Source organism: Sphaeramia orbicularis, chromosome 15, assembly GCF_902148855.1.
Source record: "Sphaeramia orbicularis chromosome 15, fSphaOr1.1, whole genome shotgun sequence".
In the NCBI taxonomy this organism is placed as follows: domain Eukaryota; kingdom Metazoa; phylum Chordata; class Actinopteri; order Kurtiformes; family Apogonidae; genus Sphaeramia; species Sphaeramia orbicularis.
The window spans coordinates 15,516,303-15,660,481 of NC_043971.1; positions in this window are offsets into that span (position 1 = coordinate 15,516,303).

The following is a 144,179-nucleotide window of genomic DNA, read 5'->3' on the forward strand; positions in this document are numbered from 1 at the left end:
CCATCGCTGATTGTCAAATGGTCGACTGCTCCGTAAATGCGTTAAAGTTGGAACTCAATGTCACAGCTTTTCTTTTCCGACAGCGACACATTTGTGGAATAGTTGCACGGTAGAATGTTTGGTTTAAAAAAAAAAAAAAATGTCGCAACTGATTTTTGTGTCTTAGTTAACGTCATCTGAAAGTTATGTCAGGACTTAATAGCAATAAAGTGATAATAAAATATTCGGTGTGTCCGCGGACCCCTCCCTCAGCAACCAGACACATCATCCACCTGCCGTGGCTCCTGTTTCATCAGTAGACCTTGTATTTAAGGGTCTGGTCTGTGCAGCGCTGGGTCAGTGTCTTTACTCTAGGGGATGGGCGTGCGGACTCCTCAGATTTTGCATGGACACTTGAGGTTTCATAGTCCATACATGTATCATCCTACAATTCTACATTGCGTGACACTATGTACGTGTACATGTGAGTCCCATAAAAGTTGACCTTTGTGCAGACCTGTCTGTGGAGTCCAGTACACCAGACTCCTGGACTGTATCTCCATCCTTCATTCACTGGACTCTGACTGCTGCAGTTCTTCTGTTTGTTCCCCTTAGTTCACAGGTGTCAAACATGCGGCCCGGGGGCCAAAACCGACCCGCCAAAGTTTACAATCCGGCCTGTGGGGTGTTTTTGTGAAGTCAAAAATTCCACAGTCTTGAATTGAATTAAGCAAAAAAAAAAAAAAAAAGAATTTGCAAAGTGCAAGTTAGGACATCGAACTCAAAAATAATATCATAACCTATACAGGGTGGGGAAGCAAAATTTACAATATTTTGAGGCAGGGATTGAAAGACAGTGTATGACCAATTAGTTTATTGAAAGTCATGAGAATTTATTTGCCACAAGAAAATGTACATAATAGAAAATGTTTTTATTCTATGTGTCCTCCTTCTTTCTCAATAACTGCCTTCACACGCTTCCTGAAACTTGCGCAAGTGTTCCTCAAATATTCAGGCGACAACTTCTCCCATTCTTCTTTAATAGTATCTTCCAGACTTTCTGGTAATAGTTTTGCTCATAGTCATTCTCTTCTTTCCATTATAAACAGTCTTTATGGACACTCCAACTATTTTTGAAATCTCCTTTGGTGTGACGAGTGCATTCAGCAAATCACACACTCTTTGACGTTTGCTTTCCTGATTACTCATATGGGCAAAAGTTTCTGAAAAGGTATGGATAATAGTGTTAGGTATGATTATGACATCAATACATGTTTGGTTTCAAAACAATTGACGTACTGCCTGCTGAGAAAAAACAACTAAATGTTCATTGTAAATTTTGCTTCCCCATCCTGTAAATAATGACACCATTTTTTTCCCTTTGATTTACTGCAAAAAACATGAAATTATGAAAATATTCACATTTACAAACTATCCTGTAACAATAAAATGTGAATAACCTGAACAAATATGAACAACCTGAAATGTCTAAAGAAAATTAAGCACAATTTTAACAATTTTCTGCCTGTTACTAAATGTTTTGTGCCTTTGTAGATCTCATATGTAATGCACATGTATAAATGATAAGTTGAGGCATAATATTGATAAAATGGCACTTACATTTCTTAACAAATTAATTTTTTTTTCAGGTTATTCACATCCTTTTTGTTTGGATAGTTTGTAAATGTAAATAGTGGCATAATTGAATGTTATTTGCGCTAAAACAATTTGAAGTTGTCATTATTTAGTGGCTATCTTGCTATTATTTTACCGGTCCGGCCCACTTCAGAAAAAGTTGGACTGAATGTGGCCCCTGGAAGAAAATGAGTTTGACACCCCTGCCTTAGTTGTTGTTTCTGTTCATAAATCCGTTTTTTCCCGTCATGGGCATTTCAGTCCTATCCATAAACATCCTTAGACAGTAGACTGTGGTCAGTGACAGGAGGAGCAGCGCGAGTGAAGCGTCAGATTCAGAGGTACCCATATCGGATGTGGGACGGCGGTAATGGATGATTGACAGCAGGCTCAGTCAGGCTCGGCCAATTATTTCATTCGGACCGAATAAAATGATTGGTCAGACTTTTATCAGAAATATATGAGAATTAAACACTTTTGAGTTTCAAAACCTGGTGGATTTCTTTTACATTTTAGTTTGACACGCTTATTAGAAGCATTCTAAGATGAGAAAAGAAAAGTGTAAGAATGGCGCATCATACGGTATAGCTTTAATGTGATGTCAGGTTGTGCCGCATTATTCAGAAAAACTGGAATGTTTGCTATTTTTGTGGCAACGTCCAATGAATTTCTCTCTACATTTAACCTTTTCTAAGTGATTTATCACCATTTATTGTAATATTATCCTCTATATTTAGCATTTTTCAGTTTAAATCAGGTATTTTCCTATATTTAATTTACTGATCACGTAGATGTTCATGAAAGTTCAGAGGAAATTCTAAATGATTATTAGTTTAGTTTATATGCCATTGACTATGGTTTTTATTATTTAATTTTATTAGTATTTTTTCTTATTATTATTGTAAATGTAATTTTTTTACACTAAAAGACAAAAATGAGCCCTTGCCATTATTTTTAGGTTATTATGATAGTATTTTTCCTGGTCTGACCCACTTTAGATCATACTGGTCTGAATGTGGAACATGAACTAAAATGATCATCCTTGACTGTTCATATCTCTAATCTCTCTCTAATATCTCTCTGGTAATATATCTATTTTTACATTTTATAAATTCATCCTGGGATTGGATTGGACCTTTTGGTGGACCCGTTTTGGCCCATGGGCCACATGTTTGACACCTGTGGTGCATCTACAGACAGAGTATCTCCTCAGTTTCAAAAACACATTTTAAACATACTCTTGTGTTAATTTCGTTATTCAACATTATCATTCTTTTCTCTTCAGTCGGAGATCAAAAAGAATCCAAACTTTGTGATTTATTTTTGGGATATTGTAGCTAATGATCCATTTCAGAATATCTAAAGGGACGTGTGTATGCAAGGCATGATTGAGGCTTCGCCAAAAGCCTCTTTGTTGTACTTATGTAATTGTCATGTTCATAGGGAATTTTTATTGAAACAATAACAAAGCACATGTCCACAAATTAGCTTCACTTTCTCCCATTCAACTTCTCATTGTTTGCAATGCCTGTGAGGGCTTAGAATAATGGATGATTGGAGAGCAGAAAGGAAAAGCAATGGGCTGTGTGTGTGTTTGTGTGTGTTTGTGAAGGGGAAAGCGTGTTGGCAGTGCGGTAAAGAAAAGCCTGCTGGATTGTTGGAGCACAGTGGAAGGATGCCTGCCAGTTTCTACGCCACCGGGACTCTCTGACCTGTGCTTGTCTGTGTGTGTGTGTGTGTGTGTTTGATTGCATGTGTGTGTGCAACTGAACTCAACAACAGAAAACCTCCGCCCGCTCCTGCATGCGTTCGTCCGTGCAGTGAGTGTGAAGCACCGTGCACGCCTTCCTGCCCTGTATTCAGTGTGTGTTTCAGTGTGCACCTGTGTTATATAGATATGTGTGTATGTGTGTGTGTGTGTGTGTGTGTGTGTGTGTACATGTGTGTGGGAGGCGAGCAGATGAAGACGGTGCTTGCCTCATATTCGATGTGATCTGCAGCCTCGCCTCTGTCATTATATTTAGCATACAATCCAGCTCGGTGTTTCATTATGCATTCCCATCTAGTGCTCTGTGGTGTGAATCTTACATCTCAATTAGCCTCTCTGTTCTGGACATAAAATGCATTATTTGTGGCAAGAAATGTTACAGGAAAACAACCCAAACTTGCAACCAAAGAGCACATGAATGACACATTCAAATTTACACCGGTGTGCACTCACAGAGTCACAACCATAAGATTAGCCCCCATAAATTTGACGTATAAGATGTACAAATTATCATAACTGGTAGCAAAATGTAAACTTACTTCCTTTAAAAAAAACAATATTCAGGATCAGGATAAACTTTATTGTCCGATACAGGCTCCAAATTATTGAGTTCTTACCAAGATAAAAAAAACAAAAAACAAAAAAACCTACAACTTATATTTAGAAGTGTTACATAATTTTGCTTGTTTTAACCCATAAAGACCTGGTCCTACTTTTATGGCAGTTCCCAAATGAATTTTCTACCTTTCTGAACTGATTTATCACCTTTTTTTTTTTTGTCATATTATCCTCTGTATTTAGCATTTTTTGGTGTAAATCATGTATTTTCCTATATTCAATTCACAGATCATGGAGGTGTTCATGAAAACTCAGAGTAAATTCCGAGTTAATTATATCAAAACAAAGAAAAATGACGAAAAAGTGACTTTTTCAGCAAATGTATTGCTAACTGAATGTAAAAACCAGTGTGTCCATCCACTGTCATTGATCCAACTCCATGGGTTTTACTGGTGAATCAATGTTGTAGAAGATGACGGTGTTTCCACGTTCACTACGGAGCCTCTGAACGTCCAAATGGGTCATATCTGATGACGATGAGAAGATGACAAATTGCATTTTACACCAATTATTTACATGCATTGATAGGATGAGTGGATCAGAAGTTAAATATTGTAATATTGTAATAATATTGTAATATTGTATTATCATTAAATAATATCATTAAATATTGTAAATCAGTCAATGATTTTGGTCACCAGTTGCTGAATGGGTCTTTATGGGTTAAGAGTTAACCCCGTAAAGCCTGAAGCATTAAATCATTGACAGAAAATTCCAGTTCTTTGAAACTGGAGCCTTTATTGGTCCTTCTGAACAACCAAACTTTTTTTTTTTTTTTTTTTTTTTTTAAACGTCAATTTCCATGTATGCGTTTCAATTTTGTATCATATTTGATACATCGGGTCTCAACGCTCAATTATTCTTTTTGAACAAAAACATAATATAACACAAACATGTCTAACAAATTCATAATTCCTTTTCAAAATTGGCAAAGTTCTGCCTCCTTCCTCATTAATTTAATCTTGTGTCACTGGAAAGGCCTCTGGTGAATGAATTCCTCCCCGCTGGTGGATTATCTGTGTATTGCATGTATCTAATTATATACATTAGGTTTTTCCAGAAAAAAAGAAATCACACTGATCATGTAGAGGACTTCAAAACTCATATTTCAAATATGATACGTTTGGCGTTATCGGGTTAATTTCTTATGTTAAGTGTTCATGCATCTGTAGACATGCTTCTTTCTACATTTAACAATCTTAATTCAAGAAATCTTGTCAAGTCAAATTATTTTTCAACCTGGCCAGATATTTCACATGTTTTGAGTACCTTTTTCGCTCAGATTTAGTGTTTTTATCTTGTTTTCAGCCACTCCTTTTTTTACAATGGGAAATTTGTTTTGGACAACAGAGCTACGCGTTGCTGTGTTCACATTCAGACACATATAGAAACAAAACACACTCAGTTACAAGATTTTGGAGGCAGCATAATCACAATTATATATTACTAACTATTCTGATCTATATATTGCACATTCCCCTCCAAGGTAAAACAAAAACAAAAATTGAATAAATACAATAAATTAATACAATAAATTCATTTAAAAAGATGGGAGTGATTCCATTCCTTAGAAACATTCCTTCATTTTCAGTGCGATAGATAGATAGATAGATAGATAGATAGATAGATAGATAGATAGATAGATAGATAGATAGATAGATAGATAGATAGATAGATAGATAGATAGATAGATAGATAGATAGATAGGGCTGTCAAAATGAATGCAGATTAATCCATCATAATTAATCTGATTGAAAATTTTAATCGTTTAACAGCACTTAAAAAAATAATCATGTAGTTCTAAAATCAAATACATGATAGAAGCAATCATAAAATCAAGAGTCTAAGCATTAATACTAAGAACATGGGTAGTTTAAAAGCCAGTTAAAGTCACTTATGTATCTGATGCCATATGAAAATAAAGAAATCTGCAGTTAATTTGCATGTTCTCCAAACAAAAATACACACTTTATTTAACACAAATCACTTCTTTTACCCCAAGTACAACCACCATTAATACTTATATATTATCTATTTGCCATTCTATGATTTTATTTAGTTATTTATTTTCCATTTACAGCCTGACTCCAACCAGGGTCATTTTGAGTCTGATATAAAATAAAATAAACCCACGGGTTTTGAAACATTTAATCCTTTTTGTTTTCTTTCAGAGCAAAAGTAGATTGAGACCTTGGTCTGAGTGTTACCCTTCCTCAAAATACAATGTTATTTTCCATCCTTCAGTTGTGGTATTATTTAATATTAATATGTCTTTATTTATTTTATTCTTTTGTAAACAGATCCAAGGTGCTTCACAATAAAGAACATTGAAAACACAATTATTAAAGAACGTAAGGTAGTAAATGAATTGTGTCTAAATAAATTCTATGATGCAGTATTTTACCATTTTATCTACCATTGTGTAAGAGACGGTAAACGCTAGATTTGATGCTGATAAACATTTTTATGATACACAGATCTAATATTTCTGGGTTCTAACATTTATTTTTAGGGTCAGTGACAAAGCACATAGGGGGTCAGTGTATCTGTTGGTAATTGGTAATAAACAGATTTAAAAAATGGATTGATATTTGTTTTTTTTCTTTCTAATAACAAAAGGAAGTTACTACCTGACATGAATGGAAAAACGGACCAAAAACGGCTGTTTTTTTTGTTTTTTTTCTGTTTTCTGAGACCGGATGTTTTCATTAACACAGAAAGAACACTAATGCCTAGGTCACAAAGGTTTGTACGAAATCTGGACATTGTAGACGTGCTCCCTTCACGAATGTCTATGAACTCCACATTTTGTACAAACCCATCGTTTGTAAGAATCTGTGTGACCTAGGCATTAGCACTCTTTTCTTAAAAATGACAACATCCGGTCTCAGAAAATGAGGGGAAAAAAAACAAAAAAAACAAAACAGCTGTTTCGGTCCGTTTTTCCATATCTGTCAGGTCATAACTTTCTTTTTTGTTACTAGAAAGAGAAAACGAAAATCAATCTGTTTTTTTTTTTTTTTTTTATTTTGGTTTATCTGTTTTGACACTGAAAAAGAAACATTTCTCAATTCAATTTTAATTCTTATATTTTAACCCTGTAAAGTCTGAACCGTTAAATCATTGACAGAAATTTCCAGTTCTTTGAAACTGGAGCCTTTATTGGTATCAATTTCCATGTATAAGTTCAAATTCGTATCTTATTTGATACATTGGGTCTCAGTGCTCAAATATTATTTTTGAACAAACAAAAACACAATATAACACAAACATGTCTAACAAATTGGTAATTCCTTTTCAAAATGGTCAAAGTTCTGCCTCCTTCCTCATTAATTTAATCTTGTAGTGTCGCTGGAAAGGCCTCTGGTGAATGAATTCCTCCCCCCTGGTGGATTATCTGTGTATTGCATGTATCTAATTGTATACATCAGGTTTTTGAAGAGAAAAAAACATCACACTAATCATGTAGAGGGCTTCAAAACTCATGTATCAAATATGATATGTTTGGGATTATTGGGTTAAAATGAAAATCAATTAACCACTAGTTTTTCTTTTGTTTCTGGAAAAAAAAAAAAAAAATCCAATTACCAAAAGATACACAGATCATAAGGAAACAAACTCACCTGATGAATAATACGACAAAACCCCTACCTATAGGTCTGAAATCACCCCAGTCGATGGTATTAACCTTAAACTGTGTCCGTGGACTGACTTCATAGAGCTGAGAACCAACCAATAATGTACTGTAAAAGAAATGATCATCCTTTAATACCCACAACAATACACTTCAAATGTGTGTTTTCTGCTCTCATTGAAAGTCTGTTGGCCTTCTGCATCATCTGCTGGTTTGGCAACACTACTGAGATTCCAAAAGAAAACAAAAAACAGAGACTGTCAGGAAAATAGTAACAAAAGCCAGTAAACTGTTAGCGATTACACGTATTGGAGTCAATCTACAGGAGTGGACTGATGAATCAGGCTGATAACATTCTGGAAGACAAAAGACAACCTCTTACCTCTGCATCTGAGCCGATGCCATCTGGATTTTTCACCCCCATCTCGAATCAGGAAAAAAATCCATCCAGGTTTTCATTCAAATTCTTAAACAAAAGTGTATATTATAATGACAAGCAGGAGGTCCAGCTGGTCTGGCTTGTGTAATAGTTAGCGTGGTGTATGTATTTATGTATTTTGGATGCATATGTTTGTCTCTGTGATGTTGGGATGAATAGTTTGCGAGTGGAAACAACATGACATGAAGAATGCACTTATGTGTGGAGTTTTGCAGCGTGTTACCAAAGTTTTCATATCGTTTTTGACATAGAAAATGAGAATATACGCTAAATAAATGCCAAACCATACATCATAGAAAACAGGTAATCCAAGAAACATGTAACTAAACCAGTATCAAATTGGCAAAATATTAACGCTTTCATGCATAGTGGTCACTACAGTGGACAGTTTTTCTACAGCTGTTCTCTTGTATATTCATGGGTTTTGTTGTTTTCGTTTCATATCAGCCAACACAGTGGACACTTATGCACCATCCCATACACTGCAATTCATACCATGATTGTAACTTTGCTGTTCTTTATAAACCTGATCAACACTAACATGTTTGAGTGTAAATCAATTGCTAATAAAAATTGGGAATATGATAACATGTGAGAAAACATCAGATTAGCTGCATTAAAAATGTTTTGATTTTATAGTTTTCACACAGTATATCACTTTCTGATATTGCATTCTTTGCTTCAAAAATCCAACACAGTGTCCAGTGGAATGGACATTTTTGGAACTCCATGAAAAATTATGACAGTAGATTTGTTTCTTTATTGCTTTAACCGAAAAAAAAAAAAAAAAAAAAAATCAATTAAAAAAAATTCACTTCAAGAAAAAAAAAAAAACTACTCAATCCTAGAAAAAAAGTGTTCAAATGCAATTTTTTGGATCTCAAATATTTTTTTTGCATTCATCTTATTTGTTACTCTTAATTATATTTCTGATTATTTTATCAAATATTTTACCAGTTAAATCATCCAAAATTGCTTTATTTGACTTTGTTTTCTAGTAGGGGAATGAACCACAGTACATTTATTATGCTACAAGTACAAACCAAAAACAAATATTTTCAATTAAAAAAAAAAAAAAAAAAAAATCACTTCACTCAAAACAAACAAACAAAACATTTTCAAAGAAAAAAAGTGTTCAAATGCAATTTTTTGAATGTTAATTTTTTTTTTGCATGCAACACTTTTTTTTTTCTTTGATTGAAAAGTTTGTTGTTTTTTTTTTAATTGCAAATGTTTTCTTGATTGAAAATATTTTTTTTTTTGGTTAGAGCAATAAAGAAACAAATCTACCTTCATAAAAAAATTGGTTCATTAAAAAAAAAAACAATTCAATTGCACTGTTTTTCATGCCTAAAGAGGAATAAAAACACTCAGGAAAAAAAAAAATCTCAACTAAGGTTCTCATAATTTATGCATGAAAGGGTTAAAGAAGCTATTAATCTATAAAGACCCAGTGCTACTTTTGTGGTAGTTTTCTCCATTTTTAACCTTTCTTAACTCATTTATCACCATTTATTCTAATATTATGCTCTATGTGTTGCATTTTTAAGTATAAATCAGGAATTTTCCCATATTTAATCCATCCATCCACTGATCTAAAATGATTAATACCTGTTGACCCACTAATCTCATCAATACATGTGAATAATTGGTGTAAAATACAGTTTGTCTTCTTGTCATGGTCATTAAAATAGGATCCATTTGGACGTTCAAAGGCTCCATAGTGAACGTGGAAACACTGTCATCTTCTACAACATTGATTCACCAGTAAAACCCATGGAGTTGGATCAATGACAGTGGATGGAAACACTGGTTTTTACATTCAGTGAGCAATACCTTTACCAAAAAAGTCCCTTTTTTGTCATTTTTCTCACCCTAATCATAAATAGTTGTACATTTGTGTAACTTGTGTTTTCTTTTTTGGTTGATTTACTTCCATTTATTGGAGTGTCCTTTTAAATCTGGAATGTCTTTTGCCTATTTATATTCAAAATAAGGTCTATCTATCTATTTTGGGATATGATTTTCCAAAATGTTTGCAAAATCTTGGGAACATTGTTGATGTTGTGACAAAAGAAAATCTATGTTTGACTATGGTTTTACTTGGAAGAAGGAAGAAAGTTGTTCTAGGACTTAATTTAATGTAAAAACACCAAAGCCAGATCAGCGGGTGGAAATTGTTCAAGATATTTTTGTTGCTTTATATGTTCAGAACCAAAAAAAGGAATATTTATTTGACAAGTGACACTAACTGGAAGTATATAAAACACCATGACATTGTATATAAGTGGTTATGTTGTTTGTTTTGTTGTTGTATTTGCCTATTTAAGAATTTTTTGTGAAAATTTAATAAAAACCTGAAGAAAAACAGTTTTTATCTAACATGTTTTGAAAGGAGTGAGCGATAATTGCTAAGACATGATTTTATTTCTGTGTTTAGTGTTTTTGTTCACATTCATGACGGTAGAAAAAAAACAAAACAATTTACAACAAAACTAATTAAGAAGAAATAAATCAATCTAGACTACTGACCACTTTTCCTTCTCTTGTTTGCGAAATATTCATGCCTCATTTATCTTTTTTTATCCTCTCATATAATCCGGGGGGATGTAGTGATCAGCTTGTCTGTTTTTCATTTTACTTCCAGAGAATAACTGGAAAACCATTCAATATTTGTATTTTTTCACCAAGCTCGCTACAGTTTTTCAGCTCTGTGGGAGAGTTCCTTTTGCTCGTATGTTTGTTCTTTCATATTCTCCGTCATGCCATTTGTCATCACTTTCTAGAGCAGAACAACAAAACAATTTGATATTTTTTCCTTAAATTCAAGAAAGTATTGGACTCCTCTGTTATCAATACACAAACTCAGAGTTAATATACTACTGTAACTAATGTGAATGCATTAACAAGCATAGATTCTTGAAGTTAACTTGGTCTTTAACTGATACTTTTGCATTCAGATTCATTCATTTCTGCCTTTAACTTTCTCAATATTATTTACTTAAAATTATATTTAACTCTAAAAAACCCTAAACAACCACAACAATCTACTGATCTAAAATGTTTAATAACTTCTGCTCCACTAATCCTATTAATGCATGTAAATAATTCAGGTTCAAGCTTTTCATGAACATTAGATATGATCTATTTGAATGTTTAGAGACAACAAAGTGAATGTGGAAATGTCTTATACGACATTGATTCACCAGTAATGCCCATGTAGTTTGATAAATTACACTTTTTACAGTATCGGGGATATAATATTTTTACCCCAAAGGCCGCCGGATGTCCTTCGTGAGAATGCGATAACTATTACAGATTTGGTTGGATTTCTTCTCCCTTGATAACCAACATAGGGGACCCCTAGTGGAAGAACCGTATCAATTTCAGCTTCTCTATGAGCATTAGAAATCATCCAAATGGGGGCGCTTTACTTGAAAATAATTTTTTTGGACATAAATCAAGCAATAAACGGCCAATTGAGATAAAAATTTGGTTCATATTGTTTGTCTTACAAATATCCATATTCTGGCTACTATCCGCCAATCAAACTCAAACTTGTTTCATATTGATCGTTCAACAAATATCTAATATATTTTCTGACGTTAGTCGGTAAATAATTTTCTGACATTATTCAGGCTGGATATCCTTCATGTGAACACGACAACTATTACAGATTTGGTTGGATTTCTTCTCCCTTGATAACCAACATAGTGGAAGAACCCCGACTGGAAGAACTCAATGGATTTAAGATTCTCGATAAGTATTATAAGTCATCCAAATGAGGGCGCTTTACTTGAAAATCCGTTTTTTTGGACATAAATCAAGCAATAACAGGCCGATTGAGATAAAACTTGGTTCATATTGATCATGTTACAAATGTCCATTTTCTGGTTTACCATCCAGAGTTCATTTGGTGTAATTTTCATTCACTGGCCCGAGTTTTGTGGGAAAAAATTGGTTCTTTGACCTAGGGCATTAACAGAAATGCTGGTTAATTGACACGTCAATGTCTGTGACACAAGTCGACGTTACATTGGAGGAGTCGACTAGTCGTGTGTTATTCTCTCTCTCACTTCCATCACCCGACAGCATGAGCCTTCATTCAGCACATGTCAATACCCCCATCTTTATACGTGAAAACATGGAACGCAAGGTAGTGATGTGTGGATCAGTGGACCCGGGTTGGTGCAGGTCCAAAACATGTCACTTTATTCGCGGGGCGGGTCAAATAATCCCACAAAAGAGGGTTGAAGAAAACATCATCACACGACAAGTCGACTCGACCTAGACTTTATTGACAAATAAGTTGATCTGAAAAAATCTGAAGTTACTAATGCCCTACTTTGAGCATTTTTCTACCGCTATCAGATTGATGTAGCCCAAACTGAGTTCATATCGGTTGTCTAACATTTATCTTTCTTCATGCCAATACCAAGAGTTTACATGATGTCATATTTTGACACCAGGTAGTGTGTTTTTCCCAATTGGTTGGTGGACCTTCTGTTGAAAAATCTAGTTTTCTGGACATTATTAAGGAAATAGTTGGCCAATCAAGCTCAGATTTGGCTCATATTGCTCATCCAACAAATGTCTAATATCTTTTCTTACTTCGTTCTGCAAATAATTTTCTGACAGTATTCAGGCTGGATATCTTTCATGTGAACACAATAACTATCCCCCTTTTAGCACCAACATAGGGGACCCCTAGGAGAAGACCCCTATTGATTTGGGGTGTTCCATGAATATAATCACTTGTCCAAATGGGGGGGCTTGTGTTGAAAAATCTGTTTTTTGGGACAATATTAGATATAGTAGGCCAATGAAGCTCAAATTTGGTTCATATTGATCATCCACAATTACGTTGGTATATTTTGCACATTGTGTCATTTATTTGCTTAAATGTTTTTGATTTCAGAGAAATACCATATTCTTTTGGTCCCCGACAGCGTAAGCCTTGTTTTATGTACATTTTAGGAATTTTTCATCAAAAAGTAACTGCTGCTTCTGTTTTCTCTGTTTTATATAACAACTTTAATATTTTCTCTGAGTTATCTGCATGATCAATGAATTAAATATTGGAAAACACGTGACTTTCACTCAAAAATGCAGATGATAAATTGTAAAATGGTGATAAATCACCAAGGAAGGGTTAGATATAGAGAAAAATCCATTTGGAAGTCCCCACAAAAGTAGTTCTGGGTATTTAAGGGTTAATGTTTGTCCTTTCACTTAATTGGAGCATCACATTTGCATTTTAATCAATGCTTAATGAAAAGATCTAAAGGTAGAAGTTTCAGAAACAGATATGTGTGAACTACAAACTGCTCTCCATTTAATGACCATATGTATAGTTCTGTCACTTTGAACTGACCTTTTACAAATGGTCCTGGTTATTGTGGTTATTATGACACTGTAACAGACTGACCGTGTTGCTCAAGGGCACCTTGGCAGTAGCCGTTCAAAGAGGAAGCGGCTTTACTTAGCTTAGGTTGCTTCCCACATCGTGTCAATGTAATCTTTGATACTTGCCCAGAGAGTTTTCTTTAATCTCACATTACCATATCTGCTATACGGCACTATACGGATGTGGGAATGAAAGCACAGTCCTGGATATTCATGCACACAGATGAATACACAGCAAATATGCAATATATATATAAACATGTATGCTTGGATGAGCTTCGGTTTGGGCTCATTTTTGTTTTATTGAGTGGCCTCTGGAACTTCCGTACTGACCTCTGACCCCCTACAAGACCTGTTCACCGAAAGCATCTGGAGGTTAGGACGATCATAAAAGGCCAACGCTCTTCGATTTCCCCATGGATAATGTTGTTAGACGTATTCTAGAGAGTAGGAGGTATTTGTTAATGGCTGATGGTTTCTTAGATAACTTTACATGCCAAGGAATAGGCAAGTAAATAAATAAACAGTACTGCATGTACTTGTAAGTCAATGCAAATGTAGTCAATACTTTTCAGTACAAAAACAGCTTGAGAACATTGTTTTTGTCCTAAAAGTGATGGAAAAAAAAACACATCCTAACACACATGTAAGCCCACATCATAAATAATCTCTCAGCAATAGAATCCTGTACCATTACGCGATAAAATATTGTTTAGGTAAAACAAAAGAACCAACTAAAGAAAGAGTAATTGTAGCATTCATTCATAACACATAACATACTATAGACCAGTGTTTCCCAACCACTGGGCCGCAGCACATAAGTGTACCACGAGAAATCATCAAGTGTGCTGTGGAAGATTATCCATTCCACCTAAATGATACTCTTAGCGAGTGGCATGATGTAGATACATACGACTGCACACACCAACGATCCACTCTACAACAACAGTTTCCCTTTGCAAAGTGAAAATGAAAGTGAACTGGCCCCGATCAGTTAATAAAGCCTCCCTCACTAGTGATGCACGGATCTGTGGGTTACCCATGGGACCCGTGGTTTGGGTTGGGGGGGTATGCCTGTATGATATGGATCTCAATCCATAAACCGGGGGTCGCACCTCTCTCAGCCTTCTCGTTCCAAACACCCCGCGTCTTTCTTCAGTTCCTGCAAGAATATCAGCTTTGTGTTCAACGTAACAGGTCCAGGTTTCACACTGAGGAAGTAAATTGAGACTAGATTTGCAGTATATTTCAATAAATATACTTTTTGGGACATTTTTGTTTGACATTGTGACTTGTGATTTTTCTAATGTAAAATATGTGCCGTGGCTCAAAAAGGTTGGGAAACACTGCTATATACTCTATCAACCTTTCCTAAACTTCAGGTCGCAAACTAATACAGTTGGCAGATTTATGTAGAGTACACAATAAAGGAAGAGTGTTTCTAAATGTTGATCTTAATGAAGCCATGTTAAATGTAGAGAAAAACCCTCAGTTGCAAAAGATGTGAAAAGATGAAAATGACGTAAAATGCAGAAATGTAAACGGCAATGAGACAAAACAGCATAAAACTGATGCAACAAGGCAAAAATTAGTCAGTCCTGTTTGTGTTAGAGGACATTGCTAATGTTCTGTTTCTATACATGACTACAGTTCCAGCAGTTCTACATTCCAGCAAAATGCATTTAATTCTTAAAGAACTGATATTTTGCTTTTATTAAATGGAATTATACATTTTCAAACATTTCCCTGTGGTCTACATAAACTGTAAATGCTGTGCTTGGATCTGAATTCTTCATTATTTCAACTCCACAGGTCCATCTTCAATCCTATTTCTGAGTAATGACACTAGAAAGGTTGTTTTGAGCACTGGCCCTTTAAATGCGCATGAGCCACTTCATGCCCCGCCCCCTCCAAGTTATTGGCTGTGCTGCTCTGTCCTGTTCAACCAACAACTGAACATTTTAGGTAATCGACTCAAAGTTTGGACAAATTTTCAGTTTTTACTGCAACCGCTGCTGCTGACAAACAATTATGTTGTACTCAGAGAAATGTTAATCAAAAGTCTTGACCTTATATGTACAAATGTCATGATGTAACTAGTTTTAAAACGCAACAAATTAAGACGGAATTAATACAGGTTGTAGAAATCTACTCTATTTTTTCCAAAATGAATATAAAGATAGCTTTGCAGCACCTGGAGGGTTGAAATTCAAACTTTATGAACGATTAGGGTCTAAATACACAAATAAATGAACCAAAGTGGGTTTAGCAAAATATGACCCCTTTAAATAATGGTAATAGGTGCAACAAGACAAAAACAAAGTCAAAGAACTAATAGGATGAAAATGATAAAAGATCAAGACAAACATGACACAAAAAAAGCACAAAAAACAGGATAAAAACACCAAAAAATACATTTAAAAAACAGAATTTTGGAGACTGTTTCAACATGGAAAAGCCAATAAAATGATAATTCTTGGATATTTTTCTAAGTTTTCTCCCAAGGTGACATCACATTTCTCTTTCGTGTGTCGAACTAAAAAAGTTTGCTGTAAATTGTAGTTTCACTGAACTATACCAATACCTCCTACCTGTTGGAATATTCATTGAGCTTGTTTTTTCAGATGGTAAATGGATTTAGGCTTTTGATTTAAAAAAACTGAACTGTTTTCATCCGAGGTAGAATGGGAGATCAGTTATTGATTTGCTCTGACTGCATGTCTGTCCAGCCAAAATCTACTAAAAGCTGATACAAAACTCCAGAACACAGTATTCCTCTCCATTGTTTTGTTCGAGAACATGATCCTCTGGTCTGTTTTCTTTCAGTGAAACTCTGTCTGGTAACTTTTTCCGTTTATTTGCACAAAATACGGTGGGATTTCTGCACCAGTTCTGCGATGGATGAGCTCGAAGCAGCGAATTGATCATTTAAAAGCTAAATGAAAACATGCATATTTTCTGCAATACATCTCTGACTCATTTGATGAGTCAGAGGCAACAAACCAGGATGTCAGTAAAACAACAACATGGATTAAATCCTTTTCCCATACCTCTTAATCATGCACTATATTGGATATTTTTTTTTACATTTTATGCCTCATAATGGAAGTCTGTTGCACATTCTTTTTTACTCATCTCCACTTGCATATCTACAAAATGACCAAAAACACAAGGTTTAGAAGAAAGAAAAAAAAAAGTAAAAGTAAGTACGTTTTTTCCACCGCTAAATGCGACCTGGCCATTCAGACTGAAGGCACATTGCAAATATCAGATACATATGGGATTTAGGACCACATATGAAAGTGGCCTGGGTTGGATTTGAAAATTATCGGATTTGTGCTGGGCCGAAAAATTGGCTTTGGGCCACTATTGTCTGCAGTCTGACTATAGCCTAATTAGCATCATAGCTATTGTATCTATTATATTCAAATCTCCACTTCAGTTAGGATCTGCATCACAGAAACAAAACAAACATTTTTTCCTCCTAGATTTATAAATAAATGTATGCAGTAAAGGGTTAAGAACATGTTTAACCTTCCTTTTGTGTTGGGTCAATATTGACCCATTTTAGATTTTAATTGCATAAATGAACCACATATAAAATTGTTTATTGCATCAAGGCTTTTTTTTTTTTTTTGGACTTTGTCAGGAACCTCTATTTCAACAAAATAAAAAAAAATAAATAAATAAAAATTCCACTGCATTATGAAATACTCTGGTTGAAATTATGACCTTTGTGTTGTCAGGGGTCAGTTTTGACTCAGTTATAAAAAAAAAAAAAAGATTATAAAGCAATAATTAGAGCCAAAACTGAAACCATAAATATAGAGGGAATGCACATACGTCACTTCCCCCCTGGGCCATGCCCCTCTAAGTCAGACAGAGTGGCAAAAACAAACCGGCTCAACATTGCGGAGCATAACAGTAACTACAGCGAGACCGGGAAAAATGTGGAATATAACATGAAATTAAAGACAATCATACAAGCTACCAAACAACAAGTGGTCTACAAACATTGATATGTGGCCGGAAATCACGCATCCTGACATTTATATGAACCTGATTTCAACGGCGGGAAAATACTCAATGCAAAGTCTGAAAGCATACAAAAGCCAAAAAGTTGTTGACATCCTCATCATCGTTAATTAGAGGATTACAGCTGGTGAGTGCTTTCAGTTCAACATACTATTGTTTTTGAGGTTTTCTGTCAGTGCAGATGTATTTTCTTGGCAGTGATTTCCAAGGTAAAGGCCCAGCAGTAGTGCTCACAGTTCACTACTGATTTACTGGAGTTGAACCCGTAGTATTGACCCAAGTGAGTGGATGATCTCCTGGTACTGTGGAGATTTAAGTAGAGTTAACTTCAATTACTTGACACAACACAGCTACAACAGCTTTGTGCTAGAGTACCCCCTTATTTGGAAAACTAGGTTAGCCTCAGTTTAAGCTAGTTTACAAATCATGTAGAGCACAAGGTTCAGAATCACACAACTGAAGACAAAAACGTTTCAGTTATGAAATATAGAACTCAATGACAGATGCTAACATTAAGAGCTTTACTAAGAAGTAACGTTAGCCAAAATGATATGTAATTTGAGGTATGATTTTACGCAAGAACACAGCATAAATTAACATTACCTGACACGACATGGCAACCACAAATCCAGGTTTCGTTGCCTGGATTCCAGGTATTTCTACGAATTGCATCGATCCATCTGCGTCTTCTGTCTTTGGCTTTAAGTAGCCGCTAAAACAATAGCTCTGAGTGCTTTTAAACCTATTTGCGCAGTCAGTGGCACAACAGCTCTTCCCCATTTTTTAGATTGTTCTAAAGTTTTCGCTGTATTCAAGCCAAAGCCGCCACTCGTCTCCCTCTTTCTGCCACTCAGTGGACGTAACCGCGGTGACTTCCACTAGCGGTGACGTCATGTGCATACCCTCTATACTGACAGACAGCTCCTCTTCCAATCATGTGAGCTTTTGGGGATTCTCATTTTGCCTTATCCAGTAAACCTGCACCAAAAAAAACAACAAAAAAAAAAAAACAAGCAAAGATGGCATGTCCAGACGTGAGGTTAGTTCAGTATAGAGATGGTGACTTACAGAGTGCACATCGAGGGGTTTACTGACAAAAAAAAGGCCCAGAGGCCCACACCAAAAATATTAAAACCAATATTTTCATGGCTTAGGAAGCCTAACAAGATAACCAAGAGATGAGAAAGGAATTAGAGATAATAGATAGAAAATTGAAGATAATTGTTTTTAGTGTATTTTACAACTGATTTAAGACATGGGTCAAAATTGAACCATGGTAACAGAAAGTTAACACAAGAGGAAGGTCAAGTTTCATTTCATTTCATTTTATTTATTTGGATCTCCATTAGCTTTGGCTTAGACCATCACTATTCTTCCTGGAGTCCATACCCATCACAACTGTCTTTACACTGCAGTACACAAACCACCAAAAACACCCCCACACAAAATCAAACAAAACAACCAAAAACATTCACACAATTCCAAAACTAAAACAGCATACATGTTATACAGGACCTAGTTCAATCAACAGAACCTCCCAAAAAGTAGTTTTTAACATGCTTTGTAAATGGTCAGATATATTTCACAGTTATATATTAATGTAATGTCAATCAACTAAACATTATCAGACACCGAGCACTGTTTTGCAAATAAAGGTAACACTTTATAATAAGTACACTCTATGAAGCATTAGTTAAGCATTAGCAAATACTGAATTCATCATTTATAAAGGATATTTCTGGCATGAATACTCATTAATATATGGTTTATCAGCACAGTTATAATGGTTTTACTCATCATTAATAGGCTCATCTACAATGTGCTTAATGATTGTGTTTTAATACTTTGTAAATTATGGATTCAGCATTTAAACATTTAGTATTCGGACATGTACTAATGGTTAGTGATTGTGTTAGTGTGTATTTTATACTAACTCACACATTTATTTTCCTATAAACAGTTATTAATACAAGAAGTCATTATTTCAGGTAGTTATAAAGCACTTACTACTCATTAATTAAGTATATGGTGTGAGCTCATCTAAAGTGTGGACTATCTATGCCATATAAAGCATTTGCAAATGAGATTTAAAGGTTGACAATTCCTAAAGACTCACAAAAGTTTGTTATTCTAACAAAGGAAATACACAGCACATGGGATTATCAAACAAACTGCATGATTGAATGATGAAGGATTATGAATGATGAGTAAAACCATTATAACTGTGCTGATAAACCATATATTAATGAGTATTCATGTCAGAAATATGCTTTATAAATGATGAATCAGTGTTTGTTAATGCTTAACTAATGCTTCATAGTGTGTACTTATTATAAAGTGTTACCCAAATAAATACTCTTTCAATAATTCTCGAAATTTGTATTTGTTATGTTCTTGAATGAAGTTACAATGCTGGTGTATTAGTATAAAACATAAAACTGAACTCTGCTTTCTTTATGTAACTGGCATTTTCTGAATCAAACTCGCTACAATCTTTTATGAATCCAACGCGGAAGACACACTGACACCCAAACACACAAGATCAAGGTTCCTAAGAGCAAATTAAGGCAGCGTATGTCTCCACTGGGCCTCGGGAGCCTTTGGCTAGCGCTGCTCACTGACCTGTCACATTGAGCCCAGTTCGCCTCCTCCAACTGGGCTGGACAGCTGACACTAGCGCTCCCCTCCCTCCTTCTCTTCCTAATGTGTTGTGATAAGAAGCTTATGTGAGGTTTCCTCTGCAAAATTACCCCCTCGAGCTATTCTCAACAGTCTGCTGTATGCAGGCGTACATTTCACCATCGCTTCCATGTAAAGGCGATGCTGGCAAGCTGAGACGTCGACCAGAGGGGGGGCGAAGTTAACCTAAGACAAAGCAAAGACAGACCAAAGCCTATGGAGATGGTAGCAAGAGAACACTGCATTGATTTATTTCACAAAAACACACACATGTAGTTTCGGGTGTAATTTGTCATGGAACATTTTTTTGTTTTGTTTTGTTTTTTTGTTTTTGTGTTGTCTTTTTACCTTCACATCCCTTTTTTATTACCTCTGCCAGGAGGTATTGTGATCGCTTTGCTCTGTTTGTTTGTTTGTTAGCAACTTTTTGGGAAAACCATTACAACAATCTTTACCAAATTTTACCCACAGATAGGCCTAGGCCAGTGGTTCCCAACCTTTTTTTGCCCTTAACCCCATTTTAACATCACAAATTTCTGGCGACCCCAGACATCCCAAACAAAGACTTTTTTTTCGCTAAAATTAATTTGTTTTTGGTCATGTACTAGTTTGCTATACTATGTTGCAAATAAAGGTTAATTTTAGATGACATTTAGTCTACACAATGTATATTATTATATACTGTATTATGATAAATACTTGAGAAAGGTTAAATGGAGAGGAAAAAATCATTTGGGAACTGCCATCAAAAAAGAAAAAAACGCTGGGTCTTTATGGGTTAAATATAGGGCTGGGCAAGTTAACGCTTTATTACCATGTTAACGCATTCATTAAATAACGCTGACATTTTTTTTAATCTCATGTTAATGCCGTTTTATTATTGTTCTGCCGGCTGAGACGAGAAAAGCCAGCGAACTTTCCAAGTAATGCTGAATCAAACTTTGTATAACTCCTGCAGTTCAACGCCTGTATGTATCAATCATTCTGTTGTTTACTAAATAATTTCACATTCAAACGTGCCGTTAGAAACATGTTTATGACGCTATTTTGGATGTGTTTATTACAATGTGTTATTAACATGTTTAAGCTAATTCGTTTATGCTAGCAGTCGGAGATGGGTTGCTAGTTCTTTATGCAGGCTCATGTTAAGTTTATGTAAATTCATTGGTTGTGTTTAGGTATAATATGCCAGCCTTTGAACTAACCTTTACTTATTTACGATGTGACTGTTGTATTAGCAGTCAATTTAAGTTTACAATAATTACATCTATGCATTCTCCGTGAATATGCATATCATTAACAGACATAACTAATTGATTTATTTTGTCTTTATTTTATTTGTTAGTTCCTTCTTATGTCCAAACTGACTACGGTAACACCGAAAGGACAAAACATACGTTAGTGCAACTTATTCCGACCACTAGAGCGCCCCCTTTGCTTGCTTTTAACAACTGAACATCATGTATTATTGGGCTTATTAGTATTTATTAGTGGGTTTAAGACTCCTGTCAATCACTCACAAGCAGAAATAAACTGGTGGGGACATAAACATGGAGAAAAGTACCGGTCTTTTACATGGACATTTTCAATTTTTTTTAAAATGTCTTCAGATGGTGGGGTTGAGAAGGACACAGTTGTTTATAAGCACTGCAATGTGGAATTATTTTATCACCGGAGTACTTCAAGTCTGAAATATCACTTAAAGGCAATACATGTTGTTGATGCCAGCAACCCCCCCCCCCCCCCAATACAATTATATGATTAATCGTGATTAATCGCAGAAATCTATGCGATTAATTGCGATTAAAAAATTTTAATCGCTGCCCAGCACTAGTTAAATATTAATAACATTTTATTACCTAGCCTTTATATTCACTCATACAGATATTATGCAGGTACTGTTGCAGAAGTTCAGGTTAAATTACATTGTAGAATAGCTGTCCACTGGAGTGACCATTATGCATGAAAGGGTTAAAGAAGGAAACATTGATATGAAATGTACTTTCGGGTCACAAAACTGTGGATTATCTGTGTCTGTGGTTCGCAGAATCAGTCTGTGGCGACTGTGTTGGCCATATGTGTATAGTTATTGATTTGAATTGGTTGCATGTTTTTCCAAACCAAAATATGAGCAGAAGCAGATGTATGGATGCAGAAGAGAGGCTTTCCTCCTAATTCCTTGTTCATCAGACACAATAGGAGTGTATTCTAGCATCCTGATGTTTGACAGCATTTCAACACAAATCAGTTCCACATGTGGCATTAATACACTGTTTACATCAACTTTACTCTAATGCCTTTCTCCTTTGTCTATAGGCTCGGAGAGACACGCGTCATTATACAGTGCGTTTCGTGTCATTTTGCGAGTGTGTCTAGAGGCGGACCCCACATGTGTATGATGCTGGCACATGCGTGTAGATCCCCTGAGCTCAGACTGTAAGATGTCGATAGCCAACCTGTAAATGACAGGCACAGTGGGAGTGTGTTTAGCAGTTTGGCAGGATCTTAAAAAGGTCATACACGCACACACATGCACAGACACACACACATATATAAGAACATACAGGCATGACCTCCTTTGTCACCTCCATCTAGAAAATAAGCGCTATGGTATTGTTTCTTTTCCTGCAATTTCATCAATAAAATGGGTTTTAATATCACTTTTCAGAAGAAAAACACACATCCTCATGCATTTCTGTTGCGAGCATCGTAATTGCTGTTGTCATGGGAGAAAACTGCACCTCAAATTTTGATGATTTGACTACAATTGAGGGATTACATGGTTGGTATATTGGATGAGGAATGTTTTGTGACCCCTGGGGTTTATGGAAGCCTTTCAGAAACCCACTGGATGAAGTGAAAAATGCACAATTGCGCAAGTTCAAATCAGAAACATAAAACCTGAAGGGCTTTGTTTTCCCTTCTAGTTCTATGGGTTTCCATAAAAGCATTCAAAGTCTAAGATCCCCCCTCAGCCACATCCTAAGACATCATAGAAAATAGCAGATGAATAACACTGGGTTACAAAAAAAATGTTTTTTGCAAGTTGTCTAGGTTTTTTCAACTGAATTAGGACCATTTTGCACCGCTAAATCCAAAAATGACATCTGTTTTTCTCAATCAGGTCAGGTTTTTTTGCTAATTTGATTTTGAAAAATTTGATCTTCTCACAAAATTGATTACATTTTTGTGACTTTATCAGTTGATTTTTTTTCTATAGTTCTCACCCAAACTAGGTTTTAAGAGAAAAAAAATCATTTTCTAACAGGATTCCTGTTAGGTACAATGGTGTATTCACCGCAGACGTAGCAGAATACGTCAGGCTTATTTTTGCAAGATCTTCGAGTCAAAGCCATTTCATTCACCTGTAATATTAAAAAAAACATTAATCATAAATTGGCAAAAGTAAAATCTTCAGAACTCGTTTATTCCAAGAAATATGAAAGAATTTTGAATCATATGATGTGAAAATGCCCATAAATGTAAGCAAAAATGTTAAAAAGCCAATATGTAGCATAGTTCAGAAAGCTGACCTGATTGAGCAAAATTGATGTGATTTTTGGATTCAGCACACCAAAATTATCCTAAATCAGATCAAAAAACTTAAACAATAAATTTGTTGTTGACCAGTGTAAGAAATGGGGTTCAATATGGGTTTGAAGACAAAAAAATCTTAACTTTATATTTTTTCTTTCACTCTCACATTGAAATTCGGATAATTTCAATGTGCTAAAGTTAATTTCTGCACTCATGTCTACATGATTCAGCATTACTCGTAAAAGTTGCGTACCAGATTAGATATATTTTTTTTAGATTAAGATCCTTTATTGTCAGTATACAGTACTTTTTTTTTTTTTTTAATCACACATTTAAATTCAGCCTCTGCTTTTAACTCATCTTTAGAACATGCAGGAACACCACATACTGCAAACTAGGAGCAGTAAGCTTGCCATAGCTGTACCTTGCTCAAGGGCACATCAGCCAACAATTTTTTTCTGTGAGTCCATGGAATCGAACCGTCGACCCTTCAGTCACAAGCCAACTCTCAGCTGCCCCCAGATCTGAATTGGCTTCAAAATTCTTATAAAGTCTCACTTCATGCTGATTGGTTCACATTGAGAAATGTTGTTCCGGAAGCAGATGAAAGTGAGAAAGTGTCAAACTATGCACAGATATCTAACACATTTAACACCGGCCCCTTTTACACAGCACTTCTGTTCTGGGAATATTCCACCTTTATTCCGGAATGACGTCTGTGTAAATGAATTGGTGGGATCATTGGTCCCACTTTTTTCGTGGCTCTGTGACGCCTCTGGAGGCAGTAACAGAGCCGTGATAAAGGTGGAATCATGATTTTGGAACACTGTGTAAAAGGAACACCTCTCATTCTGCAACCAAGGTGTGATGTTTTGATGATGTATTGCGTGTGCAACCCCCCCATGCTGAGGGGATTTAAAATTGAGCGTGGGCTGTGTACAGTAAACAATCATAAACGCAACCAAAAAGATGTGGAAGTGGGGAGACGCTGAGATCCACGAGCTGTTGTCACTTAGGGCGGAGGACTATATTCATGTTAATGTTTGTGGAACGGTGAAAGACGTACCGACTCTGGAGAGGTTAGCAACACCGCTATGCTCGGGGTATTTCCGATGCGCAAGTTAAACATCGCACTATACGCTGCGCTGCATCACCACCCCTTTGATTCTGAAATACTGGTCCACTGTGTGTAGAGCAGGGGTCTCAAACATGTGGCCCGGGGGCCAAATGCGGCCCGCCAAAGGTTCCAATGGATGAATTTGCAAAGTTTAAAAATTTCACGGTCACGGCTGTTAAACTCATTTTAGTTCAGGTTCCGCATACAGACCAATAATAGCATAATAATTTATAAAAAATAATGACTCCCTATTTTCTTTTCAATTTGATGTGAAAACAAAAAAAGTTACTTAATATTATTATGACTATGAATAATGACAACTTCAAATTTTTTATTTTGTTTTAGTGCAAAAAATAACATTAAATTATGAAAATATTTACATTTACAAACTATCCTGTAACAATAAAATGTGAATAACCTGAACAAATATGAACAACCTGAAATGTCTAAAGAAAATGAAGCACAATTTTAACAATTTTCTGCCCGTTACAAAGTGTTTAGTGTCTTTGTAGATCCGATCCATAATGCACATGTAGAAATGATAAGTTGAGGCAGAATATTGTTAAAATTGCACTTATTTTTCTTAAGAAATTTCAGGTTATTCACATCTTTTTTGTTTGGATTGTTTATAAAAGTAAGTATTTTCATAATTTAATTGAGTTTTTTGCACTAAAACAAAGACATATATTTGGAGTTGTCAATATTTACACGCTATTATACTATTATTTTATTGGTCTGGCCCACTGGGGATCAAATCGGGCTGAATGAGGCCCCTGAAAGAAAATGAGTTTGAGTCCCCTGGTGTAGAGTCAGCTGGAGAGTCGACTTATGACTGAAGGGTTGCTGGTTCGATTCCACAGACTGGCAGAAAAAGTTGTTGGCTGATGTGCCCTTGAGCAAGGCACTTAACCCCACATTTTTGCTCCCTGGGTGTCTGATATGGCAAGCCCACTGCTCCTAGTCTGCAGTATGTGGTGTGTTCCTGCATGTTCTAGTGATGGGATAAACGCAGAAGTTATATTTCAGTGTGTGGTGCATGTATTGTATACTGACAACAAAGGGTCTTAAAGGGTCTTAAAAGTCCAGTCTGTCTCACCTCTGTCACTCCTTTCGATCAATGGTGGCAAAAAAGTCAGATCACCATGTGACCTTTTTACTGGGATCTCTGTGTAAAAGTGGCCACTGGGTTTGAAGTAAAGACCTTCACAACCAAGTCTGCAAGGATTACAAATGAAGCACTTATGTTACACAAACTAAAACCCAGTTTTAGAGGTATTGTGATCGCTTTGCTTTGTGTTTGTTAGCAAGATAACTCAAAAAGTCATGGACGGATTTTCCTGAAATTTTCAGGAAATGTTGATAGTGGCACAAGGAAGAAATGATAAAAATTTTGGTGGTGATTGGGGGGGCGGGGGCAGATACGTCTTGGCAGAGGTCTGTGCTCTCTGAGTGCTTTTCTTGTTTGTGTGTGCGTTTGTTTGTTTGTTTGTTTGTTAGCATCTTTACGGGACAACTATTACAACCATCTTTACCAGATTGTACCCACAGATCAGCCTAGGCCCTGGGACCAACCCATTAAATTTTGGGTCAAGTAGGCCAAAGTTCAAGGTCACAGCAAGGTCACAAAATCTAAAGTTTTCCTATCTCTTATCATTGAGCAATTTTCGAAAATTCATAAAAAATTCAAAACGACTCTGATTCGCCTCCAATTTGATCCACCTGTAGCTTATAACAATATCTTGTATCTGGCTCAAAATTGTCCACATCTACTGAGGAATGTGGACTCTGTGGACATTTCAATTTAACATTGAAAATCCTATTTACGACACATTTTTTATTATAACTCAACAAATATTGATCTTCTCTTAAAATTAAAATTAAATAAATAAAATAAATAAAAAACTACAGACCCCCTGTACTGAAGACCTATATTTCAAATCTTTTAATTCAATCAAACTATAACTATAAAAATTTAAAACCTATAAAAATGTATTACCATGTTTGACCGCAATTTGTCTGCTGTGTGGAACAACGTTGAAACTGTTTAATTTAAAAAGAAATGGTCGATCCACACTTGCACACCGTTCAGGATGCTTGGCGGAGGTTTGCATTCTCTGAACACTTGTTAACTAGAAAAGCATGTAGAGAGTGCAGCCAAGGCAGATCAGTCCCCCCACCCACCCATCCACCCAACACCATCAAAATTTAATCATTTGTTCTTTGTGCCAGTATCAACATTTGCTGAAAATTTCATGAAAATCCGTCCTTAACTTTTTAAGTTATCTTGCTAACAGACAAACAGACAGACAAACCCCGATGATAACATTACCTCCACTGTTACACTTGGCGGAGGTAAAAATTGTGTGTTATATTCAGTCAGTCCATTTTGTCTTAACCTGAATCATCTGTCAGTGCAGTATTGTTAGCCTCCATAGCCTTGTGCTAGTAACAACATGGATTCTGTCAGCATTTCCATCTGTAGATGATGTTGTTGTGTATCATTTTGTGAGGGATGCAGATGTAAATGGCCAGCGCTGAAACGCATCTGTATAAATCTAATTGTATTCATGTTTCAAAGCGCCTCCAAATATTGTATGGATCTGATTTTCAAAAACTTGTATTTCATGTGTTTGTTGATTTGTTTGATTATTTGATTTTGATGTGTTTGTGTCTGCATATTGGGCTGTCAGTTAAAGACTACGGGACTGAAAGTACAAGATTAGAACTCTGTTTAATCACAGGCCAGGATGTTTTAGTCATACATTTGTTTTTGTGCCTATATCTCTTGGTGATTGAACTTAGTTTAAAGCATTTATAGAAGGTCTTACAAGGAGACAGATTCCTCTGTCACTATTACAGCAACTTAGCAGTGATGGTGATGAATTTCACTTAAAATATTATTGGTCCAAAATGAGAAAATGACTTTTAATATGTGTATTTGCTTGTCTTTTCAGCATGTTTCCTGCTCAAGTTCCAGCATCAGTAGAAATAATCACAGGAACCGGAACCAGAACTGACGACATACTGCAGATGGAAACAGATGGCGACATGCTACTGACAGGTACGTGATAAAAAGGAGTAAGAAAAAGTATGCTCACACACCGCCTCCATTTGCATTTCTTTGCATCAGTTGACATTTTGACCCTTCTGTCATGTCATATACACAAGTAACACATCAGCACAGAGGCTTAAAACATTAAAACGCACATTAACAGTAGAGTCCGACCAGTATGGGATTTTCGGGGCTGATACCGCTATCCGATATATTGGCCGATATATGAAAAAAGAACATACACAGGATATAATAGTCCTATATTAGATAATGGTGGATGTAAATTAACAGTTGCGGGGGGGTGGAGTTGGGGTGGGGGTGAATAACTGTCAGTGATTTTTGGAGCGAGATTCAAGATTCAAATCACTTATCGTTATGTGTGCACTAAAGAAACAGGTTTTCCTGTACAATGAAAATCGTACTTTACCATCCACACTGAATGCCACAAGAGAAGAGCATAAAAATTTAAACTACTATTACTAAGACAAAAATATATATTTACATAATGTGTGACATCTAGGGATGGGAATCGATAAGAATTTAACGATTCCGATTCCATTATTGATTTTGCCCATCGATCCGATTCCTTATTGATTCTCTTATCGATTCTCATTGGGTGACAGAATAAAAAAGTACAAACTGGTGTGTTTGCATGAACTGTCTTTTATATTTCCATCTCTAGACAGCAAATATAACATATACAGTATGTACAAATAATAAGGACAGATGACGCGGGCCCGGTTTGGGGTGGGGGGGGGGGCACGTACAGTGAAAGTGAAACTAAAGACGCTTTACTCATTCCTCTATTGCTACATTTCTAATACGTGGAACCGGTTCGACTCTGCTCGGCTCCCGTTGTTGTGTACCTCATTTCCTTTCCCCTACCTTTGGAAATTTGTATTTGAGGAGTTACGACGTTTGTTGCCCGCACCGGAACTGGAACTGGGCCCAGATGATGGCCTGCCGCTAGATTCACAAGCGCCACTAAGTAGCGTATCAAATGATTCACATGCTGTGGACAAATGTTTGAACATATTGGAGGGATTCCACCCTATTGAAAAAATGGAAGCTTTGCAAGTTTTACAAGTGTCGCAAGTGTTACAAGTGTCGTCTTTTTAGACTGTTTCTGCCAAAACGCCATTTTGGCTACATTCTGACCAAAACAATGCAGCGTACGCGTGACTTCATCGCAAATGTGCAATAAAGGCAGAATCATTAAGCAGGCAGGCAAACGATTCCAAGGAATCGAGTTACTGGGATCCGGCTCTCAAAAAGAACCGATTCTTGATTCCCATATCTAGTGACATCTGGTAATTGTGATGGTTCCTCACTTGTTTTTTGGATTCCAAACACATCTTTAGTTCAGCTACTGACAACAAAAACCGTACAGAAAACAAGTGATTAGTGGTTTTACTGCGACTGTTTTCTGTCTATAAACAGAGCTAAGCTAACAGAGCTATAATGTAAACTATCAGCTGATGCAGCAGTGTTATTTTGATAATAACAAAGCTATTTATTTTAGTTTGAAGTGGAAATCTTGGTGATACCATAATACAGATGTGTGTAAAATATGATATTTATACTTTATTCAGTGTCTCAGATGCAGTCTGTGCGTAGCATTGATTCGTTGGTGGTTTTTGTCATCTTAAATGTGTTCTTCTGGTATGTGACTTCCCCCTGCTGGTGATGCATTGGCATATCAATACTACATATAACCACATAAGTCGAGGCCTGTGTGTTATCTAATGCTATCACTGCAATAAACCAACTGCACTATGAACATTAGTAACACTTTTCTTTCTTGGTCTCCTTTTGCTTATGTTTTTTTTTTATCTCAGTCTATCCATTCACCATCCTCCCTCCATCTCCTGTGCCAGGCCTGAGCTTGGTGAAGAGAAAAAAAAAAAAAAAAAAAACAGAAAAAAAGAGAGTGAGAAAAAGAGGGAGATCGGATTTCCATTCCACATTGGATCACTGGAGTGGAGTCTAAAACCACAGAGTGCGCTGGCACTGGACAAAGAGGCTGGATTCAATAAATATGTGGACTAAGCTCTCCTATTCAGACCCCGCAGTATTGAATTCCTTATTTAGGTCATTTAGACTGGGCAAAATTGATACAGTATGCAGCTCAAATCTATAGCTCAGTTTTTTTTTTTCACTCTGCTACTCTGTCTTTGCCCTTCGAAATAAAAAAGAGATGAGAGGAAAGCCAGTGTGTGGGTGTGTGAGAACGACTGCAAGTGCGGGTGAAGGAACAGCAAAAAAAAAGAGGGATTTTTTATTTATTTATTTTGTCTTTTCCATGCAAGAGTGTGAGTGTTTGTGTATTTAGTCAAGAATGACAAAGAGAAAAAGAGAGGCAAGAAATTAGATGGGGGTGGGGGGGGTATGAAGAAAAAACAAATTAAATGAATGAGATTGAGAGAGTGAGCGGATCGAGAGACAGAATGGACGTGTTTGGGGAGAGGGGTGGATTTTTTTTGACATTTTATTAGAGTTTCAATGAGGTCTGCACTAGACAATGCTCTCCTGCCTTCTCGTTTAGCCTGATCTTAATTGGCCATTAGATTGAAAAATAGCCTGTACCTCCTCTCCTCCTCCTCCTCTCCTCTTCTCCTCCTCTCTTCTGCAGCTTCAGAGCTGATTAGACCTTTGATTTACTAATAAACACAAAGAAACAGATTAGCGGAGGGGCTCAGGCAGCTTCAGACGTGCTTAACTAACTGTGTCTGGAATAGGAAAATACCAACCCGGGGCTCTAAACGCACATCGAAACCTAACGGATTTTAGTTGAAAGCCTTCTATTTTTAATTTAAAGGTTCGCCTGACACTAAAAATATCGCTGACAAAACACACGTTTTTTTTTTTTTTTTTTTTTTGCCTGGGAATAAAAAGATCTGATATTTTGAGATTTCTTGACACGTTGACTTACCAGGTACCACTTTACAAGACGACTGCCCTTTATAAATGATTTATTTATGAGTTGAAACACTTAATCAATCATTAATAGCCTGTTCCAGCCTGTGGAAATGAAAAAAAGGAAAAAAAAACATACAAGTCTTTTAACTGTGTAACTGTGTAATTTAGGGTCAAATCAAAAAGTGTTGGAACAGGATAGGAGATGGAGCTATAATTCAGCTTGAAACTTGTCTTTGTATAAGACAAAAATTCACCTTTTGTGGAAGAATTGTAAGAATGTAAAAAAAAAAAATTGATCCATGCAACACAATGATATCAAGTATGAGAATGAAATGAGAAACACTTACAAACTGTTGGTAAAGTGTGAGGTATGATGTTGAATAATGAACACAAGTGTCTTTTTACAGAACATTATGACCTTCTGGAAATATGTCACCACTTCATCATTTTACCCTGTTACACATGTATGAAAAACTTTGTTATAATTACAATATAGATTCCAAAATTATGGCCGAAAATAACTGTGTTAACCCTTTATCAGGCAAGTGACTATTTTTGGTAATTTCAGCATACTTTGTTGATGTTGACAGGTGTCTGGATCAGCACTTATGCTGGTCTAATGTTCTAAAATACATTTTCCTTTCATCTTATATGTGTTTTTCTTGTATTTGTATATATATATATATATATATATATATATATACTTCTTGAATGTATTTATTTGTTGCCACTAATGAGCAAGGAGCCAAATATGGTAACTTCATTGATCTTGATTTTCTACATAAAAAAAAACAAACAAAAAAAAAAACATACGAGCCTTTTAACTGTGTAATTTAGGGTCAAATCAAAAAGTGTTGGAACAGGATAGGAGATGGAGCCATAATTCAGCTTGAAACTTCTCCTTGTATAAGACAAAAATTCACCGTTTGTGGAAGAATTGTAAGAATGTTAAAAAAAAAAAAATTGATCCATGCAACACAATGATATCAAGTATGAGAATGAAATGAGAAACACTTACAGACTGTTGGTAAAGTGTGAGGTATGATGTTGAATAATGAACACAAGTGTCTTTTTACAGAACATTCCTTCATTGACCTTCTGGAAATATAATGTCACCACTTCATCATTTTACCCTGTTACACATGTATGAAAAACTTTGTTATAATTACAATATAGATTCCAAAATTATGGCCGAAAATAACTGTGTTAACCCTTTATCGGGCAAGTGACTATTTTTGGTAATTTCAGCATACTTTGTTGATGTTGACAGGTGTCTGGATCAGCACTTATGCTGGTCTGATGTTCTAAAATACATTTTCCTTTCACCTTATATGTGTTTTTCTTGTATTCATATATATATATATATATATATATATATATATATATATATATATATATATATAATTACCAAAAATAGTCACTTGCCCGATAAAGGGTTAAGTTCTGATGTTAGATTGTAATTGCTTGAGATCCATCAGGTTTGTTTGTCCATTGGAAAACATTGTATTTCTAATATTAGCAGCTTTTTTTCCTCTTAAAACTGCTTCCTCTCCTTCTTTGTTGAGCAGCTGTGATCCATGGTGCAGTCGGCCCACAAACCCCCTGCATATGCACCACTCATAACCCCAAGGACAGGTGCAATAATAATAATTCTGACCAGAAAGTCATGAGTTTTGGTTTGTTAAATGATTCTAGCTGTGTTTTCGCTCCCTTGTTGATTCAGCCTCTCCCTCTGCAGATATTACATGTCCCCGGCGCAACATGTCCTGAAAAAACACACTGTATATGTCTGAAATGTGTGGACCAAACACCATAGATAGTGTTAAAAATATTACATAGCTGTTGCATTAGGGTTCTGACAATGCCTTAGTGATGGCTTTGCAAGGATTTGGCACAAAAACAACTTGATTAAGGTTAGGAAAAAGGCTGAAATAAGAAAAAGAATGAGAAAAACAAACAAAATGAATGCTGAATTTACTTGTGGTTTGAAACACAACCAAGTTGCAGGTACATAAAGTTTGTTATTTTGTCAAACCTGTCCCCAACCACCCCTGCTGCTGTCGCTTTTTGTCAGTTCCTGGGCCTCGTATGACCATAAAAAGTACATAAACGTGTTTTTTTTAAAGCCCTTGCACAGATAAACTCTTCGTAGTGAAGTTTGGATGCAATGGTGTCCTGAAATATGGTTAATAATACATGAAGTTAAGCTCTGTACCTGCCCAACTTGTCTCAACGCTAACCACTGCACCAAGCCAACCAGTAATTATTATTATTATTATTATTTTTTTTTTTTTTAATAAACTATATTTAATCCACAAAGACCAAAACATCCACTGGCAACCAATAGCATCTACTGATCTAAAATATTTCATACCTGTTGATCTGCTAATCCTATCAATTCATGTCAATAATTGGTGTAAAATGCAGTTCGTCGTCTTTTCATGGTCATCAGATATGACCCATTTGGATGTTCAGAGGCTCCGTAGTTACCGTGGAAACACCATCATCTTCTACAACATTGATTCACCAGTAAAACCCATGGAGTTGGATCAATGACAGTGAATGGACACACTGGGTTTATGTTCAGTTAATGGTATCTTTGCTGAAAAAGTCACTTTTTCTTCAGTTTTCTCTTTTGATAGAATAACCTTTGAATTTACTGTGAGTTTTCAGGAATATCTAAATTAAATATAGGAAATTAAGTACAGGAGAATATATGATTTGTAGTGAAAAATGAAAAATACAGAGGATAATGTTATAACAAATGCTGATAAATCACTTAAGAAAGGTTAAAATGAGAGAGAAAATCATTTGAGAGCTTCCAGAAATGTAACGCTGGCTTTATGGGTTAACGTTATGTAACTCCTGGATTTTACTAACACATTTAACAACTCTGATACAACTAGGCAAGCATGAAAACCAGTGTTAAAACCAGTGTTGTGCAAGTTACTTCCAAACTGTAATATATTACACATTACTTGTTACTGTTATTTATGTTTATGTTTATGCATTTGGCAGGCGCTTTTTTCCAAAGCGACTTACAGGGGAAAACCAATTAAATCACTCAATCAGTCAAATTTTATTTATATAGCGCCAGATCACAAAAAAAGTTATCTCATGACACTTTTTATATAGAGTTGGTCAAAACCAGACTCTAAACCAATTTACAAAAACCCAACAAAATCCTCCAGGAGCAAACACTTGTGACTGGTGACAGTGGCGAGGAAAAACTTCCCTTTAACAGCAGAAACCTGGAGCAGACCCAGACTCCTGGAGGATGGATGAGTGCCTTGACCAGTTGGGGTTAAAGAGAAAGGGTAAAGAAAGAGAGAAAGAGAGAGCGATAGAGACTGGGGGAGAGGGGGAGAAGGGGGAGACACATGGAGGCAGCTGAGGATAGGTGAGTGATGATGATGAAGGCAGGAGAGAGGCAGGACCACCGCAGCAGGTCCAGAGATAATCCTGGGAAAATCTGTGATAAGCCTGGGAAGAACTTTATTAAAATATTTAAAATGGAATGTTTGAAAGTGTTAGGACAGGAGGTGCTCCTGGAAGAGCTGGGTCTTCAGGAGCTTCTTGAAGATAGGCAGGGACGCCTCTGTTCTCATAGTACTTGGTAGAGCGTTCCACCAATGAGGAATGACCCATGAAAAGAGCCTGGATTGTCTTGTACAAGGTCTGGGGACCACCAGACCACGTTCCCCAGACGAGCAGAGTGGTTGTGGGGCAACATAAGCTTTTATCAGTGCACCTGTTATTTAATTCCTTACCTTACAATATTGCTCTCAGAATTGGAATGCGTTACATGACTTCTGTTTGACTTTTGAGTTACATACAGACTCATCATAAATGGCACATACACAGTAGATACCAAACCCCCTTCCTCCTTCAAAGTCGAATAACGCCCCCCCCCCCTGCAATACAAAATATAGGAGAGCCTTGGGATGCATGAATTTGTGCCCTGATGTACATGTGGACGGATAGCTCCGTAAGAAGTTCTATGATCTACAACAGGGGTCTCAAACATGTGGCCCGCAGGTCAAATGTGGCCCGCCAAAGGTTCCAATCCGGCCCGTGGGATGAATTTGAAAAATTCCAGAGTCAAGGCTGAGGAACTCATTTTAGTTCAGGTTCCACATACAGACCAATATGACCTACAGTAAAATGATAGCAGCATGATAACCTACAAAAACCTCCATATTTTCTCAGTTTTATGTGAAAAAATATTACACTACGCCTATAAGGACAACTTCAAATTTTTGTCTTTGTTTTAGTGCAAAAAATAACATTGAATTATGAAAATATTTACATTTAACAACTATCCTGGAACAATAAAATGTGAATAACCTGAACAAATATGAACAACCTGAAATATATAAAGAAAAGCACTAATTCGGCAGTAATTTTAACAATTTTCTGCCTGTTACTAAATGTTTAGTGTCTTTGTCAACCCAATCCATAATGCACATGTAGAAATGATAAATTGAGGCATAATATTGTTAAAATTGCACTTATTTTTCTTAAGAAATTTCCGTTTTTTCAGGTTATTCACATCTTTTTGTTTGAATAGTTTATAAAAGTAAGTATTTTCATAATTTAATGAGGTTTTTTTGCACTAAAACTAGACAAAAATTTGGAGTTGGCAACATTTATAGGTTATGATGCTATTATTTTACTGGTCCGGCCCACTGGAGATCAAACTGGGCTGAATGTGGCCCCTGAAAGAAAATGAGTTTGAGACCCCTGATCTACAATCTTCAAATCCCTGCAAGAATGCTTTCATTTTTTTCAACATTTTACTTGTTCAGAAGGTGGGGTGGAGGACACCGGTAGATAAATCCGCAATTGATAAAGAATTAGCGTTAGCTTACCTTGTCATTGCTGATCACAGGAATCATGCTAATGCTAACTAGCTTCAGTAAAGGAGGGTTTGGGTTGGTAATGAGCATACGTCCATGTGGCCAATGCACTGTCTTCCCATTGGCTGAACACCAACAGGAAATATAACTTTCCTGCATTTTTGATTGCTTTAGGTCCTTAAGGATTCCTTTTTTTTTATTTGTGCAATGAAATTATGGGTGAAAAATGTGTTGTGACGCAAGGGCTATTCTTTTTTTTTTTTTTTTTTTTTTTCACATTTTTATTTAACTTTTATTTAACAAGGAAAAAGATCCCATGGAGATTAAGAACTTATTTTCCAAGGGAGTCCTATGAAACACAACACACAGTTACAACAAACAATCTACAGGACAGGTCAAACTATGAAAAACAAGTGAAAGACACTGAGTTAGTCTTGAGCACAGTGGTTTCCAAACTTTTTTGGCTCGTGACCCCATTTTAACATCACAAATTTCTGGCGACCCCAGACATTCAAAACAGAGACTTTTTTTTTTTTTTTTTCTAAAATTCATTTGTTTTTGATCATGTAATAGTTTGCTATACTACGTTGCAAATACACTTTTTAGACATCATTTAGTCTATATAATGTATATTATTATGGATGGAGGCAGAAAAACCAGGTGTAGATTACTGCACAAAGTGAGAATTTTCTTTTCCTTGGTCAGGATATGTACAGTCAGTCCAGCTTGGATTTACAAGGCTGACAATTAATACTGAACAAACAAGAACTCAAACTATGAATTATGAAAGAGCTGCAGCATCTGAAACCGACCACAATAAACATTTGACAGATAAACAGAACCACAGTGCTTCAGTTTCAGACTCACAGTTTGTCATGTCTTTATGTATTAGGATTGTCTCTTTCAACTCACCATACATTTTTTATTAGTTAGTGTTTTTTTTGTTTGTTTTTATCAGTTTCTAAAATTTCAAGTGACCCCATTTGAATTCCAGATGACCCCATGTAGGGTCCTGACCCCAAGGTTGAAAAACACTGTCTTAAGGATTCCTTTTTTTCCATTTGTGGAATTAAATTATCGGTGAAAAGTGTGTTGGAATGCAAGCACTATTGAACATGTACTGAGTAAAATAATACTGAAAATTAATTAGTAATGCCTTACACTACTGCGTTACAGCAAAAAGTAATGTTACTGTAATGCATTACTTTTCTAACGCGTTACTCCCGACTATGGTTATAACTTAATAATTGTTTATTCATGACTGAAAGTGTTTCCAACCTAATTAACTTTGTAATTACAAACCATTTACAAATCCCTCATAAGGGTGTTTCCGAACTTCCCAAATGTTCCAACCCATGATACCAGGCTACACCGAGCTTCAAGTGACCTGCTATTTGGTTTTTGTTGATGTTGTTTTGTACCCTTATCTGCTGTAGCTGCAGATGACAACTGTTCACGCCTGCTTTTTTTTTGTTTTGTTTTTTTTTTGTTTTTTACTTTTATTTAACTAGGAAAAAGATCCCATGGAGATTAAGAACCTATTTTCTAAGGGAGTCCTGGCCAAGAGGCAGCATGAAACACAACACACAGTTACAACAAACAATAATCTACAGGACAAGTCAAACTATGAAAAACAAGTGAAAGTCATTGAGTTAGTCTCTAGCACAAGCACAGTGGTTTCCAACTCTTTTTTGGCTTGTGACCCCATTTTAACATCACAAATTTCTGGCGACCCCAGACACAATGGGGACTTTTTTAATTTTTTTGTTTTTGAGCTAAAATTCTTTTTTTTTTTTTGATCATGTAATAGTTTGCTATACTACGTTGCAAATACACTTTTTAGACATCATTTAGTCTATATAATGTATATTATTATGGATGGAGGCAGAAAAGCCAGGTGTAGATTACTGCACAAAGTGAGAATTTTCTTTTCCTTGGTCAGGATATGTACAGTCAGTCCAGCTTGGATTTACAAGGCTGACAATTAATACTGAACAAACAAGAACTCAAACTATGAATTATGAAAGAGCTGCAGCATCTGAAACCGACCACAATAAACATTTGACAGATAAACAGAACCACAGTGCTTCAGTTTCAGACTCAGTTTGTCATGTCTTTATGTATTGGGATTGTCTCTCTCAACTCACCATACATTTTTTTATTAGTAAGTGTTTTTTTTTTGTTTGTTTTATCAGTTTCTAAAATTTCACGTGACCCCATTTGAATTCCAGATGACCCCATGTAGGGTCCCGACCCCTAGGTTGAAAAACACTGCATTAAGGATTTCTTTTTTTTTTTCATTTGTGGAATTAAATTATGGGTGAAAAGTGTGTTGGAATATAAGCACTACTGGATATGTACCGAGAAAAATATTACTGAAAGTGGATTAGTAATGCCTTACACTACTGCGTTAAAGCAAAAAGTAATCTGTTACTGTAATGCATTACTTTTCTAACACGTTACTCCCAACTACGGTTATAACTTAATAATTGTTTATTATTGACTGAAAGTGTTTCCAACCTAATTAACTTTGTAATTACAAACCATTTACAAATCCCTCATAAGGGTGTTTCCAAACTTCCCAAATGTTCCAACCCATGATACCAGGCTACACCGAGCTTCGAGTGACCTGCTATTTGGTTTTTGTTGATGTTGTTTTGTACCCTTATCTGCTGTAGCTGCAGATGACAACTGTTCACGCCTGCTTTTTTTTTTTTTTTTTTCCTGCACATCTCACACTGGGCTCTTATGATAAATAAGACATTACCCACAATGAGAGGAACTCAATCAGTGCTTGTGTTGGCTGAGAGTGAGAAAGACAGGGATAATTACTCACTAAATAGGCAATCACCGAGGTGGCGCCCACACAATCAAGCCTGCATGTGTATTTTGGGGAGCTTCTACAGAAATGCTGGCCAAAAGCCTTCGGAAAATGAAGAACTGAGCAATAAAAGTAGGCAAGTGGCGGTCTAGTGAGCTAATACCTCAGCCTGGGTCACAGGTAGGGTGTCCATTGCAAAGAAGAAGCAGACAATCCTGTGTCATGAGTAATGGAAGAACAGTGAGTGCTCTCCCATCATTTATTTTCAGCAGAAATTGCGTTTGGGCTATCACAATTCCCCGGCGGTGTTGTGTTAATTCCCTGTCTGCTTTTGTGGTCTCAATGAGGTTCCTTTTGAATAATAAACTTGACTTATGACCAGAGTAGCTTCTAAAGTACTCAAAGAAGTGAAAAGATATTCAGATCAAACGGAAGCAACAGTTATACGAGGAAAACCACCTTGAGAATAAATAGATTGGAATAATAAAATTAATTTTGGAGTTCTTTTTTATATAAAAAATATAATCACATGGAGACAAAAATGCAATTAACAATAAAATAGTCAAGTAAAATTAAAATAAATCAAGTGCTTATACTTTTTGACTCTACTTGTGTAGAGTTTTCATAGGTCTACAATGTTTGTTTTTTTTTTGGGTTTTTTTTTTTGTTTTTTTACACAAATACACTATAAACAAAAAGTTAAGGATATTTCCTTTTTTTGGGGTTTTTTTTTTTGTCATTTTTGCCATTTATAAATGAAACTATGTCTGGTCATTAACCCTTTCATGCATGAATTGTGAGAACCTTAATCAAGATTTTTTTTTCCTGAGTGTTTTTATTCCTCTTTAGGCATGAAAAAAACAATGTGATTGAATTTTTTTCTGAAAAATAAATGAAAAATAAATAAAAATAATTTTAAAAATGTAAAAAAAAAGAAAAAAATGAATAAAAAAAAAAAAATCTTATGAACCTATTTTTCATGAAGTTGCAAAAATGTCCACTCAGCTGGACACCACATGTTTTATTTTTGGTGCACAGAAACATGTATTTTCTGATAAATTGTGTGAAAACTATGGGGAGGACTTGGGATTCTGGGGGTTTATCCTCAGGAGAGATCTACATAATGTTACCAATTCATGTCAGAAAAGATATGTAGTGTCTTAAAACTTTAATAAAGCTATGTGGTTTAAAAAAAAAAAAAAAAAAACGAAAAGAACAACAAAATCCATGTATATACAAGAGAACAGCTGTAGAATAGTTGTCCACTGTAGTGCCCAGTATGCATAAAAGGGTTAATTTTCAACATAATATGAGGGCTAATGGCGTTTTCTTATGGCGAAAACATTATGATTGACATGCACTGATCGTCAAGTCAGACTTTAGCAACCTAGAAAATTTTTGCTTAACAGACAATCGGAAGCAACCAAAACACAAGCACAGCATCCATTATAAATGATTCCTATGCAGCACGAGTCTATCCAGTCAGCTACAAATGGTACTTAATTACTTTGACTAAAATATGAATCTATCATATCTGCCTCGCACAGATATTTAAGTGCATACAATTTAATGACAGTATCTGAATGGAAAGCATATTTGCATACTGTAATATACATTATTACTTAGTAATTATTAACTGGCACCGTGCCAGTGGAGACAAGCCCCTCGGTGTAGGCGGTGCTGGGTGTAGCTAATTTAACTCTGTAAGAGACTCATCAAATTTGGCATGAACACATAATTCACTAAATGGTTATTGATTTCAATGAAGCTGTATCAGCAACAAACTGTCTTTGAGTTAACAGCGACAACGCCAATAACTTTTCATTTAGTCTTCAAAGCTGCTGACATAGAAAAAGCCCGTTCGGTTCAAAGGTTTTCCTACTCATCTGTATGTAGAGCAGAGCATCCGGCGACACCGTGTTTTTCTTTATCCTTATAAATGTCGCTTTGGAAAACTTGCTCCCAGCAGATACAATGCATTTACATACCGAGATAGAATTTTCCATTAAAGCAGAATGATACATTTTTGATGTTTTTTTTTTTCCCCACCGCCTTTTATTTATGTTTGTTGGGTTATTATGATTTGTAACAGGAGACGCACTGTCAAGTTTTCTGGAATGATTTGAAATAGCCCTCGGCTACTACATTTGTACGGCTCCACATTCGGTGTGTGTGAGCCAGAGGCTGCTATAAAGTACTATCCTGGTTTAACTCGTCTCTTCGGTTGTTAAACAGGTGATTAGTTTCACACGGAAACACCTTTTAAACTTCGATGACCAGGGAATTCTTGGGTTAATGTCGACAGCCGGTAACTCCTAAAGCAAATGGATGCATTTTTGTATAAATGAACTGATTTAACTTACTTTCTTGTATCAATGCATGAATAATTTTTGACCATTTGCAGGCAACATAACGAAAAAAAGCAATGGAACAATATGTAAATTACAAGCATTGTTTCAAGAGATATAGGCTCCTTCTGTACAAGAGCAAGAACAAGTTTTTATTCATTTCTCCATGAAATATTGTACACAGATATACAGTATAATACAAAAATGAACATGTAACAGTTATCTAGACTACTGTAAATAAAAGACAGTGATGGAAAATGATAAAAAAAAATGGGGAAATTAACCCTTTCATGCATGAATTATGAGAACCTTAATCAACATTTATTTCCTGAGTGTTTTTATTCCTCTTTAGGTATGAAAAAAACAATGTGACTGAAAATTTTCTTATGAATCTATTTTTTATGGAGTTCCAAAAATTGACACCATGCATTTCATTTTTGAAGCAAAAAACACGTGGATTTACTGGTTTATCGTGTGAAAACTATGAAATGAAAACATTTTTAGTGCTGCTAATCTGCTGTTTTCTCACATTTTAACAAACACAAATACTAGTCATTACTCACTTCATGGAAATAATATGCAAAAAAAAAACTTTTTTGTAAAAAAAAAAAAAAAAAAAAGTTATTTGCAGTTTAGTAACAATAACAAGCAATTGTTGTTTTTTTACTAATCTAATCTGATGTTCTCTCACATTTTAACATATTCTAATACTAGTTATTACTCACTTCATGGAGATAATATGCAAAAAATAAATATTAACAATTGATTTTCACTCAAGAACCAATCAAGAACAGCAAAGTTACAGTAATGGTATGGATTACAGTGGATGGGATGATGCATAAGTGTCCATTGTGTTGGCTGATATGGAACTAAGACAACAAAACCCATAAATATACAAGAGAACAGCTGGAGAAGAACTGTCCACTGTAGTGACCACTATGCATGAAAGGGTTAAATGAAAGTCAATGGTGCCAGTCACAACAAACTCCGCCCCTCGCACGTATTCTATCTTATTTTGCTGTGTGTGAGCCAGAGGCTGCTATAAAGTACTATCCTGGTTTAACTCGTCTCTTCGGTTGTTAAACAGGTGATTAGTTTCACACGGAAACACCTTTTAAACTTTGATGACCAGGGAATTCTTGGGTTAATGTAGACAGCCGGTAACTCCTAAAGCAAATGGATGTATTTATGTATAAATGAGTGGATTAGGTTCTATATTCTATTACGTCCTCTTGATGATAATTCACAGATTTTAGAAAAATTTCAGTGTTTCAGTTCACACACAAAAAAGTAAAAAGCGCTGTGCAAGAATCCCAACTGAAAAAAATAGCCCAAAAATTACAAACGTCCTTAACTTTTTTGTTTATAGTGTATATAATACTCTTTTATTCTATATAGATCTAAATAGGCTCAGTACTTCAGTTTTATTTCAGCATCGAGCATCGTCACTAATTTCCACATTTAGTTTGGGACAAAAAAGATAAAAACTACATAAAAACAAGATAAATCATGTAGACGCCACCACAAGATATAAACAATTCAAGAGAAAATAAAGATGGTAAAATGGAAGAAGTTAAATAATTTGATGTTAAAAAGAACTGGCATGAATGCAACAAAAAGCGGTAATAAAAGAACTGATTTGATTTACTTTCTTATATCAATGCGTGAATAATTTTTGACCATTTGCAGGCAACGTAATGAAAGAAAAGCAAGGAAACAATATGTAAATTGCAAGCATTGTTGAGAGATATAGGCTCCTTCTATACAGGAACAAGAGTTTTTATTCATTTTTCCATTAAATATTGTACACAGACATACAGTATAATACAAAAATGAACATGTAACAGTTATCTAGACTACTGTAAGTAAAAGACAGTGATGGAAAATGATTAAAAAAAAAAAAAAAAATGGGGAAATTAAATGAAAATAAATGGTGCCAGTCACAACAAACTCCGCCCCTCGCATGTATTCTAGCTTATTTTGGTGTGTGTGAGCCAGAGGCTGCTCTAAAGTACTATCCTGGTTTAACTTGTCTCTTCGGTTGTTAAACAGGTGATTAGTTTCACACGGAAACACCTTTTAAACTGTGATGACCAGGGAAGTCTTGGATTAAAGTAGACAGCCGGTAACTCCTAAAGCAAATGGATGCATTTATGTATAAATGAGTGGATTAGGTTCTATATTCTGTTACATCCTCTTCATGATAATTCACAGGTTTTAGAAAATTACCTTTTTTTTCTAGATCTGGGCCTCGTATCCACATGTGAATGAGGTTTTATTAGGCCTGTAACGGTACACAAAATTTTCGGTTCAGTACGTTTTCAGTTTTGAAAGCCACGGTTCATTTTTTTTTTTTTTCGGTTAGGAACAGGAAGAAAGAAAACCCCTCAAAGTATCTTTATGCGTTTATGAATTTTTGAACATTTTCCCCCAAATTTTTGGAGACAACAGAATACAGAAAAACAGGAATAATATAATTCTGCCGCTATAAATCAAATAGAAAATAAAATAAATAAAACATTACTAAAAGTGTTTTAAACATTGGTATTGCACTTTTCCCTGAAAGGTAGTTTTGAACAAACAACAAAAATCTAATCACCGTTCTGTCAGTTTACATTCTGCATAAAAATAACAACAAAAAATTCCACATGAAGTGCAACATTAACAAGAGGACAAACTCATATTCTCTTTTAACAAACTGAAGAGTAACATTGACAACAAAATTAACCAAATTATTTATTTTAGGACAGAGAACAAACTGTTTGGGCCACTTTGTGTATTTGTGTCTGTGTGTGCAGGGTGGGATTTGTCAGAAACACGGGGGGGGGGGGGGGAGTCCATTGCTAACGTAACTAACGCTGGCATGAAACGAAAGTGAAACTTAACATACTTTACATGTTATACAGCAGGTGTGTGTCTGTGACAGACAGACAGACAGACAGAGCTAGTGTGTTTTAGAACTACCGTAGTTCCTAGGGGCCAAACAGCGTTCATCTTATCTTCTCTTTCCTTGTTGTTGTCTTTCACCTGAACCTGAACTGATCCAAACTGGACTGTAATGATGGTGGAGGGTCTTCAGTCTCTTCCAGGTTCACATCATATTTGTTGTGTTTTTTTAACCTTATATCAGCTGCTATTTCATACTTCGGGTCAATGTGCGCGTCCTTCAATATGTCCGTATGAAACTTGCACAGATTTAAAGTTCCGCATCGAACAACATCTTTACTTTTTCTTTTTCTCAACATACCGTGCTGTTTTGGTACAGCTGTGTACCAAACCGAACAGGTGTGTACCGAAACGGTTCAGTTCGGTATGTGTACCGTTACAGGCCTAGTTTTTATGTCACTAAAACTTTTTAAAATTACTTCCAAACACAACTCCAGGTTGTGTGCGTCTTTGTGAACAGAGAAAGTGAAGGGAATAGAAAAATTGGTGAACTTGCCAAACAGGTGGATTGGACAGAGGGGTTTTGTTGAATACCCTCCGCGTTCACCAGACCTCTCACCACTCGACTTTTTTTTATGGGGATACCTAAAAGACAAAAGTCTACACTATGAGACCTGCAACAGTTGCTGAATTGAGAGCAGCCACTGAACATGAATGTACATAAACACCAAGGGAATTGTTTGGTGATGTGTGCGATTCCATTGCTTTGGCGTTGTCGGCAGTGTGTGGACCACAACAGATGTCAGTTTAGAACAGGTGGTGACAAAACATTAAAATGATGTTTGGAAATTCTATTACATTTTGAGAATTAAATGAATTTTAATAAACACCTACTTCACAATTATTTAAAGTGTGTATACATTTTTTGGGACACCCTGCATATAAAAGTTATAATCAACATCAAGACACTATATGCGACAGAAAAATGATGTTGCCCTAAAAATTTTGTTCTAAACCACCTTATAATAAGAGCCACAATATTAAAATAATTAATTATCATGCAAATAATAGAGATTAATATAAGTTAATCTATTTACTTTATGCTACCGCTGTACTGTAAGTCTAATAATTATAGTTTAATTATGCAAACGCACCTCATAAAAGATAGACATTTAGTGACAGAATTATACACATATAAAATTAATTATTATTGTTCTGAATGCCTTTTGTTCATTAAAAAAATGACAAATATGACAAATTACAATTATGAAATGACTTAAATAAACAATGCCCATAACTGTAATATTAAACCCAAGTACGAAATCAAAATAAAGCATACGATGTGGTCAATAAAGTTTGTAATAAAAAAAAAGTGACAAATATGACAAATTACAATTATGAAATGACTTAAATATACAAAGCCCATAACTCCAATATTAAACTCTGGTACAAAATCAAAATAAAGCATACGATGTGGTCAGTAAAGTTTGTAATAATAAAAAAATATATTGGGACAAATATTATGTAACTTGAATATACAACTTCCAAAGTCCTCCTTACAGCAGAAGAACAGTGCTAATGTAGTTTAACCTTGTAAAATAATGATAAATGTTACTAAAATAATGTTGAAATACACTATTTCTGTCAGCTGCTGTTGCTCAGGTGAAGGGAAACGATTATCGCAATCATGAAAAATAATCCTGATTATTGTGATTTGCAAATTATGTAATAGACATTTAGTGACAGAATTATACACATATAAAATTAATTATTTATTATTGTTCTGAATGCCTTTTGTTCATTAAAAAATTACAAATATGAGGAATTACAATTATGAAATGACTTAAATAAACAAAGCCCATAACTGTAATATTAAACCCAGGTACAAATTTAAAATAAAGCATAGGATGTTTTAAATAAAGTTTGTAATAAAAAAAAAGTTAGTGACAAATTACAATTATGAAATGACTTAAATATACAAAGCCCATAACTCCAATATTAAACTCTGGTACAAAATCAAAATAAAGCGTACAATGTGGTCAATAAAGTTTGTAATAAAAAAAAAAAATATTGGGACAAATATTATGTAACTTGAATATACAACTTCCAAAGTCCTCCCTACAGCAGAAGAATAGGGCTAATGTAGTTTAAACCTGTAAAATAATGATAAATGGTACTAAAATAATGTTGAAATACATTATTTCTGTCAGCTGTTGTTGCTCAGGTGAAGGGAAACGATTATCGCAATCATGAAAAATAATCCTGATTATTGTGATTTGCAAATTATGTAATAGACATTTAGTGACAGAATTACACACATATAAAATTATTATTTTTCTGAATGCCTTTTGTTCATTAAAAAATGACAAATATGACAAATTACAATTGTGAAATGACTTAAATATACAAAGCCCATAACTCCAATATTAAACTCTGATACAAAATCAGAATAAAGCGTACAATGCGGTCAGTAAAGTTTGTTATAAAAAGAATATATTGGGACAAATATTATGTAACTTGAATATACAACTTCCAAAGTCCTTCTTACAGCAGAAGAACAGGGCTAATGTAGTTTAAACTTGTAAAATAATGATAAATGGTACTAAAATAATGTTGAAATACATTATTTCTGTCAGCTGTTGTTGCTCAGGTGAAGGGAAACGATTATCGCAATCATGAAAAATAATCCTGATTATTGTGATTTACAGATTATGTAATAACTGTGACGGGCCTACTTGTGACCTACATTTGAATAATCACTAAAGATATTAAAATATAGATTAAAACTAAAATAACTTGACCCGGTCCGGCTGATCTTTGAAAGAGTCGATGAGTGTTTGTACTCTATAGTTATTATTGAGGAGATCCTTCCTGAGAGGGAAGGGCCAGACCTTAGAAGGGTTTAATCGATAGAGGAATGTTCTCTGTAATGAAGTGTGTCAGCTTCTTAACGGGACTAAAACCTTCATCAAGTCAATGAGAGGGGCTGAGTTAAACCTGAGGCCCATCTGAATAATCACGCCACCTTATTGACCGGCTGCGAGACGAGGCGAATGCCAAACACCCCACGTGGTCAATCACACACATAAACAGACACATGGGCAAACAGGCGAATTTACACTGAATAAATGTGGTCTGGACTACATTAGATCAGTCAGTAGAATATTTTGTTTTAGTCATTTCTGGTCTGAAACAAACCTCAGCTCCCAAATTGCACTGCCAATTGTAATTAGAAAACAGGATGTACTGAGTGTTGCTTAATTTTTTGTGTTTTGGGAGATTTTCTGGGATCATTTTTCATCTCTGCATCTTTTCTAAACCAAGGAAGTCCATTTTACCTGTTATTATCATGGTTTTTAAATGTGTGTGACCTTGAATGTGATGTATCAAGGTTATTATCATTAAGGAAAACTAACGAAATGACGAAAACTAGAATTGTAAAAACATTTTCGTTAACTGAAATAAATAAAAACTATAATAAATGAAAAAAATGATAACTAACTGAAAGTGTATTGTGTGCTTATAAAACTAAAACATAAAAATCATGGATAAAATTCCCTTAGTTTTCATCTTTGTCAATATTGGATTGATATGAAATCGATTTATTTTGCTCGGACAATTTTAGCTAGCCCGTACGACACTTAATGGTCGGTCACTTCTCGTCACTTGTGGATTAGAGTCGTCTTCTTGTCCCCACTCTACCTGGAAACATGGAGACTAAAGTTGGGAGAAATCAGCAGAGTCCCGTCTGTGAATATGACAGCGAGGAAGATAAAAAATATGAAAAAACTGAAACTACAATAAACTGAACTAAAACTAAGCATTTAGAAAACAACACGAAAACTAATAAAAACGAGCAAACCTGCTCTAAAAACTAATAAAAAACTAACTGAATTAGAGAAAAAAAAAAAGTCAAAACTAAATAAGACTAAACTATAATGAAAAATCCAAAACTATTATAACCTTGTGATGTATTTCTTTATACTGACCTGGGGCACCGTAAAGGGGGGGGGGGGGGGGGGGGGGGGGGGTAACATGACAAATTCATGGGGCCCAGCATTTGTGGGGGGCCCATAGACCAGTGGAGGGGGTCAAGTGGATACAGGTTAGAAGTTGTGAAAATTTTATGTAAGATCCGCTGTATAATAGAGGCATAGAAGTAGGGAGTCGGACGTTGAAAGTATGTTAAGTTTCAGGTTTGTTTTGTTGTAAGTGTAAGTGACATTAGTTATGTTTTTTAAGATGTCGAACCGGGGAGACGCCGAGATCTGTGAACTGTTGTCACTTCGAGAAGAGGACTCTGTCTATGCTAACATTTGTGGAACGGTGACAGACGGACTGACTTTAGAGAGGTTAGCAACACCGCTATGCTTGGGGTATTTCCGACACTGCGCTGCATCACCGCCCCTTTGACTCCAGAATGCAGGTCCGCTGTGTAAAAGTCCAGCCTGTCTCACCTCTGTTACTCCTTTGACTCGACTGTGGAAATCATGGCAAAAATGTGGGATCACCATCTCAACCTTTTTTCTGGGATGTCTGTGTAAAAGTGGCTGTAGAGCAGGGGTCACCAATCCTGGTCCTCGAGGGCCGGTATCCTGCATGTTTTAGATGTTTTCCTCCTCCGACACACCTGATGGTCATTATCAGGCTTCTGCAGAGCTTGATGATAGGCTTATCATTTGAATCAGGTGTGTTGGAAGAGGGATACAGGGTGGGGAAGCAAAATTTACAATGAACATTTAGTTGTTTTTTCTCAGCAGGCACTACGTCAATTGTTTTGAAACCAAACATATATTGATGTCATAATCATACCTAACACTATTATCCATACCTTTTCAGAAACTTTTGCCCATATGAGTAATCAGGAAAGCAAACGTCAAAGCGTGTTTGATTTGCTGAATGCACTCGTCGCACCAAAGGAGATTTCAAAAATAGCTGGAGTGTCCATAAAGACTGTTTATAATGTAAAGAAGAGAATGACTATGAGCAAAACTATTACGAGAAAGTCTGGAAGTGGAGGAAGCAACAAAAAACGTACCAAAGCTTTTATTAACGCTCTCAAATCCAAAATCCTGAAGGATCCAACCAAATCCATGAGAAAAATGGCAATTGAACTTGAGGTAGACAACAAGAGCGTTAGAAATGCAGTAAAATATGATTTGAAGATTTAAATTCTCATGACTTTCAATAAACTAATTGGTCATACACTGTCTTTCAATCCCTGCCTCAAAATATTGTAAATTTTGCTTCCCCACCCTGTACATCTAAAACATGCAGGATTCCGGCCCTCGAGGACCAGGATTGGTGACCCCTGCTGTAGAGAATGAGTAAAAAGCAAGACAATGGTTCCCAAACTTCTTAGCTCAAGACCCAAAACCTAAATGGTGTCTCTCTTTGGGACCAAACTCACACAATTGTAACAATAATAACAATGGATTGGATTTATATAGTGCTTTTCTATGAACACATACTCAAAGCGCGGACAGTGGATCCATTATTCATTCACTCTCACATTCCCCCTCTGGTGGTGGTAAACTACATCTGTATCCACAGCTGCCCTGGGACAGACTGACGGAAGCATGGCTGCCAGTCTCTGCCTACAGCCCCTCCGACCACCACCGAACATTCATACGCATTCATTCACCAGGGTGAGTAGCAGCACTGGAAGTAAGGAGGGTGAAGTGTCTTGCCCAAGTACACAACAGCACATGGACAGAGCGGGATTCGAACCGCCAACCCTTCAGTTATTGGACGACCCACTCTAACATCTGAGCCATGGCCGCCCCCAAATGTCATTAATTCCATCTTTTAGATTCTTTTCATCTTGTTGCATCATTGTTCCTTGTTCAATTCCTGTACCTCGTTGTTTTCATCATATTATGTTCTGATGTCGTTTTCATCTTGCTGTGTATATAATATTGTCTTTTCTATTACTGAGGTCTCTCCACTTCCTTTCACATTGCTTTGACAAGGTCAACATTAGTCAACTCTCTCTCTATGTTAATTCAGCTAAATGAATTTGCACATGATAATGATAACTGACAGTAGTAACAGCTCTGACACCTGTTGTGGATCTTAACCCTAACTGTGGGAAAGACAGCCTTAAAACAATCAGAAACGACGTGTCAAAGGCGAACTGATGGTATGAAGTGTTTGATAATTATAATCAAGCAAGAGATGAGTTACAAGGATGAAATGTGGTCACCGTGATGACTTACAGTACAGAAGATTGACTTTGTTACTATTTATAAGGTGGTTAAGTTGCTTACGGAGCTGATACGAGTACCGATTTAGGTATAAAGTAAGTTTGGTTCCATTCTACATCAGTGCACTTACCGATAAAGCCGTGCCATTCAGTCTTTCCACTTTGAAAAGACAGCCATTTAACAACCTAACACCTCATATCACACTTGCACCTGTGATGTCTCCTGAGGAAAACCGTACGCCGCATTCAGAAACTGTCAAAGTTCATCAATCTTCTCTTTGTGACTTCCTGAGAAGCTGCTCAGTAGTTAGCTTAAGTGATACATGAACCTGCGCCAAATCAATTATCTCACAATTCAACTGTTTGTTTTTTTTTTTGTTTCCTATTGTAATCCACATATAATCTGTGTAACCAATTATGTATGTAAAGTAAACTATAATAAACTTTACTGCACTGCGATAGCGTTATTTTCACAGCTTTGATATCACCTGCTCTTCTCGCTTTTTTATCTTCTGTCCTCCAGCCACTGTAAATAATTCATTTTTCATTAAAAACTCATTACCCCTAAAATCCCAGCGTTTATATTATCACAGAGTACGAGGGAAAAGAGAGAGAGAGAGAGAAAGAGAGAGAGAGAGGGATGGAGTGTATATGTGTGTGTGTGTGTGTGTGTGTGAGAGAGCGAAAGAATGGAGTTGAAATATGAGGCAAAGCCATAAATAGATTGTGTGCTCTAATGTGATTGTCATCCTGCGGTTGCTCTTTGTCTGCAGAGAATGCAGAGTGATGAGTCCAATGAGAGAGAGATCAATGAAAGACAGAGAGAGGAGAGAGGGAGGCTGCTGAAAGATGAGTGAAGACAGAGGGAGTGATGACCAGCTCCTCTGGATGTGTGGATAAGACGGACGACTGGCTGTGTGTTTGTGTGCAGTACATGCCGAGAAAGTGAGAGCTTATGTATTACACTGTTTTCATATGCAGATCAGCCGGTGTTGTTATTCACTGTTCACAAGCCTCGGTGTATGTTTATTTATGTGAATATACAGCACTGTACTAGGGCTTTCATGTCACACAACCACCATTTCTGGCGACTGTAGTGGAGGTTATCTGAGCAAAAAAACACCGTGTTTATGCAGGTTTTAATAGAACTTAAAGACAGGTTTGCATTGTTACAGCGCAGCTCAATGTTTTTTGTCAAATATCAGATTTATTAATGATATTTCCATGATTGTTAAACACCTGAGTCTAATTTAAGAATATTTTAGGAAATATGTTCATTTTTTTCTTCGGCTAAAATTGGCTTACAGGTCTTATTTATGTCTTTGTGCGTAAGAAATCAATAGAAGTGAATCCCTAAAAGGAACTTTGTGTTCGTAAATGCAAGTTCTGCAAATTTACAGGATTTCAGTTCTGTTGCAACATGTTGATGGTCATATGAACTATGTTTTCAGCTCAAAAATGTCCAATTTCATCACAATTAATACTATATTTTCATGTCACAAATGGCTAAGTTATATTTGAACTGAATTTACCTGAAAAACAAATATTCTATTCTTTTAGATTCCCCAATTTTTCTTACAAGATTCTATCCTACATATCACATGTTTTATTTTTACAGGTTCAATATGGAGTATGGTGCTGATCCATCCTGCTTATGTTACACCAATACATACATTATGAATGTCACACGTCACTTTTTAAATCAACAGTTTTCTAATAATAAGCATTTTTATAAAGAAATAACAATTCTATATTGTTATTTCCTTTTTAGTATGATGATAAACTATACAATAAATAATTCTGATCCTAGTTTTTGCACAGGGATCATTTGTGGAAACGGTGACATGGCTGCTGAGCATCAGTATGATGGGATCTGTAACAACCATGTCACATCCGTCCACTGCCATATTTTGTGTTTTTGTGTCAGCTGTTATTGTTTTAGATCCACAACACTAACATTTATGAAAAAGAGGAGAATTAGTAATAGTAAGTATGTAAGTTTATTACTAATAAAGTACTGGTACTGACCAGATCATCATGGGTAATGTCACGTCCGTCTACCAGCAAAAGTTTTCACATACACGTGCTATTCAAAATCCAATATTTCTGAAAATAGAGCTTCTACTGTCAAATAATATCAGTAGTCTGTGCACAAATGTATTAGCATTATTTCAATACAGTTCTATGCATTTCTTACAACTTTTTTTGTTTTTTGACAAAAATGGCCACTCATTTAACCCCCTAAGTAAATTTTAGCCGTCTTATACAAAGTGTAAAATGATCATTTCTTAATGGTTGCCTGGTAACGCCACAGTAAAGACAAATCTGCAGGAAATCATTCGGTAAATCGCATTTTATTTTCATTTTACAACATGAAATATGTACGAATGAAATGAAAAATAGTAGGGGAATAGGGATCATGATGCGGCAAGCATAACTTCTTTAGCATCAAAACATTCTCCGCCGTAAGAACCATATTATATACAAATAAGGCATTAGCTACTGCGTCAGTACTGTGGCACGAAATATCAGTTTGTCTATAGACCGCTGCCACTTACATCATCAATACCGGAAGTAAACAGATAGGCCACCATATTGGAAGACAAGAGTGGATTATTTGTGTTTTTCATTATTTTTAGGTTGTTATGATTGTATTTTACTGGTCTGATCCACTTCAGATTGAATTGACCTAAAATGATTTTCACATCCTTGATTGTTAATATCTTCATTATAATTTTTGCATTTCACAAATTCATCCCAGGGGCCAGATTGGACCCTTTTGCAGGCCAGTTTTGGCCCCCGGGCCGCATGTTTGACACCTGTGCCCTAACTCATACAGTATATTGTAATTTCAACCTCCTGAAATTATTACCTCCACCAGGAGGTATTGTTATCACTTTGCTTTGTGTGTTTGTTTGTGTGTTTGTTTGTTTGTTAGCAATTTTACAGGAAAACTATTCCAACCATCTTTACCAAATTGTACCCACAGATAGCCCTAGGCCCTGGGACCAACCCATTAAATTTTGGGCCATGTAGGCCAAAGTTCAAAGTCACAGCAAGGTCACAAAATCTCCAATTTTCCTATCTCTCATCATTGAGCAATTTTTGAAAATTCATAAAAAATTCAAAACTACTCCGATTAGCCTCCAATTTGATCCACTCGTAGCTTATAACAATATCTTGTATCTGGCACAAAATTGTCCACATCCACTGTGGAATGTGGACTCTGTGGACATTTCAATTTAACACTGGAAATCCCATTTACGACACATTTTTCATTATAACTCAACAAATAGTGATCTCCTCTTGAAATTAAATAAATAAATAAAACAAACAAACTACAGAGCCCCTGTACTGAAGCCCTATAGTTCAAATCTTTTAATTCAATCAAACTACAACTATAAAAATTTAAAACCTACAAAAATTTATTACCATGTTTGACCGCAATTTTTCGGCTGTGTGGAACAACCTTGAAACTGTTTAGTTTAAAAAGAAATAGTCGATCCACACATGCACACCGTTCAGGGTGCTTGGCGGAGGTTTGCGCTCTCTGAACACTTGTTCTAAGATGCAACATGATATTGACATAGAGTTTCTTTTTAGTATAATGCCCACCACTTGATTTAATTTCATTCTTAACTGAATATATACTTAGTTTTGACAGAAAATGGGCTGTTAGATTGTAGTTTTAACAGTGTAAAAACTCCAAAAAAGAGATGGAGATATAATGAAAAACTCTAAGAACATCAGGTCAGTGAATCATAGGTCAAAGGTACAACTTGTTCATGTCAGATTTCCATTTTTAAAGTACTCATGCTGAAGATCTCGAGTACATATATGAGAACTTTTATTGCACTTAAGATCAACAGGAAATCTCCATTGTTTGACCTGTGGCTTTTGAGGCCTTGCGTTCACAAACCACGGTCTGCACCGGCTTAGCTGTGCCAAGTTCCAGCCTCGTTCTGTGTCAGCGCTCAGACCTGATCCATATTCAAGTTCACAGCCTTTGGTTCCTCGGTTCAAAAGGGAGAACCACAAGGGGGGATGAAGGACGGAGGTGCAGAGGGGACTCGCAATGTGTGGTCCTGAGGGGAGGGCGGGGGCGGCTAAACTTTTGCAGATTTACAAAGTTCAATGGCTTGTTCACACCACTCCATTTATTTTTCACCATAGACTCCTGGTTTTTCAGGTCAGACCGTTCACTGCTCCACACCTACACATCATTAAACCGATTACAGCATGAAAAGAAGTAGTAACATCACTAGGTCACTGAGCAGATATGGTTAAATGTTTACCTTATATTAGGATTATTATATTAACAGATTCTCTTTTTTTGTCTTTATACAGTTTATGCAAATGTAAATCAATGTGTTTTCTTTTGAGGCTTCTCTGTATGTGCATACTGAATGTACTATATGTAACATGTTAAAGCCTCTTAACCCTTAAAAACCTAAAACTACTTCTATGGCAACTTCCACATAATGTTTTCTCTACATATAAACTTTCCGAAGTGATTTTATCCTCTATTTTCGAGCATGTAGATGGAACTATTGTGCTTTTCTTCTGTCTAAGATTGTTATGATTTGTGATATTTGTATTGTTATGCATGTTTTGCTAGTGCATATATGTTAAATTTCATTGCATGTTCAGAATAAATCACTAAATCACTGAATAACTAATCATTTTTTCCGGCAAAAATCAGATATTTTCCTATATTTAAATTGTCTGATATTGTAGATTTTCTCATAATCTCATCGTTTATTCAAAGGCTATTATATCAAAACAAGGAAACCTGCAGCAAAGTGACTTTATTTTAACCAAAACCGGCCCACCAAAGGATCCATTCCGGCCCAGGGGATGAATTTGTGAAATGCAAAAATGCAAAATCCATGTTTTCTTTTGAGGCTTCTCTGTATGTACATACTGAATGTACAATATGTAACATGTTGAAGCCTCTTAACCCTTAAAAACCTAAAACTACTTCTGCAGCAACTTCCAAATAATGTTTTCTCTACATATAAACTTTCCGAAGTGATTTTATCCTCTATTTTTTCCTGCAAAAGTCAGATATTTTCCTGGATTTAATTGTCTGATATTGTAGATTTTCTTACAATCCCTTAGTTAATTCAAAGGTTATTATATCAAAACAAGAAAACCTGCAGCAAAGTGACTTTATTTTCACAAAATATATCTATAACTGAATATAAAAACAAGCACCTACCCTACAGGTGTCAAACATACGGACTGCGGGCCAAAACCGGCCGACCAAAAGGGTCCAATCTGGCCTGGGGTATGAATTTGTTAAATGCAAATGTAAATCAATGTTTTCTTATGAGGCTTTTCTGTATGTCCATAAACATGTAACATGTTAAAACCTCTTAACCCTTAAAAACCTAAAATTACTTCTGTGGCAACTTCCAAATAATGTTTTCTCTACATATAAACTTTCCGAAGTGATTTTATCCTCTATTTTTTCCTGCAAAAATCAGATATTTTCCTGGATTTAATTGTCTGATATTGTAGATTTTCTTACAATCCCTTAGTTAATTCAAAGGTTATTATATCAAAACAGGAAAACCTGAAGCAAAGTGACTTTATTTTAACAAAATGTATTTTTTAACTGAATGTAAAAACAAGCACCTACACTACAGGTGTCAAACATGCGAAACTGGATCACCAAAGGATCCAATCTTATCCAATTACATTAAAAATATTAACAATCAAGGATGTCAAAATCATTTTCGTTCAGGCTCTGCATACCAATATGATCTAAAGTGGATCAGACCAGTAAAATACTGTCATAATAGTCTATAAATATTGACAATTCCAAATGTTTGTCTGTGTTTTGATACAAAAAATTAAAATTACATGAATATTTTTACATTTAGAAATGATCCTTACACACACTTTGTAGCTATTTTCACCCTTCATGATGCATGATGTTGGTCATGTTTGATTTATTTGTTGTTTAAGTTACACTAACAGAGTAGTTTATAGTTTTATACTTTATTACAATACTCTGGAAGCATTACTAGCTTAGATAGCCTGTTAAATAAACTTGTATTTTTTTTATTTTTTATTTTTTTTATTTATTTATTTATTTATTTTACTATATAACTATAGGAGAATGCCCTATAAGTAAGTGCTTTTGCCCATTTTTTTTTTTTTCCAAAATACTTGAACTTTCAATATCTGGCAGCTATTGGCAATTTACTTTACAATTTATGTATTTATAATAGTTCAATAACAGTTTAAAATGAAGGACAAAAACAAAACAAAAAAAATTTTAGATTTTAGATTTTTTGTGAAAATACAAAAAAAAAAAAATTAAAAAATAAAATTATAAATGAATGAAATTGTATTAACCGATAACAAATGCACTGTTTCTCTGTTTCAGGTAGAGGTGTGAGTGTAAATACTGTAATGACACCACTGCCTATAAAACGCAGCATCGGAACTTTCAGAAAACATTAGAATTGTTCCAAAAGCACAAACTTTAACAGAATTACGTTAATCCAAAGTCTGCATATGTCATTTAGTTTTAAAGCCATACCACGTCACAGAGGTTGTATCCACTTTTTAGATGCAGCGTACAGTGAATATACAACTGTTTTCTATTTGTCCTCTGTGTCTTAAACGTTATTAACGACATCAGCCAAGTTCATTTTTGTGCTTTTGACATTGTGACACAAATGACTCAGCCAACTATAAATGGCAAAAACTAATTAAAAGCTGTGGATGACACATAGAGACAGACTTATTTTCATTGTGCAAACAGGGAGAATGGATGAAACCTTAGAGCGACGGTGGAAACAACGCTCTCCAGGATGCGGAGTAAGTGTTATGTGTACGGAAAATGAAACAGACAGCTGACAAATGAAGGCAAGAACCCGATAGTAGTAGTCTGTACTATGATGTGTGACTGGATGGTTTTAGTACGAACATGATACAAGTTGGGATGACGTTGGGATGAATCACTTCTAACATACGTACATCATTAACCCATAAAGACCCAAACAGCCATGATGCAACTGTTTAACCATTTCATGCATAGTGGTCACTACAGTGGACAGTTATTCTGCAGCTGTTCTCTTGTATATTCATGGGTTTTGTTGTTTTAGTTTCATATCAGCCAACACAGTGGACGCTTATGCACCATCCTATACACTGTAATTAAAAACATTACTGTAACTTTGCTGTTCTTGATAAACCTGATTTAATATGTTCGAGTGTACATCAGTTCCTTGTTATTGTTATTAGACTGGAATTATAAACAAAAGTTTTCTTTTCTTTTTTTTTCTTTTTTTTCTTTTTTTTGGCATATTATGTCCATGAAGTGAGTAATGACTAGTATTAGAGTACACTACAAACAAACAGTTGAGGATATTTCTTTTTTTTTTTTTGTCTTTTTTTTTTTTTGTAATTTTTGCCATTTGTAAATAAAACTATGTCTGGTCATTAAAAAAATGTGTTTCAATTCACACAAAAAAAAGTAAAAAGCGTTGTGCAAGAATCCCAACTGAAAAAAGTATCCCAAAAATTAAAAATATCCATAACTTTTTGTTTGTAGTGTATGTTAAAATGTGGGAAAACATCAAATTAGCAGCATTTAATGTTTTTATTTCATAGTTTTCACACAGTATATCAGTAAATACATGTTTCTTTGCTTCAAAAATTAAACACATGGTGTCCAGCTTGGTGGACATTTTTGCAACTCCATGAAAAATAGCTTCGTTAAAAAAAAAAGAAAAAATAAGAAGAAGAAGAAGAATTGCATTGTTTTTTTAATGCCCAAAGAGAAATAAAGAAAAAAGTCTTGATTAATGTTCTCATAATTCATGCATGAAAGGGTTAATACCTACACTGGAAAAAAAATCAAAATCTTACCAAGTGTATTTTTCTCATTTCTGGTCAAAATATCTGATCACACTTAAAATTAGACATAATCGCCTAAAGAGTAACTTTTCACTTGTTACATTATCAGATTTTTTTTTGCTTAATTCAAGCAAAAAAAAAAAAGAAGCAAAAAGCAAAACAAACAAGTGAAAATTATCTTGGTAAGATTTCTTGAAATAAGATTTTCAAGATCTGTTGTCTAAAACTAAGTTCTTCTGTCTCACTGAAAAGTTACTCTTTAGGTGATTATGTCTTATTTTAAGTGTAATCAGATATTTTGACTAGAAATGAGAAAAATACACTTGGTAAGATTATGATTTTTTCCAGTGTGCTGATCCTTTAATTTTATCAATACATGTAAATAATTGGTGTAAAATGTAGTTTGTCATCTTTTCATGGTCATCAGTTATGACCCATTTGGACGTTCAGTGGCTCCGTAGTTACCATGGAAACATCGTCATCTTCTACAACATTGATTCACCAGTAAAACCCATGGAGTTGGATCAATGACAGTGAATGGAGATGCTTGGTTTATATTCAGTTAATGATAGATTTTACAAAAAAAAAGTCATTTTTCTTCATTTTTCACTGTTTTAATCTTAACTTTAATCTGAACTTTTATGAACATACAGTCACGGAAAAAATCATTAGACCACCCTTGTTTTCTTCAGTTTCTTGTTCATTTTAATGCCTGGTACAACTAAAGGTACATTTGTTTAGACAAAAATAATGATAACAACAAACATAGCTCATAAGAGTTTAATTTCAGAGCTGATATTGAACCATTTTCCATGGTTTTCTTGATAATAACTAAAATCACTTCAGTTCTATGGCATTGTACTGCCAAAAACAGTGCTTCTAGGCATTCCATGTTTTCTTTTCTGTCTGTTTTAGTCACATGATACACACAGGAGTTAGTACTGGATTGCATAACCATTGTTTTTGATGACTTTTGATGGTCTAATTTTTTTTTTTTTTTTTTTTTTTTTGCAGCTGTACATAGTCAGTAAATTAAATATAGCAAAATACATGATTTATATTGAAAAAATGCCAAATACAGAAGATAATATTGGAATAACTGGTGATAAATCATTTAAGAAAGGTTAAATAGAATTAAAAAAAAAAAAAAAAAAAAGATTTGGGAACTGACACAAAAGTACTAGTGGGTCTTTTTGGGTTAAATTCAGATTCTTCATGATCTCATGGTGATTATTAGAGATTATATGCCTTTATTAGTCACGAATATGAGTAATAATTTTATATTTAGTAGAAGACTGATTTCTCTAAACTGTTTTCATAAGTGTGTCATCTCCACTGTTGTCAACGACCAAGTTTCACACAAACACAGCTAAACAAAGCTGTAGTCTGGTACAGAGGCTGAGGTGTGTTATAAAAGTGTAACTGGAGGCAGAACAGGAAAGGACCGGCTTAAGACGAGGTCCAGGCTTGGGTTTTATTTTATCTTGTGTTAAAGACTTCACTACAAAAGGCCTGTTTGTGAATAGGCCAAATGCTGTTTTAGATGTCGTAATAAAACAGCACAAATGAGATGCTCAGAGAGGAAAAAAAAGTACGTGAAGTCAAACAAACATGCAGCATGTGCACACAGAGAGGAATATGAGCAAAGGCTGAATCCAAAATGCTCAAATTTGGACATTTTCCACTGGGCTGCAACATTAGAATGCATTAGCATCAGTTTATTTGTGTATTTATGAATATTTATTTATTATTTTGTAGGGCCGCTGTGGCCTAGAAGGCTGGAGGGTCAGTTTGTGACCGAAGGGTCGCAGGTTCGATTCCCTGGACTGACTGAAAAAGTTGTTGGCTGATGTGCCCTTGAGCAAGGCACTTAACCCCCCCCATTTGTACGCTTGAAAAGGCAAGCACACTGCTGCTAGTCTGCAGTGTGTGGTGGGTTTCCTGCATGTTCTAGTGATGGGTTAAAGAGAGAAGGTTCATTTTGGTGTGTGGTACATGTCTACTAACAAACAAAGAATTATAGAATTAATCATCAAATTCAATCAAATTTTTTTTATATAGCGCCAAATCAATTATTTTTTATTTTATTTTTATTTTATTTATTAATTTTGAACATGCAAAGAAACAAAATGAAACATTTAAATGGACGGAATCTATCTTGAAGCACATACAAGTCTGAATTTTGCATGGTCGAAAAGGAGTAGGAAGAAGTATCAACTTATTTAATCCTACCCCTCAGTGCTTTTACACCTTTATCACTAACTTGATACAAGAATCAAACAATACTATTTTCCTAATTTTTGCATCGAAACACAACAAATACATAATGCAGTAACTGAATTACACACAACAATATGATCATGACAGCACAGTCATACAAACAGACTCAACAATTCAACCATTATCTTCAATAATTACAGCAGATTTATCAATACAACATCATCCATTAACAAACAGCCCTCACTGTCATTAATAAATACTGTACCTCTCAAGAATCATTTCTTTATATCTTTTTTTAAACTGAATTATGTTTAATATTTGTTTTATCTCCACTCACAATTTGTTCCACAATTTTTCCTTCACAGATGGTGATACAGAAACTTTTTAATGTAGTGTGTACTTCATGAATCTTTACATTCAATTTTCCCTGTAAATCAATGAATCAGTGAATTAAAAAGCCGGATGTTGACGTACGTTACAACAAGCGAAGAAGAAGAAACATGTCGCGGTATGTGTGGAGACACTAGGAAACCCAATCAATTTTTAATTTAGTACGAGATAGAGGGATAATATATAAAAGTAATTAATACATCTGTAAATCAACGTGATATTTACATTTGTCGCCGTGTTTATGGAATGACTTCTCATGTCATCTCGCGATAATAAATAAACAAAAATTTACCTAATGGAAAAACAACAATTTCGCCAAAAATCAAATTTTTCAATTAAAAGTTTTTGCGCTGGCAAGAGGTGGTTTTTCAGGCGTAGTGCAAATGGTATATCACACAAAACTGCAATGGAAAGACCTTTTTTCACAACTAGAGTCAAGTGAATTAAAAAGCCGGATGTTGACGTACATTACAACAAACGAAGAAGAAGAAACATGTTGTGGTATGTGTGGACACATCAGGAAACCCAATCAGTTTTTAATTTAGTATGAGATAGAAAGGGGGATATATAATAATAATGAATATATCTGTAAATCAACACCATATTTACATTTGGCGCCATGTTTATGGAATGACTTCTCCTGCCATCTCGCAATAAGGAATAACGGCTAAAATTTGCTTACAGGTCTTATTTATGTCTTTGTGCATAAGAAATCAATCTAAGTGAATCCCCAAAGGAACTTTGTGTTGGTAAATGCAAGTTCTGCAAATTTACAGGATTTCAGTTCTGTTCAACATGTTGATGGTCATATGAACTATGTTTTCAGGTCAAAAATGTCCAATTTCATCACAATTAATGCTCTATTTTCATGTCACAAATGGCCAAGTTATATTTTAACTGAATTTACCTGAAAAACTTTTTTTTTTTTTTCTTTTTGATTCCCCAATTTTTCTTACAAGATTATATCCTACATATCACATGTTTTATTTTTACAGGTTGTAATATGAAGTATGGTGCTGATCCATCCTGCTTATGTTACACCAATACATACATTAAGAATGTCACACGTCACTTGTTAAATCAACAGTTTTCTAATAATAAGCATTTTTATAAAGAAATAACAATTCTATATTGTTATTTACTCTTTAGTATGATGATAAACTATACAATAAATAATTCTGATCCTAGTTTTTGCACAGGAATCATTAGTGTAAACGGTGACATGGCTGCTGAGCATCAGTATGATGGGATCTGTAACAACCATGTCACATCCGTCCACTGCCACATTTTGTGTTTTTGTGTCAGCTGTTATTGTTTTAGATCCACAACACTAACATTTATGAATAAGAGGAGAATTAGCAATAGTAAGTATATAAGTTTATTACTAATAAAGTACTGGTACTGACCAGATCATCATGGGTAATGTCACGTCCGTCCACCAGCAAAAGTTTTCACATACACGTGCTATTCAAAATCCAATATTTCTGAAAATAGAGCTTCTACTGTCAAATAATATCAGTAGTCTGTGCACAAATGTATTAGCATTATTTCAACACAGTTCTATGCATTTCTTACAACTTTTTTTTTTTTTTTGACAAAAATGGCCACTCATTTGACCCCCTAAGTAAATTTTAACCGATAAACAAATAATGGCATTCGTGATTTAATGGAAAAACCAACATTACGCACTTCAGTTTTTTTGACATTTAGTAAATATCGGTAAAGTTTTGCGCAGATGTCCAATGGAAAAGCGACTACTGTCTTGTAATGAATGCAGAAATTCCCAAAAATAGTCAGTTGCCCGATAAAGGGTTAATCTTATTTCAGATTCCTCCAGCGCTCAGTTGTAAATGCATCTTACAGTTGAATCCTGGCTGTCTGTGTGTATGTACTGTATGTAACGTGGTGGCATCTATTCCCTGCAGAAATGCCATGCGATGATGGTAATGGCAGGAGCAGAGAGTAATGAAGGAATTGATCTCCACTCGGCAGTAAAGCGCTTGACATTTCAACCAAAGCCTTGAGCACCTAACCTCCCTGTACACCTCCCACCTCCCTCCCCTCCCTCCCTCTGCTTAAATACCTCTCTTCCAACCTCTTTCATTCTTCTTCTGACCCGTTAACGCTTAAATTCTCCACTTTTTTTTTTTTTTTTTGTCCTTCACTCAGGCAACTTTTTTTCCACACTTTGGCTCTCTGTCGTCTCGAACTTTAATCGCTGTCTCTCTCCGTCTGCCTTTATTGTGATAATTTCTTTCTCTCTCGCTCTCCCAACCTGTCACACACTCTCTCTCTCTCTCTCTCTCTCAGGCATACTCCCTTCTTTTTCCGTCTCCATTTTTCATTCAGTCACACACATACACACACCTCAAGCCACTGGTCCCATGGGTCAGCCCATATTAGCTTACTTGTTAATACTTGGACGGCTCGGGATCAATACTTAATCAACAAGTAATGGGATTCCTCAGTCATCCCATATGATCTTTCAATAAAGACTTGAATCTGTCTCGACTAGACCACCCCACCCACCCCACCCCCCACCGCCTCCACCGCTCTCTATTGGGGCATTGCTATGGACGAGGGAGGGTGAGAATGTGAAAGTGAAAGAGTCGACTTTCTGTTCTTTATTGGACGCAAACTGCATACGAATGTATCAGATCTAGATGTACTGTATGACTGTGTCTAAAAATAACCGATACGTTACATATCATACTAAATAGTTGTGTCATCAGTCCATCATCCGTCACCCGTTAAAACTAAGACTGCTCTATTGGGACGACTCAACGATGATGAGGCTGTTAACAAGAACACATCTTTCTCGCATGTCATTTTGATTGGCAGGATCATAAACGTTATTAGGAATACAATATTATAACCATTTAATGTAATTTAGACGTATAATAAATAATTGCAGTTTCTCTTCAAAAGTAAGGTTAAATGTTAACCCACTTTATTATCCCCATAGGGAAATTCCTTCCACATTTTACATATTCATGCTAACATACACATTACCTAGCATTAGTGTTAGTGATTAGAGTCAGCACTTAGCATATGAGGAGCAGTATTAGCTTTAGTCTTAGCAATTAGCATTAGCACATTAGGATCAATGGAGTGCCATTGAAGGGGTAAGGCAGGGGTGTCAAACTCATTTTGGTTCAGGGGCCATATTTAGCCCAGTTTGATCTCAAGCGGGCCAGACCAGCAAAATAATGACTTACTAACCTATACATAATGACAAATACAAGTTTTTTTTTTTGTTTTAGTCCAAAAAAACCCCAATTAAATTATGAAAATATTTGCATTTTACAAAAAAAAAGTGAATAACCTGAAAAAAACAGAAATTTCATTTGGAAAAATTTGTGTAATTTTAACAATATTATGCCTCGACTTATTATTTATACACGTACATTTACACACAGTGTTACATAAATATTTGGTAACAGGCAGAATATTGTTAAAATTTTGGAGTTTGGAACTAAAATTTGAACAATTTCTACAATATTCCATCTCTTATTATTAACACAACAACAGATCACAGTGGATCCATAAAAGCACAAAACATTTAGTAACAGCAGAATATTGTTCAAATTGCACATTTCAGGTTGTTCATCTTTGTTTTTATTTATGTATTTATTTGTATTTTATTGTGAAAGAATAGTTTTGTAAATGTAAATATTTTCAGTGTAATGTTATTTTTTTCACTTAAATTTTTCCACATAATTTTCCACAAAGAAAATTTGTTGTTGTCATTATTATGGATTATTGTGATGTTATTTTTACTGTAGATCACATTGATCTGTATGTGGAACCTGAACCAAAATGATTTGGACAACCTTGACTGTTCAGGTTCATTTTTGCACTTTCATCCCAGGGGCCGGAATGGAACCTTTGGTGGGCCAGATTTGGCCCCCGGGCCGTATATTTGACACCTGTGGGGTCAGGGGATCAAATCCAGATCTTCAGTTATGTCATGGTTAAAGTCACTGACAGCAGAAATTAACCTGTATATCTGTTTTAACTATATCATATTAATAATTAATATACATAACAAACTTGGACTGTTTTGTGATCCCTTCTGGGTCACGTCACTACTACATGAAGCAAATTTGTGTTATTTATTTACTTTTTGACAGAAGAGTACAGTACAGAGTTGTGGTCTTCGTGTCTAAACAGGTAAATCTGACCTACAGTAGAGCTGTACAATCTGTGAACGTAGAAGTATGACTGATTGTAATGTGGCAGATCATCTGTTTTTTAGAGAGAGCAACAGATCATATCAATAAAACAAAAACTAAATAAAAACAAAAAACCGTGCTGTCAGAATACTTGGCTATCATCTAGGTTATTTTCCAGTGTAATCACAGTATTTTACAAAGAGCATTGCACTAACCCAGTCTTCCCCAGATGGGGGTACATGTACCCCCAGGGGTACTTGGATGAAGCCCAGGGGATACTTGAAATTTTTTGGGAGAAATACATTAAATAAATCATCATGTACTGAATACAAAATAAATACTGAGAATTAATGCTGAAATATAAAACACAGTAAATACATCCACATAATAAATTGACACACCTAGTTTTATTGTCAATCGTCTTGTTTAAGAGCATTTGTATTTTAAATTATTCAAGATGAGTTTATTTGAGTAATGTAGTAATTCTCTTTTTGTTGATGAAAGGTTCATTTATTTATTAATGACCAAGTAATTTATTTTTCTTATCAATGAAAGAGGGCACTTTTCAGTTTATTTTTGCACACAAAAAACCTTTGACACAGGAAAAAAGAATTGCCTAATTTTTTTCAATCAAAAATGCTGAAGCGAGAATTGAGGGTGCTGGGCTAAAAAGTATACTTCAGGGAGTAATCCACTGTAAAAAGTTTGAGAACCACTGTACTAACCTATGGGTTTGTACCATTATCAGGGCTAAGTTGGTGAGTTTATTCTGATACATTATATATTAGCATCTGCCTGCATTTAAGTGTCCAGGTTTAGTCTACATTACAGAATGTGTGTAATGCGTTGTTTTACTGGTAGTAAATAAATGATGACAAAGAAAGTGTCAGACTGTCAGCTGTGGGTTTGGCTTCACTGCAATGTGCAGAGGGTCTGGTTAACACTGGTTTATTTTAGAGTTATGTTTTTAGAGTAAATGTTCTTAAAAGAAATTTTTAAAAAGGCCACTACAGACTAGAAATTAATGGAAACAATGTAACTGTACGTACAGGAAAATCACCAGTTATTGTCAATTTTGTAATAGCGTTGATCCAAAATTATGCAAAAATGCAATTTATCATTACGCAAACCAGACAAAAAAGATTTCACACTCCAGAAACCAGAGAAAACTGGTTATAATTTGGTTGTAATTTCTCCTGTGAGTCAGATCATGGGTTGTCATTTCACCTGAAAAGACTTTGCAATCTTTTAATTGTTTAAATTACCCCAGTCCTAATCTGAACAGTGTTGTTTTAATACAACAAATAAGTGATTTCCTTTAGGTTTAGCATCTTTTACTCGGACACTTGAGAATTCATTTCAAGGAAATTTTAATTGTCTTCCAAACCTGCACTTCAATGCCACTAGGGGATAGAATTAGCATCTTAGCATCAATTAGAATCATAGGTTATTTAGGTGAAGGAAAGTCTGAATCTCAGTTTTGATGAACAGTAGTTGCTTTATTGTTTACTATTGATTAAGTGACATCAGCATAGCTTCTGACTTTTCTAAGTATCTACTGTTTCAACAAATTAACATCTATCTTGACTGGGATCAGTTTTAATAGAACTAGCACCAGTGTTTAAACTGTGAGCTACTTGTGTCAGATCCCCTTGAAAAATAAGGCACTGTTGAATTTGAAAGGTTTCTGAGTCAGAAAAGTTTACATAAATGCTCCTAATATATCTGGTAATGTATTTCAACCCTCATATATACATATATTATGTGCTCTTTATATTCTTAACCCTAAAATGCCAAATGTATCATATTTGATACATGAGTTTTGAAGCCCTCTACATGATCAGTGTGATATTTTTTTACTTGAAAAACCTGATGTATACAATTAGATACATGCAATACGCAGATAATCCACCAGGGGGGAGGAATTTGTTCACCAGAGGCCTTTCCAGGGACACTACAAGATTGTCATTAATGAGGAAAGAGGCAGAACTTTGACAATTTTGAAAAGGAATTACCAATTTGTTAGACATGTTTGTGTTATATTACATTTTTGTTTGTTCAAAAATAATATTTGAGCATTGTATAAAATATAGTAAATGGACTGAACTTATATAGCATTTCATACACCTTCATGGTTCCCTCACATTCACCTCACATTCACCCATTCACACACACACACACACACACACACACACACACACACACACACACACACACACACACACACACACACTCTCAGTCACTCACTCACTCACTCACTCACTCATACACCAGTAGGCAGCTGCCATCATGCAAGGCACTGCCAGGCTCTACTGGGAGCCATTTAGGGTTCAGTGTCTTGCCCAAGGACACTCTGACATGTGGACAGTCTGAGCCAGGATTCAAACCACCAACCCTTTGGTCACTAGATGACCCACTCTACCAACTGAGCCACAGCTGCCCCTATGATATCACCAGGTGATTTCATGTATAGAACGTGTTTCAACCACAAGAATGTCATTAATTCATAAAACCCCATAAAACAGGGGTCTCAAACATGTGGCCCAGGGGCTAAATGCGGCCCGCCAAAGGTTCCAATCTGGCCCGCGGGATGAATTTATAAAGTCAAAAATTCCACAGTCTTGAACTGAATTAAGCAGAAAAAAAAAAAAAAAAGCTTGAATTCGGGAAAAAATTTTGAATTAAGCAAAAAAAAAAATCTTCAATTCAGTAAAAAAAATCTTGAATTAAGAAAAAAAAAATCTTAAATCTAGCAAAAAAATCTTGAATCAACAACTTCATTTCTTTTTCTTTGTTTTAGTGCAAAAAATAACATTAAATTATGAAAATATTTACATTTGCGAACTATCCTCTAACAATAAAAATGTGAATAACCTGAACAAATATGAACAACCTGAAATGTCTGAAGACAATTAAGCACAATTTTATCCATTTTCTGCCTGTTCCTCAGTGTTTAGTGTCTTTGTAGATCCGATCCATAATGCATATGTAGAAATGATACATTGAGGCAGAACATTGTTAAAATTGCACTTATTTTTCTTAAGAAATTTCAGTTTTTTTCAGGTTATTCACATCTTTTTTGTTTGGATAGTTCATAAAAGTATTTTCATAATTTAATGTTTTTTTTTTTCTTTACACTAAAACAAAGACAAAAATTTGGAGTTGTCATTGTTTATATATTATGTTATTATTTCACAGGTCTGGCCCACTGCAGATCAAATTTAGCTGAATGTGGCCCCTGAACTAAAATGAGTTTGAGACCCCTGCCATAATATATGATACAAAATTGAATCTCACACATTGAAATTGATGTTAAAAAAAAAAAAAAAAAAAAAAAATCTAGTTGTTCAGAAGGACCAATAAAGGCTCCAGTGTCAAAGAACTGGAATTTTCTGTCAATGGTTGGTCAGTGGTTCAAGCTTTACAGCCCAGGAGTCAAACATACGGCCCGGGGGCCAAAACCGGCCCACCAAAGGGTCTAATCTGGCCCCTGGGATGAATTTGTGAAATGCAAAAATTATAAAGAAGATATTAACAATCAAGGATGTGAAAATCATTTTAGGTCAATCCAATCTGAAGTGGGACAGACCAGTAAAATACAATCATAACAACCAATAAATAATGAAAAACGCAAATTTTTGTCTTTTTTTTAGTGTAAAAAAAAAAAGGTAAAATTACACAAAAATGTTTATATTTACAGACGATCCTTTTACAAAAAATGTGAATAACCTGAACAAATATGAACAATATGAAATTTCTTAAGAGACGTACTGGATGTAGAATTTTACCAATATTTTGCCTGTTACTAAATGTTTTGTGTATTTGTAGATCCTCTGTGATCTGTAAGTTGTGACGCACATGTATAAATGATAAACTAAGGCATATTACTGTTCAAATTGCATTTATTTTTCATCAGAATTTTCAGGTTGTTCATATTTGTTCATGTTATGTTCAGTTACAGTTCGGAGATGTAAACATTTTCAGTACGGAATTTTACTTTTTTCACTCAAAAACAGAGAAAACTTTGATGTTGACATTATTTATAAGTTCTTAGCCTTTTATTTACCATAAATTCGGGACTATAGACCGCACCTGAATATAAGCCGCAGACCCTAATTTTAGAAAGAAAATCAATTTTGTACACGTATAAGCCGCGCCGGTTTATAAGCCGCGGGTGTCCACCAGTGGTGATTTCTCATAGACTGCAAGAGAAGCCCGGCTTCCCCTATCATTACAAAAATTAAATGGTTAAATATGTTTGGTTGTGTTGACATTTCATTGACTACACATGTGTTAAAACACGTTCATCTCACAGACGAGTTCGTTCAGAATCAGCTTTATCACAAATCATCAGACTCCATGTTGTTCACTTCCCATACATTCCCGTTGCGCTGTTTCCTCATACGATCTATGGTCAGTGCATTTCCCCGTTGAAGCCTGGCTTCTATGGGAGTCTATGGGACCGAGTGGAACCTTTTGTTTCCACTATGTCAAAACTGGACGGTAATTGGATAAAGGTTTTCTTTGAGTTCAAATGAAATTCTTCCCTGTATGTAAATGGGTATGATATGTGTGAGCTTGCTGTCATATCTATAGGTTGATTCGTTGTTAATATGATGATTAAAAAACAAAAGACAAAAAACGAGGCAATAAAAGGACAGTAGTAAAAGCACATTTTCTCTTTCTTTTTTTTTTTTGTCGGTGGACTTATCGGGGTTCCCTTCGGATTCGTGCCGATACAGGATTGACTTGCTTTTGCGCCGGCTGTGGATTCACGGACTTAAAATGACTTGAAAGACACTTGAAAGTGAACAAATTTTTGTTTTTCGTTAGAGTAGGACTTTTAATTTATTTTTAAAATATAAAGATTAAAAACAAGTAATTACATCTGTTGTAATATCATTTTCATTTAACATTACGCACGACGTGCACATTAATTCTGAGATGCTTTAAATTTATGACGGTCTCTGGAGAGCTTTATTGGGTGTTTTCATTCAGAGTTTTGTTTTGTATATTTGTGAAACAATATTAACATTTGAAGGTTTACTGTTTTTCCTTAAAAGTTCCCCTTTTGTGTGTGTTAATATTAACTTTATAAACGTTAAGTTGTTAATGTTATCCATTCCTGCATACCTGGTAACAATAGACAGATTCTTCCCTGGGGTGTGGCAGGCAATAAAGTAAAATCATCGTATAAGCCGCGTCGGAGTATAAGCCGCAGTGTTTAAAGCGTGGGAAAAAAGTAGCGGCTTATAGTCCGGAATTTACGGTACATTATTTTACCGGTCCCGCCCCCTCTATATCATATTAGGCTGAGTGTGGCCCCTGAACTGAAATGAGTTTGACACCCATGATTTACAGGGTTAAATCTGTGCGTGTTACTTCCACTTTGTCTTAGATAGAAACCACTTCCACAAATTCCAGTGTGAAAGTAGACAAAACAAACGAACTGTCATTGACTTATCAAGCACATCCCACTCTGGCCTGACTCTCATTTCCATCCGTGGACGATCACTTTGGACATTTTGGACCGAGGGCTCACACACACACACACACACACACACAAACACACACACACCTGTAAAAATATTCACAGCAAAAATTCCATGTAAAACTCAGAGCTCGGTCTATTGCCACCCACCTTCTGCTGCTGCTGCTGCTTCATAAATGCATAAGATAACTCATCCTGTTGTCATCAGAACGGTGCCCAATAAGACCACGTAACAGCCATTTTCCAGACTAAATTGTGGCGCGCGGTGTTGTTCATTTATTCAGAATATGTGTAGAACAATTAGGAAAGGACTGGGAGCACTTGTCTGCAGCATAGTTAACTAGTTTTCTTCAAAACTCCATATTAGCACTGCGGTGTGTTTTGTGATTCATGGCTGGGGAATGGCACCACTGCAATGTTAAAAAAAAAAAAAAAGAGAGAGAGAAAAAGGAATATGCAAGCAGAGAAATGTCATCAACTTGCCGCTTGCCAAGTCTTTAAATCCGCTGTCAATGGACTGTCACAGCGAGATCCAGGACCACAGTTCTGAATGACGAGCAAAGATTTTGCCAGGTTTTTTATCAAACGTTGTCAGTTTTCACCGGGGACAGACCAAGATGACACCATGTAAGGCTCCTTTAGTTAGAAACTCTTAAGTGTGTGTGTGACTTCTTCATACTATTTTAAGTGTCCTGTCTCTTATCTGAGTTTTCCTGCCTCTCACCTCTCCTACCTTTTCATCGTCTTTTTCCTCCTTCACTTTGCCAAACAAGAAACCAATTCACGCCTTTTAAAACACATACAGTCCAACACCAAGAAAACAAATTAACATTTACCCCAATCTGCAAAATTCCTAATTCAGTTTTGGTTTTAGTTTTTTAGTAGAAAAGCAGGGTCTCAACGTCAACCAAAGTAAACCAAATTGCTTTCCAACGTTTTGTCCTGACTCAAGTTTGTTTGCTTTTATGTAGGCTTTGCAAGGTGCATAAAGTACATTTGTACAGTATGTGCACATGCTTTTTTTTTTTTTTTTTTTTTTTTTTTTTTTTTTTAAGTCTGTCCTGTTCAGTAATTTGTCCTCCAATATGAATGTACTGGTGCCATGAGTGGTTAAACAGTTTTGATCTAAGAAGGTTTTGAGCCTTAGATCAATTTCCCCTATTGGTTGGATTTAATGCTTTTATGGATATTACCTGATGGGAGAACAGGACAGGGGTTTTACACAAACTAACACTCATACAGACCCTGAAACAGAAACAAACAGGCAAAAACAGAACAACAATAAAGAGGAACAATAAACAGTCAGAACAACAGTAAGAACAACAATATTATTTATTTATATATTATTTATTCAAAGGGATAGTATATATTAATGTACATGTAAATGTAAATATGCCAGAATTAGCCAAAGGCTACTGTCCATCTGCAGTTCTTGGCAGGTCAGCAGAAATAACATTCTAATGACAAAAATTACAAACAACAAATACATAATAATAAAAATAATAATAATAATAATAATAATAATAAGAATAAGAATAAGAAGAAGAAGAAGAAGAAGAAGAATTACAACACAATAGAAGAACTGGACAATTGGCACACACTAATGACAGTAACAAAGAACACTGAGAGGACACAGAGAAGCATAAAATTAGTGCCGACACATCTGGTTTCTTTTTTGCCACTTTTTTAGATTGTCTTTAAAAGTGTTAAATGTGGTCCAGTGTCTTATTGGAGCTGGAATCTCATTCCAGATCTCAGTACCTTTGACGGATAACACCTGTTTACTGAAAAAACAGTAACAACAACAATAAACAGTAACAACAATAAACAGTAACAACAACTATAAACAGTAACAACAACGAACAGTAACAACAATTAACAGTAACAACTATAAACAGTAACAACAGCAATAAACAGTAACAACTATAAACAGTAACAACAACAATAAACAGTAACAACTATAAACAGTAACAACAGCAATAAACAGTAACAACTATAAACAGTAACAACAGCAATAAACAGTAACAACTATAAACAGTAACAACAGCAATAAACAGTAGCAACTATAAACAGTAACAATAACTATAAACAGTAACAACTGCATTAAACAGTAACAACAATAAACAGTAACAACAACTATAAACAGTAACAACAACGAACACTAACAACAATAAACAGTAACAACTATAAACAGTAACAACAGCAATAAACAGTAACAACTATAAACAGTAACAACGATAAACAGTAACAACTGTAAACGGCAACAACTACAAACAGTAACAACTATAAACAGTAACAACAATAAACAGTAACAACGATAAACAGTAACAACAACAATAATAAACAGTAACAATGATAGAAGAACATCAGTGACTTTGAAGAACAAAATAGTCCAATATCACAATAACTGGAATCAAACAACAAAGGAAAAAATAAATAAATAAATAAAGAGGTAAAGATAACAACAGAATAACACTGGTGACTCTGAAGTCAAATTCCTCAAAGGCAGTTCAACCCAAAGGTAACAACAGTCAACAGTCATGTACATCTGGATGCATGTTTGACCATGTGTTTATGTGTGTGTGTGTGTGTGTGTGTGTGTGTGTATGTGTGCACATGTATTTTTACTTGACTATAGTTTTGTCTTCAGATAATCCTCCCACAGGATGGCAGATGTTTGTAAAAGTTGGACCAGCAGGCCGAATTATTAAAACAGACCACATTCAACTTGTTTGGCTCCTTCATTTGATAGATTTGGTTCAAATGTTCTCCTGAGAGAGACGCGACACTGCCAAAATCACTCATTTTTTTGGGAATGTCACACACGCTCTGGTTAATTAAAGTGTACATTTCCTTTCTGTGTTTGATCGCTGTTAAGAGTTATAGACAGTGTGTCTGGCTGTCTCTGTGGCGGGACGTATTCGGAGATCAATACGCAGATCAACTGTGGCCTGAGGATGTTTTCGCAAAGTTTCCATTGTCGAGCAGAAAATTCCAACAAAACTTCAGAAAAATCATATTCCTGGCAGCGCGTAACCACAACGGGACACTTCAAGTCTCCGCTGAAAACTAATGAAATGGCGGTTTACCGAGAACTCCCAGAAAATAGCCCCTCAGACACATCATGGATACGCTGGCCCTTCTTCAAAGAATAATTACTGAAAAGTCAAGTGAAATTGAACACCGGAGTCAAAGAAGCACACGGTAAAAGGAAACTACTCCAGTCTGATGTACAGTTTAGATTCGCCGCTGATTGAGCACTTTAACGATGAGGTAACGGGGCTGAGTTTGACACCAGACAAGTGTTGGTGTTGGACTGTTCCTTTTAAAAACCCTGAACTGGATCCAGCGCAAACATTTTTCAGATTCTTCTTTTTTTCTTTTTTTTTTTTTTTTTTCTATTGCACTTGCACATGGCAGCGATGAAAAAGCGTGATGTTATGGCAGATGTTTTAAGTGAGGTTAAGTACATAAAATCATTTTGAGGGACATTAAACTCTTGACAAAAACAAGTCTAATCCATCAAAGTCTGACCTGCAGTTTTACCCCGATGTGAACTCTAACTGTATACTTTTACTCCAGTTCTGTGTACATTATACTACTTACACTTACTTTGTTTTTCTGCAGCTTTATACTCGTGCTCTGCTACATCTCAGAGATAAATCTTAGACTTTTTACTTCACTACATTTAATTTGACAACTTGTCTTTCTCAGATTTCAGTTTTTCATCCCCTTTCATACTAGTGAGAATCTCGTATCTCATAAAGTTAAAGATTGAGAATGAATTAAAACTTTGCATCCTTCTTAAAGTAGTGAGATTTTGCTTTTTTAAATGGAATTATGAATTTTCAAACATTTCCCTGGGGTCTACATAAACTGTAAATGCTCTGCTTGGGTCTGAATTCTTCATTAATTCAACTCCACAGGTCCATCTTCAACCCTATTTCTGAGGAATGACACCAGAAAGGTCGTTTTGAGCGCAAACATTTTTCAGATTCTTCTTTTTTTTTTTTTTTTTTTCCTATTGCACTTGCACATGGCAGCGATGAAAAAGCGTGATGTTATGGCAGATGTTTTAAGTGAGGTTAAGTACATAAAATCCTTTTGAGGGACGTTAAACTCTTGACAAAAACAAGTCTAATCCATCAAAGTCTGACCTGCAGTTTTACCCCCATGTGAACTCTAACTGTATACTTTTACTCCAGTTCTGTGTGCATTATACTACTTACACTTACTTTGTTTTTCTGCAGCTTTATACTCGTGCTCTGCTATATCTTGGTGATAAATCTTAGACTTTTTACTTCACTACATTTATTTGACAACTTGTCTTTCTCAGATTTCAGTTTTTCATCCCCTTTCATACTAGTGAGAATCTCGTATCTCATAAAGTTAAAGATTGAGAATGAATTAAAACTTTGCATCCTTCTTAAAGGAGTGATATTTTGCTTTTTTAAATGGAATTATGCATTTTCAAACATTTCCCTGGGGTCTTCATAAACTGTAAATGCTCTGCTTGGGTCTGAATTCTTCATTAATTCAACTCCACAGGTCCATCTTCAACCCTATTTCTGAGGAATGACACGAAAAATGTTTTGAGCGCAAACATTTTTCAGATTCGTCTTCTTTTTTTTTTTTTTTTTCTATTGCACTTGCACATGGCAGCGATGAAAAAGCGTGATGTTATGGCAGATGTTTTAAGTGAGGTTAAGTACATATAATCATTTTGAGCGACGTTAAACTCTTGACAAAAACAAGTCTAATCCATCAAAGTCTGACCTGCAGTTTTACCCCCATGTGAACTCTAACTGTATACTTTTACTCCAGTTCTGTGTACATTATACTACTTACACTTACTTTGTTTTTCTGCAGCTTTATACTCGTGCTCTGCTACATCTCGGTGATAAATCTTAGACTTTTTACTTCACTACATTTATTTGACAACTTGTCTTTCTCAGATTTCAGTTTTTCATCCCCTTTCATACAAGTGAGAACCTCGTATCTTATGAAGTTAAAGTTTGAGAATGAATTAAAACTTTGCATCCTTCTTAAAGGAGTGAAATTTTGCTTTTTTAAATGGAATTATGCATTTTCAAACATTTCAAAAAATTTTTAATGAACCTATTTTATTTTATTTTATTTTATTTTTTGGAGTTACAAAAATGTCCACTCAGCTGGATACCATGCATTTAATTGTTGAATCAAAGAAACATGTATTTAACCCTTTCATGTATAGTGGTCACTACAGTGGACAGTTACTCTACAGCTGTTCTCTTGTATTTTCATGGATTTGTTGTTTTAGTTCCATATCAGCCAACACAGTGGACACTTATGCACCATCCCACACACTGTAATTCATCCCATTACTGTCACTTTCCTGTTCTTGATAAACCTGATCTGCACTAACATATGAGTATAAATCAACTGCTAATTGTTATTAAACTGTAATTAACTTTTTTTTTTTTTTTTTTAAACAAACACATTTTTTTGCATATTATCTGAGTTTGTAATAGCTAGTATTATAGTATGTTAAAGTGTGAGAAAATATCAGACTAGCAGCATTAAAAATGTTTTTATTTCACAGTTTTCACACAGTAGGTCGCTTCAAAAATGAAACACACTGTGTCCAGCCGAGCAGACATTTTTGTAACTTCATGAAAAATAGGTTTCTTAAAAAAAATTTCAATCACATTGTTTTTTTTGGGGGGTTTTTTATGCCTAAAGAGGAACAAAAATAGTCAGATAAAAAATCTCATAATTTATGCATGAAAGGGTTAAAGCACAATAACAGAAAGTGATATGAAAACAACGAAATAGGTGGTGCGCTCCCCTGTTCTGTTTTGTTGTATTAATGTTTCAACTAAAATTAAGAATCCATAAAAAAGAAATTATAGAAGAGCAATATAGATATAATGACCTAAACTTTCCATATCCATCCTATTGTTTTTTGGGTTTTTTTGAATGATTAAGTAATTAACCCTTTCATGCATGAATTACCAGAACCTTAATCAAGATTTTTTTTCCTGAGTGTTTTTATTCCTCTTTAGGCATGAAAAAAAAAGCAATGCGATTGAATTTTTTTTTTTTTTTTTTAAATCAACCTGTTTTTCATAGTTACAAAAATGTCGACTCGGCTACACCATGAATGTTATTCTTGAAGCAAAGAAACATGTATTTAAAACCCAATATCATAACATGATATGAAAACAGTGAAATGAAACCATGTTTAATGCAGCTAATCTGATGTTTTCTCACATTTTAACATATTCTAATACTAGTTATTACTCACTTCATGGAGATAATATGCAAAAAATAAATATTAACAATTGATTTTCACTCAAGAACCAATCAAGAACAGCAAAGTTACAATAATGGTATGAATTGCAGTTTATGAGATGATGCATAAGTGTCCACTGTGTTGGTTGATATGGAACTAAAACAACAAAACCCATGAATATACAAGAGAACAGCTGTAGAGTAACTGTCCATTGTAGTGACCACTATGCATGAAAGGGTTAATATATGTGATGGACACTTGCCTTTTTAATAAAAAGATAATTTCAAAAAAAAAAAAAAAAAAAGAAAGAAAGAAAACAATGGAATAAAAATGTTTTTAATCTCACATTTTATCATACTATATTTATTGCTCACTTCATGGAGATAATATGCAAAAAAAAGTTTTTGTTTATAAAAAATGTTAACACTTTCAGTGCCATGGGCCGATTAAAGCTATACCGTATGATGTGGCATTTTTACACTTTTCTTTTGTCATCTTAAAATGCTCCTAATAAGTGTGTGTCAAACTAAAATGTAAAAGAAATCCACCAGGTATTGAAACTCAAAAATGTTTAATTCTCATATATTTCTAATAAAAGTCTGACCAATCATTTTAGTCGGTCCGAGTAAAATAATTGGCCCAACCTGACTGAGCCTCCTGTCAATCATCCATTACGGCCGTTCAGCATCCGATCCATTATCTCCGTCTCACATCCGATATGTGTCCCTCTGAATCTGACACTTCACTGGTGCTGCTTCTCCTGTCACTGACCACAGTCTACTGTTCAGGATGTGTTTGGACAGAACTGACATGCACATGTGGAAGGGAAAAAACGGATTTATGAACAGAAACGACAACTGAGGGGAAGAAACGGGAGTCTGATGAATGAAGGATGGAGATAAAAGTCCGGAAGTCAGCTGTACTGGACTGAACAGGTCTGCATAAAGCTCAGCTTTTATGACGGTGGGACTCATACAGGTACATGTACATGGTGTCACACATGTAAGATGATGTAGGATGATAATTGTATGGACTATGAAACCTCAAATGTCCACGGAAAATTCGCGGAGGCCGCGCGTTCACAGTGCGCGCGCCCGTCCCCTGGGCACTGCAGTGAAGACCCTGACCCAGTACTGCACAGACCAGGTCTACTGATGGAACAGGAGCCACGGGCCCGCCGCAGGTGGATGATGTATCTGATTACTGAGGGAGGGGTCCGCGGACACGCCAAAACGGACCGGACCTCCGCCTCTGCTTCCTCCTGTTTCCATCGCGCATCAGGAGAGAGGAGGAGGAGCCTCAGAGCTCAGGCAGCGGGAAGGGGGCGGGGCTTTGGAGGGAGGCGGGTTGTTCATGTTCAAACTTTCACTAAGTGCTGTGAGAAATGCCACATCAGTAGGTATAGCTTTAAATCGGCTTTACGAAAACAACCTGTAAAGTGCCACGGGCCGATCAGATCGGCTTTGGAGAACATGCCATATTTGTGTACAAACAAACCATCCACCCCCATTTCTTTCTCACATTTCGATGACGTTCTTTCTGTGTCCCCCTTTTGAGACCAAGCAGACGGGAATTTGAGGTCACACGACCGAATAATATTTTTATATCTTTTTAATGTTTCTTATTCTCCGGTGTTTTATCAGAGGGAGCCCTCCATGCCGGCTGTGGACTCCGGGGGCTGTGGCACCTTCTCTCACTGGGGTCCGCTCCTTTCTGATGGGTGGGGGTCCCAGTTGGCCCTCTCCCACTAGTTGGGATGCGGGGCTGTGTTGCTGGTGCCTGGTCGCCGGGGTCGGCGGCTGCATCCTGGTGCGGATGGCTCCCTGAGACAGCGCCTCCTAAACTGATGTTTTACTTTTACTTGTACATTTTTGTTCTGGTCTACCCGTGCTCAGTCAGTCTTCTTAAGTATGTGTGAGCTTGTGGGTTTGCATGTATGTGTGTGTGTGTGTGTGTGTGTGTGTGTGTGTGCGCGGGTGAATGGGTGGGTGTGGGTGGGGGGCGGTACTGATTTTTAAACTGATATGTAAAGCACTTTGTGCTACAGTTTTTAATGTATGAAAAGTGCTATATAAATAAAGATTATTATTATTATTATTATTATGAATTATGCAAATTACGATCAATAATGAATTGGCTGCGTCCGGTGCGTTTTGAATCTAATTAGCAATCGGTCGGATGTTACCGAGCGGTTTCCTGCAGGATTCTTCAAATATTATAAAAACGACGCGAAATACTGAAAAACGGCCAAATTCTGTGGCACTTTTAAGGCTTATTAGCCCCTTAACTGTCTGGCACTTAAAGAGTTAATTACAGTCTAATAACAACTAGCAGTTGGTTTACACTCAAACATGTTACTGCAGATCAGGTTTATCTAGAACAGGAAAGTTACAGTAATGGTATGAATCACAGTTTATGAGATGATGCATAAGCGTCCACTGTGTTGGCTGATATGCAATTAAAACAACAAAACCCATGAATATACAAGAGAACAGCTGTAGAATAGCTGTCCACTGGAGTGACCACTGTGCATGAAAGGGTTAAAAACTATATGTAAATAGTGTAAAAAGTTCGTGTTTAGTCAATACTGGTGTGCTTTTAATTTCGCTCCCTTATTAGCAGATATTATCGCTGTTTATTCATCAGTTCCTAATTGTCATGAATTGCTTCTTCTTCATGTTTTTCAGGTATCTTTTCATTGCTTTGTCGACGGCTACAAATACACTCATTATGCTCCTCAGATTACTTTGATAACATGGCACTAACTGTGACCTTTGCCCATTTTCCTTCATAATCCTTTAGAATGACCCTGTGCTGTTATTCTCATTGCGGCTCGCTCTGCATAAGCGCATCAACTAAATGCCTGGGACAAAAAAAAAAAAAAAAATGTAAAAATGTAAATTCACTGTACAAAAAGCCGTGTTGCTGTATTAAGTTGAGCAGCCTCCCGACATGGGCGCAGTGTGATAAATCCCAGCAGAGGCGCATGCTAAACAGCTTCAACCTGGCTGCACCAGCCAGCTCCCTGTAAACAGGCTTTGTGTCACCATTGTCATATCGCAGCGCCATTAATATACATGAGAGTCTGAGGCCTTTAAGACGCTTCAGAGAGGGAACTGGCAGCCTCTCTCTGTCTCTTCTTTGTCTCTCCCTCCTCTCTCCTCCCTTTTTTTTTTTTTTTTCCACAGTCTTTCTCTCTCTTCCCATTTTCTTTGGCACTTTTACTCAGCTCTCCAACTCTCCCTGTTTTTCTTTGCACCTTCTCTCTCACTTCTTCTTTTTGTTGCCATATCTCATTTTTCTTTTTTTTTTTTTTTTAGTCTGCTCCTTTTTCTCTTCTTTCTCTTCGGTTTTAGTTCTTTTTTGATCTCAGTGGACAAGTTCTTTTCCAACCCCTCCTGCTTTTACTGAATCCTCCTCTTCTCTTTGCTGACTTATTACTCTTTTTAGGTGGATTCGTGCATCTCGGTCCCTCAGTTCCACATGTTTGACATTTATTTTACACCAGAGATTTTCAACCTTGGGGTCGGGACCCCATGTGGGGTTGCCTGGAATTCAAATGGGGTCGCCTGAAATTTCTAGTAATTGATAAAAAATTAAAACTTACTAATAAAAATTTACATTATATAGCCTAAATGTCCTAAAATTAATGTTTATTTGCAACATAGTATGGAAAACTATTACATAATCAAAAACAAATTAACTTTAGCAAAAAAAAAGTCTGTGTTCTAGTAATTGATAAAAAATGTGAAAAAAAAAATTAAAACATACTAAGAAAATGTACCTTATATAGCCTAAATATCCTAAAATTAACATTTATTTGCAACATAGTATAGCAAACTATTACATGATCAAAAACAAATTAACTTTAGCAAAAAATGTCTCTGTTCTAGTAATTGATAGAAAATGTAAAAAAAAAAAGAAAAAAGACAAAAAATGTAAACGTACTAGTAAAAATTTACATAATATAGCCTAAATGTTGCCTAAAATTAACATTTATTTGCAACACAGTATAGCAAACTGTTACATAATCAAAAACGAATTAACTTTAGCAAAAAAGGTCTCTGTTCTAGTAATTGATAAAAAATGTAAAAAAAAAAAAAAAAAAATTAAAACTTACTAATAAAAATTTACATTATATAGCCTAACTGTTGCCTAAAATTAATGTTTATTTGCAACATAGTATAGCAAACTATTACATGATCAAAAACAAATTAACTGTAGCAAAAAAAATCTCTGTTCAAGTAACTGATAAAAAAAATGTAAAAAAAAAAAAAAATTTAAAACTTACTTATAAAAATTTGCATTATATAGCCTAAATGTTGCCTAAAATTAACGTTTATTTGCAACATAGTATAGCAAACTATTACATGATCAAAAACAAATTAACTTTAGCAAAAAAGTCTTTGTTCTAGTAATTGATAAAAAATGTAAAAAAAAAAAATTTCAAACTTACTAATAAAAATGTACATTATATAGCCTAAATGTTGCCTAAAATTAACGTTTATTCACAACAAATAGTATAGCAAACTATTACACGATCAAAAATAAATTAACTTTAGCAAAAGAAAAAATGTCTCTGTTCTAGTAATTGATAAAAAATGTAAAAAAAAAACTAATAAATAAAACTTACTAATAAAATTTACATTATATAGCCTAAATGTTGCCTAAAATTAACGTTTATTTGCAACATAGTATAGTAAACTGTTACATAATCAAAAACAAATTAACTTTAGCAAAAAAAAGTCTCTGTTCTAGTAATTGATAAAAAATGTAAAAAAAAAAAATTAAAACTTACTAATAAAAATTTACATTATATAGCCTAAATGTCCTAAAATTAACATTTATTTGCAACATAGTATAGCAAATTATTACATGATGAAAAGCAAACCAATTTTAGCAAAAAAAAAAAAAAAGTCTCTGGAAGTCTCATTGGAAACATGAACAAGCAGCAGAATGTTAGGACGGTGAAGTGAGAATAATAATGATTAGAAGTGTAAGTGCACATTGTAACATTTCATTTCCATGTTATCATGTATTTGTCTTAAAATTTGGTTGTTTATTCTAATGTTTAAAATCAATTGTCTTGCGTTTTTTGGTCAGATTGAATTCAAACCTATGAGATAGTTAGTCCAAGTGTATCTGCTGTCACTTTCAGGGTAAATAGGATAAAAAATTTATTGAACATGATTCAAAAATGAAGAAACTAAAAAAATAAAACAATTAGAGCAACAACTTAGAAGTAAGAATGGAAGGTAGAAATAGAAAAAAATGCATATAAAGGACAGCAGTTGCCGAAGAAGAAACAGAATATTGATAGGCAATGCAATTAAAACAGACTTAAGAGAGATATAAATATGACTCTTTGAAAAAGTTGCAAGAAATTATATCATTTCAATTAGCGAAAATGTTTTCTCGATTCTAGTTTTCGGCATTTTGTTAGTTTTCGTTAACGATAATAACCTTGCACCTGGCCCATGTTGTCAATTTTTGTGACAGCTAAACATTTACAAGGACATTTCTCGTTTACACAAATCATTGAAAACAGGACCAAGCAGCAGAATGTTTGGACGGTGAAGCAAGAATAATAATGATTATTAGTGTAAGTGCAGATTCTAACATTTCATTTCCATGCATATCATGTATTTGTCTTAAAATTTGGTTGCTTATTCTTATGTTTAAAATCAATTGTCCTGCGTTTTTTGGTCAGATTGAATTCAAACCTATGAGATAGTTAGTCCAAGTGTATCTGCTGTCACTTTCAAGGTAAATAGGATCTTATATTTATTGAATATGATTCAAAAATGAAGAAACTAAAAAAAAAAAAAAAAAAAAATAGAGCAAGGGTGTCAAACTCATTTTAGTTCAGGGGCTACATACAGCCTAATATGATAGAAAGTGGGCCAGACCAGTTAAATAATAACATAATAATATATAAATAATGTCAACTCCAAACTTCCCTCTATGTTTTAGAGTGAAACAAGAAAAATTACATGATGAAAATGTTTACATCTACAAACTACTCTTTAAAACAATGTGAATAACATGAACAAACTGAATAAATAAGTGCAATTTTAACAATATCATGCTTCAGTATATCATTTTGAGTGAAAACTTTTGAGTGAAAAAAGTAAATTCCGGAATGAAAATGTTTACATCTACGAATTGTACTTGAACATAACACGAACAAATTTGAACAACCTGAAATTTTTTTTAGTAAAATAAATGCAATGTTAACAATAACACGCCTCAGTTTATCATTTATGTACAGGGTGGGGAAACCAAATTTACAATATTTTGAGGCAGGGATTGAAAGACAGTGTATGACCAATTAGTTTATTGAAAGTCATGAGAATTTATTTGCCACAAGAAAATTGACATAATAGAAAATGTTTTTATTCTGTGTTTAGTTTAGTTTAGTTTATTAGTTTGATCCCCATTAGCTGCTGCATACCCCAGTAGCTACTCTTCCTGGGGTCATCAACAACACAAAAACAAAGCACCAACAATTTCCCACAACTCACTCAACAAACAGGATGTACATACACTCAACACAACAACACAAAACCAAAAATCAGCAACAGCATACAATACAAAACAATTACAATAATAATATCAACAACAACAGAAAAATAAATAAATAAATAAATAAATAAATGAATAAATAAAGTAAAAAATAAAATAAGTAAATAATGATAATAATAATAATAAAAAAAAAAAAAAAAAATTTAAAAAAAATTAAAAAAAATAACTGCCTTCACACGCTTCCTGAAACTTGCGCAAGTGTTCCTCAAATATTCGGGTGAGAACTTCTCCCATTCTTCTTTAATAGTATCTTCCAGACTTTCTCGTAATAGTTTTGCTCATAGTCATTCTCTTCTTTCCATTATAAACAGTCTTTATGGACACTCCAACTATTTTTGAAATCTCCTTTGGTGTGACGAGTGCATTCAGCAAATCACGCACTCTTTGACGTTTGCTTTCCTGATTACTCATATGGGCAAAAGTTTCTGAAAAGGTATGGATAATAGTGTTAGGTATGATTATGACATCAATATATGTTTGGTTTCAAAACAATTGACGTAGTACCTGCTGAGAAAAAACATCTGAATGTTCATTGTAAATTTTGCTTCCCCACCCTGTACATGTGAATCACAACTTGCAGATCACAGTGGATCTACAAATATACGAAACATTAAACAACACGCAGAATATTATTAAAATTCCACATACTTCTATTAAGACATTTCAGATATTCACATTTTTGTAAAAGACTAATCTGTAAATGTAAACATTTTTGTGTAATTTTACTTTTTTTTTTTTTTTTTTTTTTTTTTTTTTTTTTTTTACACCAAAACAAAGAGACAAATTTACAGTTTTAATCATTTATAGGTTATTATGATAGTATTTGACTGGTCTGATCCACTTTAGATTGAAATGACCTAAAACGATTTTAAAATCCTTGACTGTTAATATCTTTAGTGTAATTTCTGCATTTCACAAATTCATCCCAGGGGCCGGATTGAACCCTTTGGTGGGCCGGATTTGGCCCCCGGGCCGCATGTTTGACACCTGTGAATTAGAGCAACAACTTAGAAATAAGAATGGAAGGTGGAAATAGAAAAAAATGCATATAAAGGACAGCCGTTGCTGAAGAAGAAACAGAATATTGATAGGCAATGCAATTAAAACAGACTTAAGAGAGATATAAATATGACTCTTTGAAAAAGTTGTATGAAATTATATCCTTGTAGCCACTGGATTCTGTTCTACTTATCAGGCGTCCATTACTGAAGCAGTGTGAGTTATCAGTGATTAAAAGGAAACGTATGAGCGCAGTGGATGCATCAGACTGAATTAAAGTTGGTGGTATTGTTCTTTTATGTGGACTCCAGATTCTCAGACATGTTTTGTTGATCACAGAATGACTTTATATTAACCCACATAGCAGAGGAATGCCTAAATAATAATTAATAATTTAAAGCACAGTTCGTCAAGTTCACACTGGACTGGGCTTCCTCTGATTTTCTCCAGGAAGGTTAATGTAATTAATATGAATATGGACCTTCTTCAGTTCAGTCCTGTTCTATTTGTATTAATATTTAACACCAATAATAGATGGATTTCTTTTCAATCGAAGCTTCAAAAACACTAGGCAGAGAGGAAACCCAGAGCGAGAAGAGGAACGTGTTTAGTGGGAAAAACCTCTGACAGAACCTGGCTCTGAATATAGAATAGAATAGAATAGAGAACAGAATATAGAATAGAATAGAATAGAATAGAGAACAGAATATAGAACGGAATATAGAATAGAATTGAATGGAATATAGAATAGAATAGAATATAGAATAGAATAGGGAACGGAATATAGAATAGAATAGAATAGTATAGAATAGAATAGAATAGAATAGGGAACAGAATATAGAATAGAATAGAATAGAGAACAGAATATAGAACGGAATATAGAATAGAATTGAATGGAATAGAGAATAGAATAGAATACCATAGAATAGAATAGAATAGAACAGAATATAGAATAGAATAGGGAGCGGAATATAGAATAGAATTGAATGGAATATAGAATAGAATAGAATAGAATACAGAACAGAATATAGAACGGAATATAGAATCGAATTGAATGGGATATAGAATAGAATAGAATATAGAATAGAATAGAATAGAATAGAATAGAATAGAATAGAATAGAATGTCTTGATTGTCATTGTAACAAGTACAATAAAATCTGGTGGTGAAGAAAGAAAATTAAAAAAAAAAAAAAACAGAGAAAGAATAACAACACAAAGGTTGGACTCCAGAAACACACAACAGGAACGAACAGAACCAGAACCAGAGGTACCAGTAGGAAGGAACAGGACGAGAGAGAGAGAGGACAAAGAGGAAAAAGCCCAAACTGTGTGGAAGCGAAACTACTTGAACATTGGTCCAACCAGCCTCCCAGAACCTCCTGCCTTCATACATCCCATGAACGCTGACGCTGTTGAAAGTGTTTTGCATCAGTAATAAAAGCGAACCAACACTTCATATGACTTTCATCTGGTTCAACCTGCAGCTCGTCTGTAAGAGCAGCGACCTCTACAATCACACACAGCCGAACAGTATAAATAGTTTGAAAGACGTAAAGACGTACGATATCGGCGGTGTGACATTAGTTTTACTGACAACAGAAATAATTTGACTCAACTCGCAGCCAATCACAGAGCACGAGCGGGCGGGAAAGGTGCCGACGAACAGACAGACACCAGATAATACCTCAGATTATCACATTGGGATGTAAAAATATTCAGCTCATAAATTACAAATGATTCCAGTCGCCCCCCCCTGCTCACCCCCCCCCCCCCTCCTCTTTTTCCCAGTAAGTACACAGGGTTGAGTCCTCGTCTCCTCTCTCCTGCTCTTCTGTTCATCCTTTGTTTTAGAGCCACTCTTCCCATACTTTACGTCTCTTTCTGCTCAGTTCAGCGTCTCCTCTTGCCTTTTCTCTTTCTTCACACTCCAGCTCTAATCCATCTTGTTCATCCTCCCTCTTTTCTCTCTCCTCCCTGTTTCTTCTTCACTCTCTCTCTCTCTCTCTCTCTCTTTCTCATTTCAGTTCCACATACCTCATCACTCTGAAGTCTACGTTTCTTGTGCATATTTGTGTGTGTGTATACAGTATGCGTTTGTAGATTTGTGTGTCCGCACACTCTGAAAACAGAATACATTTTCACCGTGGACGCCCACAGCGCCTCGTCCGTGTTATAGATGCATAAATGCATAAATGTATGTGTGGCTGCATTTGTTTACAATGTCTCCTACTGGTACACTACAGTATGTTACATAACTCTGAATAATATGGGAAACAGATACTCTCTATCACCTCCCCTCTGAACCCCCCACCACCACCACCACCACCACCCTCCTGTCAGATAGAGTGATTTATACAGGGTGTGTTTCCCTCTCCTTATCTCTCCTCCCTCCCTCCTTCTCTTTTCCTTCTGCTTTCTTTCTGTCGTAGATTTGCCTGTTGACACTGCGGTCAGCCTCACTTCCTTCAGAGTGTGTATGTGTGTGTGTGTGGATGTTCAATCAGGAAGTGTGTGTGTGGTGCAGCCAAAGAGGAAACATGGTCAGGTGAAGAAGTGGTGGGAGTGGGCTGATGTTTTGTCAGTGGTTTCCTCTGTACAGGCCTCAACCAGTGGTGGAGGAAGAACTGAAGCGTAGGATTTAACCCAGGGGTGTCAAACTCATTTTAGTTCAGAAGGCCATATTCAGCTGAATTTGATCTGCAGTGGGCCGGACTAGTGAAATAATAACATAATAACCTATAAATAATGACGACTCCACATTTTTGTCTTTGTCTTTGTGGAAAAAAAAACCATTAAATTATGTAAATACTTACTTTTATAAACTATCCAAAAAAAAAACCAAAAAACGGAAAAAAATGAAATTTGAATTTAAAAAAACATAAGAAAATTTAGTGCAGTTTTAACAATATTATTCCTCACCTTCTCATTTGTCCATGTGCATTATGGATCAGATCTACAAAGACACTAAACACTGAGGAACAGGCAGACAAGAGTTCAAATTGGGCTGAATTGTATATGTATATGTGTTTTGTTTGAGGGTTTTTGCTTGTTTTGTTTTTGTTCTTTTTAGTTTTTATTGATATCTGGTATTAATATCTGGTAGGAAAAGTTGTTAATGGGTATTATTATATGAGTGTACATAGGTAAAAGGATGTGTGATATTGTTATACTATTATTACTATTATTATTATATTCACACAAAATAATTGCTATATAATAATCAGAAGGAATAGAAATTGGGGGTAGGAGTACATAAGTTTTTTACTTCTTCCTACTACTTTTCGAGCATGTATAATTTCATTATTATTATTATTATTACTATTATTATTAGTATTAGTATTATTTTTATTTATTTATTCATTCATTTATTTACTTATTTATTTATTTATTTTCTTGTTTGTTTGCTTATCAATCATTTATGTACCAGTACTTACATTTTGTTGGTTGATTTTTGTTTTAAATTTTACTGTATACATGTTCGATATAAAGATTTCATTCATTCATTCAATTTTCTACAGACATTTCAGGTTGCTCATATTTGTTCAGGTTATTCACATTTTATTGTTACAGGATAGTTTGGAAATGTCAATATTTTCATAATTTAATGTTATTTTTTGCGCTAAAACAAAGAAAAAAAATAAGTTAAGATTTTATTTTTTTTTTGGCTTAATTCAAGATTTTTTTTTTACTTAATTGAAGATTTTTTTGCTCAATTCAAGATTCTTTTTACTTAATTGAAGATTTTTTTTTTTTTTTGCTTAATTCAAGATTTTTTGCTAAATTTGAGGGTTTTTTTGCATAATTGAAGACTTTTTTTTTTTTACTTGAAGATTTTTTTTTGGCTTAATTCAAGATTTTTTCCTTAATTCAAGCTATTTTTTTTTTTTTTTTTTTACTTAATTCAATTCAAAACTGTGGAATTTTTGCACTTGGCAAAAACATCCTAGGGGCCAAACTGGACCCTTTGGTGGGCCGCATTCGGCCCCCGGGCCGCATGTTTGACACCCCTGATTTAACCCATCAAGACCCAAACAGCCACTGGCAACCAAAAGCATCTACAGATCGAAAATCGCATTCCAAATGACCCCCCCACCCCCACCCCCGATCACCACCAAAATGTGATCATTTGTTCCTTGTGCCAGTATCAACATTTCCTGAAAATTTCATCCAAATCCATCCATAACTTTTTGAGTTATCTTGCTAACAGACAAACAGACAGACAAACCCCGATGAAAACCTAACGGCGGAGGTAATAACGGAACTCAACTTGAATTCTTTAAACAGATCTGGGTGCCTGTCTCGAAGGTGGTTTGCTAGGTTCATGGTACCCCCCTCCTCCTTCGTTTGAATTCTGCGGTGGCGGCGTTTACACAGTGGCTTATGCGTGTCCATAACCACGTCATGGTCGTCTACCTGAAATACTTTCCACACATGACTTTTGGTCCTTTTTTGTCTGTTAGATGAGGCGGATCTTTAGCTGCAGCTGTGTCCATTCTTTGATGAGTTCCTGTACCTTTTGCATGTGTACTTTCAGCGTCTTCAGATCCGTCTGTCCATCCATCCATCCATCCATCCATCTGTACATCCATCCGTAGATCTGTACATCCATCCATCCACCCGCACATCCATCCATCTGTACATCCATCCATCTGTGTATCCGTCCGTCTGTCCGTCTGTCCATCTATTGTACCTCCATCCATCCATCTGTATATCCATCGATCCATACATCCATCCATCCATCCATCATCCATCCATCTGTGCATCCATCCATCCATCTATGCATCCATCCATCCATCCATCTGTACATCCATCCATAGATCTGTCTGTCTGTCCGTCCGTCCATCCATCCATCCATCTGTGCATCCGTCCGTCCGTCCATCCATCCATCTGTACCTCCATCCATCTGTCCATCCATCCATCCATCCATCTGTCCATCCATACATCCATCCATCATCCATCCATTTGTGCATCCATACGTCCGTCCATCCATCCATCCATCCATCCACCCGCACATCCATCCATCTGTACATCCATCCATCTGTGTATCCGTCCGTCTGTCCGTCTGTCCATCTATTGTACCTCCATCCATCCATCTGTATATCCATCGATCCATACATCCATCCATCCATCATCCATCCATCTGTGCATCCATCCATCCATCTATGCATCCATCCATCCATCCATCTGTACATCCATCCATAGATTCTGTCCATCCATCCATCCATCTGTCCATCCATACATCCATCCATCATCCATCCATTTGTGCATCCATACGTCCGTCCATCCATCCATCCATCCATCCATCCATGCATCCATCCATCCAGCGTGTACTGCCCCCATCAATTCCAGATAATAGCCCACCAATGGTATCAATTCTTATGAAGGCATCAGTTTTTCCGTTTATTAAAAAAATGAGTATGGACGATTCTTTTTTCATCATAGTATCGAATGGTATTATGAGTACTGGTTGTCATGGCATCCCTACTGTGAACTGCATGGATACGCATTATTTCTAAACAACATCGAACTAAGCTTGTATTTGCTGCATTAATAAAGTCCGAGGAACAAATACAAAAATACAGAATAACCTAAACCGCTTAGCAACAGACCTTACACAAAAATGTACCAACTGGTGTTTATCTTGTTTCCACCTAATAGTCAAACAAATCCTCTGGGGTCATTTTTATCTCCACAAACCGGTACTGTACACATACATGCAGGATTCACAATGTCGGATGCACACAATCATACTAATATATAAACACGCATATACATTTTCGACCATATTAACTTCTGGTGGTTTATCTGCCTCACATAACCTCGGTAGCTTCAGGCACAAACATATGTGCAGTGGAAGTGATGCACAAATACTGCACTTGCATGAGAGAACATTGTCATACATACTTAAACATGCATAAAATACGCAGGACGCACTTGAATAAGTTTCACATGATGGGAGAACATGCATCCACACGGCTTCATCCTATATGCAGAGTGACCCGTGGAACCAGGAGGTATTACATTGACATTTTCATATTCATTTTCTTTTCGCTGTATGTGTAAAGTTTATCGGAAACACACACAACTACTTTTGTGGTGATTTCTGAGTTATTTTTTCTGAACTTCTAAACAATCCCAAGTGATTTGTGGCCCTTTGGTGTCGGGCCAACCTTCTAATAGAGATATGAAGACGGATCTGTAAACATTTGCTTCAGGCAAAATGAACTAACTAATGAGATAATGGACTTGAGGCTAAAACTCCACATGCAGGTCATTCTGGAGGTGGAACACTGTCCTTTAGCAAGACACCGAACCCCAAGGTGTTCACAGAGGTCATCCATCCATCCATCCGTCTGTCCGTTCATCCATCCGAACATCCATACTTACATCCATCCGAACATCCATACTTACATACATCCATTCATACATCTGTACATCCATCCCTAGATCCGTCCATCCATCCATCCATTTGTAAATCCATCCATCCATCTGTACATCCATCCATCCACCCGCACATCCATCCATCTGTACATCCATCCATCCACCCGCACATCCATCCATCTGTACATCCATCCATCTGTGCATCCGTCCGTCCGTCCGTCTGTCCATCTATTGTACCTCCATCCATCCATCCATCCATCCATCTGTACATCCATCCGTAGATCCGTCCGTCCATCCATCCATCCATCCATCCTTCCATCCATCCATCCATTTGTACATCCATCCATCCATACATCTGTACATCCATCCATCCACCCGCACATCCATCCATCTGTACATCCATCCATCTGTGCATCCGTCCGTCCATCTATTGTACCTCCATCCATCCATCCATCTGTACATCCATCCGTAGATCCGTCCATCCATCCATTTGTACATCCATCCATCCATACATCTGTACATCCATCCATCCACCCGCACATCCATCCATCTGTACATCCATCCATCTGTGCATCCGTCCGTCCGTCTGTCTGTCCATCTATTGTACCTCCATCCATCCATCTGTATATCCATCGATCCGTACATCCATCCATCTGTGCATCCATCCATCCATCTGTGCATCCATCCATCCATCCATCCATCTGTACATCCATCCGTAGAGCTGTCTGTCCGTCCGTCCATCCATCCATCCATCTGTGCATCTGTCCGTCCATCCATCCGTACCTCCATCTATCTGTCCATCCATCCATCCATCTGTCCATCCATCTGTCCATACATCCATCCATCATCCATCCATTTGTGCATCCATACGTCCGTCCATCCATCCATCCATCCATCCATCCATCCATCCATCTGTGCATCCGTCCATCCATCCATCCGTACATCCATCCATCTGTGCATCCATCCATCCATCTGTGCATCCATCCATCCATCCATCTGTACATCCATCCGTAGAGCTGTCTGTCCGTCCGTCCATCCATCCATCCATCCATCCATCCATCTGTGCATCTGTCCGTCCATCCATCCGTACCTCCATCCATCTGTCCATCCATCCATCCATCTGTCCATCCATCTGTCCATACATCCATCCATCATCCATCCATTTGTGCATCCATACGTCCGTCCATCCGTCCATCCATCCGTACCTCCATCCATCCATCTGTACATCCATCCGTACATCCATCCATCATCCATCCATTTGTGCATCCATCCATCCGTCCGTCCATCCATCAATCCATCAATCCATCCATCCATCCATCCATCCATCCACCTGTGCATCCATCCATCCGTCCATCCATCCATCCATCCAGTACATACATACATATATTCAAATCCTCCCAAATGAGCAAATTACACACAGTTTAAAATGCTTCAAGTCTCAATAAGATACAAAATGCTCTATAAATACCTGGTTTTTACTGTTTTAGGAAGATTTGTGCATGGGAATCAGTAACATCAGTTGTGACATACAATATCTTTTCACTTGTCAGATTTTTACAGGTAGAAAAATCTTCAGCTTCAACACAACACTGTGAGTAGGGTGTGCAGCCATTCATAAGAACCCACAAAATCTGTTTTTTGTCATTTGGTCAAAACATTAGGGTTAGAGGTTAGGAATGCTGGACACTGATCAGAAAGGAGGCTTTGAACGAAACAGTGAATGTTGGTCTGGACAAAATCACCGCCATCAAAAGTCTTTTAGCACGAGCAGTCATGTAAGTTAATGAATAATGGGATAGAAAATGAACAAAATGATAGGTTTAAAAGTACATGCTCTGGCAGGTGGTGAAGCTCCGTAGATTAACTATTAAACAGCAGCAAAGAATGCTACGTTGCCATTTCTAGTTCAGGTGAGGAAATGGTTTAATTCCAGGTAAAACTAATGAGCAAATAAAAAAAAAAAAAGCACTATTTATATGTAGTTCCGCATGTCAATGTGTGTGATTTGAGACACAGCAAACAACATCAAACCAACTGAATGGTATTACAATGGATAAATAAGACACACCTCGTTTTATTGGAATTATTAGATATGTGCTCCAACTTAGTATGTTTTATCCAAAAATCTCCACTCCCATTGCAGAAAAAAAATCACATCTGGACAAATTTGACAGAAACTTCCACAGACTGAAGGATGAAGTTATTAGATTTTGTTGACCAAAGCTCCAAGTCACTGTGACCTCACAACATTTTTTTTTTCCCCCCACAGTTCAGGATTTCAGAACATGATGCAAAGACAGTGAACGCATCTGACTGAAGTTCTGAATAGATTCCAAGTCGATCCAGATTTTGGATTGGATTTGTCAGCTGCATAAAAAATAAACCTGCAAATTAGTTTAAACGCACATTTTCTTGCAAACTAGCACATTACACTGGTTAATGTCATGATTACTCTAACCGGACAGAACCACTTAAGGGATTTCTGATGCTCTTGAACCTCCCTTATCCTCGCTCTTACCGTTGCGTGATCCACCGATGCCTCAATCTTTGACTCTTGTTGATGTTTCACTGTTGTGACAGACGCAGTTAGTAATATAGACCCATAATTGTACACGTAGTTATGTATAATTTGTAGAACCACTCGATTGGCCTCCATCACTGCACATCCACCCCTCCCCATTTACTCTGTTCGTCTCCTCATCCCTCCCTCTCTGCTCATGTCTAATGTTGCATTAAAGATATTCTGCATATGTTGAGGTTAAAGCAAAAGTGGCTGCACGCATGTTCCTGTATGCATGATTGATGTGTGTAAGTGTTTGCATGCGTGTGAAGCGTTAGCATGCGGACTTTGACAGCTGTAAGAGAAAATGACCATCTTCATTTTTAACTATGACAACCACATGTTAAAGTTGAAGGAAGTGGATGTGTTTCCTTTTATCGTCACTGTTGTACGATAAGTAGTCGGGTACTTCCTTGAAATTGGTCCCTAAAAACAGGACATAGGGGCTAAAAATTTAAACCAGATGCAGACTAATGTTTAGAAGCAAGTTTGGAAGCACTTTGGGTCTATCTTAAAAATAAATTTACCGAGATAAAAGAGAAACATTTTTTTTTTTTTTTAATTTTAATTTAATTTTTTATATTTTTTATATAATTTTTATATAAAAATCTGCATGTAACACGGTCAAAAGGACACGAAAATTACACACTGCTAGTTTTTTTAATATCTCTTTATTCTCTCACAGGTACATGTTGGGAATTGAACTACTTATACAAGGCAGAGTGTTTCACAAAAATGACAGCTGTTGCCAAATTATACACAATTTATTTGTGTTTAAATGGGCTGGTTCCGCATGTAACCCAAGTGGACATGATGGGTTACACACGAAACCTGGAATGAGACTGAGATTCATGAAAAAACCACTAGGATCCTCAAATTTAACAGTGTCTTTATTTACAGCGCTCTGGTATATAAGACCATTTACTGCCATGTTTTCCAGATCAAATGAACTGACACCTGGGTAGGTTTTCCTGTCCCTATTTTGGTCCTATTTTTAGCCCCAATATTTTATTAAAAAATCATTAATTTTGGGATGGCTCAGAGTAAGAGTATTTTTTTTTTTTTTTTTTGCATTCATCTGAGGTCATCATTAGTAACATCCTGGGAGGTGATATGTCTAAATTTGTCTTTTATTATTGGGTCTAAAAAGCTGGCAAATTGCCAGACACCAAAATGAACCCAGTTTCATAGAAATACCCAGCTTGTAAAGTTAAATACGTGGTGGGAAAAAAACTAGTTATAGGGAGAAAACATTACAATAATATCATAAAAGCACCAACAAAAAAATATATGTATAGGTGTTAAATGTAGATTAAATTAGCACCTGTCGTATATATTAGCATTTTAAGACGCAGAGTTGCTAAGTGGCTGTACAAATACACATGAGTATTCACATTTAAGCGTCTGAAATAGATCTTTGTCGCAAAAACCTGCTGCCCTTCCCTCACAGGCTTTGACTAATCAAAATTAATATACATCTAACTTTATGACAGGAAACTATAGAGGACTTTCTCATCATTTATTGTTATTTTTGTCTTCTTTCTTACACTTTGTGTCCACACAGTCTGCATTTTATTTTCTATTTTCTTTGTAAATACATCAGTATAATTTGTCTACTGCCATCATCATATGTTTTCTAAATATTTTCACCTTTTCCACAACATAGAATGAAATAAAGACAAAAGGGTCTCATTGTCTTAATGATTTATTTAAATGATTCATTGCCGTTTGTTTTAGATATCCCAGAATGCAAGATTTAAGGCCTATTTAACAGGATTTGTCTCAGATACATAGTCACTTATTGATAAGATGTGTTGACATGTACGTTTACTATCAGAACTGAAGCTGGAAAGTGGGTTTTTAACATTTTTGGACTTTTTTTTAACATATCACATCAATTTTAGACATAGATGAGTTCACTTTGGCTCAAGGATGAACTGATTTTTGTGGCTACAGGTTGAGGATGCAGTGACCTCAAACATATTTTAAAAAATTTATTCGACAGTTATAACATTTCACACAATGTGTCCTATTGTAAAATTATGAAGTGGTGAAGTTTATTATAAAGGTGGTTTTTCACAACAACTGATAAGCAATTAAATGTTTTATTTACAACTCAAATTGATACGTTAACCCTTAAAGACCTTTAGATATTTATGTCCCTCAAATGTTTTCTCTACATTTAACTGTTTTTTTGTCATTTATCACCATTTTTTATGTTATCGTCTCCATTTTATAATTTTCAGTGAAAATCATCTATTGTCCTACGTTCATGAAAGTTCAGAGTTAATTCAAAGTTTGATGACTTTTTAAGCAACATATAATTAACTGAACATAAAGTGTGTACAGCCACAGCGATTTCTCAATCTACACAGGTTTACTTGTGAATCAGTGTCGCAGAAGCTGAAACTGCATTTGACTGAATCATTTTCATGTATTGATAGGATTAGTGGTTTTATAGTTAATAAACATTTTAGATCAGTAGATGCATTTGGTCAAGGGCAGCTGTTCAGGCCTTTAAAGGTTAATAAAAACAGCCCAAATATAATCCCACAGCAAGTGGTGCCAGTCCCAACAAACCCCGCCCCTCGCACGTATTGTAGCTTATTTTGGTAACGATTCAGCTGATGTCATCATGTTTATGCATGTACTGATGTCAGCATATCAATTGCCTCTATATATGTGGCAAGTTTGAAGTAAATTGAAACAAAATGTATGTTTTTTATAGATATTTGAAATTTTGCCCATTATAAGCAAATGGGAGCGCTTTTTTTTTTTTTGTTTAAATTCTAAAAAAATTTAATATTGACCTATTTTTCCGACAATGTAACCAGATCTATTCTGGGCCACTGGCAATCTATAAACCCAAATTGATATGAATTCAACCAATAGTTTAGCTGCTAGAGTGTTAACAAACAAACAAACAAGCAAACTGAACCTAAAACCTAGAACAATACCCCTTGCCTACCCTTTCGGGGGGTGGGGTAATTAAAGTAACATACACAAGTGACATGTCGACAAAACCAACTAAACCAGCCCAGCGGTTCTCCCCTGACCCTAAAGAACCAATGTAAACCTTAACAGAAACAAAGCCATGAAAAGAAGAAACCTGCTAAAGGAAGTGTGTTTTTTACTACCTCCATTAAATAGTCTTAGCCCTAGTTACTGTCACCTGAACCACTTCCACAAAGTGGCTTTCCAGAAGACAGGATGAATGGATGGATGTATATACATAAATGGTTTAGGGTGAAATTTCTCTTCTAGTTTGTTTAACTGTACAGGGTGACCCAAAAAAACGGGAATTTTTGAAGTGCGTATTGGCAGACATGAGCAAGTGGCAGCACTTGTAAGACAGTGACCTTGAGCAAGTAAACACACCCCCATTTTAGTAACCATTGGCGGCTGTGCGAGAATTGTTCGGTAACCGTGTGATCTCAAGATTCGGTAAAGTTCCCTGGCCCCCTAGATCGCCAGATTTGTCCGTTTGTGATTTTTTCTTGTGGGGCTATCTAAAGAGTAAAGTGTACACGACTCGACCAAGAACTCTGGATGAGTTAAAACAGAGAATTCAGGATGAAATTCACAGTATCCCAGCTGAGATGTTGCAGCAGTCAATGAGGAATCTCAACAGCAGATTTCAAGAATGCATTCGTACAGGAGGACGCCATCTACAGGGTGGGGAAGCAAAATTTACAATGAACATTTAGTTGTTTTTTCTCAGCAGGCACTACGTCAATTGTTTTGAAACCAAACATATATTGATGTCATAATCATACCTAACACTATTATCCATACCTTTTCAGAAACTTTTGCCCATATGAGTAATCAGGAAAGCAAACGTCAAAGAGTGTGTGATTTGCTGAATGCACTCGTCACATCAAAGGAGATTTCAAAAATAGTTGGAGTGTCCATAAAGACTGTTTATAATGTAAAGAAGAGAATGACTATGAGCAAAACTATTACGAGAAAGTCTGGAAGATACTATTAAAGAAGAATGGGAGAAGTTGTCACCCGAATATTTGAGGAACACTTGCACAAGTTTCAGGAAGCGTGTGAAGGCAGTTATTGAGAAAGAAGGAGGACACATAGAATAAAAATATTTTCTATTATGTCAATTTTCTTGTGGCAAATAAATTCTCATGACTTTCAATAAACTAACTGGTCATACACTGTCTTTCAATCCCTGCCTCAAAATATTGTAAATTTTGCTTCCCCACCCTGTACAGGAAGTAATTTTTTTTTTAAAAATGAAAATTCCATCATTGTTTCTTAAATGACATGTTTTAAGGTTTCAGTTACTATGAATAAAATATTTTTCTTCCATCACTCTTGGTTTTATTGCATTGTTAAAAAAAATTCCCGTTTTTTTAGTGTCACCCTGTACTAATTACTGAAATGTAACTCTCTTGAAGTGTATTTCCCCTTTAACTAACTCAAAAATGTTGCATGTTTCTTGCTCATGCTGCCCTGAAACAGATCCTTGAGGCAATAGGCTGTACAGTTTATGACCCCCCCCCCCCCCCACCACCACCACCACCCTAAACCTTCGCTCTTTGCTCAGTCTGTGTTTGTATCATTGTCCTGTATCAGTGCATCATGTTGAGCTCTGTGTGTCTGCCATCTGTTATAATCAGCCATGAATATTACAGAGGCCCCGGCACTTTAAACGGCTTATATACCCTATGGATGTTGACATGCATGGGAGAAGTCATGTGTGCCAGAGATGCACTCTGTGTGCCTTTACAGTTGGCCCATTGATTTATAATTAACGCCGGGGTTACTGCTCCAGCACACACACAGCTGGCCTGCTCTCTGGGGTCACAGCAGTGCGACTCTGTGCCACTGTGTGTTTGTGCACAAAGTTGTTTCAGTGTCCGAGAAGGACACAGTGAGTGAAACGTACAAGGAGTGCATATGTGTGAGTGTCTGAGTAGATATGATTATACATGTTGTATGTGTTCAAGAACAGAGCATATGTTCTTTTTAACCCTTTCATGCATACTGGTCACTACAGTGGACAGTTATTCTGCAGCTGTTCTCTTGTATATTCATGGATTTTATTGTTTTAATTCCATATCAGCTGACACAGTGCACCATCCCATAATACACTGACATTCATACCATTACTGTAACTTTACTGTTCTTGATAAACCTGATCTGCACTAACATATTTTAGTGTAAATCAATTGCTTGTTATTGTTAATAGACTGTAATTAACCATTTTTCTTAACCCTTTCATGCATACTGGTCACTACAGTGGACAGTTATTCTACAGCTGTTCTCCTGTATATTCATGGATTTTATTGTTTTAGTTCCATATCAGCCAACACAGTGGACATATGAATGGTCATCATTCCATTCACTGCAATTTATGCCATTATGGTAACTTTGCTGTTCTTGAAAAACCTGATCAAGAGTAACATGTGTAACCCTCCGGTATCTGGGTGCGCCTTTTAGGCACACTTTGTACTTCGTTTTAAAAAAACTTCATATTATTTTTCACAATTTAAATAAGGTTAGAATTCAAAAGTTGTTCATTTTTGCATGATCTTTAAAATTCTGGCCACCAACTAAAATTTTGCGCATTGTAAACAAAAGAAAATTACAAGACTAGCATCTGTCCCCCAAGTGTGCCTAAAACACACTGTTTCTTCCATTTGATATGTATGATTAGGGCTGACCTTGATTTACAAAAATATAATCAAATTAGAGCAGAAAAATAAATCAATATATAATATTTAATAGTTTGATTTATAGGTGTGCATTTTACGTACACTTGGTGACCGATGCTAGTATTTTTGAACATTTGACCTAGCGCCAAAAATAATAATGCAAATTAACCAATATTGCTGTTAATCATTGACATATGCCAGGCTGCAAAAAGCAAATAATATGTGATCCACTTTTTATGTAGTATATTGAAATTTTTATTTTATTTTATTTTTGTTTTTTTGCATCAAAAAAATGGTTTGTTTACATTACAAACATGGCATTTAAAGGGTTAAAAAATGTGACAATTATTGAGTATTTGGTATTTTTATTTATGGCTCAAGTTGATGAAATAGAAAAAAGTGTAAAAGAATTCAAAACAAACCGTATGAAATTTTTTTTGACATTATTTCACAAGTGTGCGAAAAAGGCACACTTGGCGCTTAGTAAGGGCCTTACTGGACGGGATACCGGAGGGTTAAGTGTAAATCAGTTGTTATTGTTATTAATCTGTAATTAACAGTTTTTGTAAGAAGTTGTTGTTTTTGCATATTATCTCCACAAAGTGAGTAATAACTGGTATTAGAGTGTTAAAATGTGAGAAAACATCAGATTAGCAGCATTAAACATGTCTGGTAAAGGTTCATACTCTCTTCCACATATAATTTTTGTAGATAATTCATTTATTAGAAAAACTAGTAAAGCAGGTAAACAAACAACTACCCCTGTGATAAATGAATTACCTACAATGAGCATTTGAATGTTTTTATTTCATAGTTTTCACACAGTATAACAGTAAATACATGTTTCTTTGCTCCAAAAATTAAACGCATGGTGTCCAGCTGAGCGGACATTTTTGCGGCTCCGTGAAAAATAGGTTCAGAAGAAAATTTTCTTTAGGCATGTGTTTTTTCATGCCTAAAGAGGAATAAAAACACTCAGGAAAAAAATCTTGATTAAGGGTCTCATAACACTGGTCTACAAGGAAAATGCTTCCAGAATAAAAGTAATGAAATTTTACCACATGAGAGTCACTGATAAAGAAAAATCCAGTAAAGAATGCTGGTTGGCTGAACTTTCCAAGATACAGGAGTTGGACAAAATAATGGAAACACCTTCACCTCAAGATGATAATGCCCCAATCCAAACAGCTAGAATTGTTAAAGAATGGCATGAGGAACATTCTAATGAAGTTGAGCATCTCGTATGGCCGGCACAGTCCCCAGACCTCAACATTATTGAGCATTTATGGTCAGTTTTAGAGATTCAAGTAAGACGTCGATTTCCACCGCCATCGTCTCTAAAAGAGTTGGAGGGTATTCTAACTGAAGAATGGCTTAAAATTCCTTTGGAAACAATTCATAAGTTGTATGAATCAATACCTCGGAGAATTGAGGCTGTAATTGCCGCAAAAGGCGGACCTACACCATATTAAATTATATTTTGTTGATGTTTTAAGGTGTTTCCATTATTTTGTCCAACCCCTGTACAGCCTTGGGTCAAAATGTGAAATTCAAGAATTAACGAGAGAATGGGTTTGACTCAAAAGGAATATTTGTCTCAGAGCTACAAGATCTACTTCAAAACACTGTCTGCACATTAGAATACATTCACTTTACAGGTTCTATTTAGTAGAAGATTTATAAAACTATTATATAAATGTACATAAACCAATATATATGTGTAATAACACTTAATCATATACCTTGAAAACATCAGCAAACCGGCACTTTTGTCATTTATTTTCCAATTAATCTTATTAAAATACGTAACATTTAGTACATTTAATGTCTGAAGCAAATCATTTCTAAAAAATTGTAGACCAGTGTAATTCATGCACGAAAGGGTTAAACAAAAAGTTTTTTTTTTTTTTTTTGCATATTATCTCCATAAAGTGAATAATAACTGATATTAGAGTATGTTAAAATGTGACAAAACATCAGATTAGCAGCATTAAAAAAAATTTATTTAATAGTTTTCACACAGTGTATCAGTAAATACATGTTTCTTTGCTTCAAAAATGAAATGCATGGTGTCCAGCTGAGTGGATATTTTTGCAACTTTTTTATGCCTAAATAGGAATAAAAACACTCAGGAAAAATATCTTGATTAGGGTCAAAAAACGGTATTCAAAAGCTCTCTGAAGGGACATTTTAGAGACAATTTGACCCACATTTTTACTTTTTTTTTTTTAAATTCTCTTTTTATTGAAAGAAAACAGATTTTTTTCTTTCATACATTGAAAAAACGAATACACAAACTATACACATCCAGAGAGTGGATGTACAAAAACAAAACAAAAAAAAACATTTACAGCAGCTCATCATGGTCCTGGCATACAGGATCTCAAAATAAAGAAACAATGTATAAATAAAGATAAATAAAAACACAAAAACATATTTCCTTCAGAGGATTTTGGGTTCGTATTCATACATTCATCTCAGCAAAATCAGATCTCAAAGGCTTCACATATCTCACCCATCCCTTCCAGTGTTGCACAAAAAAATCCATCTTCAAATTTACATTGAAGGTTATTCTTTCCATCCTATAAATTCCCATGGTTATGTCTATCCAATTATTTATTGTCGGTTCTTCTTGTGTCATCCATCGTTTCATCACATTTTTACTTTTAAATTCCTTTTTGCTTTAGTTGGACCATAAGGGATTATCCAAAACAAGGAGCTACTTTATAGTGAAATAAACATTGGAATGACAATCAATTAAAGTTCACTCTCTGATGGGACATTACTGTGTTTTGACCCATTAAGGTTCTCATAATTCATGCATGAAAGGGTTAAATAGATGTATATGTGAGTGTTTGTGTGCATATAGAGAGTAACCGTGCTCTATAAAGATCCCTCCCGACCAGAGACACTTCAGTCCCATCGAATGTATTGATTCCAGCTCATGTGGATTAGACAGAAACGCACATACAGTATATTCCACTCAGCTGCAAACACCACTAGGCTGCAGTCTTGCAACTGCTTGTATCTGTGAATGCAACCATCAGAAAAAAACAAAACAAAAAAAAAAAAACAGGAGAATTTTATTTAAGCAGCAGGTGAAGACGGATAAGTCACAGCTGCAAAAAATGATGTTGATAATGTAAGATAAAAACATAAAATGCATTGAAAATGAGCCCATAAAGCAGACAAATGAATCCGAAAACATTAGTAGACCAGTAATTGAGCAGAAAAATGAAGAAGCCTTGAATCAAAACTGTCAAAAACGAAGAATTAAATAAGATTAAATAAAATATTAATTAAGATGGAATGTGACTTAGAACCAGCAAAAGATGTATAAATTATTCAAGCTGCAGAGACGACGTTCAGACACTTGCACCTTCACACATATTACGACTGGAGACTCACTGATTAATTGGCATTGGCAGAAGTTGGTATTAGTCTGTTAAATTAGAAATAATTATTCAAAGTTCAGTGTTCGGTGTCATACTTATTCTGTCATACAGGTTCTTTCAGACTGAATGTGTGTTCAGGGTCAAAGTTTTTAAGACAAGGAGGGAGTGATATCGACCAATTTAGTAGTTATTGGCTTTATCGACTCTGAAATATTAGTGTTATTGGCCTTTAACAATCCCACACTTGATGGATCTGTGTTTGGGACAGATGACAGGTGAAGGCCGACTGTACCGACATGAGACGCACAAGTCGCTTTTCCATTCACCCTCAAATTGTGCAAATATAACTTGTGCATAAAAATGTATCTAAAGCAAAAACGAAAATTTCGCCAAGTCTCATTTTTTGATTAAGTGCAATTTTAACATTATTTGGTCTCATCTTATCATTTCTACATGTGCATTATGGATCGGATCTACAAAGACACTAAACACTTAGTAACTGACAGAAAATAGTTAAAATTGTGCTTAATTTTCTTTAGACATTTCAGGTTGTTCATATTTGTTCAGGTTATTCACATTTTATTGTTACAGGATAGTTTGTAAGTGTAAATATTTTCATAATTTAATGTTATTTTTTGCACTAAAACAAAGACAGAAATTTGAAGTTGTCATTATTTATAGGCATAATGTAAGATTATTTTTTTCACATCAAACCGAGAAGAAAATATGGAGTCATTATTTTTTGGAGGTTATTATGCCATTATTTTACTGGAGATCATATTGGTCTGTATGTGGAACCTGAACTAACATAAATTCAACTGCTTTGACTGTGGAATTTCTGCACTTTGCTAATTCATCACACGGGCTGCATTGGAACCTTTGGCGGGCCGCATGTTTGAGACCCCTGATTTAGAACATTAATTTCTATTCTATACTATATACTATCACTAATTTGCTGTTTCTTCCATCAGTTGCCACAGTGCTGTGGTAGCAAAATGCACAAAAGAATGCACTGAAGTATACGCCATATATCACCACAGTACTGTGGCAACAAGAGGTTAATGAGTTCATGGAACAGTATCTGTGATTGGCTCTAGTACAAATGCTAACATTTGATTGGCTTTGTGGCAACAGACAAACCCATATTTTGTTCCACAGTACTGTGGCAGTAGCTATTGACTATTTATAACATAATTCATGAGCAAACTTTAATCAGTTTTTGCTTGGTGGCTGCCTTGGTCCCCATTTTTGTCTGTTTGTGTGCATTGTGTGTTGTTGCTTGTTTTTCTTTTTGTACATCTTACTTCAGTTATGGTATTATGTCATCTGTAAGCTGTTTTTTTTTTGTTTTTGTTTTTTTGTCTTTTACCTGCCAGTGGGACTCGAGATGGAAATTAGCCATACAACTACAATCTCTTGTATTTACATGTAAATGTTCATTAATACGAACTGTCCCATTTTAAAAAATAAATAAATCATTCATTCATTCATTCATTCATTCATTCTACAGTAAAACCCATGGAGTTGATAATTGACAGTGGATGGACACACTTGGTTTATGTTCAGTTAATGATAAATTTTCCTTTAAAAGTCACTTTTTTTTCAGTTTTCTCTGTTTTTGATTTAATATCCCTCAACTTTAATCTGAGCTTTAATGAACATTTACATGATCAGTAAATTAAATATAGGAAAATAGCACTTTTTCACTAAAAAATGCAAAACACAGATGATAATATTACAATAAATTGTGATAAATCACTTTAGAAAGGTTAAATATAGATTAAAAAAATAAATAAAAATCTTTTGGGAAGTGTCACAAAAGTAGCACGGGGGTTTATGGGTTAAATAGAATCTACAAAGTTTTATGAGTATTTGAGTGTGTTTAATTCTTCAAAAATGTAATTCTTTTGCAATACAAAAAAAATAAATCCTCATTGTTTGATATATATAGAACATATATGGATTCACTTTTACTGACGGTAAATATGTGTGTTCCTGGTATTTTATGAAAGAATTACTGTTCAGATTGTCTTTAAAGAAACTGAAGCATTACAAGGCCTTGGAGAGTTTTGCTGTCATTCATTCTGGCGATAACTTGTTCAAATCGTTTAGGCAAGAAATGTTCTTTGACCAGGTACTTTACAGGAGCTCTCTTTATTCCAGTGTCTTCAAATTCTTCTCCTCAACTCCTCAAGAATGTAGCATATTCACAGAAGATGAAAACACTATAACCCAGAGCAACATGTCTACATGCTTAAAAAAAAAAAATAAAATAAAATATGGAACCACAAGAATGCACTTGATTCTGTCTATTACAAGTTTTAAAGCCGCATTCCAGAGACTTGGCAGTTCAGAGTCTTAGAACTGAAGGAAACACCATAACCCTTACATTCCTTTCATATTTTATATCTTTAAAAAAAGCAGCGTTAAATAAAACAACTGTCTACACCAGATTTATTAAGAGTGCATAAATACCACCTGGAATTACTACATGAGTGATGAATGTTTAATTAAAGTTTAGAGTGTTCACACATTTAGTGAAACCAGAATTATCTAGAATATTGTGGAAAGTGGACATTTACATGATTTAAATCCTTCTAAATTAGCTACTTTAGACCTAAACTAAAACAGACTTTATTGCAAAAATAAATTTAAAAATCAAGTTTTTTGCAGCTGCCTTTTTAAGTTGTAGATTTTGTTTTTTGCTTTCCTTTTTGTCTTTTTTTTCCCACTTTTTTTTTTTGGTAAATGACTGAAAATATCTAAAACCAATAAAAATTTGAATGACCAAAAAAAACAAAAACAAAACAAAAACAGACTTTATTGATTGTTTTTTGCTCAGTTGCATACAAAGACACGATAAAAAAACAAAAAAACAAAAACAAAACACTAGCAAAAAAGCAGATAAGGAAAGTAATTGTGAAGAGATAAAAGCAAAAAAATGTTCTATCTAAAAAAAAAAAGCATCGTCAAACAAAACAAATGTCTACACCAGATTTATTAAGAGTGCATAAATACCACCTGGAATTACTACATGAGTGATGAATGTTTAATTAAAGTTTAGAGTGTTCACACATTTAGTGAAACCAGAATTATCTAGAATATTGTGGAAAGTGGACATTTACATGATTTAAATCCTTCTAAATTACCTACTTTAGACCTAAACTAAAACAGACTTTATTGCAAAAATAAAGTCTGCTTAAGGTTTTTTGCAGTTGCCTTTTTAAGTAGTAGGTTGTTTTGTTTTTTTGTTTTCCTTTTTGTCTTTTTTTTCCATTTTGTTTCTTTCTTTTTTGTAAATGACTGAAAAATATCTAAAACCAATAAAAACTTAAATAACCAAAAAAAAAAAAAAAAAAAAAACCCCACAAAACCAGTCTTTATTGATTGTTTACAGCTCAGTTGCATACAAAGACACTCTAGAAAAAAAAACAAAAAAACAAACAAACAAAAAACACTAGCAAAAAAAGCAGATAAGGAAAGTAATTGTGAAGAGATAAAAGTAAAAAAAATGTATATCTTAAAAAATGCATCATCAAACCAAACAACTGTCTACACCAGATTTATTAAGAGTGCATAAATACCACCTGGAATTACTACATGAGTGATAAATGTTTAATTAAAGTTTAGAGTGTTCACACATTTAGTGAAACCAGAATTATCTAGAATATTGTGGAAAGTGGACATTTACATGATTTAAATCCTTCTAAATTAGCTACTTTACACCTAAACTAAACCAGACTTTATTGAAAAAATAAATTTAAAAATCAAGTTTTTTGCAGCTGCCTTTTTAAGTTGTAGATTTTGTTTTTTGCTTTCCTTTTTGTCTTTTTTTTTTCACTTTTTTTTTTTTGTAAATGACTGAAAATATCTAAAACCAATAAAAACTTGAATGACCAAAAAAAAAAAAACAAAACAAAAACAGACTTTATTATGTTTATGTTTACGCATTATTGATTGTTTATAGCTCAGTTGCATACAAAGACACGATAAAAAAAAAAAAAAACACTAGCAAAAAAGCAGATAAGGAAAGTAACTGTGAAGAGATAAAAGCAAAAAAATGTTCTATCTAAAAAAAAAAAGCGTCGTCAGACAAAACAACTGTCTACACCAGATTTATTAAGAGTGCATAAATACCACCTGGAATTACTACATGAGTGATGAATGTTTAATTAAAGTTTAGAGTGTTCACACATTTAGTGAAACCAGAATTATCTAGAATATTGTGGAAAGTGGACATTTACATGATTTAAATCTTCTAAATTAGCTACTTTAGACTTAAACTAAACCAGACTTTGTTGAAAAAAATTAAAGTCTGTTTAAGTTTTTTGCGGCTGTCTTTTTAAGTCGTAGATTGTTTTGTTTTTTGCTTTCCTTTTTGTCTTTTTTCACTTTTTTTTTTTTTTTTGTAAATGACTGAAAATATCTAAAACCAATGAAAACTTAAATGACCAAAAAAACAAAACAAAAACAAAACCAGACTTTATTGATTTTTTATAGCTCAGTTGCATATAAAGACACTCTAGAAAAACAAAACAAAACAAAACACTAGCAAAAAAGCAGATACGTAAAGTAATTGTGAAGAGATAAAAGCAATAAATAATAGAAATAGAATACACTAATAAAGCAGAAAAAAATACAACATTGGCATATGTACAAACAGGAAAATGTCTAATAAATAATATATAGGTGTGAAAGTGACTAAGGTGCTGTAATGTGAATGTATGAGTTATCACATATTAGTTGGAAGATGTATATGTTTGATGATAAAATGAAGAAATTAATTAGTTTTTTCTTTATTTCCACTGAAAAGAAAAAAAAAAAGCAACAACACACTAATATTGTCTACAAACCAAAGCATACAAAGTTCTCAGATATGCGTGCAAAAATGCAATGTGAAACCAATATTATATATAATTAATAATAATAATAATTTACAAAAACAACAACATTAACCTTGATACAGACTTAAAGGTGTGAAACAACACCAAGATACAGAAAAAAATTATTAGACCATCAAAAGTCATAAAAACAATGGTTATGCAATCAAGTCCTAACTCCTGTGTGTATCATGTGACTAAAACAGACAGAAAAGAAAACATGGAATGCCTAAAAGCACTCGGCCTGATCACAATCAATGGTACCAGAAGGGGTGCACATATAGATAAAAAATAATAATGCTCTATCAAAAAATCAGACAGGCCATTTTAATTGTCTGATATTTCTCTTTTAAAGTCCAAAATGTTTTTGTATTATGGTGTCTGCTAAAAATTTCACAGGTTTGTACCCTTGTCAAATCAGAAATTATTGGGTGTACGGACACTACAGCCTAATAGCCTCCATATTTAATGCCTACGAAGATATACAAATGTTTCAGCACTCAGGATAATCACGCATTGTTTATTGCATAGATGTTGTGTTCAAAGCATGCATGCTAAAAAATTCCATATATTGCCTGAAACAATAAAATTAGACCCACATATTTTGATATGGTGTACAGACACTACTTGGTGTACGGACTCTACAAGACTGGAATGGAAATCTGGCTTACCACATGGTCACATCTGTGTTAGATCTGTAACTAAGTCTTCCTGGTACAGGAGGAAAGAAACATTTGTGAACAAGTTGTAACAATATATCTATAAGGCACATACAGGGGTTGGACAAAATAATGGAAACACCTTAAAACATCAACAAAATATAATTTAATATGGTGTAGGTCCGCCTTTTGCGGCAATTACAGCCTCAATTCTGAGGTATTGATTCATACAACTTGTGAATTGTTTCCAAAGGAATTTTAAGCCATTCTTCAGTTAGAATACCCTCCAACTCTTTTAGAGACGATGGCGGTGGAAATCGACGTCTTACTTGAATCTCTAAAACTGACCATAAATGCTCAATAATGTTGAGGTCTGGGGACTGTGCCGGCCATACGAGATGCTCAACTTCATTAGAATGTTCCTCATGCCATTCTTTAACAATTCTAGCTGTATGGATTGGGGCATTATCATCTTGAGGTGAAGGTGTTTCCATTATTTTGTCCAACCCCTGTACGCCATATTATTGATGGAAGTATATTGGTGTACGGACACGACATGAATTTTGGTGAACAACGCGCTATTGAAAACATGCGGTTGGACGTAAACATCCATTTGCCACGTAGTTACCAAATTTTCTGCAGCCAGGGAGCATACCAAAATCTGTCTAGTTGTGCATATTTAGTCATAATAATACTGAAATAACAGGTTCCCATTCTATTATTACAATTAAAGTGCTATGAAAGAAGGGTTTTCAGAACAAAATGGATGATTGTCTTAATACTGAAACTAAGAATTGATAATCAAACAACTGTTCAACAAAAATGATCAATAAATGAAAAGAATGTGATGTGTGTATTTTGTAATAAAAAAGACACAGGAGTTGAGTAGTAATTATTTATTGTGTTACAAAACATTATGTACAATAATTTTGCTCTCTTATAACAATAAAATTGCGCACACGTTTTCACGCTCATTGGGTCGCCATTTTATCAGTTTTTATCCGATTTTCTGCAAATTTGGAGGATTGCAAGATCTAGTAATAAGATGGCCGACGAAATATTTTGGGAATGGTTTTGGGGGGGCAACACGGTGGTGCAGTGGTTAGCACTCGTGCCTCACAGCAAGAAGGTCCTGGGTTCGATTCCAACACCAGTCGACGGGGTGGGACCTTTCTGTGTGGAGTTTGCATGTTCTCCCCGTGTCTGCGTGGGTTCTCTCCGGGTACTCCGGCTTCCTCCCACCATCCAAAGACATGCACTGATAGGTTAATCGGTTAATCTAAATTGCCCATAGGTGTGAATGTGAGACTGATTGTTTGTCTCTATATGTTCAGCCCTGCGATGAACTGGCGACTTGTCCAGGGTGTACCCCGCCTTCGCCCCTATGTAGCTGGGATAGGCTCTAAGCGACCCCCGTGACCCTAGTGAGGATAAAGCGGGTTCAGATAATGAATGAATGGTTTTGGGGCTATCTTTTAGCAATACTGATTAATAACTGATGCAAATATATTTGTACACCTTGACTGTGATCAAGCCGACTGTTTTTGGCAGAACAATTGATGTAAGAACTGAAGTGATTTTGGTTATTATCAAGAAAACATGGAAAATGGATAGATATCAGCTCTGAAATTAAACTCTTATAAGATATTTTTGTTGTTATCGTTATATTTTTTTCCAAACAACTGTACTTTTAGTTGTACCAGGCATTAAAATGAACAAGAAATTGAAGAAAAAAAAGAGGTGGTCTATCATTTTTTCCATAACTATAGATAGATAGATTCCTATATGTTCAGTTGTGTTTAATGTTTGTCTCATATCTTTTTTCTTGCACTTGTTGATGGTAAAGTACAGTATGTGTAAATACAACAGGGGGCCCTGGTTTCGGGGGTGTCTATTCTTTGCTACACCTTATTGAAAGTACCACAGTTTTCTTCATTTCAACCTTCAGAATAGAACTGTTGATGCAATGGAAGAGGTTAGTTCAAGGAATGTTGACCTCTGAACAAAAGCCTTTTAAAGAAGAACTTCTGCGAGGCCATGAAAGGTACATTTACTCTTTGGAAAGACGTGGTCAAGGTTCTTCTCACTCTCTGAGGGACAGATTTACCGAGAAGGTTTTTCAGGGATTTTGTGGCTGTAATCAAACAGTTGGAGAACTCACTAATTACAGCACATAACTTTATCTTGCAGCTTTCTAAAGACAATATATAAACGAAATATAAAGACGATATGATACTGTTAAGTTCTGTGAAGCCAAAATATCATGGGTATGAGAGGTGCCATGTTGCTTCATGAAGTATAGTTGCATCTGATGGAAACAGCATCTCACACTTCTCTAAAAACACCTGTAATTAACCCAAAAAACTTATCAAAACCCAAAATCACGGGGTAGATTTTTCTTTTTTGACCACAATAATTGCACTGAACAGAAATGACGGAATTTCTTGCCCAATGATGCTGCTAAAAAAAAAAAAAGTGTGATCTACTCATATTCAAGGGTAAAAATATACAGTATTCTGCAAAAATCATAGGTCAGGGGTGTCAAACTCATTTTAGTTCAGGGGCCACATTCAACCCAATTTGATCTGAAGTGGGCTGGACCAGTGAAATAATAACAGTGAAAAAAATAAAATTTGATTATGATCATGTTTACATCTGCAAAGTTTCCTTAAAAATCTGAATAACATGAACAACTTGAATTGTCTTAAGAAAAACAAGTGCAATTTTAATAATATTCTGCCTCTGTCTATCAGTTTATCATTTACACATGTACGTTTCAATCACACAAAACATTTAGTAACAAGCAGAATATTGGTAAAATTGCATTTACTTTTCTTAGGACTTTTCCATTTGTTCATATTTGTTCAGGTTATTCACATTTTTTGTAAACGTATAGTTTGGTAATGTAAACATTTTCATGTAATTTAACTTTTTTACACCGAAAAAGAAAGAGAAAATTTGGGGTTGTCATTATTTATAGGTTATTATGATAATACTTGACTGGTCTGACCAACTTAAAATCTAATTGGACTGTATGCGTCTGTATGTGGAACCTGAATCAAAATGATTTTGACACCACCACCATTTTCAGTGTAATTTTTGCATTTCACAAATTCATCCCGTGGGCCGGATTAGACCCTTCGGCAGGCCAGATTTGGCCCCCGGGCCACATGTTTGACACCTGTGTCATAGGTCACCTTTAGCTTTGTGGTTTTTTCACAGATGAAATGAGCAGACACATTTACTTCTCAGTTTTTGTTTTCAAATACAAGGAAATACAGGAACTATGTATGTGCCTTAGTATTATAAACATAAATAAACAGAATTAAAAGATAATGTGAAATCATGTGTGTTTGTTTGAAATGTGATTAAACCATACACCCAATTTTTGTTTTGACTTTTTGCACAGGACTGTATACAAGTAATGTACTGTAATGCTCCTGTTACACAAAATGAGTGGCACACCACATTTTCTTTATGAGATGGATTGGTACCCCACCCTCCCAACGGGGGAGGCAAGGAGTATTGTTTTTTGTTTGGTTTGGTTTGTTTGTTTCTATTGGTTGAATTCCCTTCCAAATTGGGTTTATATATTGCCAGTGACCCAGAATAGATCTGATTAAATTTTGGAAACAGTAAGCAAAAATTAAAAATTTTTATGATTTTTTAAAATCTTTTTTTTTCCTCATTTATTTATAACGGGCAAAATTTGAAATGTCTGTAGAAGCAAAAGTTTTGGATGAATTCATACCAAATTTTGTTTATAGATTGCCAATGACACAGACTACATGTCATTACATTTTGGGAAAAATAGGTCAAAGTTGAAATTTTTTATCAGTTTTTAAAATCTTTTTTTCTTCTCCCATTTACTTATCATAGGTGAAATTTCAAATGTCTATAAAAAACATCAATTTTGTTTCAATTTACTTCAAACTTCACACATTTATAGAGGCAATTGATATACTGACATCAGCACATGCATAGACATGATGACATCAGCTGGATCGATGCCAAAATAAGTTACAATACATGTGAGGGGTGGGGTTTGTTGTGCCTGACACCACTTGTTTTCAGTTTCATCCAATTCAGCTTCTAGATACAAACACAGGAAATGATATTCATAATAAATTAAAAAAAAAAAAATGTATTGCTAATTTTAACGACCACTGATAATATTCCAGTTTCTCTTGGTCATTCTAGTATTAAGAAATATGCGTAGTTAGTAAGGTAAGTTAAAAAAGAAGTGTTCATGCTGCTGTGGACTGTATGTCAAAGATGGAAAATTAACCACCACAACTAACAAAGGAAAAAGGGTTTGATGCGTTTATTTAAGTGGCGTCACAGATATAAAAGAAAAAAGTTGCATTTTAGCTCACGTGCAGGAAACAGCAATTAGTACATTTTTCATAGGGAAGTATGCTCACAATAAAAAGTAATGTATAGTTCATTTTAACAACCACTGATAACATTCCAGTTTCTGTTGGTCATTCTAGTAATGAGAAATATGCATAGTCAGTAAAGTAAGTTAAAAAAGAAGAGTTAAGCTGCTGTTGACTACATTATGTCAAAGCTGGATAATTAACTATTACAATTAACAAAGGAGAAAGGGTTAAATTCATCTATTTAAGTGGTGTCACTTAGATATAAAAGAAAAAAAGTTGCATTTTAGCTTCGATTCAGGAAACAGCAATTAGTAAATTTTTCATAGGAAATGATGCTCAAAATAAAATAATGCATCGTTCATTTTAACGACCACTGATAATATTCCAGTTTCTGTTTGTCATTCTAGTGATGAGAAATATGTATAGTCAGTAAAGTAAGTTAAAAAAAAAAAGAAGAGTTAAGCTGCTGTTGACTACATTATGTCAAAGCTGGAAAATGAACTATTACAACTAACAAAGGAGAAAGGGTTAAATTCACTTATTTAAGTGGTGTCACTTGGAAATAAAAGAAAAAAAGTTGCATTTTAGCTTCAATTCAGGAAACAGCAATTAGTAAATTTTTCATAGGAAATGATGTTCATAATAAAATAATGTATCGTTCATTTTAACGACTGCTGATAATATTCCAGTTTCTCTTGGTCATTCCAGTGATGAGAAATATGCATAGTCAGTAAAGTAAGTTAAAAAAAAAAAAAAGAAGTGCTAATGCTGCTGTTGACTACATTATGTCAAAGCTGGATAATTAACTATTACAATTAACAAAGGAGAAAGGGTTAAATTAACCCTTTCATACAGTGATCACTACAGTGGACATCTATTCTCCAGCTGTTCTCTTGTATATTCATGGGTTTTGTTGTTTTAGTTCCATATCAGCCAAAACAGTGGATGCTTATGCACCATCCCATAATACTCTGTAATTCAGACCATTACTGTAACTTTGCTGTTCTTGATAAACCTGATCTACAGTAACATGTTTCAGTGTAAATCCGTCGCTTATTATTGTTATTAGACTGCAATTAACAGTTTTTGGGTTTTTTTAAAGTTTTTTTTTTTTTGCATTGTCTCCATGAAGTGAGTACTGACTAGTATTAGGGTATGTTAAAATGTGAGAAAACATCAGATTAGCAGCATTAAAACTGTTTTTATTTCATAGTTTTCACACAATATATCAGTAAGTATATATTTCTTTGCTTCAAAAATTAAACACATGGTGTCCAGCTAAGTGGAAGTCAGAAAAAAAAAAAAAAAGGTTCAGAAGAAAATTTTCAATCGCATTGTTTTTTTTTTCATCCCTAAACAGGAATAAAAACACTCAGGAAAAAAATCTTGATTAAGGTTCTCATAATTCATGCATGAAAGGGTTAATTTATTTAAGTGGTGTCATGGATAAAAAAGAAAAAAAGTTGCATTTTAGCTTCGATTCAGGAAACAGCAATCGGTACATTTTTCAAAATGCGTATACAGTATGTGTTTGATTTTAATAATAGGCTAATCCAAATGAAAAAAAAAATAAAAATAAAAAACAAGTCTCCTGCAGAATGTACTTCCATTATAATGGCTCCACACACACAATAAGAACAGAGCCATAGTGTGTGTACACCTGCTAAACTGCATCTCCTGCTCGGTAGGCCTGTCGGGTAAATACACGGTCTTTGTGAAAGAATGTTTCACTTCTGCACACGAAAAAGAGTCACAAAGACCCCAGTAAATCTGGCCATGAATGTGATAAAGGGAACATAATTGTGAGGAGGGGACTACCTGTGTGTGTGTGGCTGCATTTGTGTATGGTAAGCTCCTGCAGAGTTCATGAACTGTGTTTGGACACATCAAAATAACCCTATTGTAGCCTCTCTATTACTCAAGTAGACACAGAAGCCCTGCATGACCATTTAATCCTCCTCAGTCCCCACTCTCCACAGAACATCGCTGTGCACTCATGGTTTGCCCTCACTGCCCACTTCTTTCTCTCCCCTAATCTCTTTTTCTTTATTTAATTTTTTTTTATATATATATTTTTACCTCATCCACTGTCTCTGACCTGTCATCTCACCATCTGATCTCATCTGCCCCTTCTTATAAGGTCACCTCTCCACTATCCATGGCTGTATTTTCTCAGGGAGCGAGGGCAGCGAGAGGCCCTTTTCTCTTTGATTCATCTCTCCGTCGGGAGGTGAAGGGCCCGGGTGTGCGAGGTGACACACTGGATTAGAGGGTTGCATTCAGCCTAGATGTGGGGTCATCCACGGGGGGTTCTCAGGGGCCGCTTTGTTGGATTGTCACCCACTGATCTGTCATGGCCAGCCAAAACACATTTCAAGACCCTTTTGATCCACCACAACACTCTCCACAGGCAGCACACTCATGCACTGCACATATGCATGTACAAGCGCATCGGTGCAAACTTTTTAACAGGGTCAGCCGGAGTTCCCCGAGACGATCCCAGGACACCGCCGGACAGTCTTACCATTGTTTGCCTCTGAATGCTTACATTAAAACTGCTCTCACAAGATGAAGACAAACCAAACACATCTGGAGCACCGTCTATTGAAAGGGGTTCATGGGAGGACTGCTACAAATTAATGGCAAAGTTTGTAGGATTTAGTCCTTGTACTTAGAAACAGAATTTGGCCAATTACCAAACAAAGGGAAGGTCGACTGAACAGTTTTAACCTTTATTTAACCGGTACAAAACTCATTCCATACGTTTACATGACAACTTTTATTCCTGGTTTAACCCTTTCATGCACGAATTATGAGAACCTTAATCAAGATTTTTTTCCTGAGTGTTTTTATTCTTCTTTAGGCATGAAAAAAACAATGTCATTGATTTTTCTGTTTTGTTTTTTTTGTTTTGTTTTGTTTTTTATGAACCTATTTTTCATGGAGTTACAAAAACGTCCACTCAGCTAGACACCGTTTGTTTAATTTTTGAAGCTCAGAAACATGTATTTACTGACATACTGTGTGAAAACTATTAAATAAAAGCATTTTTAACCTCCTGAGACCCAGCAATACATTTTTGTCCTCTGTAGGGGACAAAAATTTGACAGTTTTACTTAAAAAAAATTCTGTCCATTGTAAAGGACGTCCCATTTAAAACTAGAAGCACTCGGAGAGCGCAGACCTCCGCCAAGGCTGATCAGTGGCCCCCCCACCCCCGATCACCACCAAAATTTAATCATTTCTTCTTTATCCCATTTCCAACAAACCCTGAAAATTTCATCCAAATCTGTCCATAACTTTTTGAGTTATGTTGCACACTAACGGACAGACAAACAAACAAACAGACAAACAAACCCTGGCAAAAACATAACCTCCTTGGCGGAGGTAAAAAAATAAATAAATAAAAATAATTTTTAAAAAATGTCTTGGGGGGGAAAAAAACAAAACAAACAAAAGTAAAGAAAAAAACTGTTGCATTATGTAGTTTCCAATCAATACAATTGTTTAATGGAAAAAAGCAAAAAATTTCACTTGCCTGGGTCTCAGGAGGTTAATGCTGCTAATCTGATGTTTTCTCACATTTGAACATACTATAATGCTAGTTATTACTCACTCAGATAATATGCAAAAAAAACAAAACAAAAAAAAAACTGTTAATTACAGTCTAATAACAATTAGTAATTGATTTAGTTAAAAGAAAGGAAAGTTAAAGGAATGTCAGTGTATGGGATGATGCGTAAGTGTCCACTGTGTTGGCTGATATGGAACTAAAACAACAAAACCCATGAATATACAAGAGAACAGCTGGAGAAGAACTGTCCACTGTAGTGACCACTGTGCATGAAAGGGTTAATCTGATTAAAGGTTAGATCCTTTTTCAGATGCCCATGTAAACACCTTATTCCAGCTGAAAAAGAAAAATTGGGATTAAATTTAAACCCATTTAAAGTCACTGGTTTAATCCCCTTTTAATTCCGAACTAAATTATTCCTCGGACATGTAAACCCTTTATTCCGTTTGGCCTTTATTCCTGCCATTCTGCACATGCTCGTTGTCTTGTCCTGTCGCGATGACGCACACATTCTGCGCTGGCGGAAGAATATACAATGCAGTCTAGTCTTACCAAACTGTTCCAGTGGGCTATTCTGATGGGATCTACCAGCCTCTAAAACCCTGAAAGAAGAGTTCACCACTTGTTTTTTATTAATTAATCTGTCATGCACTAATGAGTTTGATAAGTGGGCAAATCAGTTTGCACTGCAGTGCACCGATTGCCTTGTTCTCGCAGCCCTTCCGTTAGCTTACAGGGTGGGGAAGCAAAATTTACAATGAACATTTAGTTGTTTTTTCTCAGCAGGCACTACGTCAATTGTTTTGAAACCAAACATATATTGATGTCATAATCATACCTAACACTATTATCCATACCTTTTCAGAAACTTTTGCCCATATGAGTAATCAGGAAAGCAAACGTCAAAGAGTGTGTGATTTGCTGAATGCACTCGTCACACCAAAGGAGATTTCAAAAATAGTTGGAGTGTCCATAAAGACTGTTTATAATGGAAAGAAGAGAATGACTATGAGCAAAACTATTACGAGAAAGTCTGGAAGATACTATTAAAGAAGAACGGGAGAAGTTCTCACCCGAATATTTGAGGAACACTTGCGCAAGTTTCAGGAAGCGTGTGAAGGCAGTTATTGAGAAAGAAGGAGGACACATAGAATAAAAACATTTTCTATTATGTACATTTTCTTGTGGCAAATAAATTCTCATGACTTTCAATAAACTAATTGGTCATACACTGTCTTTCAATCCCTGCCTCAAAATATTGTAAATTTAGCTTCCCCACCCTGTAGCTTAATCTAGCTTAGCATAATTGCTTCATTCCTATGGTCAGACGTAGCCAGGCTTTTATAGGTGATTTGTAGTATTTTATGAGTGATTTTGTGAAATTCAGTTCTCCCTAATCATTCCTTTAGTCCGGTGGGGTCAATATGATCACAAATTGAGGCTTAAATCATGGCCATGTGACTTACTGCACTCATAAAATCTTGGGAAATAAAAACTAATGCAAAGCTAAAACGGTAAAGCAAAGCTAATTTAGCGCATGCATCCCTTCCAACAAAAAGATTTTCCAACTTCCGTCAACACAACAGTCCCAAGATTGTATGAGTGCAGTAAGTCGCAGATGTAAAGAAATAATTAGGGAGAATCGGATTTCACAAAATCACTTACAAAAGACAACAAATCACCTTTAAAAAACTGGCTACGTGTGACCATGGAAATGCAGTGACTATGCTAAGCTAAGCTAACAGAAGGGCGGCGGAACCGAATAAACGTTTCTCATGTAAACCTTTATTGGGGTTTAACATTTCCATGTAAACAGAAGAGAAAATACTTTAGTTCCAGATTAATTTCTTCTGGAAAAATAAATCAGATTTAAAAAACATCATGTAACCGTACCCATTGATACGATTACAGATACGTTTGGTCTTGGCTTTTGATGATAGACATAAAACTACATCATGCACCGTTGGGTTTCTTGGTTGGTAAAAAGATCTTTTAAATTGTCGAAAATCATGGTGGGATCAAAGTTTGTCTCCCACCATTGACTGCCATTCCCAGTCTTTTCTGGTTGGGTCCCTTGGGACACCCCAGAAGGTCCCATTCCTTCAGTTTCAGCTACTTCAGCTCACTGTACAACCTAAGCACAACCTTCCTCCTTTCCGCTGTGTGTGCCGCTGACAGGTCTGTTAGAGGGTGATAGGCTGAAAGGTTAGCGTAGGTGTACAGGATGGCTTTACCCAGAGTTTTGTCTCTGATATAACAGTGCAGTACACGAGAAGAGTCGAGGGAGGAAAACACCATAACCGGAGTCACTTTTTTTTTTATCCTTTTTTTTTTTATATTGTTCCACCCCCACATTCTGCATGATGCTGCATATCGGCTGAAGGTACAAACTGACTACCCCAAAGTCAACGCCCAGAAATGTCCAAAACCCTGCAAAACTAAGAATTATTTTTGTAAGAGTCTACATATAGGGTTTCTACAGGTTTAATTTAAGTCTTTTTAAGACCTTTTTAAGACTACTTACACTGTAAAAAAAAAATCTGTAATTTAACAGAATTTTCACCGTTTATTTTGCAGATTTTTCCTGTATTTTCAAGATACAGAAAAATATCAGTGAAATAACAAAAATAGACTGTGATTTTACATGTCAAATGTAAAATAACATGAAAAAACTGTAACTGTGAATAACCAGAAAATTTCCATTTTTCAAAAGAATTTTTTTTCTTGTTTCACAGAAAAATACAGTTAAAATACATTTGCAAATGTATCATGATTTCACAAATATTTCTTTTCTATTCATGAGATTAAATTGTTAATTAAAATTTTAATACTGTAAAAAAAATAATAAAAGAAGATAAAATTACTGACAATTAACCGTAAAAGAAGTGTTTGTTCTGTAAATTTAACAAGACTTGTTTATTAATTGACAAATATCTTGTGTAATTACGGGAGGTTTCACAACAAAAATGTTGAATAAATGTATTTTTGTGAATGTATAACATGTATAAGTACTGATAAACTGTCCAAATACAGTTTTTATCAGTGGATTGTACAACTTAGTCTCATTGAAGCAGGTAATATCTAAAAACTATACCTTGTCTGAACAAAAGAAAATAGTATGTTTAGTCTCATTGAAAATTATGTAAATATATATTCATAGGTAATATGATTGTTTAAATACATGTAAATATTCTTTATTAAACATTAAAAAGTAAAAAAAAAAAAAAAAAAATGCAAAATCTCATGTAAAGATAGGGCAAAAAACTGTATTTTAATTACGGAAAATTACCGTATTCTTATGAGATGGTTATTTTCCGTTAATTAACAGTATTTTTTCGGCACCCCTGCTGCTGGAATAATACCGTTTTTTTTATGTTTTTTTTTTTTTTTTTTTTTTTTTTTACAGTGGAGAACAGAATTTAATGCCCATTTCACTGCCTATTTCACAAACATACTGGCAAAAATTTATAAATCCTGAAATTTAGGAAAACTCATGACAGCCAGGTCGAGAATGGTCTTTTCTCCAACCAGGCGTTTATAAATTTGCACTTCTCCATGCTTATTTTTCCACTTCTGTGATCATTTCACTTCTCTGATCAAAGTTAGCGATTCCTAATTTCAATGTAAATTGTCAGTTTGGAACGGGTGGAACTTTATTTATTTATTTAGGATCCCCATTAGCTGTACAATTGTAAGGACCCCAGGAAGAATAGGTTCCATATCAGACAGGGGTAGTTGTTTGTTTACTTGCTTTACTAGTTTGTCTGATAAATGAATTACCTACAATAATTATATGTGGAAGACAGTATGAACCTTTGCCAGACATGTTTAATGCTGCTGATCTGTTTTCTCACATTTAACACTCTAATACCAGTCATTACTCACGTCATGGAGATAATATGCAAAAAAAAACCACAACTTTTTTACAAAAACTGTTACTTACAGATTAATAACAATAACAAGCACTTGATTTGCACTTAAACATGTAACTCTAGATCAGGTTTATCAAGAACAGTGAAGTTACAGTAATGGTATGAATGGCAGTGTATGGGATGATGCAAAATTGTCCACTGTGTCGGCTGATATGGAACTAAAACAACAAAATCCATGAATATACAGGGAGACCCGAAAAAACGGGAATTTTTGAAGTGCGTATTGGCAGACATGAGCAAGTGGCAGCACTGCGAGACAGTGACCTTGATGAAGTAAACACACCCCCATTTTAGTAACCATGGATCAGTGGAACGGCAACAGCATGCGTTAGCCATACAAATGTTTTATAAAAGATCGCCAGATTTGTCCGTTTGTGATTTTTTCTTGTGGGGCTATCCCAAGAGTAAAGTGTACACGACTCAACTAAGAACTCTGGATGAGTTAAAACAGAGAATTCAGGATGAAATTCACAGTATCCCAGCTGAGATGTTGCAGCGGTCAATGAGGAATCTCAACAGCAGATTTCAAGAATGCATTCGCACAGGAGGACGCCACCTATAGGGAGTAATTTTTAAAAAAATGAAAATTCCATCATTGTTTCTTAAATGGCATGTTTTAAGGTTTCAATTACTATGAATAAAATATTTTTCTTCCATCACTCTTGGTTTTATTGGATTGTTAAAAAGTTCCCGTTTTTTTGTGTCACCCTGTACAAGAGAACAACTGTAGAATAACTGTCCACTGTAGTGACCACTATGCATGAAAGGGTTAATACTCCAGGAGGCAGTATAGCAATTTACTTTTTCCTTTCTTTTGTAATTCAAGAGGTCTAAGGGGCATCAAGACGACTGCACCTCCTCCTCCTCTTGTCTTGGCTCTTTCCAGACTTTAGAAAATGTATCTCACTCTGCAAATTTTGACTAATCCCAGTTGTTCTCAAGGGGGAACCTTAGGTGAAATCTAGAAAATAAGTTACAAGAAGCATCCATGTTGATCCTTAAATGTGAGTTACTGTATGTTTCATGTTGCCACCTGTCTTAAATCCCACATATCATCAACTCTGTGGCGTAAATTAAAAGCTGTGAAACTGTTAACTGGCTTTACAGTAACCATGAGGGGGAAAAAAAAACAAAAAAACTGGCTATGAAATGTGCACTTGTTCCCGCTTCAGTGCATCGATTCACTGTACAACCTTCAAAACGAAAGAAAACTGTGGCAGACCAGTGGGTAGCTTTTCCTTTTTGGAGACTTACTTTGGCATGCCATGAGTCAGACTTGTCTTCTCCAAGCTCTGAAATGGTGAGTAAAAACATTTAAGATTGACTGAGTTGATAATTTCATTTTGGTGATGGTTAGCTGGCTCGATGTACATAGTGTGTGTGAGAACATGGAGTGCTAGCTATGCACGCTTATGTCGGTATGTCCAACAGCATTGTTAACAGATAGTCAAGTAAGAGAGACAGCACTGCCATGGATACTGTACAAAGAGACCGAAGAGAGTTGGATAAACTGCAGAAAGCTCGGAATGTTTCTGGACAATTGCCTTAGAACAGTGGTGCTCGACACTCTCCCGAGGAGGGGGGGGGGGCATTATAAACTATAAACATTTGAAATCACTTGAAACATACCACCACCACGCCGCTCACAAATTTGTTTTTGGGGGGACAGCAGATTGTCAATGATAAGGAGTTAACTTTCACTTTCTTCATGTCCTCCACATACAGGTCTGTCATGTTACTTGAAGAATGATGTATTGTTAGTGGGGCTTGGTTTTAAAAAAGGTTGACGAACCATGCCTTAGAATACCCTTAAATTAAAATCGGATCCCAGGATGCCTTGTCATTTGCGGATTTATCTACCGGGGAGCTGTTTGAAAGAGTAAAATGTTGAAAAAAATGTTCCTGCTGGGATTTGAACATCATAGACTGTAGCTTTACCTATTGAGCTATCTGTCCGCATGCATTTCAAGCAGGGATGGGAAGAATTCAACAATTCCAATTCCATTACTGATTTTGCTTAATGATCCAATTCCTTATCGACTCTCATTGGGTGAGGGAATAAAAGAGTAAAAACAGGTGTGTTTGTATTAACTGTCTTTTATATTTCCATCTCTGCACAGAAAATATAACATATACAGCATGTACAAATAATAACAGATGATGCCGGGCCTGGACTGGGGGGTGGGGCGTCGGTGTGCAGTGAAAGTGAAACTAAAGACACTTTACTAATTCCTCTATTGCTGCATGTCCACTACGTGGAACCAGTTCGACTCAGCTCTGTAATGGGACTAGTACAAAGGCTGAACCCAAATGCAAGACCAGAACGCAGATGACCAATTGAGAGTGTTTATTAAACACAATCACAGTAGGAAAAACACAGCTTTGAATTGTTAACACGTCTGTGAAGGCGTGTGTATCTGGACTCGTCGTCCGGGCTGTGAGCGGGGAATGCAGGTGGTCAGCACGGCCGAGCCGGAGGAATCCTGACAGCAACCAGACTAGGGCAAAACAGAGGATAGTCAAAAAACAAGCCAGGTCATACACAGGAGGGCAATTCAGGAGGCAACGGGACATGAGGAGAAGGCTACTCACGGTCAAAGTCCCGGCGAGGGTCAAAACACAAGGTAACACGTTGGAGGCTGAGGTAATCGGGGAATAGGCAGAATCAGAAGTCGGATGAACGAACCGGGTCAGAACCAGATGAGCAGGCAGATGAGGAACAGGCAGAATTGGTGGTCGGAAGGCAAAACGGGTCAAAACGGGCAGACAGACTGACAGGATCCAAAAACGCTGGTGAGCACACAAAGGTAGAACACAAACTGGCAGAGAAACAGGGGAAGACACAGGGTTTAAATACACAAGAGGGCGGGAAGACAATTGGACACAGGTGGAGATAATCAGGGAAGGGAAGTAAAGACACCAGACATGACACATGAGGGAAACTTAACAAAATAAAACAGGAAATGACAGACAAAAGACAGACAAATCCAGACACAGTCTGGAAGCCGACATGACAAGCTCGGCCCGCCTCCCGTAGTTGTGCTCCTCATTTCCTTTCCCCTACCTTCAGAAGCTTGTATTTGAGGGGGTATGACATTTGTTGCCCACACCGGAACAGGAACTGGGTCCGGTGTTCACTCTGCCGCTACATTCACAAGCGTCACTAAGTTGCGAATCAAATATGTGACATTCCTGTAAATGATCCAGATGCTGTGGACAAATGTTTGAGCATATTGGAGGGATTCCACCCTTTAGAAGAAACAGAAGCTTTGCAAGTGTCACAAGTGGACCTGATGTCGTCTTTTTAGACAGTTTCTGCCTCAACGCCATGTTGGCTACGTTCTGACCAAAACAATGCAGCGTACGTGTGATGTCATTGCACATGTGCAACGAAGATGGAATCGATAAGCGGAATCGTTAAGCAGGCAGGCAAACGATTCCAAGGAATCGAGCTACTGGGATCCGGTTCTCAAAAAGAAACGGTTCTTGATTCCCATCCTTAATTTTGAGCACAAATTTATGCTCCCCAAGTCTCTCTTACCTCTTGTATTGGTGGGTGGGGTGGGGGGGTCCACTGCATGCATGCCATTTATGATGAGAGACAACTGTCAACACAAGCAGCATTTGGGTCTGCATGAAAAACAAATGGGCAGAAAACAGAGGTATGTAATGTGAGCTATAGAAGTGCATGGACTGAATATTAAATATCTTTGAACACAGTGATTGAGTGAAACACACAAAGTTGTCAAACAGGCCTATACCACTACTGTATCCTGTTGTTTCTAGTTAGGGGCTCGGGCATCGACACGAGCCACTCTGCCCCATTGCAAAGCAACAATGTACTATTGTTACTACTACTACTACTATTACTACTATCACTACTACTATTACTACTACTACTATTACTACACTATTACTACTACTACTACTATTACTACTACTACTATTACTACTACTACTACTACTATTACTACTATTACTATTACTACTAGTACTACTCCTACTACTACGACTACTACTACTATTACTACTACTCCTACTACTACTACTATTACTACTACTCCTACTACTACTACTATTACTACTGCTACTCCTACTACTACTACTATTACTATTACTACTATTACTATTACTACTAGTACTACTCCTACTACTACGACTACTACTACTATTACTACTACTACTACTACTACTACTATTACTACTGCTACTCCTACTACTACTATTACTACTGCTACTCCTACTACTACTACTATTACTATTACTACTATTACTACTATTACTATTACTACTACTACTACTCCTACTACTACGACTACTACTACTATTACTACTACTACTACTATTACTACTGCTACTCCTACTACTACTATTACTACTGCTACTCCTACTACTACTACTATTACTACTATTACTATTACTACTACTACTACTCCTACTACTACGACTACTACTACTATTACTACTGCTACTACTACTATTACTACTGCTACTCCTACTACTACTACTACTACTACTACTATTACTACTGCTACTACTATTGCTACTACTACTACTACTACTACTACTATTATTACTACTACTACTACTATTACTACTAGTACTACTACTACTACTATTACTACTACTACTACTATTACTACTGCTATTACTACTACTACTACTATTACTACTACTACTACTATTACTACTAGTACTACTACTACTACTACTATTACTCCTACTCCTACTCCTACTTCCACTACTATTACTGATAGAATAAACTGATTCAAACTGATTCTGTCTCATACACACACACACACACACACACGCACGCACGCACGCACACACACACACACACACACACAGCTCTTCAGTTCTCAGCTGCAGACAGAGTATAATATTGTGATTGGTTGACCTGTGCTTAGCTAATCATTTCAGTTATTACAAGGCGGTTATATTTTTCAGAATATTCACGATCTACAGATATAACTGTTATGAAATCTTTGTGCTTTGTCTTGACATGTTTTTTTTTTTTTTTTATATTTGTCCAGCTGTGTCCTCTTCCACTGACCACATCTCTCCAATTCCATAACCTACATGTTTTATTTGCAGCATCTCTCTATTTCTATACTGGACCCATTCTGACTGAGAGGCCAGTGTATTGAGAGTGTTCTTGAGAGCTTTCCACTCTTCCTCCTGTACCTACACTTCCAACTCCTCCCTCTCTTTACTTCTTCGCATTTCTATCCTTGGTTGCTCAAGAAGCTTGTGCTCAGGCAAGTGGAGAGTGGTACATCTATTAAAAAAAAAAAAAAAAAAAGGTTGCACTTATATTTAGGCCATGGGAAGTGTACTTACAGTGTGTAGAATTGCGAGTGGTGTGTTTTTATACCTAATGTGTTTGTGTGGCATAGTTCGTATGTCATTTTTGAGATCTGACTGCATTTTGTGTATAAGAATATGCCTGTCAATCAGAGTTCGTGAGTGTTCATTGCAGGGTTAGACTACGGGTGGGTCGTGACTCACCAGTTTGTGCAAAAAACTTCGACAGAAACTTGTTCATCAGTTTAAAAAGGAAAACTTTTCAATGCAAAATTGTGAAGGATCAAATCTTTGATTATATGACATGGACATATTCAAAGGGAAACCTCATTGCATGAAGGTCAAGAAACCACCTTTGAATGAATGTGATGTGACCTGTTCAGCCCACAAACGTAATAACTCCCACAAATGTAATAAACTGCAAACGTAATAAAAATTTGCATCTTTTAACATAATAATTTCAGAAATGTAATAACTGTCCCACAAATGTAATAACAATCGCTTACCACAAATGTAATGCCTCATTTTCCCACAGTGTGCTCCATTGTTATAATCATATCCAGACATGTTATTTACATGGTTCAAAGATAGGCTTCTATTATACTTAATGAGAATAAATAATATCCAGTTCATACTGAAGCTTTTATCATAAAACCTTTACAACATTTTTGTCCATTCTGTTTTGTTCCTCCACTTGTATTTGTAATTAAACAGCCATTAATCCGGAATTAGTACCATGTGGTGTAACTGCAACATGTGTTCATTCTAAAAAGGCAAATATCCAAAGGACAAGAATAAATGAAGAAAAAGAAAGATGAATAAATATTCATGAATGCATTACTTAAATGTACGTGATGTACTAACTAATTACATTTGTGGGAAGTTATTACAATTTTGGAAACTGAATATATAAATACGTAATAAATCCCCACAAAAGTAGTTTGTGGGAAATGAGGTATTACGTTTGTGTTAGACAACTGTTATTACATCTGTGGGATGGTGCAGGAATTCAACTTTGAAATTAATAAACATTGAAAATCTTTTGTCACTTAAATATATATTCCAATAAATTAACAAATCCTGTAGTTTTTATTGGATTTTATTTAGAAATTTTCTTTTCTGTCTCAGTTTGTTTTGAGACAAACTGGAACAACATGAATGGTCTTTGTTTCCGTTGGTCCATGTTAGATAGATGGTCCCAGTGGCCTTGATTATGTTGATTTTATCCTTTATACCCTCTTAGTTTTTCTCTTTATTTATTTATTTATTTATTTTCTTGTCTTAATTTGTACAGGTATCGTAAGTCAAAGCATTGGCCTCTTTTTTTGTTTGTTTGTTAAAAAAGCAATAAAAGTTTAAGTTAAAAAAAAATAAAAAATTCTTTTCTGGAAAATGAATTATATTATTTTTTTTTAGTAGGAAAATGAGCTCTAACCCAATAAAACCTCACTTGACCCTACATTTGGGAAAAACCATCATATTTTCCCACTGCTGTAGGACTCAAGTGTGTATTTTTGCACATACCTATACCTATGTATGTGTGTGTATATATATATATATATATATATATACACCATGGTGTAACACAACGTTGCTGGTGTTTGAGCGTGCACTGGACGCTGTTTATTTTAAACTTGTCCATGAGTGTGTGTGTGTGTGTGTGTGTTTTGCTTGTGGCTTAAAAGGGCCCTGGCGTACTTAAAGGTGCATTACAGGTCTCAGGCTAATCCACAGTGATAGCTAAAGTGCTCTGCCTCTACCACAGGAGACTGTGTGTGGGGTCAACACAGAGAAGACAGCATAGGATGTGGCCACCATACACATTATTCAGCATGAATTTTGTATTGGCCTACAACTCTGCCAGTGTTCACATGTACAAAGGATGGAAGGATCCGGACAGTGAAGGGGTTCATGAGAGGACAGAACGCCAAAAAAACAAAAGAATGGACAAAGGAAGAGGGATTCTGATGTAAGAGAACAGTGGTTTGAGGGCCTTAACATGTCCTCTTCATTTATTATACAGATTCTGCACTCCATTCTCCTCCCTTTTGCTCTCATTTATTCAGATTTATGATGTCTTTTAAGTGCCTATAGTAAACACTGGCATGCCATGTGATGCCGTATGTGTGTGTGCATGTATGTACACAGATGACACGTACATGTTTCGTATATTTGCCAGCGACTATGGGATATTTACAGTCTGTGCTGGTGTACTGTGCAGCGTGTGTATAGAGTGTTTGCATGTTTATATACAGATAATGTGCGTATGTGTATTTGTACATATTGTATAAATGTTCAGATTTTCTTGTTGTACCGTCAATCATCACTGGTCCAGAGTTTTTCTGGTAGAGTCACGAGATTCTAAAGGAAGTTCATTTATTAACCATGTAGACCAGTGGTGGCTGCTCGTCTTCAGAGAGGGGAAGCTCATTGTTGGCTTACATAAAAAAAAGTCAAGTTATTTAAACATAAATTCGTCCCTCCATTCCTTTTTTAGAAAATGGCCAGTGACCTTATCGTACCAAGTAAACAAAAAATGTTGAAATTATGTTAAATTGAAACAAGGAAGTACAATGAGAGTGTTTCATTTACAGTGCAAGAAATGAACGAGTAATTTCGTTGTGGTCTCTCTCTTGATTTCACAGCAGAATGCGTGACGGTATTAAACTGAACTGTGTCAGTGAAGGAGTAGATCTCAAAATAGCTGTCAATCAAACGGGATTCAGCCTTTTGACTGATCCTCCAATCAGCACGTGGAAGCCCAGCGTCCAGCTCGGCCGAGCTCCGCCCACAGCTCCATTCACCCCCAGAGACGCCGAGCGTCCGGGGGCGGGACAACATCGTGGCATTTATCCAGTTACCGTCCAGTTTTGAGGCACTGAAAAAAACTGTTCCACTCAGTCCCATTGAAGTGCATGGACGCTGAGTGTCTATGGACAAATGCACTGAGCAGAGATCAAATGAGAAAACAGCGCAATGGGAATGTATGAGAAGTGAACAACATCGAGTCTGTTGATTTGTGATAAAGCTGATTCTGAACAAACTCATCTGTGAGATGAACGTGTTCTAACACATTTGGAGTCAATGAAATGTCAACACAACTGTACATATTTAACCATTTAATTTTCATAATTTTAGGGGAAGCTGAGCTTCCCTTGCAGTCTATGAGAAATCGCCATTGCAAACAACATATATTTAACTGTAATGTATAAAAAAACACATTTTTAAAGTAAATTTTGTGTGCAAAATATAAACTGAAAAGTGCCCTCTTTCATTGATAAGAAAAACAAATAAATTGGTCATTAATTAATAAATGTACCTTTCATCAACAAAAAAATAATTACTTGGCTACGCAAATAAACTCATTTTGAATAATATAAAATCAAAATGATCTTAAAATGTTACCAAAGCTTAAACAAAATGATTGAATGTATTTAATATTTTATATTTCAGCATTAATTCTCATTAATTATTTTGTATTCTATACATAATGACTTATTTAATGTTTGTTTGTTGTTGTTGTTGTTGTTTTATTTCAAGAACCCCTGGGGTTACACGTACCCCACTTTGGGAACCCCTGTGTTAGGGTATATGTACTCATCTTTATAAATAATAGTTGTTGAAGAAATCATTCACCATCCAAAGGCCACTGTTAGTAAGACACAGTGTTTAAAGAAGCTCCATGATTTGTAGAAGTTTTTTGCCCAATAAACAGCTGATGAAGTCGCTGACGCTGCATACAGGTCTCCTGGAAGCAATTCTGCAAAACCCTTCCCAAAAACTAAGTTTCATTGTGTCTTCTGCTCTGCAAATCTTTTCAGGGATTAAACACTCCTCACCTTTTCCTGACCTTCTGCCGCCTGGTTCTTTTGTTGTGATATGCTGTTTTCATTGCTTCTACTGCAGCTGTTTTTATTATTCACCAAAATCTCTGACTTGAATGGGATTTGGTCTAAAAATTTATCATCGGAGGTAGTATTCCATTCAAAGGCCATTGTGTGTGTGTGTGTGTGTGTGTGTGAATGAACATCATTTCTCAGCAATACGCACAAACGTCTTAAATGAAACAATTCGTCTTCATGTGTTTGCCATATATACACAGTTTTTACATGTTTCTTTAAAGGTGCATGTGAAACCCTACATACATGTTACGTGTGTGTGTGTGCAGGGACTGGGCTGTGGATGTTAGCCCAGGCTGCAGTGGTGGCAAAGACCTATTTTAATTCTTAACTAGATGTCCATGATTTATTAATATGTGTTTGAAATAACAATTACTGTGTCAGAAGGGATCAGGCCAAGGCCTTAATTGCAATGGAAAACACACTTAATGTGGAAGTTGCCCTGACCAAAGTACACGCACGCCAACCCCAGCAGGACCCACAGAAGATGTCTGTCTTTCTACATGTATGCCTTATACAGTATGTATGTAAATCTGAGCATGCCTCTGCATTAACTCATGACTAACTTATATGTTTCCATATGTGCATTATTTAGAAACAGCCATGCAGTCACTTGAAAAGTTATCTTCCTCATTCAATATTCCCGATGCTGTATCTATAGATTTTTCTGGGTGTAGTTTTATGACTTACATCTAATTAGAGGATTATTCCAGCAATAAATCATTAGCTTCACTTTATATTTATTTGAAATAGTATGGATTTCATGTGGTGTTTTTTTCTGCTTGCCAAAGAAAATGCTGTTATTTGGGGGGGGGGGGGGGACGACTGGTTTCATGAAATTATTACAAGAGTTGTGGAAATTTCTTGATTTAACCCTTTCATGCATGAATTACAAGAACCTTAGTCAAGATTGTTTTTATTCATCTTTAGGAAAAGAACAATGCAATTGAAATTTTTTTCATGAACCTATTTTTCATGGAAAAAATGTCCACTCAGCTGGACACCATGTGTTTAATTTTTGAAGCAAAGAAACATTGAAACCCATTATCAGAGAGTGATATACAACTATAAAATAAAAATGTTTGTAATGCAGCTAATCTGATGTTTTCTCATATTTTATCATACTCTAATACTAGTTGTTACTCACTTCATGGAGATAATGTGCAAAAAAAAAAACAAAAAATAATAATAATAATAAAAATAATAATAATTAGCAACTGATTTACACTCAAACATGTTACTCCAGATCAGGTTTATTAAGAACAGAAAAGTTACAGTAATGGTATGAATTGCAGAGCATGGGATGATGCATGAGCGTCCACTGTGTTGGCTAAAACAACAAACCTGTGAACATAAAAGAGAACAGCTGTAGAATAGCTGTCCACTGTAGTGACCACTATGCATGAAAGGGTTAAAGGTACATCATGGTGCATAATAGTTGAGTTTGCTGCTTCCACAAATTTACCTACAAATGTTGACGATTGTGAAGTTACTCCATTACTTACTGCATTGAAACCATTACAACATCATGGCTCAGTGTCTGCGTAGGTTGGTGTGTAATTGCTACCAGAATGTTTCTGTCACTCACCATGAGTGCCACCACTGACCAGTCTGTGTCAGATCACCCTAACATGTTTTAAAATCCTCATTCTTTCAGAATATTTACATTTGTTCATTAAACATTTCAGGAAAATCTGGTTGTTTCACTTTCTGTTTGTGTGTGTACAGCGGTGTATATGTGTGACATTGTGAGGGATTTGATCTGGAAAATGGTCAAACAAGCTCCACTATGACCTGTCCAACTACGTTTTTTTCCCTACTCAAAAAAAACATAAGGAAGGATACATACGGAACATAAGGAATTGGAATGGTAAGCAGAATCGACAATGGCACTGATATTAATAAAATCCTAATCCAATCCAAATCTGACCCCTAATCAGCACTTTGTTTTTGTACATTTTATACATGTTGTCAGTTCACTTATTTTAATCAAACATGTTTTGATAAATAAATGCCGATTTAAAAAGTGTATAAGATCTGTCATCTAAATGTAATACACTACCAGTCAAAAGTTTGGACTCACCTGTTTTTTCTTTATTTTCATGACTGTTTACATTGTGGCTTCTCATTGAAGGCATCAAAACTATGAATGAACACATATGGAATTTTGTAGTTGAAAAAAGTCTGACATAACTCAAAACATGTTTTATATTTCAGATTTGTTAAAGTAGACACATTATGCTTTTATGACTGTTTTGCACATTCTTGGCATTCTCTTGATGAGCTTCATGAGGTAGTCACCTGAAATGTCTTCCAATAGTCTTGAAGGACTTCCCAATGATGCTGAGCACTTGTTGGCCATCAGTGGTCCATCTCATGTCATTTAAATGAGAAGGTGAATCCAAACTTTTGACTGGTAGTGTATATTATTACTGTAAAAAAGACTCGAAGGACTTGAAATTCAAAGTTTAGGACTTTAGACTCGACTTGGGACTTGACAGTCTTGACTTGGAACTTATCAGCCCTGACTCAGGACTTGAGGACCAAGACTTGAGACTTACTTGTGACTTGCAAAACACTGACTTGGTCCCACCTCTGTCCAACCCAACGATTTATATTGAAATTAGAAACCAATTATCACTAACTTTGCAGCACCTGGTGAGAAATGACTCAGAACATTCAGTTCTGTAGTGTGTACTGTACTGTATGTGCTTAAACTGGGAAATGGTCTTTAAATTCTTTCCTAAGTAGTCTTAAAAAGGTCTTAAAAAGACTTAAATTTAACTTGTAGAAACCTGTAAGAACCCTTCTTTTCTTATCTTATCTTGTCTTATTGTTTCTTATCTTATCTTGTCGTTTGTTATCTTGTGTTGTCTTGTCTTGCCGTTTCTTATCTTATTTTATCGTTTCTTATCTTATCTTGTCTTATCATTTCTTATCTTATCGTTTCTTATCTTACCTTGTCTTGTCTTATCATTTCTTATCTTATCGTTTCTTATCTTACCTTTTCTTGTCTTATCATTTCTTATCTTGTCTTGTCTTATCATTTCTCATCTCATCTCATCTCATCTCATCTCATCTCATCTCATCTCATCTCATCTCATCTCATCTCATCTCATCTCATCTCATCTCATCTCATCTCATCTCATCTCATCTTATCTTATCTTATCTTATCTTATCTTATCTTATCTTATCTTATCTTATCTTATCTTATCTTATCTTATCTTATCTTATCTTACCTTACCTTACCTTACCTTACCTTACCTTACCTTACCTTACCTTACCTTACCTTACCTTACCTTACCTTACCTTACCGTTCAAACTGACCCACCCTTAAACATGTACACCATCAAAAACCATTTTCATGCCTGAGATTCGAACACCAAACACACGTTCAGTATCATCATCGGAAGGGACTAAAATCTTTCCCTTGCTCAATGTACCAGGAGCAGGATCAGGATGTGTCTCATTTGGGCCATTTACTTAGAATTCATCTTTCCATGGATTACCCACCATCACTTAGCGGCCCCTTAAACAACTATTTCCTTGCACATCCTTAGTGCATGGTTGCTAATGGCATCTGTAATGAGGCTGACCCGTAGGCCTTGTCTAATTTAAAGAGCCTGTTAAGTGACTCAATGATTTTAAAGGTAATCTTTAAAAGCCACGTAAAGCTTGGGGAAAGTTAGCGGGAGGAGTGTATGTGTGTGTGTGAGAGAGAGAGAGAGCGAACCGGGGAGCTTTTTAAAGAGTTGGAGAAGAGCGACTGCGGTGAGACTTTTCAGTGACTCGGTTATGATGTATCATTGGTTTGTATTATCCATATTCTGTCAAAGAGGGAAAAGACACAGAGGAATGTTTTCACTTTAGGAAAAAAAAAAAAAAAGTGTGTCTGCTTGCTTTTCTGTCACTCGTACTTGAACACACACACATACACACATGCACACTCAGAAACACTCAAATATCCCCTTCCCTTCTCTCAAAACTCTCTTTTCTGTCTTTCCTCTGTCTGTACTTCTGAAGGAATTCTCCATCCATCTAATTCCCCTCCTGGTTCTTTTATATTGAGGCTGGGCCCCGCTCGTATTCCATGTCAAAGGCTTTCTCTTTTATTGAACATCAAATCCTCTGTGTCTCGCCTGGCGCTCTCTACTCCCCGCTCGGCACCATGCATATTCACGAGCCGGCGGACGCGCTATAAGGCCGGCTAGCCTTCCAAAATCCGCGATTGTGGGCATTAGCGTTGCAATAACACTACATGAATAGTCGGCACGCTCTATATTTAGGTGTTAAGTCGACCGTGCCGTAGCCAAGATTGAGGCTGCTGGATGGAAGTGTGTAGGGAGAAGCAGACTTCCTCCGTTCTCCTGATATTCTCTCTCTGTTTCTTCTATTTTTTTTTTTTTTCTCTCTCTATCTGTTTCAGAGGCCTTCTCTCCTCCTCGCTTGGCTCTGGAGGCGGCGCTTGGTGTCCAAAAAAGTTCCAGCAAAAAGCTCAGGATGTTTTGCTGTAAGGAGCCGCCCCACTGTGACACTTTGCATACTGATTTGAGCTTTACTGCTGACTTGAAGAGAGAAAAAGAGAAAAAAAAAGTGACTGTTGTGAATTGGGATTTAATGTGCTTGCCTCACCGTGACAAAAATAAAAGCCACAGTGGAGACAATGTATAAAATAAAAGGACAAAAAAAAAAAAAAAGTTTCTTCTCACTTTTGATATTTTATTTATTCCCTTTGTCCATTGGTTTATTTCCGAAGTTAGACATATGGCATATTATTATCACACTAAACACACTTTACAATTCGCTATGGGACTGGCCCACTTTACACTCTAACTTCCATCTATTTGTCTAATGGTCATGAATGCCTCAAATCATAACTCCGATTGAGAAATGCAGAAATCTTAGACCAAAATTAGGTTATAATACCCATACATGTGCATTTCTTAGTCTCTATTAACTCTGTAAAGCAGGGGTGTCAAACTCATTTCAGTTCAGGGGCCACATACAGACTAATATGATCTAAAGTGGGCTGGACCAGTAAAATAATATAAATAACAGGATAAAAACTGATAATGTCATCTCCAAAGTTTTCTTTGTGTTTTTGAGTGAAAAAAGTACAATTCCATTATGAAAATGTTTACATCTATGAACTGTATTGAACATAACATGAACAAATATGAACAGCCTGAAAATTCTTAAGAAAAATAAGCACAATTTTAGCAATATTATGCCTTAGATTATCATTTAAACAACTTACAGACCACAGTGGATCTACAAATACACACACATTTAGCAATAGGCAGAATATTGGTAAAATTCTACATACTTCTCTTAAGATATTTCAGCTTGTTAATATTTTTTTTTTAGGTTATTCACATTTGGCCTGTGAATGTAACCATTTTTGTGTAATTTTACTTTTTTTAAAATTCTAAAACAAAGAGAAAAATGTGCAGTTTTCATGATTTATAGGTTATTATGATAGTATTTCACTGGTTCTGATCCACTTTAGATTGAATTGACCTAAAATGATTTTAACATCCTTGATTGTTAATATCTTCAGTGTCATTTTTGTATTTCATAAATTCATCCCACGAGCCGGATTGAACCCTTTGCCGGGCCAGATTTGGGCCCCGGGCCACATGTTTGACACCTGTTCTGTAAAGCCTGAACCATAAAATCATGGACAGAAAATCCCAGTTCTTTGATTGGTCCTTCTGAACAACCCAAAAAAACTGTTTCAAAGAGGAATTTCCATGTATGAGTTTCAATTTTGTATCATATTTGATACATCAGGGCTCAGTGCTAAAATACTATTATCGTTGAACAAACAAAAACATAATATAACACTGAATGACTGAAAAATTGGTAATTCCTTTTCAAAATTGGCAAAGTTCTGCCTCCTTTCTCATTAATGATAATCTCGTAGTATCACTGGAAAGTCCTCTGGTGAACGAATTCCTCCCCCCTAGTGGATTATCCCTGTATTGCATGTATCTAATTGTATACATCAGGTTTTTCAAGTAAAAAAATATCACACTGATCAAGGTTATTATTGTTAACGAAAACTGACGAAATGATGAAAACTAGAATTGAAAAAACATTTTCATTAACTGAAATAAATGAAAACTATAATTAAAAGAAAAAAACGACAACTAACTGGAACTGTATTGTGTGTTTACAAAACTAACTAAAACAAATAAAAATTATGGATACAATTCCCTTCGTTTTTGTCTTTGTCAGTGTCGGATTGATACGAAAGCGATTTATTTTGCTCTAGCAATTTTAGCTAGCGGCACCATACAGAACTTCACGGTCCGTCACTTCTCGTCACTTGTCATTTAGAGTCGTCTTCTGGTCCCCACTCTACCTGGAAACATGGAGACTGAAGTTGGGAGAAAGCAGCAGAGTCCTGTCTGGGATTTATTTGAATATGACGGCAAAGAATATAAAAGATACGACAAAACTAAAATTAATACTTAAACTAAACTAAACTAAACTTAGCAGTATGTTTTATCCAAGTACAATACGGGTACTGAACACACTGCGATGACAATGCCTCACAAAAGACATATATTTAACAAATGTCATAGTGTTTTCTTGGTTGGTGACATGCCTATTTTTATACTGTGTATACATATCTACACTTCTTTTCTTCTTTAAACTTTTGCACTACGCACCACCAGAGAGTTGTCTCTTATAATTTCGTTGTACATATGTATAATGACAATAAAGGCATTCTATTCTATTCTAAACTAAAACTAAGCATTTAGAAAAAATGAAAAGTAATAAAAACTAGCAAACCTGCTGTAAAAACTAATTAAAACTAATTGAATTAGAGAAAAAAAAAGTCAAAACTAAATAAAACTAAATTATAATGATAGAGGGCTTCAAAACTCATGTATCAAATATGATATGTTTGGCGTTATAGGGTTAAAGGAGTGATATTTTGCTTTTTTTAATGGAATTATGCATTTTAAAACATTTCCCTGTGGTCAACATAAATTATAAATGCTCTGCTTGGGTCTGAATTCTTCATTAATTCAACTCCACAGGTCAATCTTCAACCCTATTTCTCAGTAATGACACCAGAAAGGTCATTTTGAGCGCTGACCCTTTAAATGCAAATGAGTCACTTCATGCCCCGCCCCCTCCAGTTTGTTGACTGTGCAGCTCTGACTCGTTCAACCAACAAATGAACATTTTAGGTAATCAGCTCAAAGTTTGGACATATTTTCAGTTTTTACGACAACCGCTGCTGCTGACAAACAATTATGTCATAGTCGGAGAAATGTTTGTCAGAAGTCTTGACCTTATATGTGCAAATGTCGTGACGTAAACACATTAAGAAGGAATTAAAACAGGTTGTAGAAATCCACTTGATTTTTGCCGAAATGAATATAAAGCACCTGGAGGGTTGAAATTCAAACTTTATGAACTATTAGGGTCCAAATACACAAATAAACGAACCAAAGACTAATAAAAGTGGGTTTAGCAAAATATGACCCCTTTAAAATACAATCTGCATGTATGAGAAGTCTGTACAGCAGTAAAAACAGCTTTAATGAAAAAAAAGTTTCTATAAACCATTTTTATTTTTGTCTTTAACACTTTTGTTCAGACAATATAAGATCTGTCACATTCATTTTCTGATGTTTTATTCCAGGTTTCATTCAACACACGTCTCATGTTTCTAAGTGTTTGTGCTGTTTATTGTCATGGGGTCAGAGGTCACAGTAAATAGTGACTTTATCCTTTAGAACCCATTTAGTTCAGTTTTTTGTGTGTCTTTAAAGCCTGTGCACACATTTCCTGTATTGTCTTGTTTTATCTGAAGAAAAGAGAACAAGAAATAATACTAAAAAAAAAACATGTATGCTCACTTCAACCCTGCAAATAACAACAAAGCTGAAGGTGGACTAAGACTTTTGCACAGTACTGTACAGCCAAACAGTTTTTCCTTCATGATAGGACTATGGGATGTCCATTTCAGATGAATAAACATAAATGTGTTCTATAAATAACTACATCCGTTAGTAATGACTACTGTTACTGTTATTTCCACACATGCACATCTCATTCATAGAGGAGAATGAAATTGCATTTCCCAGATCTCACATCCTGCCGGGGCTTATTTGCAATAACAATCACCTTTCTGTAGATTAGTGCACACGAACATTATTATACAACTTTTAACAAAATAAATCAGTGACAAAAATATTGATTTAACTCTTTCATGCATAAATTGTGAGAATCTTTGTCGAGATTTTTTTCCTGAGTGTTTTTATTCCTCTTTAGGCATTAAAAAACAGTGTGATTGAATTTTTTTTATTAAACCTATTTTTTATTAAGGTAGATTTGTTTCTTTATTGCTCTAACCATAAAAAAAAAATTTCAATCAAAAAAAAAAATAAAAATTTGCAGTTAAAGAAAACCTTTTCAATCAAAGAAAAAAAAGTGTTGAATGCACAAAAAAAAAAGATCCAAAAAATTGCCTTTGAACACTTTTTACTTTGATTGAAAAAGTTTTTTTTTTTTTTTTTTTGGTTTGTACTTGTAGCATAGTAAATGTACTGTGATTCATTCCATTACTAGAAAACAAAGTGAAATAAAGCAACTTTGGGTGATTTAACTGGTAAAATATTCAATAAAATATTCAGAAATATAATTAAATGTAACGAAATAAGATGAATGGAAAAAAATATTTAAGATCCAAAAAATTGCATTTGAAGACTTTTTTCCTTGAGTAAGGTTTTTTCTTGAGCGAATTTTTTTTAATTGATTTTTTTTTTTTTTTTTAATTGGGGAAAAAAATAAAATACAATAATATATATATATATATATATATATATATATATATGTTTTTTGTTTTTGTTTTTTTTGTTAAAGCAATAAAGAAACAAATCTAACTAATTTTTCATGGAGTTCCAAAAATGTCCATTCTGCTGGACACTGTGTGTTTGATTTTTGAAGCAAAGAATACAATATCAGAAAGTGATATACTGTGTGAAAACTATAAAATCAAAACATTTTTAATGCAGCTAATCTGATGTTTTCTCGCATTTTATCACATTTCCAATTTTTCTTAGCAATTGATTTACACTAAACATGTCACTGTAGATCAGGTTCATTAAGAACAGCAAAGTTACAGTAATGGGATGAATGTCAGTGTATGGGATGGTGCAAAAGTGTCCACTGTTTTGGCTGATATGGAACTAAAACAACAAAATCCAGGAATATACAAGAGAACAGATGTAGAATAGCTGTCCACTGTAATAACCACTATGCATGAAAGGGTTAAAGTGATAATTAATATTGAAACATGATTTTTGAGCTGTAAACAGGATCATATGACTCAGCTCTAATACAGTAGAACACACCCATGCTGATGATGATGCAAATAAAATTGTATAAAAATATATAAATCTTCATTTTGTCAGTAAAAACAACTTGCCTTTTCCTTATTAAATCCTTTCGAGCTGTATTTTCAGGAATTTATTATTAGTGACTGTATCATGGAGAAAAAACAAAAGAAGGAAAAATAATAAATCACTGTTACTGCCTCCAATCAGAGGTGTTCTGTCCATCTGTCCTTTTCATTCTTTTTATGTTTGTTAGACTGAAACTCTTATATCACTCTCTCTGAGCCACCAGCAATTTTTCCCTTGATAAACTCCAGCCTCAATCAGAAATGACATCTTAAAACACCAGCAGAACGGCTTGATCACAATCAAGGTGCACAAGTATATTTGCATCAGTTATTAATCAGTATTGCAAAAAGATACCCTCAAAACCATTCCCAAAATGTTTCTTTGGCCATCTTATTACTAGATCTTGCAATCCTCCAAATTTGAAGAAAATCAGATAAAAACTGATAAAATGGCGACCCAATGAGCATGAAAACATGTGCACAATTTTATTGTTATAAGAGAGCAAAATTATTGTACATAATGTTTTGTAACACAAGAAATAATTCCGACTCAACTCCTGTGTCTTTTTTATTACAAAATGCACACATCACATTGCTTTTCATTTATTGATCATTTTTGTTGAACAGCTGTTTGATTATCAATTCTTATTTTCAGTATTAAGACAATCAACCATTTTGTTCTGAAAACCCTTCTTTTACAGCCTTTTAATTGTAATAATAGAATGGGAACCTGTTATTTCAGTATTATTATGACTAAATATGCACAACTAGACAGATTTTGGTATGCTCCCTGGCTGCAGAAAATTTGGTAACAATGTGTCAAACGGATGTTTACGTCCAACCGCATGTTTTCAATAGCGCGTTGCCCACCAAAATTCATGTAGTGTCCGTACACCAATATACTTCCATCAATAATATGGCGTATATGCCTTATAGATATATTGTTCTAACTTGTTCATAAATGTTTATGTACTCCTATATCAGGAAGACTTAGTTACAGATCTAACAGAGATGCCACCATGTGGTAAGCCAGATTTCCATTCCAATCTTATAGAGGTGTACGGACACCAAGTAGTGTCCGTACACCATATTCAAAATATGTGGGTCTAATTTTATTGTTTCTGTCAATATATGGAATTTTTCAGCATGCATGCTTTGGACACGACATCTATGCAATAAACAATGCGTGATTATCCTGAGTGCTGAAACATTTGTATATCTTCGTAGGCATTAAATATGGAGGCTATTAGGCTGGAGTGTCCCTACACCCAATAATTTCTGATTTGACAAGGGTACAAACCTGTGAAATTTTTAGCAGACACCATAATACAAAAATATTTTGGACTTTTTAAAGAGAAATATCAGACAAATAAAATGGCCTGTCTGATTTTTTGATAGAGCATCATTATTTTTTATCTATATGTGCACCCTTTCTGGTATCCTTGATTGTGATCAGGCTGAGAAGTCTGTTTTTGGTTAGGAAACTCTGGTAGCTTTACGAGCAGTTCAGGGTTACAGTATGACGGCAAGAAGAAGCAGCAAATAATATTCAAAATATAGTATGTATGCAAATGGATATTGAATGTTAGGCCTTTCTCAGGGAGTACAAAAACTCAAACTAACCAGATCCTCTTGTGTGTGTGTCTTGTGATTCTCTGTTGTACTGGTGTCCCTGAACTACTCCTGTCACACTACTCACCTCCATCTCAGCTGCTTTCTGACTTTATAGCAGTTTTTAAAATCATACAGTGAGTGGAGTTAGATGTAGAATGGAGGGACGTTACACTTTAACTCTTTCAAACCTGACGTATCATCGCTGACACACCCTGCTCATATGCAGTTTGGATGGCTGTAACTCTTTCGCTGTTTGTCCAAACGGAAAAATTCCAACAGTTTCTGAAACCTGAGATGCTGCACTTTACAGGTTTTAGTGAGTCATTGCGATAATTTCACTCATACCTGTACTAGAAGCTGGAAAAATTAGTCATTTTAGCAGAATTATAACAAGCAGTAAATTGTAAATGATTGCTCGACTTTGAAAGATCAGGAAAAATGGGCAAATGGACTCACTCACAGCATATTTTCTAACTTTTTAGTTAGTCAAAATAAGAAAAAAAAGTCCAGGTGGACCACTTTAAACTTAGGGTTTAAAGGGTTAATTGCACCCGGTGACAATATAGGCTGTGATGTACTGTTGGAGTTGAATATAGTTTAGTTTTGGTCTGTTATTCATGGAAATAATCAGCTGTGCACACATAACAAACTGCAGAATGGTGCCATTGAAGAGTCAGAATAAATAATAATAATAATAATAATAATAATAATAATAATAATAACACATCAAATATTGTAATCTAAGTATAAAATAAACACATAAAAATATGTACAATAAAAAAAAAAAATATATATATATATATATATATATATATATATATATATATATATATATATATATTTTTTTTTTTTTTTTTTTTTTTTTTTTTTTAAATGTCTATTGTATTTAACCCTTTATAGTGCACTCACTGAAACACACCTTAGTGTGTTATTGGACATTGTCATCTACCTCTTTGTCAGTTGGCGTGGCAACAGCCTCCCTCCTCTTGCCGTAAAACATCCAAGCAACATTAGCTAAAACATAAACACATGCAATGAAACAACTGTTATTGCTCGTTTTCTTGCCAAATCTGTGAGAACCCTCTTTCACTTCCCACAATGCACTTTGCAGCAAAATTTCGGAAAAGGCCCGAGTTACATTTCGGTTTCTTATGTAAACAAACGGACTGTGTTTATGATGGAGTCATCTTCTCCTGCCTTGTCTAAATATTGCTGCTGTCCATTCCCATCGTTTCTTGGCCTCCTGTCATCTCAGCTGATAAAAAATGCAGAATGGGAAAGAGAGAGTGGGAACGAGAGGAGGTGCTGGACTATACTGGGAAAACTGGGAATGAGAGGATTCTAGGGGAAAATGTAGTGGAAGATGGATGGATGGATGGATGGATGGATGTAAAATAGTATAGAGTAGACAAATAGAGTTGACTTGAATGAATAGTAATTGGACATTTTTTTTCTTTTTTTATTTCATTGGTTATCATGCACATTTATTTATTTATTTTTATTAACCAGTGCCATGTATAAAGTAAAGCTGTTACCTCTGTTTTGTTATTTTATTTTTTCTTTTCTTTTTGTCACCCTTTTGCTTTGGCAGCAGCTACACACAGCGATTAAAACGACTGTTCTTCTACAATTTTTCCCTTTTTTTCTTTTTTTTTTTCAACTCCAATGACAATAAATGTACAATAAATTAAGGAGGAATATAAATAAATATTCTTTCAGGACAAATAGAGTTGACTTGAATAAATAGCAATTGGATATTTTTTTCTTTTTTTATTTCATTGGTTATTGTGCACATTTATTTATTTACTTTTTTTTATTAATGCATGCCATGTATAAAGTAAAGCTGTTACCTCTGTTTTTATGTTTGTTCGTTTTTTCTTTTTGTCACCCATTTGCTTTGGCAGTGGCTACACCCAGCGATTAAAAAGACTGTTCTTATACAATTTTTCCCATATCGAATTTTTTTTTTTTTTAACTCCTATGACAATAAAGGTCCAACAAATTAAGGAGAATTGTAAATAAATATTCATTCAGGACAAATAGAGTTGACTTGAATGAATAGCAATTGGACATTTTTTTCTTTTTTTATTTCATTGATTATCGTGCACATTTATTTTTTTTATTAACGCGTGCCATGTATAAAGTAAAACTGTTATCTCTGTTTTTTGTTTTTTTTCTTTTCTTTTTGTCACCCATTTGCTTTGGCAGCAACTACACCCAGCAATTAAAACGACTGTTCTTATAAAATTTTTCCCATGTAGGATTTTTTTTTTTTTTTTTTAACTCCAATGACTTTAAATGTACAATAAATTTAGGAGGAATGTAAATAAATATTCATTCAGGATACAGAGTGGATCAAATGCATAACTGAATGTACTATTATAGAAGTGTTATAGTAATGAGGAGGTGATGGGAGGATGGAGGTGGAAAGGTAGGATGGGTGGATGTGGCTGTAAATGTTTGAAAGCATGGAGGGACATGAGACAAAAAAAGGGAAAAATGAAGAAGGAAAGAATAAAAGACAGGAGGATGTGAGGACATAACTTTTTCTCCATTTACTCTTTTCTGCGTATGACTTGGTGTGTGTGTGTGTGTCTGTGTGTGTGTGTGTGTGTGTGTGTGTGTGTGTTGTGATGTTGTGACGGCATCCAGCAACCTGGCATGCCTTTTTAATTCTGCTCAGTAAATAATGCATCCACCTCGGTCCATAATTTATGTAAGTGGACATGCAATCAGTTCAGATTAGCGTGCACAGTGCTGTGTGTGTGTGTGTGTGTGTGTGTGTGTGTGTGTGTGTGTGTGTGTGTGTGTGTGTGTGTGTGTGTGTGTGTGTGTGTGTGTGTGTGGGGCAAAGGGATGGCTGAAACATGACAGGTCACTGAATTCCTCCTGCTCCAGCTCTTTCCCACTGTGTATCTCTTGGCTCTTCGCTTTTTAATGCTTTCACTCAAGTTAAAGGAACAATCCAACATGTTTCCATGTTGCATAAAACCTCCCACAGGAACCCGGGTTGTACACTTAAACTTACCGATATTTAATTTTAATTTATTTACGTTGTTGCAGGTCATCTACACTATCAATGCAGTAAATCCATGATAACTCAGACACAGACTTATTGGGTACGGTTACATGAAGTTTTTAAAATCTGAATTATTTTTCCAGAAGAAATTAATTGGAACTAAAGTATTTTCTCTTCTGTTTACATGGAAATGTTAAACCCGAATAAAGGTTTACATGAGAAACGTTTATTCGGTTCTCGCAGCCCTTCTGTTAGCTTAGCTTAGCATAGTCACTGCATTTCCATGGTCACACGGAGCCAGTTTTTTAAAGGTGATTTGTTGTCTTTTGTAAGTGATTTTTCTCCCTAATTATTTCTGTAGATCTGCGACTTACTGCACTCATACAATCTTGGGACTGTTGTGTTGACGAAAGTTGGAAAATCTTTTTGTTGGAAGGGATGCATGCGCTAAATTAGCTTTGCTTTACTGTTTTAGCTTTGCATTAGTTTTTATTTCCCAAGATTTTATTAGTGCAGTAAGTCACATCGCCATGATTTGAGCCTCAATTTGTGATCATATTGACCCCACCGGACTAAAGGAATGATTAGGGAGAACTGAATTTCACAAAATCGCTCAAAAAATACTACAAATCACCTATAAAAGCCTGGCTATGTCTGACCATAGGAATGAAGCGATTATGCTAAGCTAGGCTAAGCTAAGCTAATGGAAGGGCTGCGAGAACAAGGCAATCGGTGCACTGCAGTGCAAACTGATTTGCCCACTTATCAAACTCATTAGTTAATGACAAATGAATTAATAAAAAACAAGTGGTGAACTCTTCCTTCAGGGTTTTCCAGGCTGGTAGATCCCATCAGAATAGCCCACTGGAACGGTTTGGGTTGACTAGACTGCAGTGCATATTCTTCCACCAGCGCAGAATGTGTGCGTCATCGTGACAGGACAAGACAACGAGCATGTGCAGAATGGCAGGAATAAAGTCCAAACGGAATAAAGGGTTTACATGTCCGAGGAATAATTTAGATTGGAATTAAAAGGGGATTAAACCAGTGACTTTATTCGGATTTAAATTTATTCCAAACTATTCTTTTTCAACTGGAATAAGGTGTTTACATGGTCATCTTAAATAGGATGTAACGTTTATTCAGATTAAACCAGGAATAAAAGTTGTCATGTAAACGCACGGATTGTCATTCCATTGTAAACACGTAGCAAGCAGTAAATGTCAAAAACCACAATTTATTTTGGTTAATGAACTACTGCCCCAGTTTCTTTACCTTTAAACTAACTTGGTACCAAAAAATCTCCAGTTATCTTGAACAAAAAGCTGCGTGTTCTAGAGATTTTTGGACCAACGGTGATTCTGGACTACTCCATTTAGGCTGCTTACCAGAGGAGGGTCACGTAATTTAAATTAACTCACCAGTTCCGTTTCGGATGGACGGACCAAACCAGGAAAAATGAAGAATTCACCAAAAAAGAAGGTTGAGGTTTTAAAAACTTTAAACAATAGCTTGATTTATTGCTTCAGGCAA